This window comes from Myxine glutinosa, chromosome 6, assembly GCF_964187855.1.
Source record: "Myxine glutinosa chromosome 6, kmMyxGlut1.1, whole genome shotgun sequence".
Taxonomy (NCBI): Eukaryota; Metazoa; Chordata; class Myxini; order Myxiniformes; family Myxinidae; genus Myxine; species Myxine glutinosa.
This window is the reverse complement of record NC_136266.1, coordinates 49,181,131-49,306,625: the sequence shown is the minus strand read 5'-3', so window position 1 is coordinate 49,306,625 and position 125,495 is coordinate 49,181,131. Positions and strand designations below refer to the sequence as shown.

The 125,495-nt window shown below is 45.3% G+C and overlaps 3 protein-coding genes across 11 annotated transcripts in view; 2 read left to right on the top strand and 1 right to left on the bottom strand.

Annotated features, from left to right (window-relative positions):
* Positions 1-16,559, top strand: part of LOC137429766 (transport and Golgi organization protein 1 homolog) — a 67,737-nt gene extending 51,178 nt beyond the window's left edge. For 2 of the 3 annotated variants that reach the window (XM_068119995.2, XM_068119994.2), the window contains exons 17-24: positions 2,655-2,722; positions 2,842-2,993; positions 3,461-3,598; positions 3,709-3,882; positions 3,992-4,069; positions 10,893-10,966; positions 11,180-11,534; positions 13,927-16,559. In XM_068119995.2, the coding sequence (XP_067976096.2) occupies positions 2,655-2,722; positions 2,842-2,993; positions 3,461-3,598; positions 3,709-3,882; positions 3,992-4,069; positions 10,893-10,966; positions 11,180-11,534; positions 13,927-14,138 (1,251 nt within the window). In that variant the 3' untranslated portion in view covers positions 14,139-16,559. Of the gene's footprint in view, positions 1-2,654; positions 2,723-2,841; positions 2,994-3,460; positions 3,599-3,708; positions 3,883-3,991; positions 4,070-10,892; positions 10,967-11,179; positions 11,535-13,926 lie in introns of those variants that run through there. The other variant, XM_068119996.2, reaches the window with a different exon arrangement.
* A 10,225-nt stretch (positions 16,560-26,784) lies between these two features.
* On the top strand, positions 26,785-98,423 carry VCL (vinculin). 6 transcript variants are annotated; one of them, XR_013623797.1, is made up of 26 exons: positions 27,016-27,167; positions 28,446-28,618; positions 41,469-41,539; positions 44,871-45,021; positions 45,181-45,412; positions 45,524-45,678; positions 49,482-49,572; positions 61,949-62,096; positions 62,922-63,075; positions 67,658-67,833; positions 67,931-68,121; positions 68,351-68,550; positions 68,647-68,775; positions 69,830-69,979; positions 70,134-70,242; positions 71,428-71,510; positions 71,731-71,855; positions 74,908-75,002; positions 75,155-75,276; positions 78,198-78,287; positions 90,234-90,270; positions 90,427-90,522; positions 91,518-91,814; positions 94,660-94,866; positions 97,570-97,671; positions 98,008-98,423. XR_013623797.1 is itself a non-coding variant. In XM_068119980.2 (25 exons), exons 2-25 carry the CDS (start codon positions 28,451-28,453, stop codon positions 98,152-98,154), a joined length of 3,489 nt encoding a protein of 1,162 aa, XP_067976081.1. In that variant the 5' UTR covers positions 27,016-27,167; positions 28,446-28,450; the 3' UTR covers positions 98,155-98,423. The 6 variants fall into 6 exon arrangements, 4 of the variants coding, with proteins under 4 accessions (XP_067976083.1, XP_067976081.1, XP_078635947.1 ...); XR_013623798.1 differs by lacking the exon at positions 91,518-91,814; XM_068119980.2 differs by lacking the exon at positions 90,234-90,270.
* UBOX5 (U-box domain containing 5) lies at positions 97,810-121,414 on the bottom strand. 2 transcript variants are annotated; one of them, XM_068119986.2, is made up of 9 exons: positions 121,188-121,414; positions 119,518-119,748; positions 118,411-118,712; positions 114,119-114,264; positions 110,731-110,833; positions 108,224-108,395; positions 101,180-101,243; positions 100,064-100,306; positions 97,810-98,745 (listed from the first exon to the last, which is right to left on the bottom strand). In XM_068119986.2, the coding sequence occupies exons 1-9, from the start codon at positions 121,239-121,241 to the stop codon at positions 98,528-98,530; spliced, it is 1,533 nt and encodes a 510-aa protein (XP_067976087.1). In that variant the 5' UTR covers positions 121,242-121,414; the 3' UTR covers positions 97,810-98,527. The 2 variants fall into 2 exon arrangements, with proteins under 2 accessions (XP_067976087.1, XP_067976088.1); XM_068119987.2 differs by having other exon boundaries at positions 118,411-118,682; positions 121,188-121,373.
* Positions 121,415-125,495: the final 4,081 nt, after the last annotated feature.

The following is a 125,495-nucleotide window of genomic DNA, read 5'->3' as shown; positions in this document are numbered from 1 at the left end:
CTCTCTCACCCCACTACTGCCCTCCTTGGCGTTGGGCAACCCGGGTCCTTCCCTTGGATCCTCGGGCCCCACTGAACTCTAACCTGGCTCCCAGAGCCTACCTGCGGCCTCACCTGGCTGACAGACTACCAGTGGCGGAGTGCTCAACCAACCATACGCACTAACAGGCCACACGCCCAGCCATTCCATACACTTATGCACCCATCCAAGCAGTACTCTGCTACTTCCCGCACCACAGATGTCAATATCCAACCAATTTACCTACTCCCTCTTCCTACTTTTAAACTACCCTCCCCGGGTATTCGTGAAGGGGTCCATCCTTCCCCCATCCACTCCTTCGCACCATGCACTCCACTCCACTCATTCCGCACTCCACTCACTCCACACCATTCATTCCAGACCACCAAGCTCTCTTGCACACTCTTGTGCCCTCACCATTCATCCACTTGCACCCCTTGCAAGTCAATCACTCAATACACAATGACACACATCCTCAATACTCCATCCATACACTTTTACACACACACACATCTTTCACAAGCATTGCCTCATGCACTCAAATTTTCCCATGCTCAATTCCTCATTTCAACATGCTCACCAGCAAGACTCACATTCAATTCCTTATTTAATAAACTACACCACAAACACACTGCATCATCTAGCTAACTACTACCCCTCTAATCCTTGTGCTTTCCCTGTCATCCCTTATACTACACACATCCCACGTCATTATCATCCAACTACTCTACTCTACGTCCCCACTACCTGTACAATAGTCACTACTTAAATCTCAGTCACCTATGGTCATCTTTCTAAATTCCTAAAATTCATCCTAACCCTCCCTGGCTAGTTCACACCACCACCCCATAGGTCTATAGCGTCATAAGTCTATAGGCATCAGGAAGGGCATCCAGCCATAAAAACATTGCCTCAAACAGGGAACCATGATTGTCATGGGGCCCGCAAGGCTAACCCCCGCTCTAGCGGGGAAAATGGCCTTAAAACGATCATTCCATTCATTCATTCATATTCATTCATCCTAACCCTCCCTGGCTAGTTCACACTGCCACCCCATAAGTCTATAGCTCCTCTGCCCCAAATGACTGACCAGTGACTGACCCACACACCACTCGAAGGAGCCTCCACAAATCACGCAACCCACCTGTCACCACATTGAACTCAAATACACAGACATCCATTCCTGTAAGCGTGAGTCGACCCTTCTACCCCTTCCCTGGCTCCACCCATCCTTTTTATGCCACTTTCCACCCCCACCAAGTCTCTTTGGCCTGGTTCACCAAGTACAGGATTATCCAGTATGTGTACAAGGATTTGCTATGGTTTGTTCCATATGATGAACTTCTCCACAGGCGAGGAAACCCGTAGGCACTGCAGTCTTTGACAAAAGGTGAAGCAGAGAGGAAGAAGTCTGCCAGAAAATTTGAAGATGTGGTGGTCAGTGTGTGTTGGAGAGGAAGGTAAAGGTGGAAGGGTTGCGAGAGCGACGTGAACCAACCAGGAACCTACTCTGCACTAGCCTGTCCACACCTCTGCACCACCTGCCCATGCTTGTAGTAAACATGATGGCAGTGACACTCCCTGCACATATCGCTATTGTCGACCAGATCTCCAGTCCTCCATTATACCCCATTGTTACCCTCGCCAGAGGAGAGGGTATTGCATTTGAGTCCGTTTGTCTGTTTGTTTGTTTGTCCGCACAGAATAAATATGATTTTCTCTGCAACCGTTGGTCCGATTGACAGGAAATTTTCACCATAGGTGCAACTCCATCTGTATAATTTTTTAATGATAATTATGATGTCATAGGTCACGTGGTTCGGCCGCCATCTTTGAAAAATCGAAAAACTTTGCACCTCTTTCTCCGAAAGCGCTGAATAGAAAAAATTGAGACATGGCTCATTGTAAAGAACTCTCCATTGGGAATAAAATATGTTAATGATGATGTCATAGGTGCCTCCACTATGACATCATAATTCGACAAGTACAAAACTTCATCCGATCAAGATGAAATTTCTTGAGCATAATCTAGAAATAAATTAGTTTAGAAAAAAAATAATGATGACGTCATCTGTCACGTGGTTCGGCCGCCATATTTGTTTAAACATAAAAACCACTGAAAATACATCCTGGCGAGGGTTTGCAATCTCTGATTGCTCTTTTTCTTGTTTAATCTGCCCTTCAAATCTCACGTCTCGTACCCATCCTCCATTATTACCAGGCTCGCTGCAGTAAGTTTCTTTTAAGTTAAGATTGGTGTACAGGGTGTCATGTCGGGGCTCCATGTGGGATGTATGCCCTCAATGTCGAAATATACGAGTGGTTGCGTTCTCATTTATTTATCATTTTTGTGCCATGTTTGTGCTTATTGTTGGTTTTTATGCATTTATTGAGGCTGAATGATCGAAAGGAATGGCAGTGCTCATAATTTGGATGTTCAGGCAGGACAAGTACTGAGTGGGCTGATGAAACAAGGAACATGCAAGGAGATAGGAAAAGCTTGACAAAGATTGTAAATGTGAAAAATTATGATTGGACAAGAGAGGAGAGTTGGGCAGAATATAAAATAAACGGTAGGGAAACCTTTCATTAAACTCCTGGATTCATTGTGTATTAAATTGTGTTTTTGTTGCAAGCTTTCTGCCCGACAAGCTGAACGAGAGCTTCTGGAGGCCAAGCGAGAAGCGGCACACCTTCGGCAGCAGTAAGCAATGCCCAGCAGCTTTACTGAGAGTGACTATTTGTATCTTCGATGTGAGAGCGACAGGTTTAAAAAATATACTTTTCATCTGAAAGGCAATGTCTTTCTGCTCTTGTGTGCAGACTTACAGAGCTGGAGCAAAAATTTATAACGGCCCAGCAAATGTCTTTGAAGCCCTCACTTGATAGACCAGATCGCTTCGGACCACCTGGAGCTCCCCCACCTCTTGGACCTTCACCAGTACCCCTCCGGCCTTCACCACTTATGCGAAGGGGTAAGTATATTTGTTTTGTGAGGTCTGATGAATGGAATGCACCCGAGTGGTGCCAAGCTTATCGTGTGTGTCCGTGTCAGTGTCCGTGTCCACGTCCACAAGACTCATGTAAATGTTAATGGAATTACTAGCTTGTTACATACAACAACGACTGAGGTGTGGCTGGGCCTGTTATCTGATTGAGTTTTGGACTTCAAAGGTAGTTTCCACTGCACTATTTGAGACTGGACAAGAGCATGAAGTGAGAAGTATGGGGGTTCTAAATATCAATAAAACCCCTCCGCCCCTACCCCGCCCTCCCCCACCCCCGCAGGATTTCATGCTTATGGAAAGTTATTGACCTCCTCTAACTTTGCCATAATGTACCATAAAGGTTGTTTGTTATCGCTTTCCTTTGTCATTGCAACTCTTTCTTACATGCAAACTGATTGCTTTGACTCATGAAACATGACCTTCCTCTTAATCAGGGCCTCATATACAAGACAACTCATTTGGGCCATCACCAGTCAGTGGAGGCCGCCCGTCTCCTCCTTTGATGATGGTCGACGGGCCATTGAGGCCTCCATCTGTTTCCTCCAGCCATGGCGGGTACCCCAAAGATGCTGGTAAGTATTTGGGTCCATACAAACTACAGCGCCACATGGAATTGTACATTAGTTTAAGATAGTAATGAAAGAAACAATGAACATCTTTTCTCCTCTTTGAACGTGGCCAGGTCTGAGAGGAACTCCTTTACCTCCAAGTTCATACGACCATCCAGGACCTGGATTCCCATCAGACAGAGGATCACCAACATCGCTTCCACACCCTATGCTCCCCCCTGGCCCATGGGACCGTCGGCCAGGGCCACCTCCACTCTATGGACCTCCACTGCCTAATGCACAGTTTGGTACACCTTATATAGGACTCGTCCATGATTTGTCCTTTTTTGAAATTCTTATACCTTGTCCTTCCTAGCTATTTGATAAATCTCCAGTTGCATTTGCCCTTTCATCTAGCTCGAGTCTCTGGTCGTTTTTCTGCTCCCATGGAAATGGAGATTGCAAGAGGTGCTAGATATTCACCTCCCATGCCAAGTACGTTTTTCAGATGTCCTCTATTCCCCTTTCTTTTAATCTTGTTTAATGGTGTTTATTTTTGTGAAGCTTTGACCCTCTTTCATTGTTTTGTCCTGCTGAATTGTGCTAGTAGATTTCATAGCGTGTCATTCCATCTCATGGTTTTAGGAAGAGGGACGCTTCCTGGTTTGATTTGAGAATATCATGAAGTCTCGCCTTTTTCAGTGACGTCACATACTGTGATGGGGCAAGAAGCTGCGGGGAAAAATGAATATACAAACCGATGCGTTACGGGCACGTGGATTGTCTTTGTTCGGTCCCATTCGCTGGCATTTGCGTTTAGTGGTCATTCACGTCATGTACTGTATATCACTTAGGTCTTAAAAGACTCGTCCGTTCCCACAGCGCATTGGGCTAGACAGCTTTCTCATTATTAAGGCCTTGGATATTTCTCTATTGACGATGGATAAGGCAAATAATTCACAAAACCTGTCCTAAATCCATAGATTAGATTGTCCAAGTCGCCAGTTTTTATGAAGCAATGTTGCAACTCAACCTGGATACATGTCCCTATCAGCACAATGTGAACTCATTCATGGACAACATTAGGCTGTGGCGTCATGTCATCTTTATGGACATTTTAAGGTCATCTCACCTCTATTCTCGAAGAGATGAACTTTTAAAATGAGTCATGATGTCTGGATGCCTGTCTGGATGTCCGTCCGTTAACTTTTTGCTATTTTTTGCTACCTCTCCCTTGTCACCTGGCAAGTTCTGAAACTTGACACATGAATACAAGACAGTAGTTTGCACAATCGCTCAGGCTTCGATTTTTCGATTTCAGATCATGGGGTTCCCTGGGAGGGTGGGGGGATTGCCCCAAACCCCCCCCCTCCCACCCAAAACTTCAGATCCCTTCCAGTCCCTTATTAGTCCCCTACCGGTGTACACTGTAGGGGACTATAGGTTTGCACTCTGTCGGTCCCTCAGTCCGTCACGCAAAGAACAGCTTTCTGGACTGTTTTTCCGAAACTCTTAATGCTAATGATTTCAAACTTGGTTCATGGTTTCGTCATGACAAGTTACAGATCAAGTTCGAACTTCACGACGTTTCGATCATTTTTGACAAAGTTATGGCACTCTGAACTTTGGGAATTTCCCCAACAGTTTTCCGGACTATAATTTGGAGTGCGGTAAGTCATAATACTGTCTTCTATGACAGTGTTACCCAATGCCGGTAGGGGACATGTATTGCAGCGCAATACTCAGAATGCTTGTTTACCAACAGATTGCTCTGACACCCGATACAGCCTTTTTACTTGATGGTCCACAGGATTGCTCGATCTTATATTTTCCGACTTTGTATTTTTCGAATTTGGATCATGGGGGCTCCCCGGGGGTATCCCCTGAAACTTTGGATCCATACTCGTCCCTTATTAGTCCCCTACCGGTGTACACCGGAGGGGACTATAGGTTTGCACTCCGTCCCTCCGTCTGTCCGTTCGTCTGTCAGTCTGTCAGTCCGTCACGCAAAGAACAGCTTTCCGGACTTTTTTTCTAAACTCTTAATGCTAATGATTTCAAACTTGGTACATGGTTTCCTGATGATAAGTTACAGATCTAGTTCGACCTTCACGACGTTTCGATCATTTTTGACAAAGTTATGGCACTTTGAACTTTGGTAATTTCCCCCAACAGTTTTCCGGACTCTAATTTGGAGTGCGGTAAGTCAAAGCTGTTAATATTCCTTGTTTTAACTCCAATTTACATTCTTTTTCCACTTTTAGTGAGAAGTACGGGTCTGTGCAACTATTTATAAACTTTATTTGGTGCAAATTGGATAATTTTTAGCCGAGTTACCTCAGACCGTGAGTTGGTAATTATATAATTCACACATAGTTGAATACGTGCAGGCCGCTCCACGGAGCGACCTTGCGGGCTTATTTTAACTCCGATTTACATTCTTTTTCCAATTTTAGTGAGAAGTAGGGGTCTGTGCAACCATTCATAAACTTTATTTGGTGCAAATCGGATAATTTTTATCCGAGTTACCTCAGACCGTGAGTTGGTAATTATATAATTCACACAGTGCAATACGTGCAGGCTGCTCCACGGAGCGACCTTGCGGGCTTATCAACGAGGCGAGGTGTGACACACATGTGTCTCAGCATACCTCAGATCAAGTTTGAAAACCAGCATCAACCGTGCATAAATTTGCATATTCGATCATTTTTGACAAAGTTATGGCACTTTGTTCTTTGGTAGGGGACATGTATTGCAGCGCAATACTCAGAATGCTTGTTTACCAACCAATTGCTCTGAATCTCGATACAGCCATTCTACTCGATTGTCCGCAGGATCGACCGGTCTTGGATGTTTCAATTTTGTATCGGAAAGGGGGGTGGGGAGGAGGGCTATTTATTAGCCTCGGGGCTATTTATTACTTTATTGATAGACAGTCTCGGTTATCCACACCAAGGAAGCGATGAAGGCCTACAATAACCTTGACAGCTACAATTATTATGCGTCTGCCGACAAAGTCGCCAGGGTTGTCTGTCCGGCTGTCCGTCCGTCCGTGATGGGTTTTCGTTACCGTCATATGACTGAAGGGATCTTAGTTCAAACCTGGTTGCAGGTATGTATAATGAGGTAAAGATGAACTGATTAGATTTTGGGGTTACGAGGACAAAGGCCAAAGGTCACGTTAGGTAAAAATCCTGTTACCGCGATAACTTGTGAACCAGTGATTGGATTCTGACCAAAGTTGGTACAAGTATGTATTATGATGCAAAGATGAACTGATTAGATTTTGGCATCAAAGGTGAGGAGTGAGATGATTTTGTAATTTGGGTCATGTCAGGTAAAAATGTGATACTTGAGAACAGCTGAATGAATTTAAATCAAACTTCGTACAAATATGTACAATGATGTAATAATGTGGGTGGAGGCATATCGGTCAACGTCGTGACACCGAAAAGTGTCGTTATAGTTTCATCAGTGAATAGGTACAAACTCTGTTAGTTAAGAAAAATGGAAATGGCAAAGTGATAATCAAGACTTCAGTGAACCACGGTCAGCGAACCACTGTGAAGCTGTGAAGAAAACGGGGGATGTGATTGGGGAAACAGGGGACTTGCTGCATGGCAAGGGTAGGAACTTGAACCATTGAATCTTTAACTGTATAAGATCAGCTTTTATACATCGGACATCAAAAACCAAAAATAAAAGCTCAATACATCCAGGTGCATTATAATTACATCCACCACCGAAGGTGGATGGAGGTTGTTTTCACCCCTGTCTGTCCATTTGAGAACAAAATATCTCCAAAAGTTGTGGACTGATTCGGACGACATTTGGCAGAGACAATGCGTATGTGACAGGCGTATGTGACACCGACGAAATAATTGGATTTTGGTGAAGATCAGGATTCGGATCCGGCTGCTATAATTTTTTAAGTGATTCTTCACCATTGGGAGATAGGGCCAAAAAGGATACATAGCAGGATATCTCAAAAAGTTGTGGAAGGATTTGGAGGAAACTTGGTGTACTGGTTGGGTGTCTGACAAGGAAGAATCGATTAACTTTTGGTGAAGATCCGGATTCGGATCCAGCTAGTGGAAATTTTTCAGTGATTCTTCACCATTGAGTGATATGGCCAACCATGCGGAGGGTATGCTCTCGACTGAGTGGTGTTCTCGTTATGCATGCTGTTATAGTCGAGAGTTTACCTGGGGTTATGAATGTTATAAATTCTTGATAATAATTACCAGAAATATTAAAAACTAGCCGAAACCCGTGGAACATCCACGGAAGGGAGGATGTGGTGTATGGATAGAGTGTACCATTATGGATGGCATAGGGGATTTGCTTGTCCGAGTAAGAGTTAGGAAGAAAGATGAGAATGAAGAGTGCGTATATGAACAACGATCACCGACACCGGCACAAATGCATGCTCTGGATTGTCCACTCAGTGGACGGCTTGCTTTCGCCTTCGCCTGTCCAATCGGCGGACGGCTTGCTTCGCCTTCGCCCAGCAGACGCCAATACGATGGCGTCGTAAGATGGCGTCGTATCGGCAGTTAATCGGATGCTTTTGGGCCCCAACGTCGGCTAATTCAGATTTTTCGAGTGTGTCTGTGCGTGATAAACAAAGAGCGAGGTTCGTAGATCGTAAATTCATTAGTGCAGTGGGCATCGGGTCACTGGGTGCGGTGTAAAAGGGATAACAAAGTCGAGTCCTTACGCTATTATTATATAGATGGACACCACAATCGCAAACGCCAGGTTGGGGTTCGTAACCTCTGTTGATCGCCGAAAGCGAAGCTGCTCATTTCTTTGGACATTTACTTCCACTTTGAGTTTGACAAAATCTTACTTTCAACTGCATTAAACGAACACACCATCTGTTAGTACACCAGTGAGCAACAAAACTGGAAATAAAATAAAATATTGCTGGTTAAAGTTGGTACGATGGAACACAGTCTGAGGTTGTCGGTGATGGTGGTTGGTATTGTATGCATGCGGATGTTCGCGTGCCCCTTGTTTTACCCCGCAGCAAGGTGGATACTAAGGAAGTGATGTCCTTGGAAACTCGTCCATAGTGTTTGCTTTTCACGAATGTGTTCATGGCAAGGCACGATTTTGTTTTGCATGACCACAAAGTCAACATAGAGGTGTTAAAAACCGGTGCCACTGGAAATGGCCCGATGCAGAAATGGACGGATTTTTTGTGGGGAGGCATTTGCGGAAAGCTTACAAGTTACAATCTTCTGGTTTATTACTTGTAAAATCGAAGATTTTCCAAGTACGTATATTGGTCGGTTGCGTTTGTGGTTCTGTCTGTCTGTTTGTTTGTCACCGGCCTACAGGTCACAATTTTCAACCGATCTTCACGAAACTTCACCAAATGGTAGAGTTGGTCAAAAGAAAGAAGCCTATTGTTTTTGGGGTCAAAAGGTCAACATAGGCCAAAGGTCACCAACTTTGCTAAATTTCGAAAATCCTCAATTTTCATCCGATTGACTTGAAATTTGAAGAGGACTTGCATATCTGGTCACTGAATTCAACCACCAAGTATTTTTGAGGTCAACATAGGCCAAAAGGTCAACATAAGCCAAATTTCTAAAATCCTCAATTTTCATCCAATTGACTTGAAATTTGAAGAGGACTTGCATATCTGGTTACTGAATTCAACCACCAAGTATTTTGAGGTCAACATTGTTCAAAAGGTCAACATAGGCCAAATTTCTAAAATCCTCAATTTTCATCCAATTGACTTGAAATTTGAAGAGGACTTGCATATCTGGTCACTGAATTCAACCACCAAGTATTTTCGAGGTCAATATAGGCCAAACGGTCAACATAGGCCAAATTTCTAAAATCCTCAATTTTCATCCAATTGACGTGAAATTTGAAGTGGACTTGCATATCTGGTCACTGAATTCAACCACTAAGTATTTTTGAGGTCAACGTCGGCCAAAAGGTCAACATAGGCCAAATTTCTAAAATCCTCTTTTCATCCGATTGACTTGAAATTTGAAGAGGACTTGCATATCTGGTCACTGAATTCAACCACCAAGTATTCTTGAGGTCAACATATATGCCAAAAGGTCAACATAGGCCAAATTTCTAAAATCCTCAATTTTCATCCAATTGACTTGAAATTTGAAGAGGACTTGCAAATCTGGTCACTGAATTCAACCACCAAGTATTCTTGAGGTCAACATATGCCTAAATGTCAACATAGACCAAGTTTCAAAAATCCTCAATTTTCATCCGATTGACTTGAAAATTGAACAGCATTTGCACATTGAGTCACTAAATAGGGAAACTAACTATTTTTGAGGTCAAAAGTCAATGAAGGTCAACTTTCCAAAATCATCATTTTTCATCTGAAAAATCGTCACTTTTTTCCTATTGACCCGAGCTTTGATCAAGATTGTCAATTTGAATCTTGATGAAATGGACAATTTGCTGAATCAATGGAATTTTTTTTCTTGTGGGGAGGGGGGGGGGGCCGGGGGGGGGTGGATTTTTTCAAGTATCGTGCTCTGCATGACGCCTTCTTGTTTTATTTATTCGTATGCAGCCTGTGGCTGCTTGGTTGCATCATTTTTTTCTAGGGGCATGACTACCGCTGATACAATCCCCCCTTTACCAGCTAGCTGGTACTCATTTTGCCGACCTCGGAAGGATGACTGGCTGAGTCGACACGCCTGGTGTTAATTAAACAGCACGACAGAGGCTTGAACTCAAGACCCTCGGATCTTAAGCAAGCCACCTTAACCTTTAAGCCAACACCAGGCATGGTCTTCTGGTAAGATGTAATGTCTACTTTGTAAGACGAGTGCACAAAGCCACTTTAAAGCATTTATTAACCATCCTTTAATGACACCGATATGAAACAATAAAGGAAGTTCCAAAAAAGATCAACACGATAAGATTCCAAACTTCCAGGTCCCGACAGGTTTATTTCATTTTGTCTGTGCGACAATAATCAAAATAAAGACCAATTACTGCACTGTAGTCCCAGGAAGGAAGTCGGACATAACAACAGGACTTTGCTTGAATAAAAAGAGGACTTGGCTGTAACCAAATTATTCCCATAAAAGTAGTTTTACCTCTGTATGTTTTAAAATAAAATTTTCACCAAACTGAAGGACTCGTGCCTTGTTACTGAAAATATCACTTGCTTAACGTAAACAATACATACTGTACTTCATGTATCTTCACCTACAGTGGGCTCATACTGATTGCTTGTTTATCCTTAATGATTCACTTAATCACTTGCTATTTGGTATTGGGGTTTGTCAGTGGCTTTTAGCAAGTGTGTTTTGCACAGATTTTCGACCTATGCAACAACCGGTGACTGTGCCATTGCAGGGATCTCCCATATCATCCGCTGAGAGCCTCCCGGTAAGGTTGGCTGCAGCAAAAGCTCGGAGGTGTCGCAAGCATTCACATTTTCATTTATGTATCTCTTCGCTTTTTTTTTTTTTTAAATTCCTTTTGTTTTTGAAGTATGCACATGGATAGTCTTTCACAATTTATTTTTTTCAAATATAACCTGTCTATTGCTTTTACCCTGTCTATTGTCTATTTGGTATATACCTGTCTATTGCTCAACAGAATTCTGCACCACCATCTAATGGAGCACCAGGGGCAATGACAACCACCGACACACATTTGCCCATCCGGGGGCCATTTCCTGGCGCACGGGGACCACCCCCACTTATGGCAAGAAGCTCCTACATGGGTCCTCCTCCTCCCTTCATGGGTCGTCCTCCTCCCTTCATGGGTCCTCCTCCTCTTCCCATGGGTCGTCGTCCTCTTCCCATGGGTTTTCCTCCTCCTCCTCCTCTTGGGCCTCCCATGGGCCATCCTTACATGAATCATCCTTACAGCAGGTTTCCACCACCCCAAGGTCAATATCTCCCTCCAGAGGTTATGGGGTTACGAGGACCCCAGCCCCTTTATCCAAGTGGTGAGTTTATAGGCTTTACAACTGTATTGCATGTTAAACTGATGCCACTTTACAAAATTAACACCCAGAGCCTTTTATGCAGCCTGTTGTTTGCTGTGAAACTGTCAATCACACAAGTCATCTTGTTTAGAATTGTTTTGCTCATTTGGTTCACCTTGCTGTGTTATTCTTTTTGTGCATGCTCGCATTTTATAGATTGGAATTTCAAGCAAACTAAGTTCAAAATAGCGTCTTTTTTTTTCGATAGAAGATCGAGGCTTATGGAAGAGTGAGGTGACCAAGGGTTGAAAAAAAAAAAAAAAAATTAAACTATAGTTTCAGTTGGACACAATAATCAGGGGGTTGAATGAGCAAGAAGCAGAGGAGAAGAAAGGGGAGAAGGAAGCGAAGAAGAAGAGCGGGGGGGGAGGGCGGGGTGAGAGGAGGCGAGTAAAGGATTAGGATTGTTTTGGGTTGGGGGTGGGAGGTCACTTGTAATTATATTCGCCACCGAAGGTGGATGGATGTTATGTTTTCATCCCTGTTTGTGAACAAGATATGCCAAAAGGTTGTGGATGGATTCAGCCAAAACTTGGTGAATTGGTTGGGTGTGTGACAAGGAAGAATTGATTCGATTTTGGTGAAGATCTGACTACAGATCCAGATATGAGGATTTTTTTTTTTTAAGTGATTCTTCACTATTGAGTAATAGGGTCAAAATGATACATGGCATCCATGATATTTTAAAAATTTGTGGACGACTTATGACAAAACTGGGTGGATGAGGTGGTTCGGCAACAGGAACAAGCCGATGTTCGAATTCAGATCTGACCCATCAGTGGGATACAGAACTTAAATTGTTTAGCCTGGCGGAGGTGTGCGCTCTACCGAGTGATGATCTCGTTTTTTTTTGTATTTACTTTTTCTCCTGAATTGTTTTAATAGGTATTTATATTCGATATATCTATCTATAATTCCAGTAATCTCTGTGTGTTTGTTTGTTTGTACGTTTGTCTGTGACCGCTGTTTCTCGACAACCACGGGTCCGATATACTTTAAACTTGCCAGGTATATTGCTGGGGACCCGAGGATGTGCCTTTTCAAGGTTTCATATTAATCGGACAATTACTTACCGAGCTATGTCCAAAAAACGATTCAACCAATCAGAGAGCAGCGAGCTATCGCGTGTGCCGAACGTGGCGAACACACTCTGCCTCGGATGGCACATTTGAGAGCGTATTCATTTATTTCCCGTCGGCAAACTATGTTGGCGCTATGTTGGCGTTAAACGATGTTTTAAAACTAATTAAAACCCCGGGGGGATTGTCACTGTACTCGCAAGCCGTTCGCCGTTCGCTTTGGCGTTGAAAATGGACCAAAATATTTCATGGACCAAACCATTTCATGTAAAGCGTTCGCCGTTCGCTTTGGCGTTGCGAATGGACCAAAACATTTCATGGACCAAACCATTTCATGTAAATAGAGGGGGGGATATAATTTTAGATATAGATATAGTACGGGCATGCCCTAGTTTAATACAATAACAACAACAACAACATGCATTTTAAGGCCATTTTCCCTGCTAGAGCGGGGGTTAGCCTTGCTGTCCCCATGACAATCTTCTCCATTTTGCCCTATTTTCTGCATCTCTCCTTGTTTAACCCCCTTGCCCGCATTTCTTCTTCCACCATCTTCAGCCAAGTATTTCTAGGTCTTCCCCGTCCTCTACTTCTTTCTGCATTCATTTCCATCACTCTTCTCAACCAGTCACTTTCATCCTTCCTCAACACATGACCAAACCATCTCAACCTGTTCCTCTTCACAGCATCCATCACAGGCTCTATTCCCATCATCTTTCGCAATTCATCATTTGTCTTCCTCTCTCTCAACGATACTCCACACATCCATCGAACCATTCGCATTTCCACCCTTTCCAGCCTTCGTTGCTGCTCTACATTCATGACCCATGGCTCGCTCCCATAAATCATAACACTTCTCACACATGCAGCATACACCTTTCCCTTCAGCTTCAATGACACTCCCCTCCTCGTCAGCATGCCACTCAGTTCCCAAAACCTCTTCCATGCACAAATAATAAAACGATTGTAAAACCATTAAATTAGTAAGCTAACTAATCGCAAAACAGCCAATTTGTTTTTATTTCCTTTTCTTCTCCGTCTTCCTTCCAATCTTCATTGCCTTTTTACCTCACCTACAATTGTAATGAAGCTAACTCAACATCACCTCGATTTCAGGTAGTTTTAACACTAAAAAGCATTTTAAAACAGCAATGTCCATGAAGCGGTTGTCTGTCTTCCATTTGGCCTGATCTTGTGGTATTGTTATGGATAAACGTCACATCGGTGAAATGAATTGTGGGAGAACTTTTTGATGCTAATTTATTTGCTTTCAGGCAGAAGTGTGCCTACATACTTGGATTCACTGGGCCGAGCTCCTGGACCAACACCGCCTCAAGTTGGAGAACTACCTCCACAAATTGGGCCACCCCGCCCTGGCCCTAGCTCATTGGATCAAGATTCCTCGTGTACTCAGCAACCGACGCATCCAACGAAGACCCCGCCCATCGCAGCACGGCCTCCCGACGACAACAGCGCGGGGGTTTGAGCCTCGGACCACCAAAATGCATCCAGGCCTTGCGTACCTGGCGTACTTTACAAGTTGGAACATTGGCCTTCATTGCAGGAAGAGCAGTTTTCTGCACTTGCTCCTATTTTAGGACCAGAAGCCAAATGCAGCCTGTGACAAGTCGGTCACTTTGAACTTTGATCAGCTAACAAAGCAAGCAGCTGTTACTGTCACTGCAAAGTGAACTTGTCTGATATGGACAAGATGGTGAAAAGATCGACAATACAAGTCATGGTTCGGGATTCTGTTGTTTTTTCTTGTGTACAAGCGTACCTTTGCAAGGCTGTCCAATTGAGTGCGTGGCACGTATTCAGTTACGTTCTTCATTTTGGGTCGCCCCCCAACCCCACCCGATATGACGTGTAGCTTTATCCATGCTTTTAGTCTGATAATTACAGATTACTAACAGTTCAACAGCACACCACCACCACCACCACACAAAGCCCTCACACCATCGACCGTGTCTGGCCCAGCTACGTAACTTATTGAAGTCTGTGACTTGTCTTTGCCTTGTTGGCTTGCGTGGATACAGCATTCCTTTCGCAAATCATTGAGAAGCTTGTATTGAAATCCTATTATTTAAGCCAAAGGGAGGTGTTTCTGCTTTCAATCGGCACCGACATCTTTATCTCCCGTGTCATGAACTATAGATCGGAACCGTTGGAGATCCAACTCTGAGTGAACGCTCAACGGGCACAGGAACTTGCTGCATAATAGTTTATCCTTTGTTGTCTGGCGTCGGCAGCGTCTGCCTGGTCTCTTAAAAGCAAAGTAGCCATAACATTTTAACCATCTCGAGCTTTCCAGCTAATTGTCTCTGTGGGCCAAAAAGCCGTCGTTCTAAGGCAGTTTTTGGTACATGGTGAAAGAAAATGCACGTCTGGCCAGATCATGAGATTTTGCTCTTGCGTCGACACTGAGCTGTTCTCCCCAAGTGTCTTCACAACTCGTCTGTTACCCATGATGTATGATCAGCCTGTCTGAAATTGTGAGAGTGACGACAAACTTTGCTGGTCGTACATAAGCTGTTGGTATGTTTCGTGTACCGAAGGGCAGATGTTCTGTCATGTCAAGTTAAATTATTCGTGTCCTTGCCACACGTCGTGCTGTCGGTGCGGTGGATTATCGTCTTGTGATGAATAGTGCCTCACCTCAAATTGTCAACCGGCTTGAGCCCGCATTGTCGTGTTCGATTCAGCAGTCGCCATTTATTTGTTCGTACGGAAAACGCCGAGGTTTATCATCGGTCAACTTTTCATTCGCCATTTTGTAATTACCTGCTTTCACGAGTTAAAAGCCTCGGCATGGTTAACGAACGAGACGTGATCGATTATGATTGATGAGAGTGCACTTTTTCAATCATTGTATGATATTGTATTATGACATCACAAACTAAACTGCTTGTGTCGACCACATTTTTATTTGATGTCTGTCCTAAGTTATGAATGTGGAAAGATGCAGAAAAACCACTTTGAAGAAGATGGACGTTGGTGAGTTTTGGTGATAAAACATCTTTATGTGATGTCGAGCCACGCTTTCCTGCTGTGAGAAACCGAATTGATTATGTGCAATAGGAATTTATAAATAATCACAAGTTTGTCATGTCTGCTTTCCATAAGGCCTCGATTACATCAACATACCGTAGAAGATTGCTGTGTATGTTTGTCATCCTGTATACTGTACATCTCGTGACCATGGGCTCCATCGGGAACTTGGCTCAGTGACTGCATGAGTGGTATTTTCCTCTCACTCGTCATCCATATAGCACACTTTACCCCTTGCCCACTCATTGCCTTATCTAATGTCATTATCCGTATTTATTTGTCCCTGGTTGCATTTGACTGTTACTGAAAAAAAAAAACAAAGGATGATTTTTCGCAAAGTTTTGGAACTTTACTGTGTCCTTTGCAATTTCTGTTAAAGTTACCTTATCAGCCGCAGCAGCAGCCTGTTTTCAGTCGACAGCAAGTCGTCTTCCTCGACTCACATTTTGGGGTATTGACATACTTGCCATGACTGAGAGGTTTTCTGCAGGAGTTTGTAATTTGTTCAGGCTGCCGGTAATAACCTACCTACTCTTCAGGAAAGACCACGTGGGATCTTTAACGACAATCAACGATCAGTGCTGGTAGACGGGTCCTCTGGCTTAATGTCCTGACTGAAGGTACACGCATTGACACTTGTGAAACTTTTGGGTGACAGTTTACAGTTGGGTTGAGATTCGAATTTCGAACCCGGGCTAGACAGGTAAAACATGAGTACGCTTCCATCTCGGCTATCTTGCCAACTCTTGTAACATATAATATGGTGCATTAAGTTTTGTTCTCAGATGTCCGATGTGATTTCAAATGTAATTTTTCTTTCTTAATATAAACTACCTTTATAAAGGAAGTGTCCACAGATGAGTTGACTTTTCTGAAGATAGTCACCTGTTCCAAAGCATGGAATTATTCTGACTTCCTGTATAAATCATCCTGTTATACTTATTACCCGATTTTTTTTTTTAAGTCAAAAGGAGATTTGATCAAACTTGATGTCACTTTTTCACCTCAACTAAAGCACATTGAGAAAAACAAAACAGGTACAGCAGGTTGTAACAATTTCAGTCTGTTTTTTTTTTTTAAACCCAATCTAGCTCGGCCATTTTTAAGTTGTTATTTGTTCAAGTTGTCTACAACAACAACAACAACAACAGGCATTTTAAGGCCATTTTCCCTGCTAGAGCGGGGATTAGCCTTGCGGTCCCCATGACAATCTTCTCCATCTTGCCCTATTTTCTGCATCTCTCCTTGTTAACCCCCTTGCCCGCATTTCTTCTTCGACCATCTTTAGCCAAGTCTTTCTCGGTCTTCCCCGTCCTCTACTTCCTTCTACATGTGTGTCTGTCTGAGTTCTCTCTCTCTTTCTCTCTTTCTCTCCTTCTCTCCTTCTCTCCTTCTCTCCTTCTCTCTTTCTCTCTTTCTCTCTTTCTCTCTCTCTCTGTATGTGTGTCTGTCTGATTGTATGTCTTTGTCTGGTTGTCTGTGCATGTTTGTCTGTCTGATTGTATGTCTTTGTCTGGTTGTCTTTGCATGTTTGTTGTCTGTGTGGTTGTGTCGGGTTGATTGATTTTTCTGTCGGTCTGATCGATTGTGTTTTTCTGTTGGTCTGATCGATTGTATGTGTCTGTCTGTCTCTATCTGGGTATACCTATCTGTCTGGTTGTCTGCATGCCTGTTTGATTGTATCTGCCTGGTTGTGTGTCTGCCTGCCTGATTTTGCGTCTGTCTTCACCAACCACAACCCGATTTCCTTTCTCTCTAGTTCTGATGAAGGGTTAGGCCCAGATCGTCAGCTTCTCTTCTCTCCATGGTGGATTAATCACAGCTTAAATATTTTATTTCCTATTTGTTTAGACTTCTACCACCCACGCATCTAGCTAATTTTGTGCTGAGATTAGTGATTACATTCTTTGTGTTTGCCTGTCTGTGATTGTCTCATGTCTGTCTGATTGTCTCTCTCATTGTGTCTTTCTGTCTGTGTCTCTATCTGATTCTATCGATCTCTCTCTCTCTGAATGAATGAATGAATGATCGTTTTAAGGCCATTTTCCCCGCTAGAGCGGGGGTTAGCCTTGCGGGCCCCATGACAATCATGGTTCCCTGTTTGAGGCAATGTTTTTATGGCCGGATGCCCTTCCTGACGCCAACCCTTGGTCGCCTCTTACGATGCACAGGGATACGGTGTACCTATTCTAAATCGGGGTACTCACCGTGATCATTCATCCCAGCAAGCTGGTACTCAATTTGCCGACCTCGGAAGGATGACAGGCTGAGTCGACCCCCCTGGCGTTAATTCAGCGATCGACCGGGATTCGAACCTAGGATCCCAAGCCGGCACCCTAACCGCTAAGCCAACACCATCTCTCTCTCTCTCTCTCTCTATCTCTATCTCTATCTCTCTCTATCTCTCTCTATCTCTCTCTATCTCTCTCTCTCTCTCTCTCTCTCTCTCTCTCTCTCTCTCTCTCTCTCTCTCTCTCTCTCTCTCTCTCTCTCTCTCTCTCTATATATATATATATATATATATATATATATATATATATATCTATATATATATATATATATAGTTATATATATATATATATAGTTATATATATATATGTTATATGTATATATATACATTATGTTGAAGGCTCCAGTCACAGACTATATAGTCCTAATCGAGGCCAGGCCTTACATAAAGAACTGCATTGATAGAAAAGGAAAGAAGGAGAGAATAGTTTAAGAGCTTTTGAAGAAGTAAAACCCCAAAAAATCTGCTTTTTAAAAAAGGGGAAGGTCATAAGTGCTTGGAAATACATGGGAAGGTAATGAGTTGCAGAGTTTGGCAGTGGAGGGGAAGAAACAAATGTAACGGCCCATCCTTGAGTTGCCAATGGCCACACAATAATAAGGTAAGAGTTGATAAGTCGGATTACTTTGGATTCAATTCTGTCCAGTAAGTATGTGGAGCTCGAACGTCCCCAGATGTGAGAGCAGTACTCTATACAAGGACGAATCAATCCTTTTTATATAGTTGAAGCAACTGTTGAGAGGAGAAGAATATTCGACATCTGAACAGGACTCCTAGTTTCTTCGAGGAAAACTTAGCTATTTGTGTGATGTGTGGATTCCAGGATAAATTTGATGTTAGGGTAATACCTAGTAGGTCCATTGAATCACATGGTCCGATTGTAGAGCTTTCAAAGGAGACTGGAGAGTTGAGGGGAGTTTTGGAAAGAGAGATGGGAAGAAATTGAGTTTTAGAAACATTAAACTTAGCTTGATTACATTTGCCACACTGGGAAATCATGTCCAAATCGGAATTTAAAGAGGTGGCTGTGATGAAACGAGATGAAGATCGAGTGAGGGAAGATGAGAAAAACATGGAGGAATGTAATGTCGAGTCATCAGCGTATGAGTGCATTCTGTTATTTGTCGAAGAAAGGACACTGAGCTATTTTTGAAGTTAGTCAATACACTCCTGATGAATAATGCGCGCAGTATTTAATTCGTTAACATGGAGTACATTAATGTGGTATCAAGCTTCCTGTCAAAAGATTTGCACGTGTTGAAGCATTTGTGGTTGTGGTATAAGTTGTAACCACATGAAGGCCTGGGTAAGCTGCTTATCTATTAACTTTGCCGACATGTGTGGTCAACATAAAAGAAGCATATTTTTACAAGGAAAACCACATCCTCAAAAGGACTAGATTTGAATTAAGAGGACTTGATAGAATGACGATTATTAATTAGCAAGTTGTTTATAATCCACCTTTTTGCAAAAAAGCCACTGTAGATATTCATCTACGGGGGGGGGGGGGGGGGGAGGGTTGCCCCCCAAAATAGTTATTTGCTTTATTCTTAGAAACTACACACACGATTTCGATGAAACTTCACCACAACCTTAATCACCCATGATGTACCAATGTTTGTTCAAGGCATTAGAAAAATTGGGGTCTTAGGAGGTATATGGGGTTGGGGGAGGGGGAGTTCCCCCCCAAAATAGGTATGTTTTTCTTTGTTTAAAGTCTTATGATTATGTTAGTATGATTCTATGACCTGTTTTCTAGCAACCATTGAAATTGGTTTAAAATACCCTTAGTCGGTGCAGTTTACTGTTTATTCTACCAGGTGAGCGCCAGGGGTATTGCCCCATGTTTCTACTTTTTACAACAACCCGTTATGGTATTTGTCTGAAGTAGCAATTGGTTTGTACTTTTTTCTTGTTGAAGCCATATATATTGGCCTATTACATCTCTTCTGTCATCTATTTATTACATAAGCAAAAATTGTGGCATTTTGACCCCCTCTCCCACATGCTCCATAATCTCCTTCTTCTTCTCCACAAACCTTCCAGACTTCCTCACCCTCCTTTCTCTTATCATTCATCCTCACTTGCTTTAATTTTCTCAATATATCACTAATCACCACTCACATAAGATAGTTGCCCCCTGAAGTCTTCCCATGAAGAAGGTGTTTTAGCCATTGGCAGATATCATTCTTCATTCACAATTTTAGTCTTTTTGCCACCCTTATGTTCACTTTGTCCTTGGATGGAAAATTTGAGGAGAGTCCACCACTCTCCACTCTTTTCCCCCACCTTCCTTTCTTCACAAGTCTCGTATTAATCATTTTATCAATCTGATGAAGTTAAGGCAGAAGCAGATGTTGTATGGGACTGGCAATGTGGACTTATGATAATCCAGGTGACCATTGCATGCTGCCTTTTTTTGGTCATGGTGCAGGGTAATACCTTGTTGTCTCCGACCTAAATCTCCGACCCAAATTGTCTCCAACATGTTTATTCTCACCCCCCCTGCCCCTACTTTCCCTTCCCATCCTGTTGCAGTGATCTGAGGCTCTTGGAGAAGCTGCATGCATTACTCGGAGGACATCAAACACGTTAGCGTATGGGATTTTAACCTGGGATCTTAGCATTTAAACACCAAACCAAGTTTTAGGAACAGGTTGGCTTTCTACTCTTTCTTTTAATTTTCACTCTTGTCAAAGAGGCAAAACGTTGATGGAGCGGAATAACTTAAACCACCAATAAGACTCCATCCCCAAGAGGGCACTTCAGCTTCAGAAAAGCTGAGCATCAATTACAAAACGGTTTTATTTTGCTAGAAACGAGATTTGCAATACATGCTCCATACACGCTAACAGCAAGATGATTACAATGATAAATCTGAATTTGATTCGGGCAATATCTACAGTATCTACAGTGGCATATGCTTGCTCGCCGGTGAACTTTGGTTGGACAAATTGAATGATCTGGCCCATTTTGTTGAAGTTTTCATCTGCCCTTGAATTAGCAGGTAGTGTACATGTTGTAGCATCACCACCACCATTGCTGTGATTTTCCCATCTCGTATCTGTTCTCTCGCTGAAGGCCGAAGATTTTTCGCTGCTCAGATTACTCTTATTTACCTATTCTTGCGGGGGCAACCTGGGAACGTTTTTGGCCTGTCTTTTTGTGAACCGGCTCACCAGGCCTCACCTTCGATTGGAGGTAGTAGTAATTTGGGATTTGTTCAGGATGCCGGCGATAATTCACCTGCTCTTGGTGAAAACCACCGATGGATCTTTAACGTACACTAACTAAGAGTGCTGGCATTCTTAACGTTCTGATCTGAACGCAAAATACCAAGGTGTCGGTTTATAGCTGGGTCACAATTCAAACCCAGGCTAGATCGCTTAAAGGTGAGTGTGCATACCTCTTGTCTATCCTGCTAGCCAAGAGGACCTAAGAAGATGATCAGGCACACAGTGATGATTCAATTCATTTTGAACAACACTTTGGTCCTGAAATAGAAATTCATTGTACTCGTCGACTTTAACATTTGAGTGATAATAAATAAATAAAATTCTGCATTATTGATTGAAGCTGGTGTTTCTTGTACTGTAGAGAGGTACAACGAAGAGCCTGGTGTTGGCTTGGTGGTTAGGGTGCCGGCTTGGGATCCCGGGTTCAAATCCCAGTTGATCGCTGAATTAACGCCAGGGGGGTTGACTCAGCCTGTCATCTTTCCAAGGTCGGCAAATTGAGTACCAGTTCACTGGTAATTCCCTGTGTGTCGCAAGAGGCGACTAACAGGGTTGGCGGCAGGAAAGGCATCCGGCCATAAAACATTGCTTCAAAAAGGGGACCGGGGTGCCCAAAAAAGGCCAACCCCTGTGGGGAAAAATGGCCTCGAAAGGCGGTTCTTTTTTTTTTTTAGAGAGAGGTACAATGAGAGAGGCCTAGTAGGTCTTTGCTTGTATGAATCTGAAGCCGTTTACAAGCATGGAAGATATTCTCCTGCCTAAAAATATCAGATGTGAGTTGCAGCAATTGATGAATTGTAAGAGTTTTATTTTTACGGTCTATATGTAATGTTAGATATTTGTGGATCAATAGCTGAAGCTCGAGTTGGTACCTTTGCTACTTAATGGGAATGCCAGACTGCAAAGCGGGGTCCAAGAGGTTTACTGCTAAAACAAACATGGATCAAGTTGCCAGTTCTGCTACAGGATTTACACCCACTGTAAATAGATGTCCTTCATGGCACTATGCGGAGGAACCTGAATGCATGTACATAGCGAATGCCATTATTGACGGATCGATGGAACGAAGCTTTTTCTGAAGGAGGATAAATAAAGAGCAACAAAGTGAACGGAGAAGGCTCTTTGGCAAGGACGGGCAGTGCTGGAGAAAGATTACTCAGGATTAGCCATAAAAAGAGCCGAAAAACTATATGCAGCGTGATATTCCAAAAAGTTGACGTATTATGACAAAACCTGAGGTGTTAGGTGACAAGAACAAGCCGATTCGATTTTGGTTCAGGTCTGAATCCAGATCCGGCCTATCAGTGTTGCCAAACGGGTCGTGAAGTCGGTCAAAGCTTCCCCGGCCGACCCCCCCAAGAAAGGTGGGATAATGGTGGCTGTTGCAGAAGACCATAGAAACTCCGTTGAGTCAAATTCCGATATATATATATATATATATAATCATTTTAGTTCTCCAGCCTAATGAGCGCACGTGATGACGTCACTGTCACGTACGTATGCTTTTGCCTGGCAAGCTCTCGGAAGAGCCATTCGACTGTGTAATTTAGATATTAGTTCAGATACTGTCATAAGTGTATGAAAAACTCACAATTACCGACCTGGTTTCGCCCTTGTTGGGGCTCATCAGGGCAACGGAGTGAGACCTGCATACACTTATGACTGAAAACCTTTCGGTTATATACCAGTCGTTATGCGACTTCATACCATGAGTTGTCATACCATCAAGAGTAGGTTTTCAGAGTCATAAGTGTATGCAGGTCTCACTGCGTTGCCCCGATGAAGCCCCAACAGGGCAAAACCAGGTCGGTAATTGTGAGTTTTTCATACACTTATGAAAGTATCTGAACTAATATCTAAATTACACAGTCGGATGGCTCTTTGAGAGCTTGACGAGCAAAAGCGTACGTACGTGACGGTGACGTAATTATGTGCGCTCATTAGGCTGGAGAACTGAAATTATATTTAGATTGGATACTCCCGGCCGCATCCAGGTGATTCCATATAATGAGTGGATACCAGAGATAATGTACTGTGTGGCAGGCGGTGCTTATCGCTCCCATTAAGGTACAGCATAGCTGGATGGGATACCTTAATGGTGGTTCACCACTGATGGTATGAAATCAGATCGCATAATGAGTGATACATATATATATATATATATATATATATATATATATATATATATATATATATATATATATATATATATATATATATATATACAGTGCGTATCAAAAAAAAGGTAATCCGAATTCAAGGGGTTAATATACAAAGGTTATTTAGTTTGACAATTTACATGTGGTTTACCAATTATGAGGAGATCCTCAGCTTTCCATTGATGCCTTTCATGCATCATTGCTGTCACACATGACCGAGTACATGTTCATTGAAAATGACAAGTTCAAATCACATTTTTACAAGTTTGGCTAATCGGTGCAAGGCAGTTTTAAATGGACGCATTACTTGTCGACTGCCAAGTTGATTATGTAAAATTGTTAAGCTGGTCTGGTAATCCTCGGTTGCATCATCCTTTGTTTAAGATGGGTATTTAAATGGGCCTACGGTGTATGGGTTTAGAGACAGTCTGAGTCATTGAAAAGATGATTCAACTTACGACTGAACAGCGGACCTTCGTGGTTACAACCTTTCACCAAACTGGAAGTTTGCAGCGAACTCGTGATGCGTTCAGGGAACGTTTCCCAGAACGGGGGCCTCCAGCAGCCAAAACCATCTGGGCGAATGTTCGAAAATACCAAGAGCATGGCACAAGCCTCAACCGCAACAAGGGGAATTCTGGTAGGAGGCGCACTGGGCGATCGGAAATGAACATTGCAGCAGTAAGGCAGCAAGTTTTGGAGCATCCTAGGGATACCAGCGCAAGACGAAATGGGACGGGATTGCCTTTGGCAACATTCAACCGAATCACAAGACTAGACCTCCACCAACATCCATATCGGATTCACACCCGGCATCAACTTACGCCAGGGGATTTTGCCAGGAGGCTGGTGCTTGCCGGATGGTTGATAGCACGTTGCAAAGCAAATGTCAATTTCCTGCGGTATCTCGTTATCGGCAACGAAGCTGCTTTCGCCATGGACGGCAAGGTCAATACCCATAATGTTCTTGAATATGCACCGACAGGACAACCACGGGGATTTCATTTTGACACCAACATGAATCGACAAAAGTGGACTGTTTGGTTGGGACTTTGTGGAAGTGGTCAGGTGATCGGACCATTTTTCTTTCAAAGGAATGTCAATGGTAACAGGTATCTGCAGATGATCAATGATGAAGTTTTACCGCAGCTGGAGGAGAACTTTAAGCGACAGGTTCGTGGTGTCTTCAGATATCTCTGGTGGGCCCAAGACGGCGCCCCAGCACATCGTCTTATTGCTGTCCGAGATCGACTGAGGGAACTCTTTGGAGACCGAGTCATCGCCCTCAACCATGCAGTGGAATGGCCGCCAAGATCACCTGACCTCACACCATGTGATTATTTCCTTTGTGGACATTTAAAGAACAAGGTGTTCGTAACTCCTCCCCGTGATCTTGACGAATTGCAGGGCCGTATTCGACATGAAGTGGATTCTTTGCGCAATGACCCGGCTATGGTGAGACGAGCAGTTCAGGCCATGCTCCGCCGCTGTGAGCTTTGTGTTAAAAGGGGAGGTGGATATGTTGAAGGTGTGGGGGCATAAAGGCCAATCATTCCTGAGAAAAGTTCACATCTGACGTTCATTTTGCACCAATTATCCTGACTTGCACCGATTAGCCAAACTTGTAAAAATGCGATTTGAACTTGTCATTTTCAATGAACATTTACTCGGTCATGTGTGACAGCAATGATGTATGGAAGGTATCAATGGAAAGCTGAGGTTCTCCTCTTAATTAGTAAACCACATGTAAATTGTCAAAATAAATAACCTTTGCATATTAACCCCTTGAATTCGGATTACCTTTTTTTTGATACGCACTGTATCTATCTATAATTCCAGTAATCTCTGTCTGTACGTTTGTACGTTTGTACGTCTGTTTGTCTGTGACCGCTGTTTCTCGACAACCACGGGTCCGATATACTTTTAACTTGCCAGGTATATTGCTGGGGACCCGAGGATGTGCCTTTTCAAGGTTTCATATTAATCGGACAATTACTTACCGAGCTATGTCCAAAAAACGATTCAACCAATCAGAGAGCAGCGAACGATCGCGTGTGCCGAACGTGGCGGACACACTCTGCCTCGGATGGCACATTTGAGAGCGTATTCATTTATTTCACGTTTGCAAACTATGTTGGCGTTAAACTATGTTTTAAAACTAATAAAACCGAATTTGCGATTCATTCGCTTTCCTGCGCGTTTGTGCACGCGATGGCGATTTCTTTACCAAACTCCGGAAGCCGTTCGCTTTGGACCAAACCATTGCATGTAAATAGAGGGGGGGGATTGTCACCGTACTCGCAAGCCGTTCGCTTTGGACCAAACCATTTCATGTAAATAGAGGGGGGGGATATAATTTTAGATATAGATATAGTACGGGCAATGCCCTAGTATTTAAAATGTTGAGAGTTAATTTGTTATAATAAGCCACTTTATTTCGATTTTACATTAAATAATTAACTTTTCTGTGGAATTCAGGTGTAAAGCATGTTACTGATGCGGTATCCTAAAATTGGTTCCATAAGTTATCCTGACAAGAACAAACGCTTCACCCTAGGATCTTCCACTCCAGGTAGCAGGTTCCTGGATGTGATGTACGCTACAGCACATATATTAATATTTCTGCACAAAAAAGTTTTAGCTTTGGACTTTGGAATCTTTTGACTTTTTCAACCACCAAACAGTAAAACCCCATTCATTTTGTCTTCCAAGAGTTACACCACACCACAAAAAGCAGCTTTTAATCTTCTTCAAACCAAACTGCTTTTGAATGATTTATGCAGTTTTAATGAACCCACTCATCTGTTATCATGGCGAGCCACTGAAAGAGGTTCTGGGTGTCATGATCAGCCATTACTTTACCTGGGACAGATAAGTAGCCCCAGACCAGGCATCCCCACCCCCATTGCGTCATTCCTTGAAAATCGGAGCTACTCGCAACTTACAAGGCAAGGCCTTCGTCCATAGCTCAATGGAGTCCTGCTCCCCCTCTGGGCAGGTACACCGGCAGCACAGGTGTCATCACAATTCTCTGGAAACAAAAGCTTAACATTATTGGCGTCTATCCGAATGAGGCCGGTGCACAACATCTGAATGATGCAGTATTGCAGACAGGTACCGGAACCTGGGTCCAGCACTCCAGCTCCCTCTGCTCTCTTAGCCCTTCGACCCTCTCCCCTCCCCTTTACCACGTAACCCCTCCTGCGGTTAACCTCCTCGATCCAGATTCCCCAGAGCTCGACTTCTCCATCGTCATTCCTCCCGTGCACGGAACAAACTTTCCCTTTGTTGCGGTGAAGGTTCCATCGGACGTTTCACTCCAAGCACCACCATGTCATGCCTTCTCCACAATCCCCCCGTCATCTGCCCCATCAACCTGTAGAGGAGGGAGGGTTTGCATGGACGAGGTGTCACGCTTCAACGAAAGAGGAAGGTCCGATGAAAGAAACTTGAATTCACCGAGAATCAATAAAATGTATGAAACAAACGAATGAGGAACGAAGGAAAAGGATGGAAACGGGAATGCCGTGAATGGCGAGCATGGCGTGCGTGTGGAGATAGTCGAGGGTGGAGCCGTTTCCGTTTGCGGCCATTGTGGGTGGTGCGGCTGGTGGATCGGACTGGGAGGGACTAGTGAGGAGGCTCCGCCGCGCTGAGGGCGTTTAGTGAGGAGGCTCCGCCGCGCTGAGGGCGTTTCGGGAAGAAAACCCGAACGAAGCGCAATCCGAGGGAAGTCCCTGCGGGTAAAACATCCAAGTTTGGAGTATTATCGGACGAAGGTAAGTTTGTAGTCGAGACGTCCATTGCGTGCCGGGGTTAAAGGTCGCGCTGTTTAAGCCTTTTTGCGATCCCTCTCCTTGTATGGAAAGTGTTGTTGTTGTTGTTGTTGTTGCGGTAACTCGACACGAAGTGTCTAACTGCGAGGTGGTTGTCAGACGATAATTAATTAATTACGATGTGAATTATTTTTGTTTTTCACGTCACTGTGACTTTCACGACCTGGGTGTCGAGGTGTTGCGTGCCCCCAACGTCACGACGGGTGGGGGGACGAAAGGGGTGCTAGGGTGGTCGGTTGAAGGTCGAGCCTTGAATTAAAAACCCTTTAAATGATGGAGGACGTCCTGTGTGTCTCCTCCTAGGTGGCACTCACTGCCTGTTGATTCCATGTAATGATTTGGAGCACCCCTGTGCCGGCCGGTGATGCAGTGCCCTCTTTTATTTTCTCTTCGGGCGAGATTTTAATTGTTTATTTTTGCAAACGGTTCAGAATGCCGGCGATAACTCGCGTACTCGTCCTCGAAAGACACCGTGGGACCTTCAACGCTCACCAACCACTAGACGCCTGAAGTGGAGGTGTGTGTGCTACCTGTGCACCATCTTCTTCGAACCATCAAATATTGACATCGATCCTTTATGGTTTGGTGCAGACTTTTTGCGTCTCGACTAAATTTGTTCGGCCATGTACAGCGCAACTCGGACCGTGGTCTTCTGGGTGACAATGCCATGTTTACCTGGAACATGTGGAATCTGGATCTCATGTTTATGAGAAGAATACTGGAGTCAATACAGATCAGATCAGTCCATCTGGACATATATTTTTATTTAGATTTTAAATTAAATAATTAACTTTTCTGTGGAATTCAGGTGTAAAGCATCTAACTGATGCGGTATCCCAAAATTGGGACCATAAGTTATCCTGACAAGAGCAAACGCTTCACTCTAGGATCTTCCACTACAGGTAGCAGGTTCCTGGATGTGATGTACGCCACAGCACATATATTGCACAGCACCTGGACTGCAGAAGTCTGCAAATTTAGTCACTCGAGTGGAATTGTTGTGGCTTTTTTTTCTTTCTTTTTTCTCAGATGTGACTCATTGGGGTAGGAAAGGTCTGACCAAGTGTCATTTACCTTCTCGTAGTCCCATTAACCATCTCAGGCCGTGGGATGATATGACATGAACGTCTCCATCGAGGATACCTTGAGACACTGTTAAACACGAAGGTGCACCTTCTCACCTCTTGTCACTAACCTTCTCTGGTTGTCCCTTTCCCGCAGGCACCATGCCGGTGTTTCACACCAAGACGATCGAGAGCATCTTGGAGCCAGTGGCGCAGCAAATTGCGGCACTGGTGATCCTACACGAGGAAGGAGAGCGGGATGGAAAGGCTATGCCTGCGTTAGATGCGCCTGTATCTGCTGTGAGGGCCGCCGTCTCCAACCTCGTCAAGGTAAAGGAAGTGTGGTGGACTACACATACCTTTTTTTTTCTTTTTTTCTTTTTTACCTTGATCTAAGGCTCGTAGAAGAGCGTGTACGTAAATCGCATGCGGTGTACTTTAACGTTAAGTCACAAGGACATTAGTAAGTCATGGACAAACATGGGCTATATGGGACTCGAGTCCAGGGTTCCATGCATCACGAGCCAGAGGTTCAGATGGGAATACTAACGAGTCATCACTTGGCATGTTATCTTTCCCAAAAACATGTTCTCATCTTATCACAGCGTGGGAGGATTTATCGTACTGCTGAAGAAGCATTGGAGCCATGAACTTAAGCGGACACTGTTTGAGGAACTGCTTTTTCTATACGAATGTGTTTCCTTGAAATCTCTGGGGTAGTTCGAGATACATTGCCGTGAGTTGGATGCCTGGTGCTGCATTCCGTTGTCGATCGGCGTGGGTGTGGAAGGGGCGTTAGTGTGTGAGTTGGAGGCAGGCATGGAGGGATGAGTTAATTCCAGCCTGTGTTGCTTGACGGCCTTTATAAGGAAAAGGAATGTTGGCAGAGGATATTGTTTCCTTCTCTTCCTTCTCTTCCTTCTCCTCCGTCTCAATCGTCTTTTTTTTCTCTATCGTTGACACAGCGGATCCCCACCGGTGCTGTGTATTCATGTTACACGTTTTGTTATCTCGCACTAGATTTGGGGCCGCAACCGTTTCCTAAGGGTGGTCCCATTTGGGTCTTCGTGTAATTTTAAACATCCTCTCGGTGGACAATGATTACCTTGTACCGATTTACTTGGCCAACACAAAAACGTAACAATAACAGGGTTCAAATGCATTGTTATTAGGAATTTTGCTTCATGGTGCTTGTGATGTAAACACAAAACTGTATGAAATGGCCGTATTTTGCTCCAAAGAAGGATTGATGCCTGAAACGTCGGCTTCTCCTTGCTTTCCACGGTGGTTGGCATACCTCGATCGACGTCCTGTTGATTTCATCCATCATTCTACCTTGTTCGTTCTACCGAGCTAGCAAGACTAGTTCTTCATTGTGAGTGGAGACCTTTGTTTGGTTTTGAGGTTATTTCTCCGAAATCACCTCATAGAGTTGGTCCCGGTGTCCGTCCGTCCGTCCGTCCGTCCGTCCATCCGCTAACATTTGACTAAAACATCTTCTCACAAACTACCCAAGCTATATGGACCAAATTCGGTATGATGCAACAGGACAGGAAGGTCTCATAGGGTTGTGCTCCCCACCTGGATGTGCCCCCTATTATGGGGGTTGAAGGGGGGGGGGGGGGGTTGCCCCAAATATTGATATTCAATTCAAAAATCTTTTCAAAAAATGCCATATTTGCTGTTTAAGTACTTTATGCACCAAGTCTTGCAGAAGTCTTCTTATTCTCAAATTGAGCTTTTCGACTGGGCCTGTAGTGCGAATACAAAATCTCAACAAGCAAATTAACGCATCAACTCCGGTGTAAAGTGCTGAGACCGAAGTCTAAAGCAAAATAGTATTCTTCTCCAAGCAAGATAAGCAGTGTATAGGACAGTACAAGAATACCGCATTGCCGCACCAACACAGTCATTTAATGTTTGAGAAAATCACCAAGTTCCAGAATATACAAGGTAGAAATTGCTGCCGTACACACAAGCAAATGCAAGAGGAGATGGCATCAGAGCGGTGGTGGGCATTCTATGCCAGCAGGTCGCAGATCTGGCCCTTGAACAACTCCAAGGGCTGCAAAATCCTATGGGATTGCAATAACCTTCTGCATTAACTGAGTCGGTCAAGATTTTTTTTTTTTTTGTATACAAGATCGAGGCTCGTGCAAGAGCCAACATTAATCACAAAAAAACAAACTGACACATAAAACATACAATAAAAGCAGCGGGAGACAAGATTGGGAGAGAGAGGGAAGCACACAAGTACAACAACAGTAGAGAACAGGGACGTCGGGAGATCTGTGGAAGGAAGATGGCTTGGGGGGAGGAGGAACTGGAATTGGGGGGGGGGGGGGAGGGGTGGGAGAGGTATAAAAAACATGGACACAGCTAGGACTTCCAGGAAAGAAGTCGGAATTTCAAAAAAGTAGATCTGGGGTGAATTTACGGGGGTAGAAAAGATCAAGGTTTTGGATGGGGGAAGACAAGAGATGGTGGTGAACAGCTGTTTTGAAGACCTGGAGGGAGGAGTGGGATTGAAGGGAGTGAGGGAGTTTGTTCCAGAGGCGGGAGAAAAGAGGAATGAAAGAGTGAAGGTGAGCAGAGAGTCTTGATTTTGGCAGTTTAACCATAAGACGGTTGCAGGCAGATTTTGTGCGACCTGTAGGAATATTTGGGGGGACAGAGCACAGACAGAGCTGGGGGAGCAAGGCCGGAGAGGAGTATTTTTCCTTCTTCCTTTGAGAGGATTATGAAGAAGAGGAGAAGATTTGCTCTTCCTTTGATCTGGGCGGGGTTAAGATGGGGTTTTTTTGTTTTTTTACGGAAAACTTTTTTTTTAGAGGTGGTTCAAGGCTCAAGGAAGAGCTAGAACATTGAATGGTTCAAGATGCAATAGAACGAAAGGACCAGCAGAGAAAGGGAGGGGGGACACCAACAGCCGAGTTGAATGATAACGTAGAGGGACACTTTGACAATTAAGGTGGGGAGGAAAGAGTGGTAGGGGAGGATGCAAGCGGTCGATAAGATAGATACAGTAAGCAAAGTCTCAGGAAGGAACAACTGGAAATATGAAAGGAGGTGGGCTTGGGGAGGGGGATTAATGGGGGTAGAATGGGTCATGGTTTTGGATTGGGGGTGACCTGAGATGGTGGTGAATAGCTGTAATTAGATTCAAGACCTTGCAGGGTTTTGTTCCCAGAACCGGATTCCTCTGAAGGTTGAAACCAATGGGAGGGAGGGGGCTGCAGGTAGATGCATTGTGGGTTAGAATCCTCTCACAGGTTGTCCAGCATTAGATTAGAGGCTCTAAACAGCTTGCCAAGGTCACATGAAGTCCAATGTCCGCTTGACGAACCAAGGACCTACCAATCACCTCTACAAGTACGTTGAATTCTGGTGATCTGTAGAGTGCCTACCCTACAAAGCCCTACCTTCAGCCAGCTCAAATCAGGTGTTGGAAGTGCCGATGTGTTCGTTGGTGGCACTTGAGGCGAGGCTGCAGAAAAAGCTAGCTTTATGATCATTACAAATTGAATTTGAACACGTCCGCTGTGGCACTGCAGCGAGGTCAGAGACTCTTCGATACCTGATATGAAACGATGTTCTACAGTTGACATTTTGTCTCAAAATTAAGCGGTGTATTATGGTTCACATGGCTGGGCAAAACGGTTCTCACAATTCCAATAACACTCATTTTCATTCTGATGGCAAACTGTAAACACAACCAGGCATCTTGAAGGTTTTGCTGCGCAAGTTGTTTAACGCTTCCAAGTTAAACTTCCAAAATCCAGGCTGATCTACCTGCACACCGTCACTCCTTTATTCCTCTTTTCTTACCCCCTTCGTCCCCCCCCATAGAACCACTTTCCAGAGGCAATTCTTTCCCATTTCCCACTCTTCCCTCCAGGACTTCACTCAAGCAGGCAGTGCACCACCATCTCTTGTCATCCCCATTTCTGACCCATGATCTTTTCTATATACAATAGGCTAATACTGTCTGTCTGTCCTCTGTCTGTCTGCCAACCCTGGTGTTGGGCTAGCGGCTAGGGTGTCAGCTTAGGATCCTAGGATCCTGGGTTCGAAACCCGGTCGATCGCTGAATTAACGCCAGGGGGGTTGACTCAGCCTGCTCATCCTTCCGAGGTCGGCTAATTGAGTACCAGTTCACTGGTAATTCCCTGCTTGTCGTTAAAGGTGGAAAAAAGGGTTGGCGTCAGGAAGGGCATCCGGCCGTAAAATATTGCTTCAAAAAGGGGACCGAAAAACAACAACAACCACGGTTCCCGAAAAAGGCCAACCCCCGCTTGCGGGCAAAAATGGCCTCTAAAGGTGTTTTTTTTTTTGTTTTTTTTGTCCCACCCTGAAACAGGGAAATGCTCCTGGGGGGAGAAAAAACAAAACGAGTAAAAGCGGCTTGAAATGAATCCAAACCCCGTGGGAAATTAATTTCAACAAATACATCAGACAATCGACACAGATGGTGTATAGGTAACAGACCACTGCTTCAATCACTCCAGAATTTTCTTTCTTTACTGTTAAGAAATATCCATTTTTGAGATCTTTCATCCAGCGAAACAATTAAACATCATCCCTCTCCTCTTTTCTTGCTCATTCATTCCCTTGATGTTTGTCCCACTGTCCCTAACGTGCTCTTCCATGAGCCTCGTTCCTGTAACAAAAGTAAAAGAGATGTCTTCATGTGCCTCTTGCTCCTTACCATGATGGGGATCGTGTCCGGTTTGATTGGTCCTGCCGATTATTTCCATGCATTTCGTAAGCAGATGCTCCTGGAATTTCTGAAAATTACAAGGGGTCCGACGGGTCCTGTGCGGACGAAGAGGTCTTGCGTTGGATGAAAGTGCAAAAATGAAAGGATGAAGAAAGCAACCGCCGACCGGAAAGTACAGTAGTTTGAAGTCAGGATAATTGGGATAATTTGCTTCAATTTTTCTGTCTTTGATCCAAGTTTGTGTCACGATCTAAATGCTTTCTTTGTGAAGCCCGGACCATGAACATAGTGGAATCTCTTGTCCTGCTCCGAGTCGTGCTCTGTTGTATAGTAACGTCCTTGACATTCTTCGAGCTGCTACAAGCTTTGGACTCTGTCGGAAAAATCCTTTCTATTTTGAAGTTTCTCCCTCAACCTTTCCAAATACCTTTTCCTTTCAACCATTCCTTCCTGCTTCCCTCCCTTCCTCCACCAGGAAGAGGGAGTAGGGGTGCATTTCCTGTTTGTATCATTGGTCATCTCATGAGAAGCGAGTGCATAAATGGAAGGGAGGGGGTGGGCATTTCATTGGTCGTTGGTCCCCTTAGGAGATTTGTTGGTGGAGGGGTGGAGGAGGAAGAGTTGGTAGTAGTGGGTGCCAATGGTGGTGAGGGTGAGGGTGAGGGAGTATTGCCAGGTTACATATCGTGGTCTTTTCACCAAATAAGGGCAATGTCTTGGACTCTTTCTAAGCAAAGTGATTTATTCCCCAGTAACAGGGAGGAGGAGAAAGCAAACATGTCGGTATCGGCTTTAACTTCATCCCATAGGTTGCTGAATTTCTTGCAGTTGTCCAAGAAGACACGGTGAGGAGTTTGTGTCTGGGCCTCTGGTGGAACGAATGAGTCAGCTTTTTGGGATCCTCTTTTCAGTGAAGCACACTTTCCAACAGCGTGTAAAGCCCCCGCAGCTGCGCGAGTCCCTCGGCCACACCCGATCCCCTTGCGTGTCTCGATATTCTCTTTCTCGAGCTAAACTGCTGAAGTTTCCGCCATCCGCCCACCGTCTTCTTTGGCCGCAACGCTCAGTGTTGCCGACGTTCCGACTCCATGACCCATTGCTGGGTCCGCATGTGCAATGCCGTGCGGTGTCCTGTGATGCATTACGGATGGAAATCTGAGATCGAATCGTGTTGGTCGTATGACGGTTCTGATAAACCCAACGAATGCTCTGTGTGCCGAGAAAGGCGCCACGCTCATCAGCCAGAGGGCGGCTCAACTTGGGGTGGTTTACCATTTCCAACTTAATAATTCAAATTCCGAGAGATGTGAAAGAGAGATGAGGAAGAGATATGCACGGGGAGAGGGGGATGAGAGAGGAGGGAGATGGAGGGTAAGGGAGTAGGGGGGATGGGAGAGAGAGAGAGGATGGAAGAGAGAGGAGGGGACACGGGGGTCAGACAGACACAAACAGACAGACACAGACAGACACAGACAGACACAGACAGACACAGACAGACAGACACAGACAGACACAGACAGACACAGACAGACAGACACAGACAGACAGACAGACACAGACAGACATAGACAGACAGACACAGACACAGACAGACACAGACAGACAGACACAGACAGACACAGACAGAAAAAAAGAATATAAGAGAATAATTATTGAGTATTTCACATGAATAACGAGGACCTTGAGACTTGGAGGATTATGAACAGGGAGTTGGGGGGTGTGGGGGAGGGGCGCACGGTTGGTCAGATTATGGGTCTGGGTTACAGCAGATAGCAACATTAAGCAGGCCGTTCTAACTTGTAGTGTATACCTCGTGAAATATTTGAGTTGTGTCCGGCTTCGGCCTACTCATTTCTCTTCCATCATAATGAAAATGACCAGATTTATTGGTCAGAATGCTCACGTATTGTTCACAATCCAGATATCCTTTGTAAACGCACCTGCTATTGGTGATTTACCGAGAACAATGTTGCCTTCACTTTCTTGTTGTCGTTGTTACCTTCATTGCATTCTATTTTTTGCTGTCCTCAGAGCAACCATTCCTTAAATATTTGTCATAGGTTGATAAATGTATATATATATATATATATATATATATATATGTATATGTATATATATTGTTGCGGATCTCAAACGTCTGCTCTCCCCTTATCAAGGGGGGATTAATCCCCTTGTCCTTTTATCTGGCCGACGCGAGTCCTGGAAGTTATAACGTTCCTTCCGGTCGGTATTAAATAGGGTTATTGGTCGACTTAGTCCTAATACCTAATTACTAACACCGACCGTGAAGCAAGGAAATGACTCCCGCCCGAACCACGGCGTTAGTGGACACGCCGAGCGAAGCGAGCCGTGATTCGGGCCGTTAACAAGGACTAGACCCGATTGTGGCGGTTCCGATCGTGCCACGTTTACCCAATAGAGAAAAGACTAGGACAATCGGATTAAGGAGAAACCAGAAAGAACAAGGCAATTTATTATCAATTTGTACAATTAGAAGAGTAGTATAGGCTCTGGGGGGTTGCTTGTGTACATCTCTCTTCTACGGCAAAACTTTTGATTTTCCTGTTCTATATGTTGAGACCCTTGGAAAAAATCTGGGTAACACTCCCAGATCAAGTACGTTTTTTCTGCACACCCCAATACGTGATTATGACTTGAGGCCAATTAGCCGAAATAGCAAAATTCCGTTTTCATGGAATAATTCAAGAGTAGGCAGCTTTAGATTCAAATGTAACATTTATTTATCATGTTTAGACATAACTAACACATTTTTAGCATGGTTCAATACTATAAACTGTCTTTTTTAGGAAAAAAACACGTCATTTAGCTTCTTTTTCTCCAAAAATCACTTTCAGTTTGAAAGGCGCTCAAAATCCGATCACCTCTCATACACCCAATTATGTAGATAAAGCAACCAAAATTTGTCAGAAGCTTCCTTATGAAGCCCTTTAATAATTCCATGCATCATATTTATGATTCATTATATTGTATAGTGACAGTGGGGTCAAATGTTAACAAAGGTTACCCCTACCCCAAAAAGCGGTATAAACCAAAATTGGTTAAATTGGTCTAACTTTTGAAGTAAGTGTGATATTCGGCTGATTTTGGTGTCTATGTATGGGTTTTTGATAGCAAGCTATTCATTGGAACCATAATCAACCCCTTTTGAATATACCTAATTTGCATAATTTCAAAATGGCCGCCAAACACCTCCTGGCAATGATGTTGACTAAATTTCGCTCAAAATTCAGCTTAAGCAAAACTATTACACTTACATAGCTTAAGGATTCATGAATTAAAATCATAACATGTCCACAAACCCAATATAACTGTCATAACAAGGAAGCGCGTGCTGTCAATTACCACCATTTACCACCCGTGCAACTTCAATACATGTACTCTTTATCAAGCGACAGGATTCTTGCAGGCATCAGGGGAAGCCTTTTTGCAATGACAAAAATTTACACATTTGACTATGGCGGTCCTACAGGGGCATGTTGACCTGGCACACTTAGTGCATGAACAGACAACTGTCCAATGTGATTCTAGAGTTTTCCACGTTGTCTCAGGTATCAGCTGTTCCTTGTCATGCGTATAACCACAATCCTCTGGCTTAAGTGCGATCACATTTTCAGAATCTTGATGAAGCTCCAAAGCATGCATGATATTGTAGGCATTGAAAAAGCTACGCTTCATATGTGGCAGGAGACCTTGGCTGGTTGGTGGCAGGTTGTGATGAGAACTCCCTTTGACATGATGGAAGATCTCCGCACGCAAGTTCGAAAATTTCTTCGCATCGCTTTTTGGTTTCAGTACTTTGACCAAGTAGGATTCTGCATTCTTGATCAAAGGCTGAGAAAGGGTCGGCAACCCTCCAAAGTGCTTCAATAACTTTTCTGGCTCGGCATTCAAGGCGGCTTTCTTGGTCCCATCTTTGCTAGTGATATCACATCCTGTAAGACTGTGTACGGCAGGAAGAACAGCACAGAGTTGACATCCGATGCGCTCGAACAAGGTATGAAGGGGCACATACCGAGTGCTATCTCCAACTCCAGCTCGTACCCACAGCTCCTCTAGGTCATGTTGGAGAAAGACAGGCATGTGGTGGAGCAAGGCAACAACTACATCAGTATCATTGGAGATGACAACACATATTTTGTGTCCTTCTTTGAGCGCGTCCAAAACATGAAGGAGTATGCGAAGATCCGCCTCTTCAAATGTGGATTGAAGGTGTACCAGTGCGCTCTCATCTCCGTTGTGCATTTTCATACATTTCCAATCCTCGTTCTCTCTGGTCACCTGTCCGAGTACAGTTGGGTACTGACCGGTATTTGCAATATTTGAACGAACATGGCTGTAGATCAGTTTTTCAAGGAGAAGTTTGTTGTTGTTGGAAGGTCAGAATGTGTTCATATCCTTAGGTAGTGGTGTTGATGGCTCTATTGAAGTATATTGTAAGGAGGAAGTGTAAGGCAGTTCGGCCACTTTGTAAGTTGCTGGGATGTCAGCACGGCGTGCAGGCTTGTGAAAGTCGGACAGTACCTGGCATTTTAATATTAAACTGAATGACTGTGGACCATGTGTGACCTGCGTGTCAGAAATCTTTGGTTTACTGGTCGACGACGGGGGTTTGTCTTGGTAGAGAACAGTCACAGTGTCATGTTCAGATACATTTGCCCCCTCATGGTCCCAGTTGTCAATTGCACCGGAGGTGAATTGCCCAGGATCAAAGTGTGACGGCAGTGAAACGCGATCGTTGTTGTGCTGTGCTGTAAACGTGGCAAGGTCATGTTGGTACCTACGCAGCTCCGGGTAGCTGATTGCTAGTCCTCCGTGGTTTAGAACTGTAGTTACAATTTTACCACCACGCCCAAGACCATGAACTGATTCCGCATTCATAATATGCATTGGAGTTCTCTTTCTACCGCAGTGATGGATATAGTACATGACTTGGAAGACAGATTGTATCTTTCTGCAACGCTGTGTGGAGAGGCTGTTACCTGATGGCTTGCTACCGGTATCGTAGTCATCATCATCTTCTTCATCCTCATCAACTGGTTCATCACTTTCTGTCATGACAGCTTCGGCTGCTTTTGCATATGTGTCAGGATTGAAATTGTACAAATGACTGAAAAAACGTAGTACAGGTTCAGGGATATTCATCTCGCTCAAGGAATGCTTTAGATCATGCGCATCACAAAAGCTATCGTCAAGGCCAAAATCATACTCATCTAGAGCCTTCCTAATCACACCAGCGCATACCTGAACAGGATCAAGGGAACGAATGCGCTCAGCTAACACTTTCTTTGGAACACTGAATACCATCATTGATTTTTTGAATGAACTGGGATATGTAAAATCAATCTCATTACCAAAAGTGTTCAACAAGAAAACTTTTACATCTCTATTACGAAAGTTACATTTGTCATCAATATTGTTCAAAGAGTCTCTGATAGCACTAAGTTCATAACCCCTCCCTTCTTTTAGGCCTTGCTCTAACTCTTTAACAACCTGATTCCAAGCAAGCTGTTTCTCAGACACTTTTGGTATGGAAGCTTTATCACGAGAGTCATACTTATACAAGTATTTAGTCATGCAGTCCCTGTGGTAGTACAGATCTGCTCCAAACACAGATTGCGCATCTTGAAGGTCGCACGTTCGGGTGAACACATCATCTTGAAAGAAGTTTGTCGCAGCCAGAAAGGCTGAAGCACGGCCTGATTCACTAATGCGATATTTCGTGTACTGTTGTTTGTGTGATTTACTGTCACAGATAATACACTTCACTTGACGTAAGGCTGTTGTGGACGTCTCTGTATTCGGTGGATGTCGGACGGCCTTAGAACGAGTACTTCTATCTTCTTCCTGCTCAGAACGGGACAGGTCTTGGCATACAGCGAGACTCTTCCTTTTCCTATTGAGAACTGAAGTCATGGCGTATTTTTTGTAACAGTCATTGGTCACATGATAAACAAACCCATCTCCTTTAACCAGCTTAAGCCGTTTGGAAACTTGATCATTGTGGATGTAACTTGCTTCTCGTATCCTTTTGCAACCATTAGTTGTGCTCACAGTTTTATCCCCCGCGCTTTTCTGGCAGATGATGCAGTTAGTCGCATCAAACGAACTGTCTTCGGGCGGTCCTGAGAGAGTAACAGACTCCATCGTCAGCGGCCACGCCTGAAAAACAAAAAATGGATATTAGTTACGTTTGTACGACTGTAAAAATCGGCAAGGTCGGACCATATGCTGAAAATATAAAATGTGAAAGACTGATAAGCCACAAAGAAACCCATGTTTATCCCTATTAAAGGGCTTCATAAGGAAGCTTCTGGCAAATTTTGGTTGCTTTATCTACATAATTGGGTGTATGAGAGGTGATTGGATTTTGAGCGCCTTTCAAACTGAAAGTGATTTTTGGAGAAAAAAAAGCTAAATGACGGTTTTTTTTCTGAAAAAGACAGCTTATAGTATTGAACCATGCTAAAAATGTGTTAGTTATGTCTAAACATGATAAATAAATGTTACATTTGAATCTAAAGCTGCCTACTCTTGAATTATTCCATGAAAACTGAATTTTGCTATTTCGGTTAATTGGCCTCAAGTCATAATCACGTATTGGGGTGTGCAGAAAAAACGTACTTGATCTGGGAGTGTTACCCAGATTTTTTCCAAGGGTCTCAACATATAGAACAGGAAAATCAAAAGTTTGGCCGTAGAAGAGAGATGTACACAAGCAACCCCCCAGAGCCAGGAGTAGAGGAAACGAATGAAATGTACAAGATAGAAAGAGGAAGAAGAAGCACACAAGGCAGCCTTAAACAGTCTTATCTTATTCCCTGGACAAACGGGCCCGTCTCTCATACAGACACTCACACGGGGATTGTAGATGGTTGATGGTCACCAGCGCGTCCAGGCTCCAGCCGGCTCCGGTCCAGCGGACGAAACCCGACAGGCAGCTCTTCAGTGTAACTCGAATGGACAATTATATCACAGGGGGAAGGCTGGTGTCCTAGCGGCGTACGTAATAGTTGCACACTCGCGCCAAACGCCCCCTCTCCAAGGTCCTGCTTTGAACTCCCAATGCCAGCGAGCCCTCTTTGATCAAGCGCATGTACCCACAAGTTCTTTGTAATGTGCACTCTCCCAATACGTCCTGTCAACACCAATCTTTCACTCGAGTCCTCTCAAGGCGAGCTCTTCTCATCAGTCGTGTCCTTAACGAGCGCCGCTGCATGAGTCCTCTTAGCACAAGCTTCCTACGAGAGTCCTTTCAAAAGCCAACCTTCCACTGAGTCCTTTCAGTGCGAGCTCTTCTCATCAGTCCTGTCCTTAACGAGCACCGCTGCACGAGTCCTGTAAAAGGGCTTTGCGCTCGCTTTTATATCTCAAGCAAGCGATCGCTCCGCGAGCCCCAAAGCCACGCCTATCAGGTGATGTTACTTCAGCCCTGGTTGGCTGGTTAAGGCTTACCGGCCCCGCCCTGATGGTTGGGTGACGTAGCCACACCTTCTTCCTGGCGCTCCGCCCCCTTTTTCCGGGCCTCACCTCGTGGCTTATGGTGGCGTTGAGCAAGCTCACGGGCAGCGGAGGCTGCTGCTGCTGCTGGCCGAGGACTGTACCAAATTGGGAGGGCCATGGGGCACAGACAGGAGGGCGCGCTTAATGGCGTCGCTTGGAGAGGGAGGCTGTCAAAATGGACGGAATGGGGCCTACTCCTTATTTGATTGACACAACGCAGATTCAACTATTGGAAACATGGCCTTATCTATACACATACTAATGAAATAACTGAAGTCCTATGGTGACCTACGTGTTGCTTGTGGCCTAACTATGGGGTGCTACCTTTAACCTTTAATGATGTGATATTTACAAGAATGTGGGTTCTCAAAACCGCAACAATATATATATATATGTATATACATCGCATTGGGTCTGCTTCGTAGAAAGTGATTTGAATAATACCCTTGCAAGCATGAGCAGAGCATTTTAAAAGACGAGGATATTTATTTCATTAATTTGTTATTTTCTACACCTTTAATGCCGGTGCGTCCAAGGCGTTGGTGTTGTGTCCATACATATATACTGTGCTGTTGTGTCACATTCTGATTGTCAATGTTGTGCAAGACATGAAATGTGACAGGAATGGCTATCCCTTCAAATCTCATCTTGTTTGCACATGGCATTCGCTCCCCTGATGCCAAATTTTAATATATTGGGTTTCAGACCAATAATCTGAATGGAATGCAAGCTCACCGAACCTCTGTTGGGCCAACTTTGGTAAATTAGAGTTTTCCATATCCAAATTTTTCATCCAATAAATGCTTTCAAAAAGTCGTTTTTATATCGAAGGGAGGGAGATAAGTGAATTCCAAATTCTCAATCAATTATTTGATAAAAGTTTTTGTTTGTTTGTTTGTATTGTTGTCCATGTTGCGTGCGCTGTTTTCCTTCATCTAGGTAGGGAAGGGGACAGTGGAAACAACGGATGATGCACTTCTCAAGCATGACATGCCACCTGCTTTCATCAAGTGAGCCATTTTACGTCGTCTCTCTTTTCATTCTTCTTCTTCTTCTATTCTCCCCATTCTACTGATTCTCAATCTGTTTCCAGTAAAGATCATTTTATTTTGCTGCCCTTGCCTGGCGTGGTGCAACTAGGATGAATAGCAGCCATGCTCATTGCGGTAGAGGTCTATCGAAACCGTTTTGTCTTTCTGGTCACATACACGAGTCCGAACTATTTTCCTCGGTGGGTTTTCATTAAAGATTCTACAAACCCTCACGGCCATCACATGCTGCCCCTTATGTGTGTTTTTTGGTCGTACTGGTTTGTTAAAGATCCATGCCTTGTATTGAGTTCCCTTACAAAGAGCCTCAATGCATAAGGAGACCATTAGGCCCATCAGGACTGCACTATGATTGCCAACCTATGGTTGATTGTCGATGCTCTATCTTTTTTTTTGATGCTGAGCATCGAGCATGGAAGCAGCACGGACCATTTTAATGTTTTTGTTATTACTCGGCGGAGATTCAAACCACCGACCTTGCAGATTCCGAATGAATGCTCTAACCATTACACCACCCAGTCTAGTTGTGTAATATCTCCTCCGATTTCCTCTTGAAGCAGTTTCTGGGCTGCAGACGCAGTAACAGATACGGTGGCAAAACAACAACGTAGCTGCCAATGAATTGTGCAGATGATCCACAGAATGTTTTGTCTTTGCATCACATGTTGGTAAGCGGCGAATCTTTATCGTCTTGGACAAAAGAGTAATACAGCAGGTTTTTTTTCTGTCCATGATGGATAGTGAGACTCGTACATTGACAATCGCGTAATAAGGGCTTGGTACGAGCACAACGCCTCGAGCAGGCTTCTGCAACTCTTACTGCGAGAGTTGTCCTTTACTTTCTCTTCAATTTTTTTTTTCTATTTTCTATATCTTCTATTTTTTTTCTTTTTGCTTTCTTCTCTGAAACGACACACACAATTTCGATGAAACTGGACTACAACCTTCATCGCCTGTGATGTAGCAAAGTGTGTTCATGGCATTATAATAATCGGGCCCTAGGAGGGGTCTACTGGGGATGGAGGGAGGGGGTGGGAGGGGAGGGTTACACCCCATCCCCCTCGCACTCCCCCCAAAATAAGTATTTGCTTTCTTCTCAGAAACTACACATACAATTCCGATGAAACTTGACCACAATGTTCCGTTCATCACACATGATGCACAAACGTTTGTTCACGGCATTAAAAAAAACCGATTGGGGTAAGGCAGTCTACATGGGGGGAGGGGGGTGGAGGTCTAAGGCAGTCCGTCCATGCGTCCATCCGTCCGGCCGTTCGTGATAGGTTTTTGTTTCCGCGATAAATTGAGAACGGCTGAAGGGATCCAAGTCAAACTTGGAGCAGGTATGTATAATGAGGTAAAGATTAACTAATTCGATTTTGGGGTCACAAGGTCAAAGATCAGAGGTCATATTACATATAAATCCTGTTACCGCGATAAATTGCCAACCAGCGATAGGATTTTGACCGAAACTGGTGCAAGTATGTATTATGATGCAAAGATGAACTGATTAGATTTTAGGCTTAAGAGGTCAAAGGTCAGAGGGCATGTTACGTTACAATTATTTCGTTACCACGATAACTAAACAACGGCTAAAGAGATCCAAGTCTAACATGGTACAGGTATGTATAATGATGTAAAGATGAACTGATTGGATTTTGGAATCGAGGTCAGAGGTCAGTCTGTAATTGGTTTTCAGAACTGCAACAACCTAATAATGGCTGAAGGGAACCAAGTCAAATTTGGTGCAAGTATGTATAATTTAACCCTGGTGTTGGGCTAGCGGCTAGGGTGTCAGCTTATGGATCCTAGGATCCTGGGTTCGAATCCCGGTCGATCGCTGAATTAACGCCAGGGGGGTTGACTCAGCCTGTCATCCTTCCGAGGTCGGCTAATTGAGTACCAGTTCACTGGTAATTCCCTGGTTGTCGTTAAAGGCGGCAAAAAGGGTTGGCGTCAGGAAGGGCATCCGGCCGTAAAACATTGCTTCAAAAAGGGGACCGAAAAACAACAACAACCACGGTTCCCGAAAAAGGCCAACCCCCGCTTGCGGGGAAAAATGGCCTCTAAAGGTGGTTTTATGTATAATGACGCAAAGATGAACTGAATTGATTATGGAGTCAAGCGGTCAAAAGTCAGAGGTCCTGTTAGATAAAAAAATTTGTTACCAAGCAAACTTGCGAACCAGTGATGGGATTTTGTCCTAACTTGGTATAAATATATATTATGAAGCAAACATGAACTGATTAACTTTCTGCATCAAGAGTTCAAAGGTCAAAGGTCAGTTTCTGTAATAGGTTTTTGTTCCCGCTATAACTTAATAACGGCTGAAGGGAAATAAGTCAAACTTGGTACATGTGTATGTATCATGATGAAAAGATAAATGGATTATATTATGGGGTCAAGAGGTCAAAGGTCAGAGGTCCTGTTTGGTAGAAACTCTTACTGCGCTAACTTGTGAAACAGCGATGGAATTTTGACCAAACTGGTACAAGTATATATTATGATGAAAAGATGAACTGATTAGATTTCGGCATCAAAGGTCAGGGGTCATGTCAGGTAAAAATGGGATACTTGAGAAAAGCTGGAGATTTAAATCAAAATTGCTACAAGATGATGTAATTATGTGGGTGAGGCATATCGGATGACGTCAACGTCAAAGAGTTCCGTTTTGGTTTCTTGTTTGTTTAATGTCTTATGGTTACGTTAGTATGATTCTACATGCTGCCTTGTCTCCTAGCAACCTTTGAAATTGGTTTAAGATACCGTGTTGCTGTTTAGAATACCTTTCGTCAGTGTAATATACTGCTTTATTCGACCAGGTGAGCGCCCAGGGGTAATGCCTATATTTTTTAAATTCTCATATCCGGATCTGGATCTGGATATTCACCAAAATGTAATTACTTCGTCCTTCTCACACACCCAACCTGTCCACCAAGTTTTGCCTGAATCTGTCCATAACTTTTTGAGATATCCTGCTCACAGACAGAGACAGACAAATGAGGGTGAAAACATAACCTCTGTTCACCTTCGGTGGGGGAGGTAATTATGAAATGAATCATCATTCTGTGTATGCCATCGTGTACTTATTGTGTATTTTTATTTCTTTTTCATCACTAAAAGTTTTGTTTTTGTTCCTTTTTTTTTTTATTCACACTTATCTGGCACCTTGATTAACGAGTCATATTCAACACCTTGTAAAAGTGATAAATTCTATTGAAATATGTAATTGTTGTTCGTTCACTCCTTACTTACCTTCACGGATCTTCGTCCCTCCTTCGATCTTTTCCAGAGTGGAATCGGCATGTGGGCGCCTCGTACAAGCCGTGGACATGTTGGCAGCTGATCCGTTTTCTGGCACAGCACGTGACCATCTCATTGACGGTTCACGCGGGATCCTCTCGGGAACATCCGATCTGCTGCTGGCTTTTGACAAAGCCGAGGTGTTTAATTTCGAACCTTTTTTTCTAACCCCTCAGCCGAGGATGCTTATTTGCTTTCTTCTCAGATGTGATAGCTTTATTTGTATTCTCAAAGTGATATGATGGGTTTCTATGACATACCGTCTAAAATGTTGTACCTTGTAACATAACCGCCCTTAGGTTCGCAAAATCCTACGTGTGTGCCGTGGTATTCTGGACTACGTTGCTGTGGCGACAGTTGTGGAAAGCATGGCAGACCTGGTGACGTACACAAAGACGCTAGGCCCGGGCATGGCGCGACTGGCACGGCTCGTAGATGAGCGTCAGGAAGAATTGAGCCTGCCTCGTCATCGGCAGGCACTGAACTCGCACATGGCTGCAATCCGCGGTCTACTTTCCACTCTTATTTCCAGTATGAATGAACCTGGCCTTTTTTGGCACTCACTGCAATAAGGATTTTTTTTTTGTCACGCTTTAGCTACTGCAGTGAAGTACAGATTTGTTGTTCTTGTTGTTGTTGCAGCAATCAAACTCTGGGTGTCTGCGCGTGGTGGGCCTGGTGCTGAAGAGGCTGCAGAAAGCCGAGATTTTGTTGTGGCTAAGGTGTCTGGAGAGATTAATGAGATGATGAGGGTGTTGCAGCTTACATCTTGGGATGAGGCAGCATGGGAAAGCCAGGTGGGGGATCTTGCATGGTGTGGTTGAAGGAAGGTCAGTGGTGACCTCACGTAACCTCACCTCGAGGGTCATATTGCAAACCCTTAAATTCTCCCCCTCCTAACAGCTTTGCTGACTTCAACTGTTGGCTTCAATTCAAACACCAATCATTGTGGTCTATACACTTCCACCTACAGAACATTTCCATTTCTGATATCTAAATATATATACATATATACAGTAATACCCTGGCCTACGTCATTAATTGGTTCCATAAGCCGTGACGTAACTCGGTTTTTGACGTAAACCGAGCGTAATGTCTTAAAAATGCCTTAAAATGAAGACAAACACCGTAATTCGTAAAACTAGAGTAAATAACTGGAGGAGGCTGCGGCTTCACCCTGAATCCTTGCCGCTCCCCGTCGGGAGTCCCTCCGTCGTTTTCTATCGGTCGGGTCTTCTCCTCGAACGGGGTGACCGGCACGGACGTGTCGACCATGAGCTGGCTTATGTGCCGAGTGGCTCCGCGGCCCGCTTCACCACGGCGTGCTTTACCCAACGTGTCCGAGCAGTTTCACCGATGGTCGTGTCGTGTTGTCTGTGACGAACGAACGAGCTCAGGGTTCCGTGAACCCGGCCGCCCCGGGGATCGACGCTCGCCTCCGAGTCGTAGGCGTGCCCCGTCTTTCCTCGAGCCGAAGTTGCTTGCTTCTTTATTTTTGGACGATGCGATATATGCAGAAACGACGACGTACAGGCAGGCATTTGCAAATCCATGCACATGTGCACATGCACACGTCGATCGGTTCTTTACAAGGATATGCATCAACAACAACTTGCTACTCCCTGCACCACAGATGTCAATTTCCAAACAATTTACCTACTCCCTCTACCTAACTTTAAACTACCCTCCCCGGGTATTCGTGAAGGGGTCCATCCTCCCCCATCCACTCCTTCGCACCATGCACTCCACACCACTCAATCCACACTACTCACTCCACACACCATTTATTCCCACACACCAAGTATTCTCTCCATTTATCCACTTGCACCCCATGCAAGTCAATCACTCAACACCATTACACATGTCCTCAATACACCACTCATACACTTTCTCTGGCCATCCCAGACCATTGCCTCATTTCACCAAGTTCAACGATAACCAGATTCTCACACACTCAACCATTCTCGACCAATGCCTCATTTCACCAAGTTCATTCCAAAGATCCTCATTCAATTCCTCATTTGCGCCTAAAGCTCATCCTCATACTCACACACATGATACACCAAGAGCGGCTTCAGCTTGAAGTCGCCGGTGCAATTACCCCCAAGCATTAGCGTTAACCGCTCCTTCGCGACTTTGTAGCCTGGCATGGTCTTCTCCTCCTTCGAGATAAAGGAGATGATGATGTAGGAGTGACGTAAAGTCGCACATAATGACGTTCGCTAAACTGAAATTTACACTAGAAGAGTGGCGTAAAGTCGGATTTGACGTAGGTCGAAATGGCGTAAAACGGGGTATGACTGTATACTAGTATATAGCCCGTCAAAAATGACGGGTTGGAACAGTTTATTTGACATGCAGCCGCGTGAGCATGCCAAAGTCTGAAGTCTGGTTCTCGTGTCAGGTGTGCTTATATCTTCTTTATTTATTAGACATCCTACAGATGTAAATGAACACTCGGTTTACTCTACGCATTTTGCACATCACGTGTAGCAAATTTCACCTCCCTGTGCCTTGTATTTACTGTGATTAAAATAAAAACCGCTTCTGTACACCGACCTTGAGGCTCAGTTTGCAAGCCACCATCTACAATTCCAATGTAAGAGACATCATTACTCTTCTTTTGGGTCTTCGGAGTCTCGGGGTCTTTTGTGTCTTCGGCATCTTTTGTGTCTTTTGGGTCTTCTGCTTCCTCAGCATCTTTTGGGTCATTTGAGTCTTTTGGGTTCTCTAGGTCTTTTGAGTCTTTTCAGTCTTCTAGGTCTTCTAGTTTTCTAGGTTTCTAGTCTTCTAGGTCTTTTAGTTTTCAGTCTGTCGGTCTTCAGGGTATTTTTGGTCTTCACAGGGCTTTGGTGTTGCCTGGTGTTGGGCTAGCGGCTAGGGTGCCAGCTTAGGATCCTGGGTTCGAATCCCGGTCGATCGCTGAATTAACGCCAGGGGGGTTGACTCAGCCTGTCATCCTTCCGAGGTCGGCTAATTGAGTACCAGTTCACTGGTAATTCCCTGCTTGTCGTAAAAAGGCGACAAAAAGGGTTGGCGGCAGGAAGGGCATCCGGCCGTAAAACATTGCTTCAAAAAGGGGACCAAAAAACAACAACAACCACGGTCCCCGAAAAAGGCCAACCCCCGCTTTGCGGGGAAAAATGGCCTCTAAAGGTGGGGGTTTTTTTTGTTTTTTTTACAGGGCTTTTCAGTGTTTTGGGTCTTTGGGGTATTTTTGGTCTTCAGAGTCCTTGGAGTCTTCTGGGTTTTCATGGTCTTTTGCGTCTTTAACAGTCTTCAGGGTATTTTGGGTCTTCAGGGTATTTTGGGTGTTTGGGGTCCATTGGGTCTTCTGGGTCCTTGGGGTCGTTTAACCGGTGGACACAGTCGTGTTCAAAGACTGCCCATTAAACCGCCACCCAACCCCTCTGCCCCCCCCCCCCTAACTCAGATCCGTCCTAAAGCGCTACTCAAAGCCTTTAAAATCTACCCTGAAGGGGGACAGACGGATACACACACACACACACACACACACACACACACACACACACACACACATACACACAAACACTGTTTTATATGGCAGATTTTCTTATTGATTGATGCCTGCATTGTAATTTTTTCCTATTTCTCACTTTTTCTTTTTATTCTTTTCGTTCCCTTACTTTCCTTTGGATTGTTCTTCCTGGTTATCGTTATCCTGTCCTCATGCCTTCCTGTCTTTCTCCTTTTGTCCTCTCATCCTCACTGTTTGTAGAAGGTAAGGTGTGCATGTGCTTTGTTTTTCTTTCTGCCTAACCCAACAGTGTGCTGAGGATTCATATCAGAATTGGCTTGTTGGCATTTACTCCGCTCTACTATTTGCACCTCTGATTACTTGACGGTTAACTCTGCAGTAATCTACTGTTGCTTTGCTTATTTTTCTGTTTGAAATGCCTAAAATGTGATGGCGCAACTTGCTCGGTGTTTGTCCGACCACAGGTCATTATATCTGACTTTTGTTTGGTTGGTATACATATGCTTTTGTAGTGTACTGTACGTACATTTGCAAACACTGGGCAGTGTTAGTCAGGAAAAGCTGGTCAAGTGTACTCTCTTATGTAGGTGGAGTGATAAAACGTTTGGGGAAATGTTTCGAATTGCTTTGTCTTGCAGTATTGTGTAGATTGCATTGCATGAACCTCCTTTCCTAAGCATACGAGTTCCAAGAGAGGTTGATGGGGGTGTTGAGTTATGCTGGTTACGATGAATAGTGAAGGGGAGTGGGAGGGATGGAGAGGAAGGAGTCAGAAAATTTTGGCATTGTTGTCTACGCAATTTATATGAGCAATATTTTGTTCTCGTTGAATAATAATGAAACTTGGCCAACAGATATTTGTCGGTAAGCTTTATGCAGAAGTGTTTTGCCATTCTAAGTTTGTTTTTTTTTGTTTTTTTTTGCGTTGCATGGTGCTTAAAGTGGTGTTGATCGTGATCTGAAGGTTGCTTCGTGTATCAAATAATGTAACGTCATTATGCGTTCGTTTTATATGACGATCTGGCACATGTGTGAGAGCTGGTTGGGTTCGTCTGTGTTGTAGTCGGGGGAAATGTCATTGTGAGTTTTTCATATTTGCAGGATGCAGATGAGCTGCGTAGAGCCCTTGCCAGTATGACATCTCGTTTGCCCCAGGCTCAGGCCTGGCTGGCGGATCCCAAAGCACAACCAGGTGCGTGTATGTGCTCATGTTTACAAAAATAGTATTAACTTTTTAATATAAAAAATTGCACCCATTTCCGAAGGAAGCGGTTCAGTTTGGCATTTTTAATATGAAATAGGCAAAGCCTAGAAACAAACGAAACCCATTAGAATTACCCTTTAGAACTTTAGAATGACCCTTTAGAAACCTTTAGAATTACCCTTTAGAGCCCTTTAGAAATACCCTTTAGAATTAAACACGGTGGGTTATAAAGATTCTTCTTCTTCATTTTTAATGGACGGACTGATGTAGCCAAATATTGAAGCAAGTCTTCATTGAGGACTGTCCTTCAACATCATCTTAATAATTGAACATGTAGATTTTATATTTAAATAACGAACTAACTGGTTAAATAAATGTGGAAAAGGAAAAGGTATATAAATAAATAAGTAATTCAAAGTGGTGTCAGCAGTGGTGATGGTTAGGTTTATATTAATAAATAAAGATTTCAAGTTGGCATGTACCTTATAAAATGGTAAAGTGTATAAATAAATAATGTGTTGTGTTTGTCATCAATATGGTAAACTGTATATAAATAAATGATTCAAGGTGGAATCCAGGTATGCTAACACCTTGTAAGCACCAAGTACATGGGTACAAAATAAATTCAAGCATTATGATTATAGCAAGCATCAGCGACCTCCTGTTAGATATTGTTTTTATTTATTTATTTATTTAATGAATGCGTTCCTGGTTTTATACGTAAATTTTCTTTTATTCCTTTAAGAACATTATTGTCATGTTTATTTCACAGTTTACAGGTACATAAATTACAATTTTCAAATGCTAGATATCAATTGAGGTTTTTTAAACTGACGTGTTTAGGTTTTTAAAAATGTAAATTTCCATTTATGGACACTTTCTTACGGTTCTGTGACTTTTCCCGGTGTACCGGCTTTGATGTCCGTCGGCACGCCAAATTTTGGCTTTCTACGACACCCGGAAGGTACCCGGCAGGACAGTGAGTCAGTCAGTCAGTGAGTGAGTCAGTGGTTAGGAAGAGCTTTATATATATATATATATATATATATATATATATATATATATATATATATATATATATATATATATATATATATATATATATATATATATATATATATATATACGTATATATATATACGTATATATATATATATATATATATATATATATATATATATATATATATATATATATATATATATATATATATATATATATATATATATATGTATATATGTATATATATATATATATATATATATATATATATATATATATACATACAGTGAAACCTTGACTTACGAGTTTAATTCGTTCTGTGACCGAGGTCGTAACTCAATTTGCTCGTTTCTCAAATTAAATTTCCCCATTAAAATGAATTGAAATGCTATTAATCCGTTCCAGCCCCCCAGAAACCACACCAATTTTTTTTGAAATATATATATAAAAATATCTCGCGCTTTATATTTCACCTGTATGCAGCATACAAGTTGGCAGGATGGCCTGGACTGGAGGTACGCACACTTGACTCTAAACTGTCCAGCCTGGGTTTGAATCCCGACCAAGCTATAACCTGTCATGTCGGTGTTTCACAGGCAGGGTGATTCATTAATGTGTGTACCGCTAAACTGCGCGCCCCGTTTGCGTCCTATTAGTTGATGGGACGCAGTTTGCGTCCCATTAAGGGTCTCACCGTGTCTTCCACAAAGAGAAGGCGAGCTATCGCCGGCACTCTGAACAAGTTGTGGCCTGGCATGCTCTTCTCCTCTGCCGTTATATACGTCCTCCTCGGCATCTTTTTCCAGAAGGGCCCTGTCTCGTCACAGTTGAAGATTTGCTGGGGGATGTATCCTTCGGCTTCTATCAGTTCGGCAAAAGTTATAATAAAATCTTCAGCTGCCTTCACATCCGAGCTTGCTGCCTCACCATGCCTGACGACGGAGTGAATGCCGGTCCTCTTCTTAAAATTATCAAACCATCCCCGACTGGCTTTGAATGACTCTTCCGATGCCTCGTCCGTTGATGTTCCCACCGTCTGCTGCACCAAATCCCCGTAAATGTCTCGTGCCTTCTCACAGATGATGCTCTCGGTCACGGTATCTCCTGTGAGCTGCTTCTCCGTCAACCACACAAACAACAACTTCTCCATCTCTTCATGGACAGAGGTCCGGAGCTTTGAAATAATCTTAACGCCCTTGGCTGGCGTTATAGCCTTTATCGACTCCTTCTGCTTCAAAATCGTACATATCGTAGAAGTACTACGATCGTACTGCCTCGCCAAGTCGTCAACACGCACACCTCGCTCATGTTTTTCGACGATTACGTGTTTTATATCCAAGCTCGCTCGCTCGTAACTCGGATCTCGGTTCGCATCACAAAGCAAAAAATCGACTGAGCGAAGGCTCGTATCTCGGAAAACTCGTAAGTTGGTGCACTTGTAAGTCAAGGTTTCACTGTATATATATATATATGTATGTATGTATATATATTCTCCGTAGGTGAGTCTGTCCAGGGGTGTGGCCTCCTCCGTTGAGGGAGTAGCTCCAGCCATTCTGGAAGAGGCTTCAAAAACAAATATCCACCATTTCTTTCCTCGCATAGCTTTGAGGCCTCTTTTGTTTGGCCCGTGGTGTCTTGCTCTCTCACAGTTTTATTTCAACTCTAATTCGATATCTCATTTCATTTTTCACATTCGCTAACGTGGTTTTAGACTCGGTTGAAAAAAAACGGGAATAAAATTCGATGAAAGTTTCCGTTGATAGAACCAAATGCATTTTCAAAGGCCTATAACGTAGAAGGCCATTGACATTCTCTCACGCCTTTATCTCCACTCTAACTCACCATCTGATTTCATTTTTATCGATGGTTTTAGACTCGGTGTCAGCAATAATTTAGAAAATTCACGCACACACGGGAAAATGCCGAGATATATTAAACATTCGCTTTTTCTTTTCCGTTAAGATATATTATTTTTCCGTTTGATGACAGTCGTCACAAAATAGTCAACAATGTGGGGAGAGGGGCAGAGCTTCGTTCGAAATTGCCAACAGATATTTCTTCGTTACAATTTCATTCATCTAAAGGTAATCCTGTTTGAACACTCCATTCATTCCATCGATGTAATTCACATGTGTAAAATAAATAAATAAACAGACGGGAGATTGCCGAGAGATATTTTTTCGTTCTTATTTTATATGCTATATACACGTACACTTTAAAGAAGTTAATAATTTTTAAAATGTCATTTTGTATGCTGTAACAAAAAGAGTAACTTTGGTTTTCGTGGGACAGAAAGGTGCAATGTAATGTTCTTATACACCGCCCAAAAGACTTTTTTTCCAAGGGACTTTTCCATTTGAGCTGTATTATTTATATCGTCGGAATGTTTCATTCTATCGACGTAGTCACAATAAAAGGTTGCAATGCGGTACTCTGCACGTGGGGAGAAGGGCGGAGCAACGTTTACGTGTCGCCACTCGCGTTTGTAATCCCCCCCCCCCCCCCCCCATGTATGTGTGTGTGTGTGTGTGTGTGTAATTCGACATAATAATCAGAGCATCGTTGGACATAAGAATTGAAAATCATAAGATAGGATTGTGAGAAACAAAAATAAAAAAAACAGTGTGTGTGTGCGTGCGTGCGTGCGTGCGTGTGTGTGTGAAACCCACTCCCCTGTGTGTGTGTGTGTGTGTGTGTGTGTGTCTATAAAGGTGTATATATTTGCATATATATGTGTGTGTGTGTGACCAACTGCCCCCCGTGTCCCGTGTGTGTGTGACCAACTCCCCCCCCCCCCCCGTGGGTGTGTGTGTGTGTGTATGTATGTGTGTGTGTGTGTGTGTGTGTGTGTGTGTGTGTGTGTGTGTGTGTGTGTGTGTGTGTGTGTGTGTGTGTGTGTGAGAAACCCACTCCCCTGTGTGTGTGTGTGTTTGTGTGTGTCTATAAAGGTGTATATATTTGCATATATATGTGTTTCTGTGTGACCAACTCCCCCCCGTGTGTGTGTGACCAACTCCCCCCCCCCTGTGTGTATGTCTTGTGTGTCTGTGTGAATGACAGAGACACATAATTGTCAGGAACATAAATGAAAAAACGAGATGTGTGTGTGTGTGTGTGTGTGTGTGTGTATATTACGGATCTCGGACGTCGGCTCTCCCCTTATCAAGGGGGGGGTTAATCCCCTTGTCTTTTTATCTGGCCGACCCGAGTCATGGGGGTTATAACGTGCTTCCCGGCTTGGCGTTAGCTAGGGTTCGTTAGGCCTAGGGGTTCACTACTACCTAATTACTAACGCCGGCCGGAAATGAGGGAACTCCCGCTCGAACCACGGATATGATGGAAAATGCCGAGCGGATAGCAATCCGCGATCCAAGCTATTAACAAATGACTACACCCGATTCTGAGCGGTTGCGATCGTGCCACGTTTACCCAATGAGAGAAAAGACGGATGCGATCGGATAAGAAGAAACCAAGAAAGAACAGGTCAATGTATCACACATTATTCCAGCGGACATGTACAGAAAGAAGAGGAAACAAAAGAATGTACAGGATAGGAAGAGGAAGAAGCAGAACACAGGGCAGTCTTAAACAGTCTTACTCTTAGTACCCAGGACAAACATACACACTCACACGGGGATTGTAGATTGTAGGGCGGAAGGTCCGGCGATGGGGTCCAGGCTCCGGTCGGCTCCCGTCCAGGCTCCGGTCCAGCGGCGAAACCCGGCAGGCAGCTCCGCGTGTAGTTGAACGCGACCGGACAATTATATAGCGGGGGGAAGCTGGTGTCCTGCGTATGTAATATGTGCACACTTGTGCCAAACGCCCTCTCTCCCCCCAATGTCCTCTTTAACAAGCGCGCCCTTCTTCTTCTCAGTCCTTCTCCAAGCCACCCTTCCAACACGTCCTCTTTAACAAACACCGGCGCATGAGTCTCTTGATAGGGCTTTACGTTCGTGCTTTTATAACGCAAGCAACGATCGCTCCGCGAGCCCAAAAGCCACGCCTGCCAGCGATGTCCCTTCAGCCCTGGTTGGCTGGTGAGGGCTTACCGGCTCCGCCTTTGACGGCTGGATGACGTGGCCACACCTTCTTCTTGGCGTTCCGCCCCCTTTTTCCGGGCCTCACCGCGTGGCCTTATGGCGGCGTTTGGACGGAAGCCCAGCGAGGCTGCGAACACTACTGGGAGAGGCGCGTAACAATTTGGGAGGGGCCATGGGCAGACTGGAGGGCGCGTAATGGCGTCGCTTGGAGAGGGAGGCTGACAAAATGAACGGAATGGGCCTACTTCTTATTTGATTGACACAACGCAGATTCAACTGTTGGAAACACGGCCTTACCTACACACATACTAATGAAATAACTGAAGTCCTATGGTGGCCTACGTGTTGCTTGTGGCCTAACTATGGGGTGCAACCTTTAACCTTTTAATAATGTCATATTTACAAGAATGATGTCATATTTACAAGTGTGGGTTCTAAAACCGCAACAATATATTTGTGTGTGTGTGTGTGTGTGTGTCCGTGTGTCTGTGTCTGTGTCTATAAGAGAGACACAGAATTGTGATGAACAGAAATGAAAAAACGAGATGTTTGTGACTCACTCGTGTGTGTGTGTGTGTGTGTGTGTGTGTGTGTGTGTGTGTGTGTGTGTGTGTGTGTGTGTGTGTGTGTGTGTGTGTGTGTGTGTGTGTGTGTGTGTGTGTGTGTGTGTGTGTGTGTGTGTGTGTGTGTGTGACCCACTCCTCCCCCCCCCCCCCCCTCCCCCGTGTGTGTGTGTGTGGGTGATCCACTCCCCGGTGCAATGTGCATGATGTGGGAGGGAGAGGATTTGATGTCTTAAAGTCACATTTTACATGAGATTTAATTACACATTTCAAACTGTATTTCCCATGTGCACGCACATGCATTCACATGTTATCAGAAGTAAATAACTTGTGTAGATTACATCATTTGTGGATCTGATAAATTGCAAGTCACCCATTTTGTAAAACTGAATGTGCATGTGCAGCATCTAACTCAATATGTCCAAATGTCACACACGTCCATGCCCGTGGGATTCCCACGGGTGACCCCACTCGTGTGTGTGTGTGTGTGTGTGTGTGTGTGTGTGTGTGTATATGTATGTGTATGTATGTATGTATGTATGTATATATATATATATATATATATATATATATATATATATATATATATATATACGTATATATACGTATGTAGCGGTTACCGCTGGATGCACACAATGGCCTTGCACCCGCCAGAACACGGCCAGACGCGCCTCTCCCGGGCATGCCCGGACTCACTGTTCCCGGGCACGCCCGAACCTCCCGGGCACGCCCGGTCTCATCTTTCCCGGGCATGCCCGCTCTCGCCTTTCCAGGGCTCACCCAGAGCGTCCGGGCATGCCCGCTATCGCCTTTTCAGGGCTCACCCAGAGCGTCCGGGCATGCCCGCTATCGCCTTTTCAGGGCTCGCCCAGAGCGTCCGGGCATGCCCGCTATCGCCTTTTCAGGGCTCGCCCAGAGCGTCCGGGCATGCCCGCTATCGCCTTTCCAGGGCTCGCCCAGAGCGTCCGGGCATGCCCGCTCTCGCTTTTCCAGGGCTCACCCAGAGCGTCCGGGCATGCCCGCTATCGCCTTTTCAGGGCTCGCCCAGAGCGTCCGGGCATGCCCGCTATCGCCTTTCCAGGGCTCACCCAGAGCGTCCGGGCATGCCCGCTATCGCCTTTTCAGGGCTCGCCCAGAGCGTCCGGGCATGCCCGCTATCGCCTTTTCAGGGCTCGCCCAGAGCGTCCGGGCATGCCCGCTATCGCCTTTCCAGGGCTCACCCAGAGCGTCCGGGCATGCCCGCTATCGCCTTTTCAGGGCTCGCCCAGAGCGTCCGGGCATGCCCGCTATCGCCTTTCCAGGGCTCGCCCAGAGCGTCCGGGCATGCCCGCTCTCGCTTTTCCAGTGCTCGTCCAGAGCGCCCGGGCACGCCCAGCCTCGACTTGCCAGGCCGCAGCCAAACACGCCCGGGCAGGTCCAGACTCGCCTTTCCAAGGCTCGCCCTTGACACCCGGGCATGCCCGGTATAGCTTTTGCCGGGCAAACTTCCCGACATAAATGTGTATATATATTGCTGCCCGATAAACGGGCTTGTCAGAATACCTGAGCTGTTTTGTTTCAATAAAGCAACTCGGACGAATTCCGTCTTTGGTCGCGTCAATTCTTTCGACTCGCGTTGGAGCGCAGTTCCTTCATTGGTGACCTACCGACATGGATACGGCAGTGACGCTTAAACTGCCTACCTTCTGGGAGGCTCACGCGGCTGTTTGGTTCGCTCAGGCGGACTCTCAGTTCGCCCTGCGAGGCATCACCGCGGACGACACCCGCTTCCACCATGTTGTGGCGGCGCTCGGTTCCGCCACCGCGGCCCGCGCCTTGAGCCTCCTCGAGCACCCGCCGGCTGCTGACAAATACGACGCGCTGAAGACACTCCTCCTCGACGCTTTCGCCCTCTCACCGGCAGCACGCGCACGGCGCCTGCTCGCTCTACCCGAGCTCGGCGACACGCGCCCGTCCGAGCGCATGGACTATATGCTCTCGTTGCTCGGTGAGCACTCTCCGGATTTTCTGTTCCGCGAGCTGTTCCTTCGCCAGCTGCCTCACCCGGTACGCCTCGCCCTGGCTGGCACGTTGATCACGGATTCCCGCGCCCTCGCCAGGGAAGCCGATAAGATCTCCTCGGCGGGCCAGCACATCGGCGCGGTTACCTGGAGCCCGCCGCCGTCCGAGGCGACGCCCACGACACCCGAGCGCCCTGCGCGGTTGGAGGCCGAACTGTGGGTGCAACTGGCGGCCGCCACGCCGCACCGCCCGCTTCCGACACGACGGCCGGGGCCTCCACCTGACCGGGCGTGGTGTTATTACCACGCCAGGTTCGGACACAAGGCTCGGACGTGCCGGCCCCCGTGCACTTTCGGCAGGTCGGGAAACGGCCGGGCCGGCGTTCATTCCCAGCCATGAGCGCCGGCCACTCGGGCAACTTGCTGTTTATTCGGGACAAAGCGTCTGGGCGGCGTTTCCTGTGTGACACCGGCGCCCAACTGAGCGTCATACCCGCCTCCGAGCAGGACAGGCGGGACGCCGTTTGCGGCCCCTCTTTGGTCGCTGCTAATGGCTCGGCCATACGCACTTTCGGCCCACGCGTCGTCACCCTCTGCTTCGGCAGCCAGCGTTTTCAATGGACTTTTGTGACCGCCTGCGTCCCCATGGCTTTGCTGGGCGCCGACTTCCTCTGCGCGCACGGACTGCTGGTCGACGTCAAACGTCGTCGCCTTGTCAACGCCGAGACCTTCAGCTCCCTGGCGTGCACGATGAGCAGCTCCGCGCCGACCGAACTGGCGTGCGCCCTCCCGGCAGCGAACGAGTTCGCTCGCCTGCTCGCGGACTTCCCAGCCCTCACGCGGCCGACGTTTTCGGCCGTCGCGGTGCGGCACGGGATCGAGCACCACATACCCACTACGGGCCCGCCGGTCTACGCCAGGGCCCGCCGCCTCGACCCGGCCAAGCTCGCCGTGGCGAAGGCCGAGTTCGACGCGTTGGAGCACCTCGGCATCGTGCGGCGCTCCGATAGCGCGTGGGCCTCGCCACTGCACATCGTGCCAAAGCCGGGGGGTGGATGGCGCCCGTGTGGCGACTACCGCCGTCTCAACGACGCTACCACCCTCGACAGGTACCCGATCCCGCATATTCAGGACTTTTCCGCCCGTTTGGCGGGACGGGTCATCTTTTCGAAAATTGACCTGATACGGGGCTACCACCAGGTACCTGTCCGGGCGGCCGACGCCCGAAGACAGCCGTCATCACGCCGTTCGGCCTGTTCGAATTTTTGCGGATGCCGTTTGGCCTCAAGAACGCGGCCCAGGCGTTCCAGCGCTTGATGGACGGCGTGCTGCGCGACCTGCCGTTTCTTTTCGTCTATCTGGACGATATCCTCGTCGCCAGCACGTCCCGCGCCGAGCACCTCCTCCACCTCCGAACACTGTTCGGTCGCCTCAGCGAGCACGGCTTAATTGTCAACCCGGTCAAATGCCACTTCGGCGCGACGACCGTTGACTTTTTGGGCCACCGCATCACCAAGACCGGGGCCGTGCCGCTGCCGACCAAGGTCGAGGCCATCACCACGTTCCCGCGTCCCCGTTCCATCAAGGCCCTCCAAGAGTTCCTCGGCATGGTGAATTTTTATCACCGATTCGTGCCCCGCGCTGCTCAACTCATGCGGCCCCTTTACTAGGCCCTCCGGGGCAAGCCAGCCAAGCATGACATTGTTTGGTTCGCGGCCATGGACGCGGCCTTCGCCAGCGCCAAACGGGCCCTCGCCGACGCAACGCTGCTGGCTCACCCGGTGCTCAACGCGCCCATCGCCCTCACTACGGACGCCTCCAACTACGCGGTGGGCGCCGTCCATGAGCAATGGGTGGACGGGGTTTGGCAGCCACTCGCTTTTTTCAGCCGGCAACTCCGGCCGAACGAGTTAAACTACAGCACGTTCGACCGCGAGCTGCTCGGGCTATTCCTGGCCGTTCGCCATTTCCGACACCTCCTGGAGGGCCGCCCGTTCACGGATTTCGTCGACCACAAGCCGTTGGTCTACGCAATGGCTAAGGTCACGGAGCCGTGGTCGGCCCGCCAGCAGCGCCACCTCTCCGCCATGTCGGAGTTCACCACGGACATCCGGCACGTCGCCGGCAAAGACAACGCCGTGGCCGACTGTCTTTCTCGGGCCAGCGCGAACGCGGTCCACCTCGGCGTGGACTTCGCGCTCATGGCGGCCGACCAGACCACCGACGCCTCGGTGCAGGCACTCCGTGCGGCGGACACGGGCCTCCGCCTGGCCGACATTCCCTTCGCGGGCACCGTCCTGCTCTGCGACGTCTCCCAGGGCCAGCCTCGCCCCATCGTGCCCGTTTCCTGGCAGCGCCGCATCTTCGCCTCCATCCACGGCCTTTCTCACCCGGGCCGGAAAGCTTCTCAGAAGCTGGTGTCGGCGCGTTTCGTCTGGCACGGCCTTCGACGAAACATCCGCGACTGGGCCAACGCCTGCACGGCCTGCCAGCGGGTCAAGGTCCACCGCCACACCCAGGCCCCGCTGGCACCTTTCGCCGTGCCTGAACGGCGTTTCGACCACGTCCACGTGGACCTGGTGGGTCCCCTGCCCCCCTCGCGGGGGTTCACCCACCTGCTCACCATGGTGGACAGGACCACCAGGTGGCCGGAGGCCGTGCCCCTCGCCTCCACCACCACCGCCGACGTGGTGCAGGCGTTCATCGCCACCTGGGTCGCGCGCTTCGGCGCACCAGCGGACATCTCGTCCGACCGCGGCCCACAGTTCACGTCTGAGCTTTGGGGCGCGGTCGCCCGTTCGTTGGGGGTCACGCTGCACCGCACCACGGCCTACCACCCCCAAGCCAACGGGTTGTGCGAGCGGTTTCACCGCTCCATGAAGGCCGCACTCATGGCCGGCCTTCAGGACGACGGTTGGGCCGACCGGCTGCCTTGGGTCCTTTTGGGCCTTCGCACGGCCCCCAAGGAAGACCTCCAGGCGTCCGCCGCCGAGCTCGTCTACGGCCAGCCGCTCCGCGTCCCGGGCGAATTCGTGCCCGACGCTACCAGTCCCTGGTCCGCCGCTCGCCAGCGCTCGGACCTCCAGGAGGCCGCCCGACGATTTGCCCCCGTGCCGACGTCCCGCCACGGTGGCCCCCAGTCCTACGTCCCCCCGGCGCTTCGCACAGCGGAGTACGTCTTTGTGCGTCATGACGCGCACCGGGGGCCACTCCGGCCGCCGTACGACGGGCCCTTCCGGGTCCTGCGACGGGGCGACAAGTCTTTCATCGTCGACTTAGGCGGCCGGCCGGACCGGATTTCTGTGGACCGCCTCAAACCGGCGCACATGGACGTCGACCGACCACCACGGTTGGCCCTTCCTCCGTGGCGAGGCCACCCCCCGTCCACAGTTCCCCCCGCTCGACCACCCACCACCACGTCGGACCCCTCCCCACGACCCTCCATGGGTCGCTTCGGCCGGGTCATCCGGACCCCCCTTAAATTGACCCTGCCGGTGCAGGTCGATTCTGGAGGGGCGTGTGTAGCGGTTACCGCTGGATGCACACAATCGCCTTGCACCAGCCAGAACACAGCCAGACGCGCCTCTCCCGGGCATGCCCGGACTCACTGTTCCCGGGCACGCCCGAACCTCCCGGGCACGCCCGGTCTCGTCTTTCCCGGGCATGCCCGCTCTCGCCTTTCCAGGGCTCGCCCAGAGCGTCCGGGCATTACCGCTATCGCCTTTTCAGGGCTCGCCCAGAGCGTCCGGGATGCCCGCTATCGCCTTTCCAGGGCTCGCCCAGAGCGTCCGGGCATGCCCGCTCTCGCTTTTCCAGTGCTCGTCCAGAGCGCCCGGGCACGCCCAGCCTCGACTTGCCAGGCCGCAGCCAAACACGCCCGGGCAGGTCCAGACTCGCCTTTCCAAGGCTCGCCCTTGACACCCGGGCATGCCCGGTATAGCTTTTGCGTGGCAAACTTCCCGACATAAATGTGTATATATATTGCTGCCCGATAAACGGGCTTGTCAGAATACCTGAGCTGTTTTGTTTCAATAAAGCAACTCAGACGAATTCCGTCTTTGGTCGCGTCAATTCTTTCGACTCGCGTTGGAGCGCAGTTCCTTCACGTATATATATATATATATATATATATATATATATATATATATATATATATATATATATATATATTACCAAAACTGTGAAATATAATCATGTCTCTTGACTTGAGGCTACGATCCCAAAATCTTTTGAATTGCCTCATGTCCAGACATTATTGCATACACATACCAAATATGAAAGAAATGCATCCAGTCATGAGCGGACGGACGGACGGATAATATCCTAATTCAATGATTTATTAACTTACCTCTTATAATTAGAAACCTAATCCATACATTTATTTCCATAGATTTTTGCTAAAAACACATTTGTTCCACTTATATTAAAAACCTTCAACCACAATACATTGAACTTGTGATATATTGATACCTAAGCCCATTGGCAGGGTTACTGTGATTGCCGTCTCAAACCAAATGCCTCGTCTTGAGAAAGATATCCTATTGGGATCCTTTACGTCACCCCGATGATGGACAACTTCGTCAACTTTGTGATGGACATTTTTTTTTAATATCCAGAAAGTGATTGAGATTGCAATAATGACAAAAGTGGAATGGAAATGTGAACCTCTTTGTGTACTTTGTTTCCTCAAACTGGCTTCATTTAATGCCCTTCATATTCATTCTCATTTGTTTGTTCTCTGCTGCACCCACCCATTTAGGTGAGCCTGGCGAGTTCGCTGTGGGAGCCGTGCTGGGGGAGGCTGCTCGAGCCGCCCAGTTTTGCCCCGCCTCCGAGCGGGCAGAACTAGGCTCAGCCTGCCGTATTCTCAGCAACACCCGCAATCAGCTAAGCCAGCTCCGTGCAAAGCAAGTACAAGTGCAACTGCATTCATTCTATTACCTATGGGAGAGGCAAGGTGGACTTTATTGGAAGTGGCCATCCCGACTTAGTTGAATGTTCCCATGCATACCCCAAATACAAACACCAAGTTTCAACACATTTCTTCCCACAGACACGTATGCTTTGAAGCATTCCTCCCACATCTATGATGACGACCGTTTTTATTGTTCTATAACACAGAGAATTGGCATCTTTTAGAATTATTTGTACAACTTGCAGGAGTTTTATTTATTTTTTAGCGATAACATCCAATTTTCAAGTTATTCGGTCAAGTGGTGCGGAAGTACATTAGCAGGTATGATACCACTTCTTATGATAATTCCGCACTTTCACGTGAAGTAAAAAAATCTAAGTTGGAGGTGGCCATCCCAACTTTATAGAACATTTCTAGTACACCCCAAGTACAACCAAAACCTGTTAAACCCATTCCGTCCAGTGGTTTAGGAGTGCGTACAAATTAACACACACAAATAAACACACACCCACCAGCCAAATTATATAGTATGATTGAAATTGTCATTTTGTCCTTTTTTTTTCTTTTTTTTTTTAATACTGAATCGAGGCTCGTGAAAGTAAGCATTTTTAGAAGATTTGATTTGATCGGGTAGCAAATGTTGGTCTTAAACACATTTTTTTAAATGGTCAAAAATTTATATCTGGAGTGCAATCTATTTTATTATTGTTTCCTCGTGGGAAGAGCAAGGTGACTTCCTGCTTTTGTATGTACAAAAGTTTTTAGCTAATTATTTGAGCCGTTCTTCATGAGTTTAACGAGTGATTATTTCATGCAGAGGCGAGGGTTCGAGTCCTGCAGCTTTGCAGGCAGCCAGTCAGCTGAGCCGTGGCCTTGAGGGCCTTGCTGGGAGCGTGCGACAAGCAGCTGGGCGTGCAGAGGAGTTGGCGACTGCCCTGCAGGGTCTTGAACCTCAGCTCGAGAGTGGACAGGTTCTGGAACATTAAAAAAAAACATTCTCATTAATTCCTCTGCTCAACATTACACGTAAATATGGTATATACAGTCACGTGAAAAAGTAAGTACACCCCATGTAAAGTTTTGACTTTTTCAACATATTTCAACATACAGCTATTTGATCTTCATTTCAACAATATTGATCGATAAAGGTGATACAATATAACAAATATCATGAAACATTTACATTTTGTATTCCATTGTATAATTTAAATAAACATAAATGCAAATTTCGCATGTGGAAAAAGTAAGTACACCCTTGGCTCTAATAGGTGGTATTGCCCCCTTTGGCAGAAACAACCTCAAGTAGGCGTTTCTTATAACTGTCTACCAGTCTCTGACATCGACTGGGAGAAATTTTTGCCCACTCCTCCATGCAGAATTCTCTCAGCTGTGCGATGTTTGAGGGGTTTCTTGCATGCACAGCTCGTTTCAAATCCCCCCACAACATCTCGATGGGATTTAGATCCGGGCTTTAACTTGGCCATTCCAGAACCCTCCATTTCTTTCTTTTCAGCCATTCCTTGGTGGATTTACTGGTACGTTTAGGGTCATTGTCATGTTGCAAGATTCACCTTCGGTTGAGCTTCAACTTTCCGACAGATGGCCTCACATTATCCTCAAGCACCCTCTGGTACATTGAAGAATTCATAGTGGATTCTATGATGATGGGCTGCCCAGGCCCTGATGCAGCAAAGCTGCCCCAAACCATAATATTTCCACCACCATGCTTTACAGTTGGTATCAGGTTCTTGTGGTCAAATGCTGTATTTGGGTTTCACCAAACATGTCTTCTGGTACTGTGGCCAAATAGTTCTACCTTTGACTCATCTGTCCAGAGCACATTGTTCCAGAAGTGCTGGTCTTTTCCTAGGTGTTCATTGGCAAGCTTTAGTCTTGCCCTGATGTTCTTTCTGGACAGCAATGGTTTCCTCCTGGCACACCTCCCATGCAGATCAAATTTGTGCAGCCTCTTTCTAATGGTAGACTCGTGCACTTTGACATCAGCAGTGGCAACAGCTACCTGTAGGTCCCATGATAACATTCTGGGGTTCTTGGAGACTTCTTTCAGCATCTTGCGGTCTGCTCTCGGGCTGAACTTGTTGGGGTGGCCTGGCCTGAACAAGTTGGCAGTTGTTTGGAATCTTCTCCACTTGTAGATGATCTTCTGGACAGTCGAATGATTGATTTCAAATTGTTTGGAGATCTTTTTAAATCCCTTCCCAGACTCGTAGGCATCTATAACCTTCTTTCTGAAGGCCTCAGAGAGCTCTTTTGATCTAGGCATGGTGACGCCGCACACTTCAACAACAAAGAGCAAACCAAACTAAATGTCTGAGGTTTAAATAAGACAGGTTCCTCCAAGATCCTCTCTAATGATGTTCTTGTGGCGGACACAAAAGCCCACTGGCGTGGTGACATCATTCCACGCACCAAGTGGGCGGTGGCCACGCCAGAGGGGTAGGCGTGGCCTCATGATATACACCGGGCGACCAGCCCGGAGGAGTTCAGTGTTACAGTGTAGTCTTACAATAAAGACGTTTATATGTTACCGCTTGTCCGCTTCCTCCTTGCTCACAAGCAGCGCGCGTAACGCCGCGCTTTACTGGTGACCCTCGACGTTGGATCTGCCGTAGCGATCCTTCCGAACACGACGCCATTGCAATGGCCAACGACAAGGCAATGGCGATTAAACTTCCCGAATTTTGGGAGGCCCAGGCCGAAGTCTGGTTCGTTCAAGCCGAAGCCCAATTTCAGCTTCGGCGCCTCACCAACGACGACCTGCGCTACTGCCATGTCGTCGCCTCCCTCGGGCCCGGCACGGCCGCTCGAGTTGTGTCCGTCCTTCGCCACCCACCGGACGGCCACAAGTACGAGGCACTCAAGCGGCTACTCCTAGCCACGTTCGGCCTCACGGACGACGCACGGGCCGATCGCCTCCTGGATCTCCCCGAGCTCGGTGAGACGCGCCCGTCGGTCCGAATGGACCATATGCTGTCACTGTTGGGCGACGAAGCTCCCGGTTCGCTATTCCGGGCGCTTTTCCGTCGCCAACTTCCAGCGCAGGTTCGCCTCGCGTTGGCCGGGACCGGGCTAACGGAACCCCGAGCATTGGCGGCCGAGGCGGACAAGTACTTCGCCGCTTCGGACACGCGGGTGAGCGTTGGCGTGGCCGTCACGGCCTTCGACGCTGATGTTCCACAGCATCATCTTCTACAGCACGCTGATGTTCCACAGCATCATCTTCTACAGCACGCTGATGTTCCACAGCATCATCTTCTACAGCACGCTGATGTTCCACAGCATCATCTTCTACAGCACGCTGTGGTTCAGCAGCATGCTGATACGCACCTCGTGAACGCCGCCACGCCCCGCCCACCGCCGCGGCGAAAACCGCCACCGCGGGGAAACCCGTCGACTCCACCGGCCTGGCGGAGCCAGCCGCGCTCCTCCAGCTCCACCACCTGGTGCTGGTTCCACGCCAAGTTCGGCCACGAAGCTCGGCGGTGTCATCCGCCGTGCTCCTTCAACGGGTCGGGAAACGCCCGGGCCGGCGCTCAATTGTGGCGATGAGCGCCGGCCGTTCGAGCAGCCTGCTGTTCATAACGGACACCTTCTCCGGGCGCCGTTACCTGTGCGACACGGGAGCACAGGTGAGTGTCATTCCCGCCGGCACGTCAGACAAGCACGCCGCGGGTGGGGGCCCCGCGCTGCTTGCCGCGAACGGGACGCCCATCCGTACGTACGGAAAACGCTGCCTCTCTCTGCGGTTTGGAGGGCAGGTTTTCCGATGGACGTTCGTCACCGCCGACGTGCCCATGGCACTGCTTGGCGCGGACTTCCTGTGCGCTAATGGGCTCCTGGTCGACGTCAAGCGCAGACGGCTTGTCCAGGCCGAGACGTTCAGCTCGCTCGCATGTGCGTTGCCCAGCTCAACGAGCGGCTTGCCAAGCGGCTTGCCGAACGATTCGGTTCCGGCCACGTTGGTCTGTACGCTTCCGGCAGCGGACGCATTCACCCGCCTCCTCGCCGGCTTCCCGGCCCTCACACGGCCCACCTTCTCGGCGGGGGCCGTCAAGCACGGGGTGGCCCATCACATCCCCACCGTCGGGCCACCGGTCTACGCCCGGGCACGCCGCCTCGAGCCGACGACCTGGAGCGACTCGGCATCGTTCGGCGCTCAGAGAGCGCTTGGGCGTCGCCGCTGCACATCGTGCCGAAGCCCGGCGGGGGATGGCGACCGTGCGGGGACTATCGCCGTCTCAATGACGCCACGACTCCCGACCGCTACCCCGTCCCCCACAAACTGGCCCTCCAGGTGCGCGGGAATTCTGGGGGGGCGCGTGTGGCGGACACAAAAGCCCACTGGCATGGTGACATCATTCCACGCACCAAGTGGGCGGTGGCCACGCCCGAGGGGTAGGCGTGGCCTCATGATATACACCGGGCGACCAGCCCGGAGGAGTTCAGTGTTACAGTGTAGTCTTACAATAAAGACGTTTATATGTTACCGCTTGTCCGCTTCCTCCTTGCTCACAAGCAGCGCGCGTAACGCCGCGCTTTATTCTCATCATTTGCACCTGAGCTGGTGCACCCGATTCTAATTTTAGGTATTTGAAGTAGTGATAAATGTAGGGGTGTACTTACTTTTTCCACGTGCAAAATTTGCATTTATGTTTATTTAACTTATACAATGGACTACAAAATGTAAATGTTTCATGATATTTGTTATATTATATCACCTTTATCTATCAATATTGTTGAAATGAAGATCAAATAGCTGTATGTTGAAATATGTTGAAAAAGGCAAAACTTTACATGGGGTGTACTTACTTTTTCACGTGACTGTACGTAGGGGCGATGAGTCATACTCGCATTTCAAACATGGATTGGCCTAAAACTGAAATGTCCATGTTTGAAACAGACATTGCTCGCTTTGAACTAGACAACATGCGTTCACTTGGAATTTGACATTATTGGGCCTGACAGCAATTTATCCATTCTGAGCTTTGTTCGGTTTTGTCTATTATTTGTCTATATATATTTGTCTGTTATATTTGTCTATTACAACTCGCTTTTTTGTTTAGTTCCACTGCAAACCAAATAATTACATGTGTGGATACCAAAATATATTTTAATTTCAACAATTTTCTGGAAGAAATGGTGCATTATTTGAAAAAAGTGCAAGGGGGCCAATATTTTTGGCCACAACTGTACACACGCACACGCACGCACACACATATATACACACGCCACATATACACACACATACGTGCACACCACATATACACACACATACGTGCACACACACACATACACACCGCATATACACATATACACACACACACACACACACACTCACATACACTCACATACACACATACACACTCTGTTTTCCTTTGCTTTTCATGGCTCCATGAGGCTTCGAAGGCCAAGGATTTTTTTCCATGTTTTGGTTTTTCAGTCTGATGGATATTGGTACCATTCAGAAGTTATGGGGAATTGTGCTGCACAGGAGAGGAAAACTCGGCTGACTTGTGCTTCCCTCCTCTCTAGTCTTGGCTGGCAGACCCCACGGCCGGGCCACAGGGTGTGGAGGCCGTGCATGGCCTGCTGCGTAACGTGCGTGCTATTGCAGCTCACAGTTCAAATCCTCGCGAAAGGGATGAACTGCTGAAAGGAGTTGCAGAAGCGGAAGCTGCAACTAACCGCCTGGCTGAGCTACGGAAACAGTTATGCTCTTTATTTTCATACTCGTCCTCGTCCATTAATCACGTTTTTGAACACGCTGGAAATTCACACCCTTGCTCATATCTTTTTTTTATACAGAGGCCTGGGCTCTTCTCCTGAGGCTCGCTCCTTGGCTGATGCTTTGTCAGGGAAACTCCAGGGCCTACGTGCAAGGGCGAGCCGTGTTGCTGCTGACCAACGCCCAATTCGAGCTGCCCCCACAATGGAGGGACGCCTAGAACGTGCCCGGTGTTGGCTACAAAGCCGTGACAAGGACACGCAACGTCTCGGTCAGCAGCCTGTGATCGCATACTTGCACAAGTTCTTGTAACAGATGTGTTTAACCTACCAACATCACATGCACACAAAACACAGTTAGACAAATGAGGTTGCTTCAAATAATATCTTTGATTTGCAAAAGGTGAGATTACATGCAAGTCTACATTTGGCATTCTCCCGTTTCTAGCGTCTTCTGCCTCTTACTCTGCTGCCCCTCTCTCTGCTGCCCCTCTAAGCCAGGCTTAGCAGCAGTACGAGGCCTGACTGCGGAGGGTCGTCGGCTTGCCCAGTCCCTGCCCTCGGCTCAACGTGCCGAGATGGAGCGCCGATGCGGCCATCTTGATGAACTTGGCGCACGGCTGGCCACCATGACAGAAGCAGGCCAAGGTGGCAGTGAGGCGGCACGGGTGTTGGCCTGCGAGATTGAGGACGAATTGAAGGTGATCTGAACTTGGAGATTCTTCACCTTGTGGTAATGTTCTTATACCTGCCTCTGCTGCTCTTTATGTCACTTTTGTCCCCTCCGCCCCCTCCAGGCTCTGCGTGCACGCATGGAAGATGTAGTCACTGCTCAACTGTGCGATGTTTTTAGTGATACATCGATGCCCCTCAAACTCCTGGCAGCCGCTGCAACTGCTCCAGCGGACACTCCAAACCGTTCAGCTGTAAGCACCGTATGACCAAATGCTGTTTGTCAATTGGTGGTTGAGATTTTGAGTAGCGAGGAATACTTGTCAACATACAAAGGCTTATTTAAAAAAAGAACATCGATCTCCTTCCTGCCTTTTTTTTAAGTTTAAGTTTAACGCAAGTTTTAATTCAACCTCTTTTTAAACACAAAAAGGTAATATTTGGAAACAGCAAGAGAAAGCAATAATTTTTTTTTGTTTACAAGATCGAGGCTGGTGTAAGAGCTAACATTGATCACAAAAAAGACAAACTGACATAAAACATATGATAAAGGGAGCGGGAGAACAAGATGGAGAGCAGGGACATCGGGAGATCTGTGGGAGGGAGAGGGCTTGGGGGGGTGGGGGGGAGGAGGCATGGGAAGGGGGGGGTGTATGAGGTAAAAAAAAAAAACACATGGACACTGCTAGGACTTCCAGGAAAGAAGTCGGTATTTCAAAAAAGTGGATCTGGGGTGAATTAACGGGGGTAGAAAAGATCAAGGTTTTGGATGGGGGAAGATAAGAGATGGTGGTGAACAGCTGTTTTAAATCTTAATCTGATTATTCCAATTCCAATTTTCCAATTTGACAATAACAAATTCCAATTTGAGGAATCTTAATCATTTTGCAATGAAAGATCATGAGTCGAGATGGGGGACAATGGTGTTGACCAAGTGGACATTGCCATTGATCATGTTTGCAGAGGAACAAACGGTAAGGTTTGACCGGTCGGTTTAATTTGACCGTCACGGCAAAATTCTGAGGACCTGAGATTTTGCGAGCTATCCATGAAAGGGTCAAAATAAACAAAGGTAGGGAGGGAGAAGCAGTTTAGCGGGATATTTGTCAGAGGAAAATAAAAACATAAAAAGGCCGGAAACTCCTGTTCCCTGGCTTCCAGCATAATACGACAATACGTAGTTCATAAGGAAAACATTAAAGTTGAACAAAGAACTTTATCAATCAATGCTGTTCCAGTAAAAAATTGTTTTGGCTGACCACGGACTTGCTACCGTGTTGGGAATGTAACACGGTGTGCACTCCGCAGGTGTTTGAAGATCGTGCGGCCCAGTTCATGGAGAATTCCTCACGCCTTGCCTCCACAGCAGAGAGTGCCGCCATCGTTGGCGCACCAAACGTGGCCACGGTTGAAGGAATCCGCGAGTGCGTCCGCTCAGCCAGGGACCTCACGCCACAGGTAAATAGTTGCTCATGTATTTTGTGGACTTGGGTTTTGGTGTGGATGGAGATTGTGAGACTTGGAAGGGTTAAAGGTGTGTGTGTGTGTGTGTGTGTGTGTGTGTGTGTGTGTGTGTGTGTGTGTGTGTGTGTGTGTGCGCATTTTGGGATAGGTTGTATCTTCGGCTCGAATTCTTCTCAAAAACCCTGGAAATGCAGCTGCTGTCGAACACTTTGATGCAATGAAGAACCAATGGCTCACAAACATGGAGAAGATGACAGGTAAGGTGGGTGGTGCGGTGGTGATAAATGAGGGTCTTTGGGATAATGACAATGGGTTGGTAACCTGGCGGCTGTTAGCAAGCAATGGTCAGCTCGTTACCGTGATCACCACATTAAAACAAGGCCTGGTCTATCAGGTTTGCCAGCGATATTCGTAATACTTATTTCACGAGCAATCAAAATCATTCCGTCACACTGTTGCGTTGCACGGGCAATATGATGACGTCACCAACATGGGTGGCCGTGACCATAAGCTTTTTTGCTGTTTCAGTTTTTTCACAATTTGATCGTTGTTTATCCAATCACTGGTTTCGGTTTTATTATCCAAACTTGCTTAGACATTAAACCTGTGAGAAGACGAGTTACGTTGTGCATCATGGCGATACAACAACAACAACATGCATTTTAAAGCCATTTTCCCTGCTAGAGCGGGGGTTAGCCTTGTGGTCCCCATGACAATCTTCTCCATTTTGCCCTATTTTCTGCATCTCTCCTTGTTAACCCCCTTGCCCGCATTTCTTCTTCCACCATCTTTAGCCAAGTATTTCTCGGTCTTCCCCGTCCTCTACTTCCTGCTACATTCATTTCCATCACTCTTCTCAACCAGTCACTCTCATCCTTCCTCAACACATGACCAAACCATCTCAACCTGTTCCTCTTCACAGCATCAATCACAGGCTCTATTCCCATCATCTATCGCAATTCATCATTTGTCTTCCTCTCTCTCAACGATACTCCACACATCCACCGAACCATTCGCATTTCCACCCTTTCCAGCCTTTCCACCCGTTGCATCATGGCGATGCCGTCAGAATTTGCCATTGATGCCACCATGATTTGCCACCATGGTTTGCCATGCGCTCTGATGTATACGCACTCACACACACACCATCCATCGTCGTGTTCCGGCTCTCGGGTGGGTTTCGGGCAGTTCAATTGAAGAGATAAGTGGGCGATCCAGTGATCCGATTAAAAACTGCTACACTGCTGAAAGCCAATCGAATGCCATGGCAAAAACATGAAGGCATGGCATTTGATTTGATGGCTACCTCATGTGACCATAAATCTGTGATCATCGTTGCCGGTTTAACATGATCCTTAAGGTTAGAGAGATGGATAATGTTGCAGGAACAAAGGAAGAAATTTATTTTGCAATCGCCCACTCTTTGTGCATCTTCTTTCTAGGGTTGGTGGATGAATCGGTGGATACGCCGTCCCTAGTCAGTGCGTCAGAAACCGCCATTTATAATGATCTTGAGAGGTGCAAGGTGGGTTTTGTGGGGGTGGAACTATCTCCGAGCTTGCCGTGTCGACGCTTTTGAGACCTTGCCTGTGAAAACGTTGCTCCTAATCGCAGAACCAGACCGGTCACGATTCTTGCGATAAATGTTGTCGCTGCGTGCTCCCTGCGTATTATTTTTGTCGTGGAAATGTAGCAACGGTCTCTCACCGAGCCAATAATTTGCCTCATGGGGGGTTTGTCCACAGACTGCTCTAGCCGAACTACGGCCCCAACTTTTGGTGGCCGGAGCGACCAGCATGGCGCGGAGAGCAAATCGGGTCGCTCTTGTGGCACGACGTGAGCAGGAGAACTCCGAGGAGCCAGAATTCAGGTAAGCGGCGTGGTTTTCAAAAGGGCTGGTTGGGTAAAACGAATCGTGAAGCCTTGGGGAGATGATTGTAGTTGCTCAAAATGAATTCTGAATCTAAGTATAAAGGAGCAAATGTGGACGTCAATGAAACTCCAAAATGGAAATTTAATCATTCTTGGGCCTATGTAGACATTTCAAACCCGGTTCTAACTCTGCTTCCAACCTCAATACTGGCTTTAAGTGGCCGCACTAGGCCAGCAGATGAGCACGTACTTTAGCCTTACTCCGGTGCAATACTCCAGCACGTACTCCTGCAAACTGAGAAGGGTACTTTTGCCCAGGGAGCGGGTGTGCTCACTACTACAACAATGATAGATATGTACCGCTGCTTACCATAACTGAACAAACACATGAAAAGCACTCACAGGTTTTACTTTTGTTGTGTGTTATGCAGTTAGGATCAATTTGTAGATCTTATAATACGACTTCCTACATTAGTGGATACAAACGCCTTGCTCTCCCTTGACGCCCCCACCCGCCTGCCCTCCCCCTTTTCCCCCTTTTCCCCCTTTCCCGACCTTTTTAGGTCATACCTCGATATTAAAGCAATAATCTGTAGACCTCAGCCTTTTTGCATGCACGTGCCTCAGCCATCGACTCACCACCCCACTTGTTTGTTTTGCTCTTTCACCCCCACTTTACCCTTACCACACATGCACACACACACATACAATCACACACATACACACACACATACAAACACATACACACACATACAAACAAACACACATACACACACACACACATACAAACACATACACACACACATACAAACACACACACACACACAAACAAACACACACACATACAAACACATACACACACACACACAAACACACACACACAAACAAACACACACACACACATACAAACACATACACACACACATACAAACACATACACACACACACAAACAAACACACATACACACACACACACATACAAACACATACACACACACATACAAACACACACACACACACATACAAACACACACACACACACACACACACACACACACACACACACACACACACAAACACTTACACACACACACACACACATACACACAAACACACACACACATACACACACACATACAAACACACACACACACACACACACACAAACACACACACATTCTTTCCTTCAAAAAATAATCTCTTCTTAGCCTTTTGAGTGTTGAACTTAAGAAAATTGTCACTACACCATTGACCTGACTCGGTAGTGTAATGGTTAGAGCGTTACTCTGAGACTGGGAGGTCAGCCGGTCAAACACCAGCCCAGTCGTACCAAATTGACGTCCAACATTTAGAAGTTTAGGAGTTACGGCCAATCCCCAGAGTTGGCATCGACAGAGATTTTCATGGAGGAAATTCCTCCTTGGGAAATGCCCCGCTAAGTGCGGTGAGAAAAGCGGCGCCATTGTTGTGACGTCACTGGCGACGGCACTTCCCCCACGCTCTGGCTGTGTTTGTCTTGTCTAACAGTCTTGGTTGTCGTGTGTGTGTGTGTGTCAACTGCACTACAAGCCTTTGATCATGTATTAATAGATCAAATCTCCTGCTATGTTTTTGTTGAAGGCCATTCTGTGGTTGAAACATTGGACCTTCGAGCTTTTACTCTCCACTAACATGATCAAGTCTATTGTGCTTGTGTGGATTTCACCATTTTGTGATGTCGACATTGTTTAGGCATTATTTAGGGTGCTATTCCAACTATGCACGACTCTTCACCTTCACATATTTCATTTTAAAATATGGCTTTGCTATGAAATGGAACCTGAATAATTCCCCAGATCATCAATGAATCCATTTGGTTAAAATCCCTGCTTGAGTTTTGCATAACATGGACGAGCTGAACATTTCACACGGCGAGTGTTACACGTCCCGGCAGACACCACTCGTACGACTATCAAACAGCAAGCCAGATGGTCAGTCATGAAGAGGTGATTGCGGAATGTTTCAGGGAAGACGCAAAGAGGGAATGTATCTCGCAAGAATTGGTGTGATGATGTCAGAGTTACCTCGGGGACTCGGCATCGGGTTCGTCACCAGAAGAAGCCATCGACCGGTTCAGCTGTGACCAAGTGGACAACGCCATTGATGAGCATGTTTGTAGAGGAACAAATGGTCAGTTTCACCGATCGGTTTAATTTAACGTTCACGGCAAAATGCTGAGAGTGGAGTGGTCGGCATGGCAGAGCTTAACGAAGAGTGCGAAGACCACAGGGTGATTCATATTGTGATATGAGGGAAGATGTGCTGTGGGATCATGATGATCATGTTCGGCAGAATGATGCCAAACCATGCTTCGCTTGTGCTCCGGAGCAGCACCCTCCTCTCGCCAGCTCCCCTGCCCGTGGACCATGGTGCTTGGGATGGTCTGAGCCTGGCAGCCAATATTTGACCACCCATTGCTTGTGTGCCTGAGTCGATGATGGAGGGCGTTGCTTTTCCTCGGGGTTGGCATGCCGCTAAGTTCCCAAGGATTACCCGTGTCCGTGGACCTTGGACTCGGTGGAAATGACACATTACCCGAGCTTCTTATCCGATACACTAAGATCCTCGTCACCTCCTCTGCCTTGTTAACCCTCCATTCGTGTAGTGGGGTATCTCCAATCCCTTGGGTAACTAATGTTACTAACCATGTCCAAAGTCCCACCACACTAACGGAGGGTTAATGAAGTGCGATTCAAATTTCTAGGCCAAAATGCGAATTCCTCCCACGCAGTGTCGATTAGGCCGTGCCTGAAATGCGTCCAAACCACAAAACGCGCATTCCGATTTGCAATATCGACATTGATTAATATTTGTTCTGCACATTCTATGCACATTTGGCCACCTCGTGCAAAGTCCTTTCGACAGGTGTCATTTTTCGTGTTTGTTTTCCTGATTTATTTACTTTTTTGCACCCCCTCTTTCCCACCCCCAAAGAGTAATATCCCCCCAAATGAGAATAATTGTAATTGCATTCGAGGTCTCTCAAATGAGTAACCATAACGTGTGTGCAGGGCTTTGGTCGGCGATGCGGCGATGGCGCTGGAAAGAGAAGTCGCACCTTTGGTGATGTCGGCGAAGGCCGTCGCCGGAGACATAGGGAACGCTGGTATTCCTCGAGGGACTCGGCTTTTCCCCCTCGTACACATCACCTGTTTATTCCGCTCTTGCATTTCTCTTTAATGGCGTCTTTCTAATCCTCTATATTCGAGACATTTTCCATTCTCGATGGCCTTGTATAAACTCCCTTTTCTCACTCAGAGCTCCAGCAGTCATTCGTGAAAGCAGGACATTCAGTCCTCGAAGCAGTCGGAAAAGTCAAATGTGCTTTCCAACCCCCGGCACCCTCCCTTCCTCCTCCACCGAGCCTCGAGGAGCTCAGCGCAAGTCTTCCGTTGTCTAACATGACAAAAATTCATTGTCTTGCTTCTGTGGGCTTTTAATTGGTCGACGTCGTCCAGAGGCTCGGTCGTGCGTGTTTTGTTCACTAACGGGCTATTTTATTGACTTCAAAACTTTTTAAAAGATTTAAATTAAACACAGAATGGGATTGTGAAAAGTCTGAGCACAAAACGTTTCTCTGGATCCTTTGGCCTATTGTTTGTTGTTCTGTTTTTCATCTTGCATTGTCCTGTCGTGTTTTGGAACAGAAGGTACAACGTGGAATTGCTCATTAATCATGGTTTCGTAATTATAAACTTGGCGTTGTCGATGTGCAAAGATGTTCTGGCCAAAAAGGAAACATAAATTTTATTATTAAACAAAAATAGATGATATAATGAATGACCAAACTATTGTTTTTTTTTCAAAATTACCATGATCTGTGTTTGAATAAAGTATTTCTCTCCCCCTCTCCCACTCTCTGTATTTCACTCTCTCTCTCTCTCCCACTCTCCCTCTCTCCCTCTCTATCTCACTCTCTCTCTCTCTCCCACTCTCCCTCTCTATCTCACTCTCTCTCTCTCTCCCACTATCTCCCTCTCTATCTCTCACTCTCTCTCTATCTCTCACTCTCCCTATCTCTCACTCTCCCTCTCTCCCACTCTATCTCTCACTCTCCCTCTCTCCCACTATCTCCCTCTCTATCTCTCACTCTCTCTCTATCTCCCTCTCTATCTCTCACTCTCTCTCTATCTCTCACTCTCCCTATCTCTCTCTCTCCCACTATCTCTCACTCTCCCTCTCTATCTCTCACTCTCCCTCTCTCTCTCTCCCACTATCTCTCACTCTCTCCCTCTCTATCTCTCACTCTCCCTCTCTCCCACTATCTCTCACTCTCCCTCTCTCCCTCTCTATCTCTCACTCTCCCTCTCTCCCACTATCTCTCACTCTCTCCCACTATCTCTCACTCTCTCCCACTATCTCTCACTCTCTCCCTCTCTATCTCTCACTCTCCCTATCTCTCACTCTCCCTATCTCTCACTCTCCCTCTCTCCCACTATCTCTCACTCTCTCCCTCTCTATCTCTCACTCTCCCTCTCTATCTCTCACTCTCCCTCTCTCCCACTATCTCTCACTCTCTCCCTCTCTATCTCTCACTCTCCCTATCTCTCACTCTCCCTATCTCTCACTCTCCCACTATCTCTCACTCTCTCCCTCTCTATCTCTCACTCTCCCTATCTCTCACTCTCCCTATCTCTCACTCTCCCTCTCTCCCACTATCTCTCACTCTCTCCCTCTCTATCTCTCACTCTCCCTCTCTATCTCTCACTCTCTCCCACTATCTCTCACTCTCTCCCTCTCTATCTCTCACTCTCCCTATCTCTCACTCTCCCTCTCTCCCACTCTATCTCTCACTCTCCCTCTCTATCTCACTCTCTCTCTCTCTCCCACTATCTCCCTCTCTATCTCTCACTCTCTCTCTATCTCTCACTCTCCCTATCTCTCACTCTCCCTCTCTCCCACTCTATCTCTCACTCTCCCTCTCTCCCACTATCTCCCTCTCTATCTCTCACTCTCTCTCTATCTCCCTCTCTATCTCTCACTCTCTCTCTATCTCTCACTCTCCCTATCTCTCTCTCTCCCACTATCTCTCACTCTCCCTCTCTATCTCTCACTCTCCCTCTCTCTCTCTCCCACTATCTCTCACTCTCTCCCTCTCTATCTCTCACTCTCCCTCTCTCCCACTATCTCTCACTCTCCCTCTCTCCCTCTCTATCTCTCCCTCTCTCTCTCTCCCACTATCTCTCACTCTCTCCCTCTCTATCTCTCACTCTCCCTCTCTCCCACTATCTCTCACTCTCCCTCTCTCCCTCTCTATCTCTCACTCTCCCTCTCTCCCACTATCTCTCACTCTCTCCCTCTCTATCTCTCACTCTCCCTATCTCTCACTCTCCCTATCTCTCACTCTCCCTCTCTCCCACTATCTCTCACTCTCTCCCTCTCCCTATCTCTCACTCTCCCTATCTCTCACTCTCCCTCTCTATCTCTCACTCTCCCTCTCTCTATCTCTCACTCTCTCTCCCACTCTCTATCTCTCACATGTATCTATCTCATCTATCTATCTATCTATATATGTATCACATCTATCTCACTATCCTCTCTCTCTCCCACTCTCTATATTTCACTCTCCCTCTCTCCCTCTCTATCTCTCACTCTCCCTCTCTCCCACTATCTCCCTCTCTATCTCTCACTCTCTCTCTATCTCTCACTCTCCCTATCTCTCACTCTCCCTCTCTCCCACTCTCTATCTCTCACTCTCCCTCTCTATCTCTCACTCTCCCTCTCTCTATCTCTCACTCTCTCTCCCACTCTCTATCTCTCACATGTATCTATCTCATCTATCTATCTATCTATATATGTATCACATCTATCTCACCATCCTCTCTCTCTCCCACTCTCTATATTTCACTCTCCCTCTCTCCCTCTCTATCTCTCACTCTCCCTCTCTCCCACTATCTCCCTCTCTATCTCTCACTCTCTCTCTATCTCTCACTCTCCCTATCTCTCACTCTCCCTCTCTCCCACTCTATCTCTCACTCTCCCTCTCTCTCTCTCCCACTATCTCTCACTCTCCCTCTCTCCCTCTCTATCTCTCACTCTCCCTCTCTCCCACTATCTCTCACTCTCCCTCTCTCCCTCTCTATCTCTCACTCTCCCTCTCTCCCACTATCTCTCACTCTCCCTCTCTCCCACTATCTCTCACTCTCCCTCTCTCGATCCCTCTCTCTCTCTTTCCCACTCTCTCTTTCTCTCACTCCCCCTCTCTTTGTCTCTTTGTTCCTCTCCATGTTTCTCCTCTGTCTGTATGCATGTCTCTGTCACTCACTCTTGTTTTTTTGTGTCATTCCTACCGATTCTACAGTTGAATGAAGCAGCCCCCCCAAAGCCCCCGCTCCCCGAGGGCAGCGAGCCGCCACCACCTCGCCCCCCACCACCCGACGAGCGGGATGAGGTAATTCTAGTTATTACACTAATCTGTTATGATTTTATTATGAACTCTTTTAGCCAGAATGTCATTCGATGCATTACACCATATTAATGCTGATTGGCTGAGATTGTGGGATTATTAAGATTATTTAATGCGTGTTCTGGTCATTGAGGGGTAGGTATTTTTTATTTATTTATTATTTATCCAGTTTGGAAGGAGGGAGCCGTGGAGAGCACAGTTTAATGATGATTATACCAGGCAGATTGTCCCACTCAAAGATAATTATTGAGCCAGGTGGGGTTTTTACCAACATTCTTACAAGGCAAATTACTTCAATATATTGATCTTGTATTAGGCACTCATAAAGCTTTATAAACTTGGCAGATGCGTCATCAATTCCACCGAATTATGGGTTTGGTGCTGATGTAACGGCGAATTCCAATGTGATATAGTCTTGTCCAATAGCAAGGCCACAATTTGTTTCCCATGATTCACAGTACTGGTCCATCGAGGAAATTCCTTAATAATTCACATGGACATTGTGTCAGACTTTGCGTGTTTGCATTCCGTGCTTTTTATGTTAGGTTTCATTCTCCTGATGAGTTCAGTTAGCATATTGGCCGAGCTTTGATGATTTATGAATTTTTACCACAGATACTGTATAAGTGGAAATTTTCATGCTTTTTGCGCGACAACAGAGGAGCGTAAATTTAACAACGTGCAACTATTGTACTCCGGCCCTCCCTATTCCATCTCCAGGCGCTGCACGGCGTCATCGCCGGGCGCCAAAGGAGGCCTGGCGATGATGCGCACCGAAAGGGAGTACTCGGTTTTCACTCCGTTTGTTGTTTTCTTTGTTTGTTTGTCCAGGCGATTTCTCAGCCATCCTTTGAGCCAGGTAGCTGAAATTTGGGCGCAATAGTGAGCAAGTGCTTTAATAATAATAATAACAAGTACAAATACATTCAAAGTACACCGCCCCATGCCAAATAATTAAATATGCTGCAGCGCGGCATTGCCGGGGCGCCTCCGGCGCCCGGCAATACCGCAGTGCAGCTCATTAAGGCTGCATTGGGAGGGAGAGGAGTACAATAATTGATTGATTAATTGTGAAATTTAAATATATAAATGATCATAAAATATTTTCATAATCAATTGGCTAATAGCATACCTAAAGCACTAGTGCTTCATCCGAAGATGTATCTTTTAGAAATTTAATTAAATAAGTCATTTATAAAAAATTAAATAATTAATTGATTACTCAATAAATAATTAATCGATTAATCAATAAATAATTAATAGATGAAATGATTAATCAATAAATCAAAAATATCCTTGATAGCCACATCACTTGGTCACTCATGTCCAAATATTAGCTTCCCAGCTCAAAAGGTGCCTGAGATATTGGCCAAATGAGAAAGAAAATAAATAAATGATTAATAATGAAAATAAATAAATAATAATCATAAAAAAATTAAATTATTAATCAATTTGGTCAGAGAACACATAAACTACCACTATTTCATCAGAATCTGTAACTTTAAAAAAAAAATTTTTTTGTCATTAATCGAATAATTAAATAATTAATCGATTAATTGATTAATTAATAAATCAAAAATATCCTTTGCAGCCAAATCACCTGGTCATTGGCATGTCCAAATATCAGCTTCCTAACTCAAAAGGTGCCTGAGTTAATGGTCAGAAGAGAAAGGAAATTTGATTAATTAAATAAGTACTTAATTAATCGCTAATAATTAAATAACTCCTCAATTTATTGATTAATCAAAAAAAAAAAATACCGTTTTTGACAAAGGACTTGCTCACTCTTGTGCCGAAATTTCAGCTTCCTAGCTCAAAGGATGGCTGAGATATCGTCCGGACAACCAAGAAAGAAAACAAACAAACAAGAAAACAAACAAGTACACATACATTCAAAGTACACCGCCCCATGCCAAATAATTAAATATGCTGCAGCGCGGCATTGCCGGGGCGCCTCCGGCGCCCGGCAATACCGCAGTGCAGCTCATTGAGGCTGCATTGGGAGGGAGAGGTGTACACTAATTGATTGATTAATTGTATAATTAAAATCAATAAAAGATTATCACAAAATATTTTCATAATCAATTGGCTAATCGCATAACTAAACCAGTAGTGCTTCATCCGAAGATGTATCTTTTAGAAATTTAATTAAATAAGTCATTTATAAAAAATTAAATAATTAATTGATTACTCAATAAATAATTAATCGATTAATCAATAAATACTTAATAGATGAAATGATTAATCAATAAATCAAAAATATCCTTGATAGCCACATCACTTGGTCACTCATGTCCAAATATTAGCTTCCCAGCTCAAAAGGTGCCTGAGATATTGGCCAAATGAGAAAGAAAATAAATAAATGATTAATAATGAAAATAAATAAATAATAATCGTAAAAAAATTAAATTATTAATCAATTTGGTCAGAGAACACATAAACTACCACTATTTCATCAGAATCTGTAACTTAAAAAAAAAAAATTTTTTTGTCATTAATCGAATAATTAAATAATTAATCGATTAATTGATTAATTAATAAATCAAAAATATCCTTTGCAGCCAAATCACCTGGTCATTGGCATGTCCAAATATCAGCTTCCTAACTCAAAAGGTGCCTGAGTTAATAATGGTCAGAAGATAAATGAAATTTAATTAATTAAATAAGTACTTAATTAAACGCTAATAATTAAATAACTCCTCAATTAATTGATTATTCAAAAAACAAAAAATACCGTATTTGACAAAGGACTTGCTCACTACTGTGCCGAAATTTCAGCTTCCTAGCTCAAAGGATGGCTGAGATATCGTCCGGACAACCAAGAAAACAAACAAACAAGAAAACAACCAGAGTGAAAACTGAGTACTCTCTTTCAGCGTGCGTCACTGCCGAGCCCCCTTTGGTGCCCAGCAATGACGATTTGCAATGCCTGGAGATGGCATAGGAAAGGAGCGGTGTACAACAAGAAAGAAACCAGAGTGAAAACTGAGTACTCTCTTTCAGCGTGCGTCACTGCCGAGCCCCCTTTGGTGCCCGGCAATGACGATTTGCAATGCCTGGAGATGGCATAGGAAAGGAGCGGTGTACAATAATTCATTTATTTTGTATAGCGCTTTTCCAGAAGCCCAAAGGCGCTTTGACAGAGTGGAAAACATAATGCATAACAATACATGAAAACAACAATTGCAAAAAGACAAGAATCAATAGGGAAATATTTAAAGCAAAAGGAGGGAGAAGGAGAAGAGATAGTCAGGGGTTAAATGCTGTGGGTTGAATGTTGAATGCAGCGTTGAACAGGTGGGTCTTTAGTGATGTTTTGAATGTGGTGAGTGAGGAGGAGTCTCTGATGGTGTGAGGTAGTGAGTTCCAGAGGGTGGGAGCAGCGATGGAGAAGGCCCTGTCCCCCCAGGATCTGAATTTGGTCCGGATGGAGGGGGTCAGGAGGTTGGTACCAGCAGAGCGGAGGTTGCGGGTGGGAGTGTGTCTGGAGAGGAGGTCAGCCAGGTAGGATGGGGCCAGGTTATGGAGGGCTTTGTATGTCAAGAGGAGGATTTTGTACTGGATTCTCTGGGGGATGGGGAGCCAGTGAAGCTTGTAAAGGACGGGGGTGATGTGGTCACGGGTCCGGGAATGAGTGAGTAGACGGGCAGCGGAGTTCTGAATGTATTGGAGTTTATTGGTGATTTTTGAGGGTGAACCATAGAGGAGGCTATTGCAGTAGTCCAGACGGGAGGTGATGAAGGCGTGGATGAGGGTTTCTGCAGCCGTGGAGGAGAGGGATGAGCGGAGACGGGCAATGTTTTTCAGGTGAAAGAAGGCTGACTTTGTGATCTGTTTTGTGTATTTGTCGAAGGAAAGGGTTTGGTCAAAGATGACGCCAAGATTCCGGATGTGAGGGGAGGTGGATACTGGGATACCGTCGATGTTGAGGGCAAAGTTATGGGTGGATTTTGTGAGCGTTTTTGGGCCAATGATGATTATTTCAGATTTATCACAGTTAAGCTTGAGGAAGTTGATTTGAAGCCAGGATTTTATTTCAGTGATGCAGTTTGTCAGGATAGAGTGGGTGTCGGTGGAGACGGACTTGGTGGAGATGAAAAGCTGGATGTCATCGGCGAAGCAGTGGAATTGGAGACCATGACGGCGGATTAAGTGACCGAGCGGGGACAGGTAAAGGATGAAGAGGAGGGGGCCAAGAACTGAACCTTGGGGGACACCTTGGGGGAGGGGAGCAGTGGGGGATTTGCAGTTATTGATGGAGATGAACTGGCATCTGTCAGAGAGGTATGATTTAATCCAAGAGAGGGCAGTGCCGGTGACGTTAAAGGTGGATTCAAGTCGGGTGAGGAGGATAGTGTGATCGATGGTGTCAAAGGCAGCGCTGAGGTCGAGGAGGACGAGAATGTTGAGGTTGCCAGCGTCAGAGGAGAGGAGAAGGTCGTTGGTGATTTTGAGGAGAGCAGTTTCAGTACTGTGGTTGGAGCGGAATCCGGATTGGAATGTTTCATACAGGTTATTGGCAGAGAGATGATGTTTGAGTTGAGTGGCTACAGCGCGTTCCAAAACTTTTGACAGAAAGGGTAGGTTGGAGATGGGTCTGAAGTTGTTTAGGGTGTCAGGGTTTAGACCAGGTTTTTTTAGAATGGGGGTAACAGCAGCAATTTTGAGGGAAGGTGGGACGATGCCTGTAGACAGGGAGGAGTTTATTGTTGCAATGATAAGTGGAGAGAGAGCAGGGAGGGAGGCTTTGACAAAGCTGGAGGGGATGGGGTCAAGAGTGCAGGTGGCAGTTTTCATTCCTATGAGGAGTTCAGAGAGGTCAGTAGGAGAGATTGGGGAGAACCGAGACAGGGGATGGCAGGACAAGGGGGGGCAGGTGGTTGGAGGGGGAGCGGGTGCGGCGGTGGTCAAGCTGTTGTAGATGTTGTCAATTTTGCGTTGGAAGAAAGAGAGGAAGGAGATGCAGTTGTCTACTGTGAATGACTGGGTGGTGGTGTTCAGGGGGCGGAGGAGTTTGTTTATTGTCGAGAAGAGTGCTTTTGGGTTTCCGGAGCCAGAGTGGATAATTTGAGAGTAGTAGGCAGAGCGGGCGCGGGAGAGGGCATCTTTGTAGTGTTGTATGTGGTCCTTGTAGGCTTGGGAGTGAACTGTGAGACCCGTTTTATTGCGGAGTCTTTCAAGTTGGCGAGCACGAGTTTTCATCAGGTGGAGTTCAGGGGTAAACCAGGGAGCAGAATGGGTGAAAGAAACTGTTTTGGTTTTTACAGGCGCAAGCTGGTCAAGGCAGGAGGAGAGAGTGTGGTTGTAGTAGTCAGTGAGGTCGGAAGGGGTGTGGAGGTCAATGAAGGGAGAAGTGGACATTTTTTCAGAGAGGGTGGATGAGAATGAGGTAGGTGAAAGAGCGTTTAGCTTACGGAAGTTGATTGTGCGATAATGCCTTGGTGTTGGGGCGGGGATGTTGATGGTCAGAGTGATGGCTAAGTGGTCAGAGAGGGTGAGGTCGGAGCCATAGAGATGGTGCAAATTTAATCCAGTGGAGCAGACAAGGTCCAAAATGTGACCACGGATATGGGTAGGAAAGTCGACATGTTGAGTGAGGTTAAAGCAGGTGAGTAAATCAGTGAAGTCAGTGGTTATTGTGGAGTCAGTGGAGTCCATGTGGATATTGAAATCACCAAGGAGGAGGATTGAGGGGGAGAGGGAACATAGCTGGGTCAGAAAGTAGGAGAAGTCAGACAGGAATGATGGGTGTGGTTTGGGAGGGCGGTAGACGACAGCCATGACTGACTGCGTGTGACCAGAGAGTTTTAAAGCCAGGTGTTCAAATGATGGAGCAGATGAGATGGAGATGAGGTTGGTCTTGATGTCTTGACGGTGGATAACGGCAATTCCACCACCTCGGCCCTCCGAGCGTGGTTTATTGACGTAGGAATATCCATTGGGTGTGGTGAGGTTGAGTGTGTAGTAGTCCAGAGGTTGTTGCCAGGTTTCGGTGAGACAGAGAAAGTCCAGTTTGTTATCCAGGATGTATTCGTTCAGGATGAGGCATTTATTGTTGAGGGACCGGGTGTTGAACAGGGTGAGCTTGATGTTGTTTTGAACAGCAGGGATGAATTCAGGTGATTTAGCCAGGGTTCGTAGGCAGGAGGTGCGATCGTGTGGGTTGCTGTGACCAGGTGCGCTGGGACGAAGAGTGAGAGTGCGCTGAGCCGACCAGAGGACGGGGATGGAGTGACCTGATTGCAAATAAACAAACTTGCGACCGGAGCCACGGTGAATGTACCTGGGTCGTCGGAGGAGTCCATTTGATTTGATGGCAGAGATGCATGATGGGGTGGAGCGGGTATTGAGCAGAAGAAGCCTTGCGGCGGAGTACTTCAGAGCCATGCCAGGCAGGAGCGAAGGGACGAGTACGAGGCCAAGGTCGAGGAGGCAAAGCGGCAAACGCAGCGGCAAACGCAGCGGCAAACGCAGCGGCAAACGACTGCAGCCGCTAATCAAGACCACAGCGGCAAACAAGGCCACAAGGCCACCAAGACCACAAGGCCACCGGCAAACAAGGCCACGGCCACAAACAACGGGAGCGGGCCTTTTGATTCCGTATTCCGTACCATCAAAAGCAGATTCCGTTATCCAGCCGGAGAACACGCGGCACGTGCGGGTGTGAAAAGGCAGGACAGGTGTGAGATGTCAGGTCAGAAAAGTAGAAGCAGACCCTGTACATCCATCCAGTCGGAGAAGCGGCGAATATGCAACGCCAGCGTACTCTCGCAACCGAACCCGGAAGGGTAATTCAGAAGGGAAGGGTAACATATCCTCGAATACCCGGAAGGCTTTGGCAAGACAATTTTTTTGATCAATCGTTTGATTAATTACTTAATTATTATTTATTTCTTTTGTACTTATTTATTTATTTCTCATCTGGACAATATCTCAGGCATCTTTTGAGCTAGGAAGTTATTTGGACACTACAGTGACCAAGGTATTTGGCTATAAAGGGCTTTTGATTTATTGATTTATTGAATAATCAATTAATCGATTGCTTAAATTTTTCCAGAAATTGCTTAATTAATTAATTTTCAAAAAGTTACAGATTCGGATGAAATGGTGGCGATTTAGGTATGCTATTAGTCGATTGATTAAGAAATTAATTATTATACAACTATCATTTATTATTTTAAGTACACAATTAATCAATGAATTATTGTACACTGCTCCCTCCCAATTCCGTCTACATGTGCTCCAAGGTGGCATCACCAGACACCGTAGGCATCCTGGCAATGTCGCGTGCTGGAGGATATGTTATTTATTTATTTGGCATGTGGGTAGTATACTTTGAATGTATCTCTACTTGTATTTATCTTTTTTAAGAGAGTACAGTACCAGAGTGCACAAAGGATGCTCGTGCCATACGCATACAGTTACCAGTCTCGCTGTAGTGAGCGGCAAGCAATGCCGCTGGGTCAGCACGTGTAGTGTAGGTCTACCTGGTTCACAACTACAGTACTGTTCTTCAGCGTCAACAATTCGATGTGAAATATGCTTCGTTATTTGAAGCCGATTTCAAAAGCGGGCGAAGTTCAACGTTTTCCGAAACGTGCAAACTTGGTTAAAAGAGGGCTTCATGCAGTCTGTCCGTGCCACCAACGAGGAAATATTTAAAGTTGGTCCGTGCGAAAGTCCCACATGAGCTTGTGGAGACAGAGATGCTTGTGGAGACAAGGATATTAGAGTGAATAAAAACACCCAATGCTCCAGGAGAGCATGAATTTACTAATCTCTGCATTCAATTAACCATTGAGTTGATGTGCTTTGTTGTACTTTCCCGCCGTATTTTGCAATCCGTATTTCAATGGTTCCATATGATTTACACCAGGTTTGTAAACCGTAGGTTATAATAAATTATATTTTCATGATTGTTTCCCTTCAGTTCTAGTTACACTGCAAGTTACACATGTCGGAATACTCGACACGCGACATCATCGCATGATTATTGTGTGGCCATTGGCAATTCAAGGATGGGCCGTTATGATGTTTGTTTCTTCCACTCCATTGACAAACTCTGGAACTATTTACCTTCTCATGTCTTTCCAAACACTTATATTTTCCATTTAAAAAAAAATTTTTTTTTTGCTTTCTCAAAAACCTTTACACTATTCTCTCTTTCTTCATTTTTCTGCTAGTTCAATTATTTTATTTAAGGCCTCGATGAGGAGTATATTGTCCGTGGTGGGAGCCTTCAACATAAAAAAAAAAGTTATCTTCTCCCTATGTAAACGGCCGCTGGGGTTTCACGTGGTTAATATCGTTGAGATTGTCATGTCCTGTGCCCACTAAATTAAAAACACGTGAACACTTTTTCATGTCACTCAGTGCTAAAACTTAACCACGTGAAAATTTCCACTCAACTACAATAGTTGATATTGTAAAAACGGAAAATCACATAGAGTGGATAAAATTCAGGTACATTGTCGCATTGTGCTTGTGGAGACAAGGATACAATACAAGGATTTCCATATAAGTGAACCATGATAGACCCCCATCTTGTGAAGCAAACAGATGACCTTTTTAACCCTTTGAGTACGGATGACGTCCAGTGCCGCAACCCGCGAAAAAGTTTTGTGTACGGATGACGTTACTACACGTCATCGACTATACCTATAAATAGATCGTCAGTACGTCAAAAACAAAAAATCAAAAAAATTATCAAAAAAAATCCCGTACTCAAAGGGTTAAAATCTTGGACAAATATATTATAGACGGATATACAATAAGTAAATAAAAATCCCCACACAGTGCCTTCAGAAAGTATTCACAACCCTTGACTTTTTCACATTTTGTTGTTAGTCTGAATTAAAAATGGATTGAATTGAGATTTTTTTTTGTCACTGATCTACACATAATAAATAACCCATAATGTCAGTGGAATTTTTAATTTAGAAATTTTTTACAAGATAATTAAAAATGAAAAGCTGAAATGTCTCAGGTCAATAAGCATTCGACCTCTTTGCTATGACACACCAAAATGAGCTCAGGTGCATCCAATTTCTTTTGATCGTTCTTGAGATGTCTCTCCAACTTGATTGTAGTCCATCTGTGGCCAATTTAGTTGAATGGACATGATTTAGAAAGAAACACCTTTCCATACAAGGTCCCAAAGTTGACAGTGCATGTCAGAACAGAAACTTTACCATTAAGTCCAAGGGACTGTACGTAGAACTCCGATATAGAATTGTGAAGAGGTATAGATCTGGGGAAAGGTACAAAACAATTTCTGGAGTTAGTCAGGTTCATTATGTCAATAAATTATATTTCGTTCAAAATCATGGTAGATTAGCAAACCTAAAATTTTTTGGAAAGGTTATAGCATAAGAAAACTAAAAATCAATGTTTACATTTGGAGAGATACCTGATGGCGGCCATTTTGGATTTTCAAAATGGCCACTGTAAAATACATATTTTGTTCTATTTCTGCCTCTAATTACCCTAAAAACTTTTTAAAATATACGAAACCTATATTTTCAGGGACAAAGAATCCAATGAAAGTATCAAATTAGTGCTATGGGGAATGGTAAGACACGAATCAAAGGTTTTGAATTGCAAAATAGTCTTTATATTCGCGATAAGTTGCATAATCAAATACATGTTATCATTTTGTACAGGCAGTTAATAACATCAAAATGTGTCACAATAATTCATATCACCAAACATACACAGGCAGTCAGCAAAATCATATATACACATGCAGTCAGTATAACTTCACATCTACACAGGCAGTCAATGACAAAATATACACAGGCAGTCAATGGCATCAAACATACACGATTACAGAATATGCCATTTAGAGTTCGTCATCACTGTCCTGTGTGTCGTATCCGACAATATAGTCCGCATCGTTTTCACAGTCCGTTCCACACAAACAAAGGTCGGTCAAATTGATTGGCAAATCGAATTGGTCGAATGGTTGATCGAATCGAATTCGATGAATCGAATCGAATCGATCGAATTGTCGAATGGTCGAATTGGTCGAATGGAATTGGTCGATTGGTCGAATCGAATTGGTCGGAATTGGCAAATGTAAACATTGATTTTCAGATTTTCCATGTAATAACGTTTCCAAAAATATATAGGTTTGCTAATCTACCATGATTTTGAACGAAAAAAACATAGTGAACCTGACTAAGTGTAGAAAGTTCCCAAAAGCACAGTGAGCTCCATCATTTGGAAATGGAAACAACATGGCACTTCCTAGAGCTGGCCGTTTGACCAAACTGAGCAACCGGGCAAGGAGGACCTTGGTCAGGGAGGTGACCAAGAACCCAATGACCACTGACACCACTACAGAGATCCTTGACAGAGATGGGAGAACCTGCCAGAAAGACAACAGTCTCTGTAACACTTCACAAATCTATGCTTAATGAGAGGATGGCCAGACGGAAGCCATTCCTTTGAAAAAGGTACATGACAGTACGCCTGGAGTTTGCAAAAAGGCGCATGAAAGAGTGAGAGCAAGAGGGAAAAGATTCTGTGGTCTGATGAGACAACGTCTGGCAGAAAGCGAGCACAACTCATCACCCATCTAACACCATCCCTACTGTGAAGTATTGTGGTGGCAGCATCATGCTATGGGGATGCTTTTCAGCGGCAGGGACTGGGAGACTTTTAAGGATAGAGGGAACAATGAATGGAGCCAAATACAGGCAAATCCTTGAGGAGAAGATGCTTCAGAGCACAAAAGACCTCAGACTGCGGTGAAGATTTGCGTTCCAACAGGACAATGACCCCAAGCATACAGCCAAATCAACACTGGAATGGCTTCAGAACAAGAACGTGAAAGTCCTTAGGTCGCCCAGCCAAAGCCCAGACTTGAATCCCATTGAAAATCTGTGGAAAGACTTGAAGATTTCTGTTCACAGACGCTCCTGATCTAACTTCACAGTGCTTGAGCAAATCTGCAAAGAAGAATGGGAGAAACTCCTCCAATCCAGATGTGCTTTAGCTGATAGACATACCCAAGAAGTTGTAATCACTGCCAAAGGTGCTTCTCTGAAGTATTGACTCAAGGGGTTGAATACTTATGTAAATTAGATATTTCTGTGTTTCATTTTTAATTATTTTGTAAAAATGGATCTAAAAAATTCCACTTTGACATTATGGGTTATTGTGGTATTGTGTGTAGATCTGTGACAAAATTTCTCAATTAAATCCATTTTAAAGTCAGGCTGTAACACAAACAAATGTGAAAAAGTCAAGAGGTATAAATACTTTCTGAAGGCACTGTATAGTACATAGGGAGTCTTACTGCCATAGACTACAAATCTCTGAGATATCATTTCAGCTGATGCAACCAAGTGTGTGATACTGCAGGCGCAGTTGTGCCATTGATGCAGTGCTCTGTAGGTAGGTTGGAGCAGGAATTTGGAATTCGGAGCAGGAATTAGGTCTCACCATGACGGTTTAGAGCAGAAATGTGTAATTTGTTCAGGGTGCCAGCAATAGCTCACCTACTCTTTGTGAAACACACCATGGGATCTTTAACATCCGCCAAATAATGCCGGCAGATGGGATGCCCAATTTGAGGCACACATTGATGCCTCGCCCTGCCCGTGAAACACCAGGATGATGGTTTATAGCTGGGCTGAGAAACTAAACCAGGCTATTACACTCGGAGGCGAGTGTGCATACCTCGAGGCCATCCTGCTAGCCATCCAGTTCTGTAGTAGTAGTATTGTCCTACAATGCAAATGGCGATATTGAAACGCCGGAGGAAGTAGGACGTGCAGGTATGAGGTGAGGCAGATGTATTTATGGTTCTGGATGAGGAATGGAAAGGATAGGGAGTAGAAAAGGCTATGTGGAGTTAAAGATGAGAACGCAGATATTACGACACAGGGACACTGGAAGACATGAAGGCTGTCTATGTGCCTGCAGTTACAGGACGACAGAAGGTCTGGACCTCAGCCTACCGGTAAGAAAGTTGATGTTGTACGATTGTTGTTTTGGTGTTGTGGCCTGTGGGTGTGTTGGTTTTTAATTTTTGTATTCTTGTGAGCATCGTTTCCTTGTGTGTATGGCAGATTGTATTGGCTGTGGTTTTTCTCATCCAATCGTTGTGGTTGTGCAGGTGTTCCCAGACCCTGTGGCCGACGAAGCCGTGAACCAAAGTATGATGGTGGCGGCAAGACAGCTGCACGAGGAAGCACGCAAGTGGTCCAGCAAGGTGCGCTCGGCTTGCTGCTCTTCGAAGTTTCACACCTCGCTTCTTCAAACATTGTTTTGGTTTTTAGCGGTTGTTTTGCATCAATCTATTGTTTTTTGTCAAATTTCACTTTTAAGCCTCAATTCTGTTAAATATACCAATATATTATTTAATCTGAATATTTTTGATACATGAAACCTATATTCTTTAACGTGGATTGTGGCCTACGTTTTTCTTGCCGTCACTGCACCTCCTACATTTGCGCTGCGCTTCCCCACGGATTGCACCTGCTCGGCAGGATTCGGACTCCCGCTGTTGCAAACATTGCATTATGTTGCAAAGACATTGCATTTAAAAGGAATTGCACGTTGCAGTGTTGAGCGTAAATGTCACGTGTCTAAATGAGGTGTAACTCGGGTTAAAGTGGTTTAGACGTGCAACGTCGGATTTGAGGGCATTTTGGACAGGCTGTCGATGTTTAATTGCGAGTTGCTTTGCGCCGAGTGGGACATCGGGCGTGGGAACCGAAGCCTGGCTGTCGTGATTTAAAATGCCAGAGAGAAGTTTCTCAAAATTGTAGGTGATCGAGGTGAATGACTGTATATGTGAAAGAGGTGCAGGTGAAAAGATGGAGGATAAAAGTCGTGTGGAGCGGATGTGTGACGATGATTTGGAATGAAAAGGGAGAGTAATTTGAGATTTAAATCCTTAACTGCCAGTCCATTATGTTTTTTCTCTATCATTTATACCTAACACCTTTCTCTTATTTATTTATATATTTCTTTGTTCCATCCCGAATGCTCTTCTTTTTCATCACCTGTGAAGTCCCTCTGAATTGATCATTACAATCATTTCTAACACGTAATTTGTCTCATTCAACCTGCCCTTCTGAACCCTCCCTTACACTATTGCCCTTATTTCATAAACATTGTTTTTCTTTCACCCTGCCCCTCCTCTTCCCCACCCCAACCATCCCACCCTCCATTTACTTGTCACCCTTTACCATCTTGTGACAGCCCCAACCACCAACGCCTTCTCCTCCTCTCCTGACTCCTTCTCCCCCATTCCCAACACCACCTTTACCTGATGAAGAAATGAAATTTGGGGTCTATGCCCCATTTTGCAGTCCCTCGCCTTTGCCTCCAACTCCGTCACCACTGCTTCCTAGCCCCCATTCTCCCCCACTGCCCGCCGCTCTTGCGGAACGATATGAGATTGGACGTCTCGAGCCGCGGCACAGTGATCCGGTGCATGTAGCCTTACTCGAGGCAGCACAGTCGCTGCACAAGGAGGCACATCAATGGAGTAGCAAGGTGGGGAAGAGAAGGAGAATGGAAAAAGAGTGGAGAAGAAAGGCTACTAATTCTAATCAAGTCCCCAGATTCCTGTCTGTTTGCATCCTGTTACATTCAGCTGCTTTTTCCTTCAGCTGTGCTTCCCCCCGCCCCCCCCCCCAACCCAACCCAACCGCCCCCCTCCTCCCCACCTCCTAAATCCTCCACAACCACCACCTGTTTCTTCACCCAACTCTTCACATTCACCACTCAACTCTTTACGCTCACAGCCCAACTCTTTACCCTCACCACCACCACCTGACTCTTCACCCTCACCACCACATCATTACCAACCCCACTCCACCCCTGCCACATCACTACTGACCGTTCACCCGAGCCATGCCGTTCTGGTTTCTACCTTCCAACCCCCCTCCAGTCTGTGGGCCATTTATAGATTAAAAGTATGAGCTGTGGGGACTAAACTTGAGGATATATTTAGGGTACTGAAACCCTCGTTGATTAATTCTAATATGATAGACAATTTTAAAAAAGGTAGCACAGTATTTTGTCAAATCTTCTTCGTAAAAGATGAGCATCCATAATTTGTAGTTGATGCTCTTGTAATACATCGTATACTTTTCCAATACCCCTCGTCACAAAACGTGGACCGGGGCTGTCACTTTTCCTACCGTTAATCGAATTGATTGAACTCTCACCAACTGGCAGCAGCCCATGGAAGTCTATAAGTAAGGTCAATCTGTTAATTACGCACCAAGTAAGTTTTACCAGTGGGGAAGACCATTGCACATCTACATACTTCTGCCATCGCTTCACAAGGTTATGTACTGATGCCTTCCTAATAAAATGATTTTGGTTGGCCACTGACCAATTCCTGCACCTCTACTTGGACCTCATCATCATCACTGAAGTTCCGCCATCTGAGAGTGTATCTCATCAGGCCAACCCGGTGAAAATCTGACGATGTGAGATCCGGCTACTGTAACGTGAATGAGAAACTTCAAAACCAAACCCCTCAATGTACTGACTGCACTGTAGGCCTCACCATTGTCTTGTTGCAGAATGACACCAGTGGTGAGTGCCCGAGGATGCTTTGTGTGCATCGCTGGCTTTTTTATTTTATTTTTTGTATACAGAGTTGAGGCTCGTGTAAGACTTCAATGACTGATGACTGCTTCAACTGATGACTTCAATGGTCGTTCGGCAAATTGTGGAATGTTTCACTGGTTCCTGTTTCACGATGACACATTGAAGTGTGGCAAGAGCACCCATTTTGGTCGCAGAATATTGTCGTCATCATCACTTTTCTTACACTTGGACATGACTTGAACCTTTTTGTGTTGGTGACAATGGGTGTCTCCATTGCACGAGTGCCCGTTTCGTCTTGGGTTCGTCAGGCCAAACAAATGTTTCATCTGTGGTGATGATACGCAACAAAAATTCATCATTTTAGCTCTCGGGACTGGTGTTTGTGCCCTGCATTGCCAAGACTTCCTGCTCTTACTGGATGCCACGATGTCCAGCGCTTTTTCTGGTCATAGTGAACTATATGCCCTGAAAATCATTAAGGATGATCCAAGATAAAATGCATTGTTACCTTGGTGACCAGTTAGTTGCAAGTTTCATCAGAACACTTCACATAGCATACATGGTGGTGTAATGGTTATAGCATCCACTCTGAGTCTGGGAAGTCGGTGGTTCCAACCCCAGCCGAGTCCAACCAAAAACCTGGAAGGGAACTCACATTTATGTACTCTACGGCTCCAAGCGGATAACCGATGCAAATGAATATTGCATTTGCATTTTCACTGATGTGAATTGAATGCATTTCTGGGCCAAAAGAGGAGAGCTTGAATCCCAGCACCTTCCACCATGCCAATAACTGCCTCCAACAGAACATTCCTCTCATCAAGCCAATTACCAAATATTCATGTGGATGGAATGTTTGTTCTCACATTCAGATATACTGGCACCTAATCAAAGCAGGTGAACAATCACAAATGATGAACGTGACCCCCTGATCGATTGGAGGAATGGACTTCCAGCTTATGAGACAGTTCTGGAACTGCTATCTTGTAAACGTGGTGCTTCACATGAAGTGGATGCGGTATAATTTGATAAAGAAGAAGATTGTAATGAGGCTTCGTCAACGTAAGATGATGATGATGGGAATAAAAGATTTCCATTGACAGGTTGAGTCAACTCGCACCTGCTCAGACAGATTTGGTACCACTGCCTTATTAATGCACAGGAAATCCTGTCATGATAAAAGTTGCCATTTTAGCTGTTTCATCAGATTTTGCCAATGTCCTGTGAATATGTATAGTAAGTGTATTTGTTTGGGAAATAAGCTGGTAACAAGTCTATAAATGTCTAAAAGTGAAGATTAATCTATTTTTCAAAAATTATATGTTTAGTCTCCCCAGATGGTACCGACAATCCAAATCTTAGGTTTGGGCCCACTGACTATTCCTCTACCCTCTGTCTTTCCTCTCATTGACACTTAATGGCTTTCGGCTCCAGTTTCTGCTTGATCCAAACTGCATGGAGAATGCCATTGGGACTTCTGTGGAATGGCAATACTGCAGGATGCATGGCATGTGGAATGTGGAATGGTTTTGCAAATTGCTCTTGGAAGGAAATCTGCTAGCAGTGCCTTTTCGAATGTTGGGCCTTTCTACAAAGACTGCGAACAGCGGGTGCCCTGGGTTTGCAGTGCCGTGAGAAAGTAGAGAACACGCACGGAATTTAGGAATGACCTCTTCCTTGTTGCTTGCCTCTGTGATGTCCTGGGCCACTCTCTCTCTTTCTCTGGTCCTTCATGTTATAAACCTCCTCCATTGTTTCTGTCATCTGCCTGCTACAGGGAAATGATATAATTGCAGCAGCGAAGCGCATGGCATTGCTGATGGCGGAGATGTCCAGGTTGGTACGTGGTGACGCAGGTGGCAACAAGCGTGCCCTCATCGAGTGTGCAAAGCAAATTGCACGGTCCTCTGACGAGGTGACCGGCCTCGCCAAGGAGGTGGCGAAGCAATGCACAGACAAACGAATCAGAACCAACCTGCTGCAGGTACACCTTCACCTGTGACCATTGGCCTTTTTGTAGTGATTTAATTATTTTGTTACTAAACTAAAGGTTTTTTTTAATCAGGTTAAAAACCGTGTTATTCCTTGATGCACGTGAGTCCTCACATCATGGGGTTTTTTGGAGGGGAAATGGAAGGATTTTATTAAGGAAAAGGTAAATGAAGTGGATTTGCCATAGTGTTTACGAATTTCTCAGAAAGAAGAATGGGTCGTGATGTATGGCAAGCATTTGGGCTTCCCATGTCAATTGAGGTTAGGTCTGATAATGTAAGCTAAATTTATATTTTAGAATTGCCCAGACTATCATTCATAACTGACAAACTGAAAATATCAGTTTATAACTGACAGGCACAATGGTATCCATACCATCTCGGCTATGGGTTATTCCTTCGGCCTTTTGTTTTGCTGTGTGGAGGCTTTGTGCCAAAAACACATTTGGTATTACTAGTGAGGTACCCGTGCTACACACCGGTGGGAGGCCAGAAGCAAACAGACAATGCAGAAACGGCGAATGCTAAAGCATGAAACCAATAAATTCACATTCCTGTAGCACCTTCAGTTGCACGTCAGACATGGACAGCAAGTTCGTGAAGGACTTCCATGAAAAACGTACCGTTGGCAAACAAACGGGTACGTTCGTTCCATACCCAGTCAATGGCGAATTTGCATATGGTGATCCGCGAATTCACGTTTAGAAAGTAGAAACCGTCACGGCATTTCGTCGTTCACTTGAACTCGATATCTCATTTTTCATTCCAAACAGCATAACTCCAATTACAAATGAAATAACATTAATATAAAAAATAAACTTTCAACAACATTTGTGACATAAACAAATATTTAAATCCTGATGTGAAGTTCCGTACGGTTGGGTGAATACAATTACGAATTCAAAATCGTAATTGTATTCACTCGATTCCAATCATTAATTGATACTTTAACACGATTAACGTTTAACATTACGATTGAATGACTGTTGTATTGGGATATTATCAATCCCACGCATTGCCGTAAGCCACATCACTGTTCATATCGGTAAATATTATTCCATCGTGTTTGGAAAAACTGGAAAATTGGAAAACTTGGAAAAACAATATAGCCTATTTTACTCCAGGGGGTTCCAGGATTACCCACCCAAAATATTGTTGCGATCGGTTGAGCCGTTTTTGCGGTACCTTCGAACGGACAGGCGGACATTTGGTGAATTATAGTAAGATTACAGGATGTGATTTAAGAAAGAACTAGAACGGCACTCGTTAGAGAGCATACCTCCACCAGGCTGAACAGTTTAACCGGATCTGGATCCTTAACCAAAATCGATTCGGCTTGTTCTTGTCACCTAACCAACTCATCCATACCTTTTTTAAATATCATGTTATATATCGCTTTTTATGCAGAAAATAGGGCAAAATGGAGAAGATTGTCATGGGGCCCACAAGGCTAACCCCCGCTCCAGCAGGGAAAATGGCCTTAAAATGCCTGTTGTTGTTTGTTATATATCGCTTTTTGTCCGATATCTCAATGGTGAAGAATCACTTTAAAAAAAAAAAAATTCTAGTACCCGAATCCATATTCAGATCTTCACCAAAATCGAATTCATTTGGTCTTGTCACACACCCAACCAGTCCACCAAGTTTCGTCCAAATCCATCCACAGCTTTGAGATATCCTGCTATATATCATTTTTGGCCCTATCCCCTAATAGTGAAGAATCACTTAAATTCTACTAGTCGGATCCGGATCTTCACCAAAATCGAATCAATTCTTCCTTGTCACACACTTGACTTGTCCACCAAGTTTTGGCTGAATCCAACTTTTTGAAATATCGTGCTGTGCTGCGTTTTAGGCCCCCTCTTAGTGGTGAAGAATCACTTAAATTCTCGTTGCCGGATCTGGATCTTCACCAAAATCTAATAATTTTGTCCATGTCATAAATTGACGAAATCCATCCACAACTTTGGGATATCCTCTTCACAGACAGACAGACAGAAGAAGTAACAATCTGCATGAAATTACCCAAAAACATTTTGCATGAAAGAGGCAGTTAGACTAAAACATTCAGGATTTGCACGAAGAGCCTAAAAGACTGAACTACAAATGAATCTATAAAAATGTTTGATAACCTTTTGAGAAAGCTAAACCCTGCAGCTGAAGTGTTTTCACAAACTATCTCTGTTATAACTGTCATGCAAAATAAAAGGGACCAGATGCTTTAACCTCTGCGGCCACATACAAACATAAAGACAGACACACGCGCACACACGTACACCCCATCCGGCCGAGCCAAAAATATGGCCGGCCTATTGTTCCTGCTGTCCGACATTGCGATGCGATACGCAAGCTTGTCCCACGAGTTTGGAATGTCGGTTTGTCAGGCGAAGACCGACGTAATACAACGACGTTAGCACGGTAACAACAATTTGTCAGATTTGAAGGAAAGTGGATTGGAGTATGGGGCATGAAACGCAAGGAGAGAAATCGCGCTAGAAAGAGCACAGCAGATTTTAAGGAATTGAGCAGCCACATCCAACAGCTTGAGGGTGAAGACATCATAAGGTCTACACGTTCACCATTGATCGGATGAATAATCGAGCTGGTGGTACCAAGTGGCTCTTTAAATGTATCATATTTGTCATTTTGTTTTTACAACCAAGGACTAATGATCCAACCTTGCGGTTTGTGGGCAGGTCTGTGAGCGTATTCCAACCATCAGTACGCAACTGAAGATCCTGTCGACTGTGAAAGCGACCATGCTGGGCAGAAACATCAGCAGTGAGGAGTCCGAGCAGGTGAGCAGCAAATCTTTCGGCTGCGCCTCACATTGTCGAGCATGTGATTTTAGGCTGCGGCCTCATCTCGCATGGTCGGGTGTCCCTTTGGAATGCTTGTGTTTAGAGGCCATGATCACGACAAAAACTTTCACTGGCTACAGTTAATTGCAATTTATTTATTTATTCAAGTGTAAATCTGCTGTTGTTGCTGACGAGTGACAATTTGCCAAAACAAACAAAAAAAATTGTGCAAGAACCTTTATGCTCATTTTTATGTGCAATCATTATGTTGAGCCTTTAAAGTGATGCGCAGACAAAAAATAACAATTTTTTCCTTTACCTTTACGTCCAAAGGCAACAGAGATGCTGGTACACAACGCGCAGAACCTGATGCTGTCTGTGAAGGAGACTGTCCGTGAAGCAGAGGCGGCATCCATCAAGATCCGCACAGACGCCGGCCTGGCTCTCCGCTGGGTGCGCAAAACACCGTGGTACCAGTGATTTGATCCGAGGATATAAGATCGTGGTGGAGGGGTGTGGAGTTCAGGCTGAGTAATTAATCCTGAGGGTGGGGGTCAGATGAAGAAGAGGAAATGCAAAGCTGACACTATGGGGTGCAGACTTTTCACAATTTGGGCCCTTCCTTGTGAATCGTTTTTCTATATGCTACATTTTGCTAAGCTTGAACACACAGGTATATAAAGCAATCGCAAAGTAATTGCATGACAATAAGCTACGTATAAAAGCAATAAAAAACAAAATGAAACTTCTGAATGCCTATGTTTGCGTCTTCCATGCTTTGGTATTGTAATTTTACCACTTGTGCCAAAAATGTCCCTTCCCACACCAAACTTTCTGAAGCTCGGTGATCTGTTTATTCGAGATGCACACGAATCAGGTCCTGAGATTTAAAGGCAGTGAGGCAGAGGGGGCAGATGCCGCTTCCCCTCTGTGCCTGCACGACACATGGCCGACACAGCAAGTGATCACACGACAGACGGAAAACGGGGTCTGAGCACCCCCATCGGGTCAGCGTCTTCCGACACGAGGAGCACACGCATTGCTGAGGCACTTCACGAAGACGCACCGATCCTGAAAGCGCAAATAACCACTCCGTTAGTCTCACCAACGTGTGAACCATCTCGCTGTTCTACAAAGAAAGGGCTAATAGAAACAAAGATGGCTCGAAGCAAAGGACGTTTACATACAGCCTTGCATTGGATGCAGGCTTATTCAGGATGGTGGAAAAAACATTTTAAAAGGGAAAGGTAGATCGAATTACTTTCTGCACGATATTCTAATGATGACGCCTGTCTGTCAGTTACACTTGAATCTTTACTTGCACTTCCAGTGAAAATTCAAAAGTAGTGGCAGGGTGGTGACCTCACTGCCAAAAATATTTTTAGTAAGAAATTGTTCCACACAGTTCCTCCTCCTGATGCAATGGTTCATTTCACCTCACTTGTAGCTATGTTGCCCATTGTCTTAAGACTTGGAGGTAGTTACTATCCACACCTTGATCTTTTTTTAAGGGAAGCCACAGGTCATTTCACAAGATCCTTTCGATACATCCATTCTGAAACAATACCGGTGAACAAAGCTGAACTTTCCAATGCTCGCTACCTCCACCAAGACCTGGTGGCACTTGTCTCCAACTCTTGTCTTCATCAAAGATCCATTTTTACTATGTTTTACCAATATGTGCGTGCCTTTCCTTTCCTCCGAACACTTCCTTATTGGAGTCGGCATGCCACTCAGGCAGAACCTGAACGATTCATCTCAATCAAATGTGTAACCCCTTTTTGCACTCTGCCTTGTTATTCGCTTTACCTTATCCTCCTCTAAATTATTTATTGGTACAAGTAGTTTTTATACTGGTATCGGTACATTCTATTCGTACATATAAAAAGAGCCGTGTGTGCGAGTTACAGACCCCTCGATACCTTTAGACCCCTTCACACCCTAAAGAACTCCCAATATCCTTAAGACCTCCAAGACACCGAGACCCATAGCACCTTTAAACCCCTTACACCTTACCATTTACACTCCTTACACCTTTCAGCCATGCTAGACAGCTTGGATCCTTGACCATTTAGGGCCTTAGACCACATAGACCCTTCTTACCTGCTTGAGATTAGACACATTTGACACTAACTACTATTGGAACGTACTATTTAGACCTTTAGACAATCTAGAATCTTAGGCAGACACCATGCAAACATCTATAATCTTCTTGCAAACCATAGACTATATTCTTTTTGCAAATATTGCGCACCCTCGACCCACCTTGGAGGCAGGTATTCTGCGAGTCCTTATTAAAACGATCTCTCTGCATTTGAATAAAAAGACTTACGAATGAAATTGGAGATATTGCTCTTTAACGCAATGGGTGAGTCCGACAACTTTTTACCTTCACTAAGCAGCGTGGAAGCCTTTGGAACTGCTCGAGAGAGGTGTGCCGAGTGTCGTGAACTCAAACATGTGAATTTTGGCAAAGATCGCAGCGCTGCATCCAAAGCATCGCTCAGATCACCGTGTGGTCCATTTATGTTCGTCCCATCACCTTTCCTGCGATCCAAACATGCTTCAAGGGGTTTCCTTTCCAAAGCATCACCACAGGAGCTCGGAGGGTTTGAATGCTGATTGGCTCTTTCTGTTTATAAAAGACAGCAAAGTGTATTAATTTGTTTGTTTTTACATTATTTTAAAATCTTGCAGTGCAAGGACTTAAGTTCACCATCTGGTTCAAAACAGTTATACACGAGGACAAATACCATCCTATGTGAAAGGCGGCAGTCAATGACATCCTTGATCAATACAGGGAATTTCATCATACATTTTCTCTCTTCAATGTACCGTACATCCTTTTTACAGAGTGTCGGTGTGCCCAAAGCAGTCTCTTAGCAACTGCAACATTGGGTGGTTTGCCATTGTCTTTCCAGCAGTCATGCAGGGCAGAACTTCAGTAAGGCGGTATTGTAATCGGCTCTGTCACGCTATTTCCTAACAAACAGTTGTGCAGAAATTCACCAAACTTGGTAGTTATGATCATCACATGGCAAGAAGCTGCAAGAGAAGCATCACTTTTGGGCCTGCCTGTTAGGGCAGAGTCAGAAACCCAAAAATGTAATTACGGGCACATTTTCAAACATTTAAAACTCAAACTTTGTACATACAATCAATATTGTGGGATGCATGTAACATGGAACGACTTTTTTGGATTTGACCGCTGGTTCATGCTCCGTTCATACTTGGGGTCACAGGGGTCAAATAGGAGATTTTTTTTTTTTAACTCACAATTTGGCCTTGGGTCATTCCTGGTGGAATTCTTTGCCATCTTTCAACTTTGCTTTAGGTGGAAAGTATGGGGGTATGACGCAATGGCACGCCATCGACTTAGCTCTAGTTCAATTTACAATTGTAAAACTTTGTTAGTTTGTAACAGCCATTTACCATGATTGCCAAAATAACATGAATAATGGTTTGGAAAAAGCCGTACAGGCAGAAAAAGCCTTGAATTTCTTACCCTCAGCATCCCTCTTTCTCTTCTGCCGGTGTGTTTGGATGTCCAATTGCATGGAGGTTTCACTCTGAAAGCAAGAACAACCTCAAATGATTCCAGCGCTGATTGCAATACAGTAGTGGAGCTGTAATATACAGTACTGTAGTAATTAACAGCAACATAATGATGATTGTGTGGTTTATGGCAAGACTCATCCCATGTTCCCTCCATTGTTATAAAAAAAACATAACCACCTTTAGAGGCCATTTTTCCCCGCAAAGCGGGGGTTGGCCTTTTTCGGGAACCGTGGTTGTTGTTGTTTTTTGGTCCCCTTTTTGAAGCGATGTTTTACGGCCGGATACCCTTCCTGACGCCAACCATTTTTGCCGCCTTTAACGACAAACAGGGAATTACCAGTGAACTGGTACTCAATTAGCCGACCTCGGAAGGATGACAGGCTGAGTCAACCCCCCTGGCGTTAATTCAGCGATCGACCGGGATTCGAACCCAGGATCCTAGGATCCTAAGCCGGCACCCTAGCCACTAGCCCAACACCAACGTAATTACATCATTGTTATCAAATGAAAATTGGTAGTGATGTAATTATAAACAAATAAACTACAGTGTTTTCAGAAAGTATTCACACCTATTGACTTTTTTCACAATTTGTTGTTACAGCATGAATTTATAAATGGATTAAATTGAGATTGTTTTCACTGATCTACACAAAATGTGCCATAAGGTTAAAGTGGAATTGTTTTTTTCAGAATTTTTTTACAACTTAATTAAAAATGAAAATCTGAAATGTCATGAGTCAATAAGTATTCAATCCCTTTGCTATGACACTCCAAAATGAGATGTCTCATCATCATCCTTGCGATGTCTCTACAACTTGATTGGAGTCCACCTGTGGCCAATTCAATTGATTGGACATGATTTTGAAAGAAACACACCTTTCTATACAAGGTTCCACAATTGACAGTGCATGTCAGAGCAGAAACTCTACCATGAAGTCCATGGAACTGTCCATAAAACTCCATGATAGAATTGTGAGGAGGCATAGATCTGGGGAAGGGTATAAAACAATTTCTAGAGTGTTGAAAGTTCCCAAGAGCACCGTGAGCTCCATTATTAGGAAACATGAAGAATATGGAACGACCCAGACTTCCTGGAGCTGGTCATCTGACCAAAATGAGCAACTAGGCATGAAGGACCTTTGTCAGGGAGGTGACCAAGAACCCCATGACCACCAAAAACTAGAGTTCCTTGGCTGAGATGGGAGAACCTACCCGAAGAACAGTCTCTGCAGCACTTCACAAATCTAAGCTTTATAGGAGAGTGGCCAGACAAGCCACTCCTGAGAAAAAAATACATGAAAGAATGCCTGGGGTTTGCAAAAGGCACGTGAAAGACTGAGAGCAAGAGCATAAATATTCTGTGGTCTGACGAGATGAAAATTGAACTCTGGCCTGAATGCAAAGTGCGAAATATGGCAGAAATCGAGCAAAGTTCTTCACCCATATAACACCATGCCTATTGTGAAAGCATGGTGGTGGCAGCATCATGCTATGGGGATGCTTTTCAGCAGCAGGGACTGGGAGAATTGTATAGATAGAGGGAACAATGAATGGAGCCAAATACAGGCAAATCCTTGAGGAGAACCTGCTTCAGAGTGCAAAAGACCTTAGATTGTGGTGAAGATGCGTTTTTTTTTTTTTTTTTTTTTTTTTTTTTTTTTTTTTTTTTTTTTTTTGTATACAAGATCGAGGCTCGTGAAAGAGCGAACATTAATCACACAGAAAGACAAACCGACACATAAAACATATAACATAGGGAGCGGTAGACAAGATGGGGAGAGAGGGGGAAGGACACAAACACAACATTTGAGAGCAGGGACCGAGAGACATGGAGACATCGAGAGATCTGAGAGAGGGCGAGGGCTTTGGGGGGGGGGGGGCGTGGGAAGGGGGCAGTGGGAGAGGTATAAAACATATGGACACTGCCAGGACTTCCAGGAAAGAAGTTGGAATTTCAAACAAGGTGGATCTGGGGTGAATTAGCGGGGGTAGAAAAGATCAAGGTTTTGGATGGGGGAAGATAAGAGATGGTGGTGAACAGCTGTTTTAAAGACCTGGAGGGAGGAGTGGGATTGAAGGGAGTGAGGGAGTTTGTTCCAGAGGCGGGAGAAAAGAGGAATGAAAGAGTGAAGGTGAACGGAGAGCCGAGATTTCGGCAGTTTAACCATCAGAGGGTTGCTGGCAGATCTTGTGCGACCTGTAGGAATATTTGGGGGACAGAGCACAGAGAGAGCTGGGGGTGCAAGGCCGGAGAGGAGTCGGTAGAAGACAGAAAGACCACCTACCTGCCTGCGGTGAGTGAGTGAAAGGCCCTCAGAGATAGCTTCATCGCGGGAGATTCCAATAATTCTGAAAGCTTTGGTTTCAACAGCGTGAAGCCGAGCTAGGTGTGAGGCAGGAGCACCGGCCCATAGGGGAGAACAGTATTCCATTGAGCTGCGGATGAAAGCCTTGTATGTGGTGAGGAGCTCAGGTGTGCCGAGGAAGGACTTCGCACGACGGAGGATGCCCAGTCGGCGACTGGCTTTGGAGGCCAGCTTGGAAATGTGGTTTTCCCAAGAAAGATCATGGCAGATAGTGAGACCCAAAATCTTGAGCGACAGAACTTCTTGGAGAGGATTGTTGAGAAAGTAGATGGGAGGGTTGTCCAGTCGATCTTTTCGGAGAGACATAGTAAGAGTGTGAGATTTGTCAGGATTGAAAGACATGTTCCACTTGTTTGACCAGTCTGTGATTTTGTCCAGGTCTTCAGAGAGTGAGGAGGCAGCAGACTGCCGATCTGAGGGAAGAGGAATGGAGCGGCAGAGAGTGGAGTCATCAGCAAAGAGATAGAGAGGATTTTCGAGAGAGTCAGAGAGATCATTGATGAAGACCAGAAAAAGCACGGGGCCCAGAACACTGCCTTGGGGAACTCCAGCCTGAACAGGAAGAGGAGATGAGAGAAACCCATTCAGGGCCACACGTTGACGACGACTAGAGAGGAAGTCCGCCAGCCATGCGTGGAGATTTCCATGGATACCAAAGGAGGAGAGTTTGGTGAGCAGAGCGGGGTGCCAGACCGTGTCGAAGGCACGTGATATGTCGAGGGAGACAGCTCTAATTTCCTGTTTGGCATTTAGGACCTCCATCCATTGTTGAGACAGCAGAAGCAGCATGTCCAGAGTAGAGTGACCTGGTCTGAAACCAAATTGATGATCAGAGATCAAGCCATTGGAGAAGAGGAAAGATTTCATATCAGAAGCAATGATGGATTCCATGACTTTGCTGATAATTGGGAGAAGGCTGATTGGTCTGTAGTTGCTAGGATCTGTTTTTGCACCTTTTTTGTGCAAAGCGGTGATGTTGGCTGATTTCCAAGCAGATGGCAGTTGACCTTGAGCAAAAGAGAGGGTGAAGAGAACAGAGAGAGGGTGAGATAGAGCAGCAGAGCAGGATTTTAGGACCCGTGGGCTGATGCCGTCGGGTCCAGTTGCAGAATCAGAGTCGAGGGTTGACAGAAACTTTTCCACCTTGTCAGGAGGAAAGGACACGGAGTCCAGGAGCAGCAGGGTACGACTGGGTATGGTGGGTACAGAGAGGGATGGGTTTGGGACACAAGATTTAGAGGCAAACACAGAGTTGAGGCATTCAGCTTTTTCACGTGCGGAGTCAGCTGTGTAGCCGTTTGAGGTAAGGGAGGGGATGGAGGGGGAACAAACACCAGAAACGGATTTGACCAGACGCCACCAGGATTTGGAAGAGGGAGACAGATAAGAGAGTTCGGTCTTGAGAACGGAGAGATATTGTTTCCTGGCTCTCCTGAGGGTGGACACACACTTGTTTCGGGCTTTGTGAAAGGAAATGAGATTTCCTTCCGTTGGATTTGCTTTCCAGGAGACGAAGGCAAGTTGTTTCTGGGCAACAGCCTCACCACAAGATTCCGTGTACCATGGACGGGAGGAAGGGTATGGCAACTGAAGACGAGATGGGATGAATCTGTGCATGAGAGAGAGCAATTTACTTTGGAAGAATTCCCAGGATGAGTTGATGTCAGAGGTGGTAGAGATGGGAGACCAGTCCAGATGATTGATGGCTGCTTGAAGACCGTGCCAGTTGGCCTGAGTGAAATGCCAGACTCGTCGACGCTGAGCAGGCTCCCTGAGGATGGTCAGAGAGATGTCCGCTTTAACAAGGACATGATCAGATGATCCGATCGGAGCAGAAGAAGAGCAGCAGACATTTTCAGGGAAGTTAGTCATAACCAAGTCCAGAAGAGAAGATGTTCCGTTGACTGAGATCCGGGTCGGGAAATTGACAGATTGTGTCAGTCCCAGTGAGTCGCAGAAGTCCTTTGCTGAGGAGCCATGGCTGGTGAGAGAGGTACCCACACCCAGCCAACTGGCATGATGACAGTTGAAATCACCACATATGAGGAAGAGAGAGTTGGGATGAGTAGATAGAAGTTGGTCCATATCATCAGACAGCGAGATGTAGATGGAGTCATCACTGTTTGGTGGACGGTACAACACACATATGAACAAGAGGTGGGAGCGAAGTGGAAGCCGTAGCCAGAGGTATTCCTGGGGGTGAGGTGGAGAGAGTGCAGTGCAGGGCGAGTGAGGAAGAGAGTTTTTGATAAAGATAGCAACCCCGCCTCCAGGACGAGGCTCAGGTCTATCATACCGGAGGAGGGAGTAGCCCGGGAGAGATACTATGGAATCAGAGACATCATAAAGGAGGAAAGTTTCTGTTAAGCAGATCACGTCTGGTTTGACAGAAGCAACCTGTATGGAGAGATCGGTTAAGTTTGAACGAAGGCCCCGGATGTTTGAGGTCCATACCGTTAATGAAGAGGAAGGGGGAGCATCAGATACAGAACAGGGGGGAGGAGGGGTAGGGTAAGATGTGGAAGAGGTGGAAGAGGTAGGGAGAGCTGTTGAAGGTGTGTCAGAGATTTCAGAATAGCTCGGAGAAAGGGAAGGATGGGGCGGACAAAAGGTTTGATGGTGATTGGGTGAGCCACAATGAGGTGTTATTTGAGGAGGGGGAAGAGCGAGGCAGAAGGTTGGGGGAGATGGAGGTGAGAGTTTGAAGGGGGAAGAAGCGGGGAGGACGCTTTGAGGAGGGGGAGTGAGAGGGGGGAAATTGAGAAGCAATGAGGGTGGGGAGATTTGAAGGGGAGGGGTGAGGGGGGAGTTTGGGAGGGAAGGGACAAGGGGAGGGATTTGAAAGGGATGGGATATGGGGGAGATTTGGAGGGGAGGGGTGAGGCAGGAGTCTAGGAGGGGAGGGGCGAGGGGGCGTCTTGGCGGGGAGGGGTGAGGGGGTAGTTTAGGAGGGAGGGGGCAAGGGGGGAGATTTGAAAGGGATGGGTGATGGGGAAGATTTGGAGGGGAGGGGTGATGGGGAAGATTTGGAGGGGAGGGGTTATGGGGAAGATTTGGAGGGGAGGGGTGAGATTGGATTTTTGAAAGTGTACGATTTATGGGAAACGAACATTTATTGCAAAATGAGTTTCTTGTGACCTTCGAGTTAAAAATACGTTTAAGGACGCTGGATGGAGGATGGAGTGCAGGAGAGTTTAGGGAATGTAGAAAAAAGGCACTATAGGAGATGGATATTTTTGTTGGGATGAATTGATTTGGTGAGCAAGTCGAAAGCAGCCTTTTAAAGAAGAAGAAGAAAAAGGTGTTATAAAATATGACGGAATACATAACTTGAGGGGAAAGTGTAAACATTGAAGGTTAATGAGTGAAAACTATCTGGGGAAATGGGGGAGAAACACGTGGTCGAAGAACGAACGAACGAATAAGAATGAATAAACGAATGAGAACAGAGAAGGAAATTTTTTTTTTTTTTTTTTTTTTTTTTTTTTTTTTGAGTTGAGATTTACACAAGGAAGTAGGCGATGGGTGAAAAGTCTGGGAATACAGAGAACGAAAGTTATTGGATCACAAACGATGGACCACTGAGAGAAAAACAAAGCCTCAAGGTTGTACAGTGCACACTGTACAAGGCCTTGCTCGCGACACGGCAAACAGACGATCAATTTATGAAAGATAAACACCGAGAAACAACCAAAGTTGCACACAATAACTTCACACACCGAAAGATAAATACAGTTTCGACAAAATACAATTGTGAACAGACTTAACTTCGAAAAACGTGGAGACCGTGTGGAGCTTCGAAAATCCCTGCCGCCGTCTCCAAGATCTCGCGAGATCTCGTTGGAATTTACATTCCAACAGGACAATGACTCCAAGCATACAGCCAAAGCAACACTAGAATAGCTTCAGAACAAGAATGTGAAAGTCCTTGAGTGGCCCAGTGAAAGTGGAGACCTGAAACCCATTGAGAATCTGTGGAAAGACTTGAAGATTGCTGTTCACCGATGATCCTCATCCAACTTGACAGAGCTTAAGCAAATCTGCAAGGAAAAATGGGAGAAACCCCCCAAATCCAGATGTGCAAAGCTGGTACAGACATACCCAAGAAGACTCGAAGCTGTAATCCAAAGGCACTTCCACAAAGTATTGACTAAGGAGGTTTAATACTTATGTAAATTAGATATTTCTGTATTTCATATTTAAGTATTTTGTATAAATTTCTAAAAAAACAATTCCACTTTGACATTATGGGGTATGATGTGTAGATCAGTGAAACAAAATCTCAATTCAATCCATTTTAAATGAAGGCTGTAACACAACAAAATGTGAAAAAAGTCAAGGGGTGTGAATACTTTCTAAAGGCACTGTAAATACCAGCTGGAAATTTCATCTGAAAAATAAAAATGAAATAATTTGTTTTTTTATATTAAAAAAAATATATTATATTCTTTTAAAATTTCAGAAGTGAAACTAGTAAAATACAGATTATAATAGACCTTCCAAGGACATCCAAAAACAATTGGAAGGTGCGTTGATACATTTCTAACAGCTGGCTCAAATTGTACATATTTTGGCAATGACAGGATGAAAACGAAATAGTTTGGAGTGCAACCGTGTTGTGGCACCTGTGTCTGCCTTCCCAACACATTGAACTGTGAGGCTCCACTCTGTAACAGGAAGTGGTCAATGCGAGACTTGAGCAGGACATTGGGTAAAGGCCTGTGGCCATCAACAAAATGGCGTCCAGTGAAAGGGTCGCTCGGCTTACGACCCCATTGCTCCTCACTTTTGAAAAACCTGCAGATAAAGACAGAGATATGTGTGTTAGGTTTATTATCACAGCATAAGCACAGTTTTTGTTTTTTTTGGGGGGGGGGGGGTTTGTATACAGGATCGAGGCTCGTGAAAGAGCTAACATTTATCACACACAAAAAATCAAATAGACATACAAAACATAATAAGGGTAGCGGTAGACAAGATGGGGAGAGAAGGGGAAGCTCACAAACACAACATTTGAGAGCAGGGACATCGGGAGATCTGTGGGAGGGACAGGGCTTTGGGGTAGGAGGTGTGGGTGGGTGGGAGAAGTATAAAACACAAAGACACCAAAGACTTCCAGGAAAAAAGTTGGTATTTCAAAAAATTGGATCTGGGGTGAAATTAGCGGGGGTAGAGAAGATCAAGGTTTTGGATGGGGGAAGATAAGAGATGGTGGTGAACATCTGTTTTAAAGACCTGGAGGGAGGAGTGGGATTGAAGAGAGTGAGGGAGTTTGTTCCAGAGGTGGGAGAAAAGAGGAATGAAGGAGTGAAGGTGAGCAGAGAATCTTGATTTTGGCAGTTTAACCATAAGAGGGTTGCAAGCGGATCTTGTGCGACCTGTAGGGATATTTGGGGGACAGAGCCCAGAGAGAGCTGGGGCAGCAAGGCCGGAGAGGGGTCGGTAGAAGACAGAAATACCACCAACCTGCCTGCGGTGAGTGAGTGAAAGGTGATTAAGGCAACGGTGTCATCGTGTGCTCATGTTTCATGTTTGTAATACTAATGTACGGTACAGTTCTGCAGCAAGCTCTCCAAATTGATGCCATGGTCTTGGCCCGCATGACTTGTGCGACGCCACTGCAGAGTGACACCCATAAACACAAGTGTTCATCACCCTCCACTCTAACAATAGATACCTGGGGTCTAAGCAGACCACCATGCCGGGCAACTTGAGGAAAAGCTAATATGATTTTATGTTGTATTTGCAGTGGAATAGTTTATAGACAAAAATGCATTGGCAATATTATAGGAACTTAATGAGGTTTCACCAAGATTTTCACACACACTTAGCATCTTAATATTGCAAAAGTACTCCTGGGAAAGTGGCAGCAGCAGGGACAAGTTTGGTAGGTTTAAAATTGCATTGGCTATATATTTAGAAACAAAGGGGGTATAGGGACATCAGTCAGAAAGGGAGGTAGCTTTGGACTGTTTTGTGAAACTCATGGGTGTTGTGTGCTTGTGCTGTCTGGATATATTTTTTTTAAATTAAACATTTTAAGTAGTGATCGAGGAACAACTTAACTTCAATTGAATGTTATTTTCAATATGAATCGGAAAACGGATCTGCAGTTTAGCAGTACTTTGGCTCCGAATTTGCCCCGATCATGCACATCTGTCTATCTGGCAGCCAAACAAAATTGAAAATCATTCCAAAGAGGAAACTTACTGTTTTTAGGGACGTCATAAAGGACACAAATAACAGGCATGAAAACTAATGTAACCTGTTGTTGTATAGCCAAGGACAGTTTTCTCAAGCAAGTCTGTGGAACAGAGACCGCCGATCATTCTCCCGGGAGTGACAGAAAGATCCCCCACGTCCAGGATAGTGTACCCCCACCTTCACGAAGTCAGGGCCACGGCAGTTAGTTAGAGAGAGAATAGACGAGGGTAGGGCCGGTGCTTGGAGACTCTGACTGTGATCGATCAGCACTCTGATCGTGACTGAGCTCTCCTGACAAATCCGGGCAGCAGGGAAGAATGGGGAAGATTTGATTTTGCCCCCAACTTGCGTTGGGGGGGTACAACCACTGCGAAGAGGCATCACCAACAGTTAACATGTCAAACAAGGTGGTGTAAAAAGCACTGCATCAACAGCGGTAAACTTCCAAAAAAGTTTTTTCTACAACCTTTAAAAACCTTTATTTTATTTCAATTTAATTATATACTTGAACACAAATCGCCGTTTTAACATTTTCAAAACTATTCCGTTTAGCAGCAGTACTTGGACAAAATATTACGGCATTTTACGTCACGACCAATCAAATTTGTCGCTGGCAAACCCTGCCCATGTCCTTGCTTCTCAAGACTGCATGGGGTAAAGTGTTCTATGAACCCTCTACTTTGTTGCATTATTCCTTTTCTCTCCCCCCTCCCCCCCCCCCCCCCCCCAGCCCTCCACCACTCTCCTACTTCTTTACTCCTCTGCCACCACTTCTCAGATCGATTTTCAGGGATGTGTACATGGCAAAGGCATGATAGGACGAGTGCAATTCCTCACAAGTATGTCTCTGTACTTGCGTGAAACTATCACTAGAACGACACACTGGAATTTTCATATGAGGATCATGAAAATATTACATCAGTTGTACCTGTCCAGTGTTGTCTGATCCACAGTTTGTCCAGATGGAAGGAGCATCGGCATCATCATCAACTCTCGGGTAATCGTGTCTTTAAATTCTTCAGGCAAATCCTCTGTTGAATGGAGAAAGGCGCTAGTGAAAACAAACGCGGGTTTAAATCACTTATCTCAGCCTATTCTTATTACAGCATTATTTCAAACTAGTTGTAATGAGTTTTCCATAGCTGTTTGACAAACATGTTGCTTTGATTCCATTAGCCAAGCAGCAAAATCTGCCATTACAAGAGGACCACGACCTCCTCTTGCAGGACAGAGCTAGAATACAGTCATGACATTCTGATCTTTAATTTTTTTTGTATACAGAATCGAGGCTCGTGTAAGAGCTAACACATTGAACATGAAAACATGCACAGACACGTAAAACATGCAATGAAGGGAGCGGGAGATAAGAGGGGGAGAGAGAGGGAAGCACACAAGCACAACAACAGTGGAGAACAGGGACATCGGTAGATCTGTGGAAGGGGGAAGGCTGGGGAGAAGGGAGAAGTACACGGTATAAAGCAAATGAACACTACTAGGAATTTCAGGAAAGAAGTTGGGGATTGAAAGAGGCGGATTTGGGGTGTTTTAACGGGGCTAGAAAAGATCAAGGTTTTGGATGGGGGAAGATAAGAGATGGTGGTGAACAGCTGTTTTAAAGACCTGGAGGGAGGAGTGGGATTGAAGAGAGTGAGGGAGTTTGTTCCAGAGGCGGGAGAAAAGAGGAATGAAGGAGTGAAGGTGAGCAGAGAGTCTTGATTTTTGCAGTTTAACCATAAGAGGGTTGCAGGCAGATCTTGTGCGAACTGTAGGAATATTTGTGGCACAGAGCATAGACAGAACAGGGGGAGCTATGCCAGAGAGGAGTCAGTAGAAGACAAAGACCACCTACCTGCCTGCGGTGAGAGAGAGAAAGGCCCTCAGAATCAGCTTCATCGTTAGGAGATTCCAATGATTCTGAATGCTTTGGTTTCAACCAAACCTTTGGTCAAGGTTTTGTCAGCAGGCATTGATGGTGGAGGCTCTCACCTTGTCCAGTAACTCTTTGATGGCACCGATGCATTGGGTTACGTTGATCTCTTTCCAGCACTGCCAGACGTTGAGCTCTAGGTCCATCACATCCAAAATGCAGCGAAAGGTGCGGTGGGTGTAATATGCTTTGAAAGTGGAGATTACCCCTTGGTTGAGCAGCCGGATCAGGGAGGTACTGTTGGGCAGCAGGAAGATCACCTCAACGTTTGGGTGAGCCACCTTCAGGGTCACCGGGGTGGCCAGGAGCGTTATCGCAGAACAGAACCTTGAACGCAACGCTTTTTTTCCTGCCAGGTACCTCTCCACCAGAGGGATGCAACACTTATGGAACCAGTAAGTAGAAAATTGCTGCTGTTACCCACACCTTCCTGTTTGCCCTCAAAACACAGGCAGCATGTGTTTGTTCTTGCGCTTGAGAGCATGCCAGTTCAGGGAATGGTACAGCATCATGGGCTTCGTCATAGAGTGCCCTTTTCCATTTGCGTAGAGGAGAAGAGATACCCAGTCCTTTGCAGCCTTGAACCCCAATGCTGTCCTCTTAACCTGCCCCTGTCCTTTAAGATAAAAGTTTGTGTTTGCATCTTTTTCCAAAACAGGCCGGTCTCATCATCGTTGAACACCTACTCTGGCAGGTACCCCTTCTCATTGATGAGCTGCACGAGTTGAGCAGGGAATATTTTGGCCACCTCCTGCTGCACGGAGGCACACTCGCCTGACAGTTGGATGTTGCAGAGACAGTATCACTTCTTGAAGTGGTCAAACCGTCCCCTGCTCACTCGAGGAATGGACTGAGGCAGCTCGTACCTACATCACTCAGCGTTTCACTCATAGCAGAACCCGCATCACTCGTGCTAGTGCCACCCTTGCCAGGCAGATATGTGTACATACGTCTTGCTTTGCGTGAATGAGAGGTCCTGCAAGTTGTCCTCCATCCATACGTTAAGAGCTTTCTCCATCCTATTTATGTGGACGTCCCGAACCTGGGTGACCTCCTTGGTGCTCGGTACAGCACTCGCAGCAACACTTTCTCGGATCACCTTCTCGATCTTCCATATGCAGTGAATGGTGGATTCATTTACTTCATACGGTTTCTGCCCACAGAGTTGTTGTTCATGAACAGGTAGGCAGCTTCGTCCAGGCGAGATCCCAGTGTGTACAAACAGCTGCGAGCAGCTCCAGCGCTCTGGCTTTTATGCCCCCACCAGGATTCCAATTAATTCCAGGACTCTTTGATCACGCATGGGGTGTGGTTTCAGAGAGGGCAAGGGTTGCCATCCGCTCCCTCGCCTCGTGCAGGCAATCATCATTGGTCCGCGCTCACACCGACGATGTTGATGCCAGAGGTTGTTTTCTTGGACGATGTTGTTGCCGGAGATTGTATTGAGGAGATTCTGTACTGTGCATGTGTGAGAAACTTGCATAATGAATTTGTTGAACTTAAAATCACACCGGGGATGAAACATGCTAATTTCGCAATGCATCCCCGCTTCCCACCTCCCAATCTCCTGTACAAAAGGCATGGATTTGTCTAAACACATACCAATTATATCATTCGGGATTCCCTACGTGTTCATGGATGCTCTGCCTGGGGTCTATTTCCACAACCACAACAATATTAAATATGAGGCCTGCTATTCTGTCAGACTACACTCTACCACACTCCAAAGTATTCTCCAAATGGGAGTTAACATACCTAACTTCCATCAAAACACCCTTTTATGCATTCCTCTAACCCCCTAACACCTATCTTGAAATGCTTCCAGCACATCATTATGATGCTACCCACCGCAATTTGCTGCATACAAAAGAAGAGGATATTTTGGGATTTGACAAATGCTCTTTTGCAAGCTGTGTTATGCTCATGGCTGAATGAATGAATGAATATGAATATGAATGAATGAATGAATATGAATGATCATTTTAAGGCCGTTTTCCCCGCTGGAGCGGGGGTTAGCCTTGCCACCATGACAATCATGGTTCCCTGTTTGAGGCTCACTCACTCACGGCTCATGGAAGATATTTTTTTGTGCCTGCAAAAACCGTGAATACGCAAAACATAGGGCCGCAAATGTAGAAGCAGGTCGCATTTTATCAACTGCGAATACGCGGGGTCCAGGGCTGTTGGGGACAGGGAATGTCGAAGTCAGACAGCATTTTTAAAATCTGGAAGCATTTCTGGGAAAAAAAACCCTATCATTACAATGCAACCCAGAGCAATTCGCAGCAAACAAAAGAAGATATTTTGGGATTTGACAAATGCTCTTTGCAAAAAAAATTGTTATTGTTCTTTCCACCGGCAATTGTAAATCAAAATCATCGATGCGTACCAGATGCCACATTTTGCAGAGGTGTCCTTTCCTTAGCCACGCAAGCATTGGATTCCGCTGCGATTACAGGCACTGGTGTACAATGCAACTGTGCTTTATTTAAACTGTCATCATCTGCTTTTTCGTACACTTGCTTCAACAAGTCCCTGAAAAAAAGAGAGAAAAAAAACATTCTGATGGCTCTTAGTCTCCCAAACATCTTAGTCAAAAACAAGAAGATGATATTGCAAGTACGGTACATGGCAAAGTGCAGAAGACACCAGCAGCTTGGAGAATACAGAGCCTTCAGAAAGTATTTTCCACATTTTGTTGTGTTACAGCCTGAATTTAAAATGGATTAAATTGAGTTTTTTGTCACTGCTTTTTACATAATACCCCACAATATCAAAGTGGAATGTTTATTTATTTATTTTAGAAAGTTTTACAAAATAATTAAAAATGTTTTGAGTCAAAAAGTATTCACGAATGCAAAAACCTATGACACTCAAAATTGATTGGGGGTGACCTGTGGCCAATTCAATTTGATTGGACATTATGTAGAAAGAAACACACCTTTCTATATAAGATTCCACAGTCGACAGTGAATGTCAGAGCAGAAACTCTACCATGAAGTCCAAGGAACTGTCCGTATAACTCTGAGATAGAATTGTGAGGAGGCATAGATTTGGAGAGGGTATAAAACAATTTCTAGCATTTTGGAAGTTCCCAAGAGCACAGTGAACTCCATCATTAGGAAATGGAAAGAATGCGAAACTACCCAGACTCTTCCTAGAGCTGACTGTCCGACCAAACTGAGCAACAGGTGACCTGAGCCAGAGAGCAGACCAATAACCAATGACCACTCTGACAGAACTACAGAGTTCATTGGCTGAGATGGGAGAACCTGCTGAAAGGACAACATTCTCTGCAGCACTTTACAAATCTAGGCTTTATGGGAGAGTGGCCAGCCGGCAGCCACTCCTGAGTAAAAGGCACATCACAGCATGCCTGAAGTTTGAAAAAGGCATGTGAAAGGCTCAGAGCACGAGTCAAAAGATTATGTGGTCTGATGAGCTGAAAATTGAACTATTTGGCCTGACTGCAAAGAGCTACGTCTGGCGGAACCTGAGCACAGCTCATCACTCATCTAACCCCATCCCTACAGTGAAGCATGGTGGTGGAAGCATCATGCTATCGGGAAGCTTTTCAGGGAGACTTGTAAGGATAGAGAGAACAATGACTAGCCAAATACAGGCAAATACTTGAGGAGAACCTGCTTCAGAGTGCAAAAAACTGCAGTGAAGATTTATGTTCCAACAGGACAATGACCCAAAGTATACAGCCAAAGCAACACTGGAATGGCTTCAGAACAAGAGCGTGAAAGTCATTGAGTGGCCCAGCCAAAGTCTAAACTTGAATCCCATTGAGAATATGTGGAAAGGCTTGAAGATTGCTGTTCACCGACGCTCCCCATCCAACTTGACAGAGCTTGAGCAAATCTACAAGGAAGAATGGGAGAAACTCCACAAATCCAAATATGCAAGGCTGATACAGACATACACAAGAAGACTCTAAGCTGTAATCACTACCAGAGGCACTTCTACGAAGTATTGACACAGGGGTTTGAATACATGTGTAAACTAGAAAGGCACTCGGTGGAGCGCATACCTCCGCCAGGCTGAACAGTTTGTTTTCTTTCCCACTGATAGGCTGGATTTGGATTCGGACCTGAACCAGAATCTAATCATTTGTTCTTGTCACCTAACGAACTCATCCACCTAGTTCAGTCATAAGTCATCCATAACCTGTTTAAATATCATGTTATATATCATTTTTCGCCCAATCTCTCGATGGTGAAGAATCACTTAAAAATTAAATAATCCTCATATCCGAATCCATATTCAGATCTTCACCAAAATCGAATCGATTAATCCTTGCCACACACAAAACCTCTCGACCAGGTTTCGTCCAAATCCGTTCATAACTTTTTGAGATATCCTGCTATGTATCGTTTTTGGCCCTATCTCCCAATGGTGAAGAATCACTTTTAAAATTATACTAGCCGGATCTGAATCTTCTCCAAAATCTAATCATTTCGTCCGTGTCACATACACAACCTCTCTGCTAAATTTCGAACGAATCCGTCCACAACTTGCTGAGATATCTTATTCATAAACAGACAAACAAACAGACAGACAGACAGGGGTGAAAACAACCTCCATCCACCTTCGGCGCCGGAGGTAATTCGATAATTTGCTATTTCATTTTTAATTATTTTATAAAAGTTTCTAAAAAAAAACATTTCACTTTGACATTATAGCGGAATTATGTATAGATCAACAGGCATTTTAAGGCAATTTTCCCTGCTAGAGCGGGGGTTAGCCTTGCAGTCCCCATGACAATCTTCTCCATTTTGCCCTATTTTCTGCATCTCCCCTTGTTAACCCCCTTGCCCACATTTCTTCTTCCACCATCTTTAGCCAAGTCTTTCTCGGTCTTCCCCGTCCTCTACTTCCTTCTACATTCATTTCCATCACTCTTCTCAACCAGTCACTTTCATCATTCCTCAACACATGACCAAACCATCTCAACCTGTTCCTCTTCACAGCATCCATCACAGGCTCTATTCCCATCATCTTTCGCAATTCATCATTTGTCTTCCTCTCTCTCAACGATACTCCGCACATCCACCGAACCATTCGCATTTCCGCCCTTTCCAGCCTTCGTTGCTGCTCTACATTCATGACCCATGTCTTGCTCCCATAAATCATAACACTTCTCACACATGCAGCATACACCTTTCCCTTCAGCTTCAACGACACTCCCCTCCTCATCAGCACGCCACTCAGTTCCAGAAACTTCTTCCATGCACATCTCACTCTAGCAACCGTTGCCGAGTCTGATCCACCTTCTCCATTCAGTATGTCTCCTAGGTAGCAAAACGTTTTCACACTTTCCAGCTTCACGCCGTCTCCAAGATCCAACTCAACATTTCTTCCATCTGCTCCATCTTTCCATTTCCATTTCCTCCATCTGCATCTGCATCTGCATCTGCACCTCCATCCATCCCTCTGTGCACACCTTACATTTGAATGTAGCTGCCACACTGGTTAATGACCTTCTCAGACCACTACATTTTTGATGAACCCACTCAGCGCACATTGTACATTGAATGGAGTTCAATTATGTATAGATCAATGAATTATGTATAGATCAAGGAATTAGGTATAGATCAATGACAAAAAAAATCTCAGTTTAATCCATTCTTATTTCATGCTGTAACACAACAAAATGTGAAAAAGCCATGGGGTGTGAATACTTTCTGAAGGCACTGCACTGACGGTTTGCAAGAGAGTAAAAGAACGAAGGTTAAAGCAATACGAAGACCAATTGCAAGAACCGTTTCAGCACATTCTGAAGCTCTTGAGGCCATGTCTCGCAAAGCAAAGGGCTGCACTAAACCAATTGATTTTGAGGGCTCACAGGATGCCCTCTTTCTTGGGCAAACCACATCTCAAAGTTGGTCTCCAAAGGCAGCCCAAGACTGGGCATCATCCATCGTGTGAAGTTCATCGTTTGCACACCTGTACTGCTATCCATCTACAAGGTCTTCATCTGCAGCTTGATGGAGTACTACTCTCCCATATGGGGTGGTGCTCCTGCCTCACATCTTGCTGAGCTTGACGCCATGGAAACCAAGACCTTCATGATCATGCTAAGAGTGTGAATTTACGGGCCTATTACCTTCCCATCACAGACTGGTCGGTGGTCTCTCTGTCTTCTAAACATCCTTTTTGTCTTGCACCTGCTCAGCATTCCAGGTGTGTGCCATCCCTGGGATGGACATTAAACGTGGCATCCTCCTGTCTGTCAGTATTACTTCGAAGAGGTTGAAGGTCCCACGGTATCCATCGTGAAGAGGACTCAAGCTCTCTCTGGCACTGAGAACAAATTACAATTTCCCGCTCTTACCTGCAGGGAGGATTGCATCAGCGGCACAGCCACACTCCCAACAATGATACAACCAGCAGCCACATGCTGCATATGAAATGAATTACTTCAGTTTGACCCAGTCGGGGATCAATTCCAAAACATACAGCCCAAGGGTGAGCATGCTACCAAGTCAGCTATCCTAGTCCTGCTTCTTGCTTGTGTCTTAGGCCTTTCTACAAAACAATCGTCACGATCAATGTATTTTAAATTAATGCAAGGCTTTTGCCTCAACCACTAAAACTAAGCATCCGGGTCTTCAGAAGCTATATTATTACCATATTTAAAATATTTCTCGCAAAAAAAAATTAAAAAATACTTGCCTTGAACATATCTTGGATGGTTGTCCCCATACTGCCATGTCCTTGATACAGGGTACACCCCCCCCACTCGCGTACTGCATGCGCACCCGCACAAACCGCACTGCCAGTAGTGCCGCACCTTTGGAGCAAAGCTCCAGAGTTCTGCCTTTCCCCGGAACATTGACCGGATCAGGTCTCCCCGCCACTGGAAACGACGAGTGGCAAACATGGCGACAGAATGAAACGCTCTCAGACGCAGAGAGTGTGGCACGACCAACTTGTATGAACACGTCCTGTGGTGCCACATGAAGTGCTTCGATTTTCTATGCGGAAGAGCAATTAAGAAGCCTTGAGAGATCCACACAAGCCAGGAGTTGTCAAGGAACTTCACAATATTTAAAATTAAATACCTGAGCCATACATCCAATACGATTCGTAACATACGCATTTCATCAGTATTTAAGGGGCCAAGTGGGATAAAATGCATGGTTTTACACGCCATCAAACAAATGCACATATCTACACTCACAGACAAGCTACCCCCGACAAACCATATATCACTGGAAAGCTGACAATCTGGAGAATACAAACATTGAAGAATTGAGACAACACACCTTCAAATAAGGAAATTACATTTATTTTCCTCAACACAATTGAAAATTTACATTTTTGCATTTTGTCAGCAAAATTGCAACCCCATACAACTAACTCAGGCAATCTACTTTTTTTCCTCAGTTTTACATATTATAGGGATGTCCTAATATTTCACTGATGGCTTTTCTTCAAATCAGTTTATTTCAGCTGCACACTGATTATTTTTTGTAGAAACAGAAAAAGGTGACATTTTACTTCATTTTTTTTTTTTAAGTAGGGGTATCCCTAAAAGCCATCATTAATTCACTCAACACCTCAAACCTGACATTCTGACCAAATTTGAAGAAATTCTGATGATTCGTTTTTGAGTTATAACAAGTTTATGAATATTCATGAGAGCACAGATGTTTCTGAAAGAACATACATCATAGAGTATTTTGACATGAAAAAATTAAACATATATATTTTACTCAAATTTTACCCCACTCGGCCCCTTAAAGTAAGAATCCTCTGGCATATCGGAAGATAACTCACCAAATTGGCATCCTCTTTACCTTGTCCTGAGCTCGTCAGGACTTGTATGCCAGAAGAGCCGCGTTGGCCCAAAACAACACGGACATCAACTCTGGTTAACTCAACTGGGAAAGCCAATGAAAGTGTCAGCTCAAGTGGGGGTTTAATGAAGTATTCAGGACGAAACCCACGGCTCCTCGCCGTCACATCGGTGGAGATGAGGTTATCGGCCTCATATCCATCAGCAGATATCTGCGGAGTACGGCACACTCCTCATATAAATCATCATCATCATCATCATCATCATGTACCACACTATATGCAGAGAATTGGTGCTGCCAAAACAGTAGCTTGCACTGTACAAACACAGAACTGCAATACTGTAGCTCACACTGTACTGTACACAAAACACAGAACTGCAATACTGTAGCTCACACTGTACCGTAAACCGAACACAGAACTGCAATAATGTAGCTCACAATGTACTGTACACCGAACACAGAACTGTAATATAGTAGATCACACTGTACCGTAAACCGAACACAGAACTGCAATAATGTAGCTCACAATGTACTGTACACCGAACACAGAACTGTAATATAGTAGATCACACTGTACCGTAAACCGAACACAGAACTGCAATACTGTAGCGCACACTGTACTGTACACAAAACACAGAACTGCAATACTGTAGCTCACACTGTACTGTACACCAAACACAGAACTGCAATACTGTAGCTCACACTGTACTGTATACCGAACACAGAACTGTAATACAGTAGCTCACACTGTACTGTACACCGAACACAGAACTGCAATACTGCAGCTCACACTGTACTGTACACCGAACACAGAACTGTAATATAGTACATCGCACTGTACCGTAAACCGAACACAGAACTGCAATACTGTACTGTACACAAAACACAGAACTGCAATACTGTAGCTCACACTGTACTGTACACCAAACACAGAACTGCAATACTGTAGCTCACACTGTACTGTATACCGAACACAGAACTGTAATACAGTAGCTCACACTGTACTGTACACCGAACACAGAACTGCAATACTGCAGCTCACACTGTACTGTACACCGAACACAGAACTGCAATAATGTAGCTCACAGCGTACTGCTACTGTACACCGAACACAGAACTGTAATACTGTAGCTCACACTGTACTGTACACCGAACAGAACTGCAATAATGTAGCTCACACTGTACTGTCCACCGAACACAGTACTGTAATATGGTAGCGAACACAGTACTGTACACCGAATACAGAACTGTAATACCGCAGCTCACACCGTACTGTACACCGAATGTAGAACTGTAATACTGCAGCTCACACTGTACACCGAACACAGAATGATAATACAGTAGCTCGCACTGTACACCAAACACAGAACTAATACAGCAGCTCGCAGTGCACTGTACACCGAACACATAGCTGTAATACAGTAGCTCGCACTGTACACCGAACACAGAACGGTAATACAGCAGCTCGCAGTGCACTGTACACCGAACACAGAATTGTAATACAGTAGATCACACTTTACTGTACAACGAACACAGAACTGTAATATAGTAGCTTGCAGGGGCACTGTATACCGAACACACAACTGTAATACAGTAGCTCGCACTGTACTGTACACCGAACACAGGACTCTGTGATTGGAGCGGGCTCACCTTATCGCAGTGGATTCTGCTTCCCAGCTTCGCCACACACACGTTCAACGCCATATATCATCACATTTGGTTGACGAGACAGACATTAGGGTGCCGTGCTAATGGCTTATAACAAACATCAATGGGTGACTAAAAACGACAAGATAGCACGTCAAAACACAATTACGGCCGCAGCTTCTCGGCGAGGAGCCGCCGGAGAAAGCTGTGTATCCGCGACTTTCCGATCTACGATTCGCTCTTCGCCAGATGCTCTCTCTCGCCTCTAGGTCAGTGATGAAAGGAATGTCGGCATGGTTATATTTTACCGAGTTTGGTTTAGCGTATAGTACATATACTGTATTCATCTCGTGATCGCCCATTTCAACGTCAAAGTACACAGAATGGAGTAGGATTTGGGCTGCTTCAATATGGCGAATCTGCGAAGTGTAAATTCTGGATACATGATGTTTAGGTGCCTCAGGTTTGATACCATGTACGATCTTTACATTTAGGTTGCACTTGGCAGGATAGCCTAATTAAGCCCCAGAGAGTAGATGTATCACGTTTCCTCTGTTTTTCCGAAGAGAAAAGATAATGCTCTACAGGCTCGAACATTGCGGTCTAAATTCCTATTTACACAGGATATGGCGCTACCGTGTCGTCTGCCGGCATTACTTGGTCGTTGGTGGACGTTAAAGACCCCACTGCCTTTTTCACGAAGAGGAGGCAAGCTATCGGCGACAGTGGACACCATAAACAAATTCCTGCCCCAACGACTTAATCGAGCGTCAGACCTAGCCAACTGATTCGTGAAAGACTTGGGCTAAAACATGGGAATTGCAGCATGCGCACAAGCCCACGTTAAAGAATGACCGTAATGGTCACAACCTGCGAAAAAATCCGTGAACACCAACAGGCCGATTGGGAAACACATTCAAAGCACTCCGAAAAGCTGAATACCGCGATATTAAATGATTAACTCGACACCGCTCAACCGCTCATCCATGTCACACTCAGCCACGGTTAAATCAGAACAGGATGATTCGTCACTGCTCATCCATGTCAAACTCCACCACGGTTAAATCAGAACAAGACGATTCGACACTGCTCATCCATGTCACCCTCCGCCACGGTTAAATCAGAACAAGATGATTCGACGCCGCTCATCCATGTCACCCTCTGCCACGGTTAAATCAGAACAGGATGATTTGTCACTGCTCATCCATGTCAAACTCCACCACGGTTAAATCAGAACAGGATGATTCGTCACCGCTCATCCATGTCACACTCTGCCACGGTTAAATCAGAACAGGATGATTCGACACCGCTCATCCATGTCACACTCCGCCACGGTTAAATCAGAACAGGATGATTCGTCACCGCGCATCCATGTCAAACTCCACCACGGTTAAATCAGAACAAGATGATTCGACACTGCTCATCCATGTCACCCTCCGCCACGGTTAAATCAGAACAAGATGATTCGACACCGCTCATCCATGTCATCCTCCGCCACGGTTAAATCAGAACAAGATGATTCGACACCGCTCATCCATGTCACCCTCATCCACGGGTAAATCAGAACAGGATGATTCGTCACCGCTCATCCATGTCAAACTCCACCACGGTTAAATCAGAACAAGATGATTCGACACCGCTCATCCATGTCAAACTCCACCACGGTTAAATCAGAACAAGATGATTCGTCACCACTCATCCATGTCAAACTCAACCACGGTTAAATCAGAACAAGATGATTCGACACCGCTCATCCATGTCACCCTCTGCCACGGGTAAATCAGAACAGGACGATTCGTCACCACTCATCCATGTCAAACTCCGCCACGGTTAAATCAGAACAAGATGATTCGTCACCGCTCATCCATGTCACCCTCAGCCACGGGTAAATCAGAACAGGATGATTTGTCACTGCTCATCCATGTCAAACTCCACCACGGTTAAATCAGAACAAGATGATTCGTCACCGCTCATCCATGTCACCCTCAGCCACGGGTAAATCAGAACAGGACGATTCGTCACCGCTCATCCATGTCAAACTCCACCACGGTTAAATCAGAACAAGATGATTCGACACCGTTCATCCATGTCACCCTCTGCCACGGGTAAATCAGAATAGGATGATTTGTCACCACTCATCCATGTCAAACTCCGCCACGGTTAAATCAGAACAAGATGATTCGTCACCGCTCATCCATGTCACCCTCAGCCACGGGTAAATCAGAACAGGATGATTCGTCACCGCTCATCCATGTCAAACTCCACCACGGTTAAATCAGAACAAGATGATTCAACACCGCTCATCCATGTCACCCTCAGCCACGGGTAAATCAGAACAGGATGATTCGTCACCGCTCATCCATGTCAAACTCCACCATGGTTAAATCAGAACAAGATGATTCGACACCGCTCATCCATGTGTTACGGATTCGTCACTTCCGTTGTTGTGGTTCTCATCCACTGTAAACATTTTTGGTTGCATGTACTATTATTGTTATCGTTTAAGTGAAATAGAGATTACTGTTTTCAAAAGGTAAAAAAAAGTTAGTGTTTTAAAAGAAACCGGAAACCGGATCGGGACCCGGAAGAAGAAGAGGAAGAAAAAGAGGAAGAAGAGGCAGAGCGAGTAAGGTCGGAGAAGGAGCCGAGATACTTTGAGGTCTGGAGCAAACGCTGGTGAACGGGGGTCACTAGCGAACTTTGGGGTTTCCTGGGAAAGGGATTTCTGCGACAGAGTTGTTATCGCTGTGACAGATAAACCTGCGTGACAGGTTTTGCGGTTGATTCCGAAGAGAATCATTGGAGTGCCGTTACGTCTCGAGAAAGGACCGTTGGCCATTTTGCCTCGCGCTGGATTTTCGCATCGCTCCAGGTTTTTCACCTCGCTTCAACCATTTCACCGTATCCAGACGTAACCTGGTGTGTGTGTGTAACGTGGATTTTGAGTGTGAATTTGCGGTTCGCCGATTGGGAGCCGTTGAACGTCCATACCCGAAGGTGTGATTTCCCAGCCGCCTCTTGAGGACACTTTTGCCTATATTTGGCAGTGTGACTGTCAACTGAGCGGGATTCTGGTCTCGATGCAACATCGTTCTGACGATCACTAGAGCGTGGATCGACTTTGGTTTGAAGCTGGGACAGAGACATTGGGAATGTTATTTTCGCTCACTTGGAGCACAGTGAGTTATATTGTACGAAACTGCGTGACAGGTTTTGTCACGCAGTTTCGGGGGTCTCGTCTCGCGAGGCCCCCGAAAGGCCCCTCTCGCGAGGCCGGGGGTCTCGCGAGATCTCGGAGACGGTGGGAGGGATTTTCGAAGCTCCACACGGTCTCCACGTTTTTCGAAGTTAAGTCTGTTCACAATTGTATTTTGTCGAAACTGTATTTATCTTTCGGTGTGTGAAGTTATTGTGTGCAACTTTGGTTGTTTCTCGGTGTTTATCTTTCATAAATTGATCGTCTGTTTGCCGTGTCGCGAACGATTTGAAATCGAAGTTAAGTGATTGTTCCCATTTGTATTTTCGTTAAAACTGTATTTATTTATGGTGTTGTATGTATATTGTGTCCCAACGAAGATTTTTCGGTGCATATCTTTCATACCTGTATTGAAAATCGTGTTAATTCGTGTCGTGTCTTGAGGCCTTGTACAGTGTGCACTGTACAACCTTGAGGCTTTGTTTTTCTCTCAGCGGTCCGTCGTTTGTGATCCAATAACTTTCGTTCTCTGTATTCCCAGTCTTTTCACCCATAGCCTACTTCCTTGTGTAAATCTCAACTCACAAAAAAAAAAAAAAAAAAAAAAAAAAAAAATTCCCTTCTCTGTTCTCATTCGTTTATTCATTCTTATTCGTTCGTTCGTTCTTCGACCACGTGTTTCTCCCCCATTTCCCCAGATAGTTTTCACTCATTAACCTTCAATGTTTACACTTTCCCCTCAAGTTATGTATTCCGTCATATTTTATAACACCCTTTTCTTCTTCTTCTTTAAAAGGCTGCTTTCGACTTGCTCACCAAATCAATTCATCCCAAAAAAAATATCCATCTCCTATAGTGCCTTTTTTCTACATTCCCTAAACTCTCCTGCACTCCATCCTCCATCCAGCGTCCTTAAACGTATTTTTAACTCGAAGGTCACAAGAAACTCATTTTGCAATAAATGTTCGTTTCCCATAAATCGTACACTTTCAAAAATCCAATCTCACCCCTCCCCTCCAAATCTTCCCCATAACCCCTCCCCTCCAAATCTTCCCCATCACCCCTCCCCTCCAAATCTTCCCCATCACCCATCCCTTTCAAATCTCCCCCCTTGC

Coding starts and splice junctions, on each gene's coding strand:
- VCL (XM_068119980.2), top strand. CDS start 28,451: ATGCCGGTGTTTCACACCAAGACGATCGAGAGCATCTTGGAGCCAGTG. Junction 62,097..62,921: donor CTAAGCCAGCTCCGTGCAAA/GCAAGTACAAGT, acceptor TATTTCATGCAG/AGGCGAGGGTTCGAGTCCTG. Junction 90,523..91,517: donor CACGCAAGTGGTCCAGCAAG/GTGCGCTCGGCT, acceptor ATCTTGTGACAG/CCCCAACCACCAACGCCTTC.
- UBOX5 (XM_068119986.2), bottom strand. CDS start 121,241: ATGGCGTTGAACGTGTGTGTGGCGAAGCTGGGAAGCAGAATCCACTGC. Junction 119,749..121,187: donor GCAGAATCCACTGCGATAAG/GTGAGCCCGCTC, acceptor CGTACTCCGCAG/ATATCTGCTGATGGATATGA. Junction 98,746..100,063: donor TTCCACGCTGCTTAGTGAAG/GTAAAAAGTTGT, acceptor TTGCGCTTTCAG/GATCGGTGCGTCTTCGTGAA.